The sequence below is a fragment of the Ornithorhynchus anatinus genome, chromosome 3, assembly GCF_004115215.2.
Source record: "Ornithorhynchus anatinus isolate Pmale09 chromosome 3, mOrnAna1.pri.v4, whole genome shotgun sequence".
In the NCBI taxonomy this organism is placed as follows: Eukaryota; Metazoa; Chordata; class Mammalia; order Monotremata; family Ornithorhynchidae; genus Ornithorhynchus; species Ornithorhynchus anatinus.
Genome location: NC_041730.1, coordinates 116,092,131 through 116,214,026, shown reverse-complemented (window position 1 = coordinate 116,214,026; position 121,896 = coordinate 116,092,131). Strand labels below are relative to the sequence as shown.

General features: G+C 46.6%; 2 protein-coding genes across 4 annotated transcripts; one reads left to right on the top strand and one right to left on the bottom strand.

Moving 5' to 3' along the window:
- Window positions 1-5,862: 5,862 nt before the first annotated feature.
- On the bottom strand, window positions 5,863-58,204 carry POLR3A (RNA polymerase III subunit A). Its single transcript, XM_029060182.2, has 31 exons — window positions 58,041-58,204; window positions 53,778-53,913; window positions 52,898-53,035; window positions 52,414-52,585; window positions 50,731-50,885; window positions 48,575-48,814; window positions 48,277-48,439; window positions 47,850-47,986; window positions 45,733-45,836; window positions 44,187-44,328; window positions 41,319-41,459; window positions 39,683-39,752; window positions 38,570-38,697; window positions 38,223-38,361; window positions 36,618-36,782; window positions 34,757-34,929; window positions 32,122-32,233; window positions 31,120-31,238; window positions 30,722-30,859; window positions 28,482-28,652; window positions 26,528-26,641; window positions 20,700-20,786; window positions 20,529-20,611; window positions 18,207-18,377; window positions 16,761-16,854; window positions 16,055-16,147; window positions 15,140-15,304; window positions 14,739-14,903; window positions 13,845-13,976; window positions 12,309-12,441; window positions 5,863-8,685 (listed from the first exon to the last, which is right to left on the bottom strand). Exons 1-31 carry the CDS (start codon window positions 58,082-58,084, stop codon window positions 8,537-8,539), a joined length of 4,173 nt encoding a protein of 1,390 aa, XP_028916015.1. The 5' UTR covers window positions 58,085-58,204; the 3' UTR covers window positions 5,863-8,536.
- A 7,252-nt stretch (window positions 58,205-65,456) lies between these two features.
- Window positions 65,457-77,052, top strand: RPS24 (ribosomal protein S24). 3 transcript variants are annotated; one of them, XM_029061367.1, is made up of 8 exons: window positions 65,457-65,541; window positions 71,464-71,529; window positions 71,633-71,842; window positions 72,400-72,510; window positions 72,624-72,626; window positions 73,110-73,127; window positions 76,559-76,588; window positions 76,965-77,052. In XM_029061367.1, the coding sequence occupies exons 1-6, from the start codon at window positions 65,539-65,541 to the stop codon at window positions 73,113-73,115; spliced, it is 399 nt and encodes a 132-aa protein (XP_028917200.1). In that variant the 5' UTR covers window positions 65,457-65,538; the 3' UTR covers window positions 73,116-73,127; window positions 76,559-76,588; window positions 76,965-77,052. The 3 variants fall into 3 exon arrangements, with proteins under 3 accessions (XP_028917200.1, XP_003430055.1, XP_001521665.2); XM_003430007.3 differs by lacking the exon at window positions 72,624-72,626; XM_001521615.4 differs by lacking the exons at window positions 72,624-72,626; window positions 73,110-73,127.
- Window positions 77,053-121,896: the final 44,844 nt, after the last annotated feature.

The window sequence follows — 121,896 nt, the reverse complement described above, 5'->3', positions numbered from 1 at the left end:
TCGGCTTAATACTGACAATTTTTAAATTAGCACAAAGGCCTACCTTTGGCCTTATTAAATTATGTTCCTTCCTTGCCCCGGGATCATTCATAAAATTTCCTGGCAGTTGTTACTCATTACATTTGAGAAATGGGCCTCCGCCGATGAAGGAAAAAATGGAGGTTTGTGGAGTTTTTGCCTGATTACTCAGATAATTTACTTGGCTCATAAAGACTCGCCCAGAGAGAACAGTTGTCTCAGGTTTCTATACTTCTTCAAGTTAGAACTAGCAAGAACTTGCTTCACGTAACAAGCACAGGCAACACCTCAAAGGGAAGAAGCACAAAATGGGTTTAGCCGCCCCATGGTTCCTCTGTGTTCCTTCCAAATGGCAGGACCCTTAATCGTTTGGGGAACCCTTCTCAGTTTGCTCCCTCGCCCCTCCCAAGTTCAATCGCACTGGCTGTGGTACCGTCTCTCTATTTATCCTCCAAGCACCTGGTAATGATTTCCTCGGGATTTCCAAGGGTCTCTATGGTGACTCTTTATGCTTCGGTCACCATAGCAACGGTGCAGGTTTCCATGGTGATTTTACAGGCCCTTAAATAAATCACACCGAGAGAGGCTACACTAAAGAAGACGGACAATCGGGAGTCCGGTTAGACAACTGTTGCGAAGAGCGCGAGACGGGCAGTGGCAGTTTAACCCTCAGTGCGGCCACACGGATGTACGGAAGAGTCTTTTTGAGGAAAAATGAAGACCCAGGAAATTTGGGAAAATGAATTACCTCCAGCCGAAAGAGAAGGGCTCCAACAAGAAAGATATCGCATGACAAGTAATTTCTCTAGCCCATTCTAAGAACAGGGAGGCCCAGTGACCTAGTGGAAAGAACACAGGACCGAGAATCAGGAGACAAGCTTCAATCCTAGCTCTGCCACATTTTTGCTTATAGTATCTGTTAAGCGCTTACTATGTGCCAGGCACTGTACTAAGCACTGGGGTAGACACAAGCTGTTCATGTTGGACACTGTCCATGTCCCACATGGGGCTCGTAGTCTTCCACTTTGCCGGTTAAATGACCTTGGGCAAATCACTTTCCTTCTCTGTGCCTTAGCTTCCTTAAGTATAGAATGGCAATAAAATATCACTTCTCCCTCCCTCTCAGACAGTGTGTCCCAAGTGGGAGTGTGACTCCGCTTGATTTATCTTGTATCTACCCCAGTGCTCTTTAGCTGTTAAGCACCTAATAGATACCATTAATATAAGGATGTGAAGTGCTTTATATATTCAGGCAAGTCCAGGTTGCTGAGAATTGCAAATTGACCTCTCAAGATGACCGACTAGAGATTGCCATGGCAGAGCATTCTCTTCCAGGTGAGTTCTGTATTCCAAAGAAACTGAGTTAAAAAAACAACAAACAAAACATGTTGCATTCTTTAAAAGCCTCATTAAGCAGAAAGAGGACCTTTAAGGAAAACTTGAGTCAAGGAAAGCAGACAAAAAAAAAGTCAGAGATTAAGAGATCAACATATTGCTAAACCCGTGTCTCTACATGAGAGGAAAAGCTCACCGCATTACACCGCAGCTCCGAGTTGACTTAGGGGCTGCAGTGCGTCATACAAGGAAGAAATATGTTTCTGGTTTTAGAAGGTGCAGTATTTGTGTTAACTCACATCTCTCCTTCTCCCTGCACTATAGCTGACTGCAGATTGGCTTGAAACAATCTTTTTGTTTCTATCTTCTTGTCCTATAAGTCCTCCATTTTTCTTCCGAAAGAAAAAAAAAATCCCATAAAGAGAAACTCATAAACGAATATGGCTATTAGAAATTACCACATGCATCACTGTGACGATATGAAAATAAACCAAATATGGAAACAAAACCCCAAGATTACCTCTGATACTGAATCACAAGGAAAACATTTACACTGCCTCCTAAAAAGCTTTATAAAGCAATGGGCTGCAATCAAAACCAAATAAACTTTAAATCTCCTGGCACAGCGAGATAGTAAAAGAGTAAAGCCCTAATAAAGGATAATATTCAGGAAGACTATAAATCCCCTAATGGGTGAGATGAAATTGGACTGCAATAACTCAATTTCACCAAGGAGTCCCCAAGCTGTACAAAACAGTCTTTGATTTGCAACCTTTAAATGGCTCTTACATTTCTCAATTTAAACCCCAATTCAGTTTTACAACAGAGTGGGTTTGGACTTTATGACACTAGCTTCCTTGATGGCAGTATCGTCATATATTGGGTAGGGTGGTATACTTCACTGGTGAAAAGGTAAACCCATCCATTCCCACTCCCCAGTCGGTCAATGGTATTTCCCGAGTGTTTACTGGGTGTGAAGTGCTGTTCTAAATGCTTGGGAGAGTACCACAGAAGCAAGTTTTCCTGACCTCAGAGAGATTACAATTACAATCGAAACCCAGCCTTGCCCGATCCTAGTGGTTAGAGCACGGGCCTGGGAGTCAGAAGGACCTGGATTCTAGTCCTGACTCCGCCACTTGTCTGCTGTGTGACCTTGGACAAGTCACTTCACTTCTCTCTGCCTCGGTTACCTCATCTGTAGAATGGGGATTATTAATAATAATAATAATGTTGGTATTTAAGCGCTTACTATGTGCAGAGCACTGTTCTAAGTGCTAGGGTAGATACAGGGGAATCAGGTTGTCCCACATGATGCTCACAGTCTTAATCCCCACTTTACAGATGAGGTCACTGAGGCACAGAGAAGTGAAGTGAGTTGCCCACAGTCACCCAGCTGACAAGTGGCAGAGCCGGGATTCAAACCCATGACCTCTGACTCCCAAGCCCGGGCTCTTTCCACTGAGCCATGCTGGGATTAATGACTGAGCCCCATGTGGGGCGTGGACTTCATCTGCTCTCAATCACATTTGTTGAGGGTTTACTGTGTGTAAAGCACTGAACTACAGTATGACGACAGACACATTTCTGCCCACAACAAGCTCAGAGTCTAAAGGGGGAGACAGACGTTAATATATTTACATAAAAAATTACAGATACATTCAGATATATACATATGTGCTGTGGGGATAGAAGGGAGGATGAATGAAGGAGCAAGTAAGAGTGGCACAGAAGGGAGTGGGAGAAGAGGAGAGGAGGGCTTATTCAGGGAAGGCTTCTTGGAGGAGTGTGCCTTCAATAAGGTTTTCAAATGGGAGAGAGCAATTATCTGTCTGATATGAGGAGGAAGGGCACTCCAGGCCAGAGGCGGGATGTGGACGAGGGAGGTCGGCGGTGAGATAGAAGGGATGGAGGAACGGAGAGAAGGTTAGGATCAGCGGAGTGAAGTGTGCGGGCTGGGTCGTAGTAGGAGTGTAGCGAGGTGAGGTAGGACGACGCAAGGTGACGGAATGCATTAGAGCCAATGGTGACGAGTTTTCATTTGACACGGAGTTGGATGGGCAACCACTGGAGTTTCTTGAGGAATGGGGAATCATGGTCCGAACGTGTGCCTGGCATAGTAGGTGCTTAACGAATACCATAAAAAAGCCAGAACTCTCCTTAAGTCCTCCATCCTGTTTTCCCCTGGTCCTGTGCGCTGACAAGCTGACAAGCCTGGCTCCCTTAATCCTGGCCCCTGCCTTTCAGGGTCTGTCCTCTCCTCCCTCTCCCACCACTCTCCCCCACGGCTTAGTTCAGCGCTTGGCACCTAGAAAGCACTTAACAAATACCGTAACAATAATAATAATACATTTGTTTAAAGAAAGGAGACATGATTGTGCCTCACCACTATTGTACTCTCCCAAGCACTCAGCAGACACTGCTGCTGCTGCTGCTGCTGCTAATGAATTGCTGATCAACTCAAAAAAGTTTCACAAAGTGATCTAATCCATTACATTCCCTGTTCCAGGAGCTGCTGCCTCTGAGTGAAAATACAGTCTTAATACTCTCAATCTAAATGGCTGAGTAACATCATTTAACTCTTCCACCCCTTTTTCTTGCTCTTAATTCGTTTCAAAGCAAATAAACAAAATAATCTGAAAAATTCAAAGGTTCACCATTATATTACAGACTAGACTTTTCACTGGGCACTTGTAGGACACATACACTACTTCAAAGCCCCATTAGCAGAAATATCCAGCTTGCCCACCCTGGGTTCTCTTTTTGGCTCCGCCCTTGTCTATTGTTTGACCTTGGGCCAATCACTTAACTTCTCTGTGCCTCAGTTTCCTCATGTGGAAGATGGGGATCATTCATTCAATCGTACTTGTCAGCTGTGTGACCGTGGGCAAGTTGCTTCACTTCTCTGTGCCTCAGTTACCTCATCTGTAAAATGGGGATTAACTGTGAGCCTCATGTGGGACAACCTGATTACCCTGTATCTCCCCCAGCGCTTAGAACAGTGCTCTGCACTTAGTAAGCGCTTAACAAATACCAACGTTATTATTACTATTTATTGAGCACCGTGCAAAGAGCACAGGTCAGTTCTGGGCCCCTTTCTAGTCTCCATCTATACTCACTCCCTCAGAGAACTCATTCGCTCCCGTGGCTTCAACTATCAACTCGATGCAGATGACACCCGAATCTATATCTCCTCCCTCGTTCTCTCACTCCCTCCAGGTTAGCATTTCCTCTTGCCTTCAGGACGTCTCCACTTGGATGTCCTCCCGCCACCTCAAACTCAACATGTCCAAGGGAGAGCTCATCTTCCCTCCCAAACCCTGTCCTCTCCCTGACTTTCCCGTCACTGTGGACGGCACATCCACCCTTCCCATCTCACAAGTCCCTAACCTTGGTGTCATCCTTGCCTCCGCTCTCACCCCACACACGTCACCAAATCCTGTCGGCCTCACCTTCGCAACATTGTCAAGATCCGCCCTTTCCTCTCCATCCAAACTGCTACCCTGCTGGTACAAGCTCTCTCCTTATCCTGACTGGATTTCTGCATCAGTCTCCTTTCTGACCTCCCAACCTCCTGCCTCTCCCCACTTCAGTCCATACTTCACTCCGCTGCTTGGGTTATTTTCCTAAAGAAAAGTTCAGGGCACGTCACCCCGCATCCTCAATAATCTCATGGTTGCCTATCTACCTCCGTATCAAACAAAAACTCCTCACTACTGGCTTCAAAGCTCTCCATCCCCTTGCCCCCTCCTACCTCACCTCCCTTCTCTCCTACAACCCAGCCCACACACTCCACTCCTCTGCCGCTAACCTCCTCACGGTGCCTCGTTCTCGCCTGTCCCGCCCTCGACCTCGGCCCACGTCCTACCTCTGGCCTGGAATGCCCCCCCCCAACACAAATCCGCCATCACTCTTCTCCCCGTCGGCCCTACTTAAGGTGCACCTCCTCCAAGAGGCCTTCCCAGACTAAGCCCCCCTTTTCCTCAGCTCCCCCTCCCTTCTGCCTCACCTTGACTCGCTCTCTTAGCTCTTCGCCCCCTCTCCTCGCCCCACAGCACTTGTGTATAATTCTACTGATTTCTCTATTGAAGACTGTTTGATGCGTCTCTCCCCAAACCACCCCCAAGACTGTAAGCCCGTTGTGGGCAGGGATTCTCTCTCTTTATTGCTTTACTGTACAAGTGCTTAATACAGTGCTCCGCACACCGTAAGGGCTCAACAAATAAGATTGAATGAATGTACTAAGTGCTTGGGAGAGTACAATATAACAGTAAACAGACACATTCCCTGCCCACAATGAACTTACAGTCTGGAAGAGTCATCAATACCAGTTCTCTCTCCTGCTTAAACTGTGAGCTCCATGCGGGACAGGGACGGTCTCTCACTTAAACTTGTATCTACCCCAGAGCCTGGTACGCTGCCTGCCACAGAGTAAGCACTCAACAGATACTATTTGTATTACAATCTCTCTCTAGAGATCAGCTGAATACAGACTCAAACATGGCTGCTTCATTTATGGTGGAAAGTCTTTTTATTTACGTAATTAATGCAAGAATGTTGCACGCAATGATCCAGGTATTTACCAAACACTGAAAAATACGGTTGATTTTTGATCCCTCCGTTCGCCGTCTGTACGACTGCCCACCAGCTCTGCCTGGAGACATGGAGGCTTCCGCTGTAACTTATCAGGAGGCAGCAGTAACTTTGGAAGATCACACAGATGTGTCGTATTTTTAACGTAAACTTGAATCCGACCTTTATAAACAAAATTTCAACTCATGTGAGGAATCCCTATTCACCTCCGGGTCCACAGGTCTTGGGAAGAGTTTCAAGTTCCAAATCAGCTCTACTAGAAGCGGTTTGTGCAAAACTGATTTTTAAAGAAAATAACTTGTTGTAGTCACCTATTCTACTGCTGTGTGCAAAAGGCACAATCCATCTCTCCCAAGACTGCGACCGGCTATATCCAAACAGGTCTGTGTTGTCAGATACTCTCCTCAATTCTCAAACATTCTAGTCAAATGCTGAGTGAAAACATGTGTTATGGCAGGATTGGGCCTATCACAGATCAAAGACTCTGTACTATATGGTACCCCTCCCTCCCAGTTAAGACTACTCCAAGTTTAGAATTTCAACCTTGCCCTGAAGCCCCAATAAATATAAGCGTCTACAATTCTTTGCGCATTTTTCTGTGTTTTTCGCATTTTCTTATCCATACATAGGATCACACTTCTTGGCTTCAGTTGTCCCTTCATTCTGGCATTCAGTCGGATCGATCTGATTTATTCATCCCGGAAGACCACCCTGGGAAAGAAGAGGTGAGGGTGGTGGGAGGAGAGGAGGAAGGGGAAGAAATTACTATTGTTTAAGGTTTATTTCCTCTCATCCCTAAACCTTTATTCTAAAAAGGGATGCACTTTCCTTGCCCCTGGTTTTCAGTCTCCCATCTCAGGACCACAGTCCTTGATGAGTTCTGGGAAACGGAACTTTATTCTTTCCTGAAGTTCTGCATCCATTTCCCAGAACCCGACCTTCGGGAAAGCACAAAGGATGGGCTGCATTGAAGGTTCTCAGGGGGTGGTGGTGGTGAGGGGGGTTAGCGACTCCACGGCCATCACCATTTTCATTTCTTCCTCTGGCACTCTGCCAGTCTTAATGAGCAGTTCGGCACAAAGAGCACATTGTCTCCTGGAGCAAAATCCAGTCTTTTTTTTCTTGAAGACAAGCTACTTGGACTTTTTTTTTTCAAATTTTGCACAAAACCTCCTCCAAAGCCTCGGAAAACCCAAGAGCAATTACAGAGCTACTGTGAAGAAATCCTTGCAGATGATTAATAAGGTCTTCCTCTGCTGCTTAATCTTTACAGAGATCTGACACACACGCTTCCTGCTCCAGCTGTAGATTTTACACCCTCCTACTGTATGAGCTCTCCAGGTTCAGCCCTTCTCTGTGATTCTCCCGAGATTCATTCATTTCTCTCTTTCCCGTCCCCTCTCCTTCTGCAGGGCCTCCGCCGCCCAGCCAGTTGCCAGTGGTTGAGGTGAAGACTGAGTTGCGGTCACTCCGAGGACAGTGAGCGGGCCCCGTCTAGTTCTGCCACTTCCACGGCCGGTCTGGGTTTCTTCCAACTCCTGAAGCTAAAACCTACCGTGGCCACTGCCCCAACAGCTGCCGGACGGGTCGCCCGCCTATTTTCGGCCAGAGTTGGGGGGACCCGAAGACCCACAATTAAAAGTCAACATTCAACTCCCCCGCCTACTTAGACTGCGAGCTCCATGTGGGACACGGACTGCATCTCCACCGACCCCAGCGCTTAGAACAGTGCTTGACGCACAGTAAGCGCTTAATGAAAAAAGAAAAAAAGAAAGAAAAAAACCCCCTTGAATCGTAGAAGTTAAGTGGAGGTGGAGACTGAGTGCAATGAAGTTGGACACTCTCAGGAGCTGGGCAGAGCGAATCTCAGCAAGTTCTTGGGCTTCACCCCAGTTCTAGGTTTGAATTCGAATCCTAGGCGGCGATTTTGCTTGACCAGTTTTTTCAGAGTAATTTCAATATTGGTTTTTACAGAGTTCTTGCTGCTTAAAAAGAAGAGTAAATAATTTTTTTTTTCTTTAACATGAGAACATCACACTGGGAAATTTCAACAAAGGGTGAAACAAAAAACTTGAACTTCTTCCTTGTTTGTATTATATTTGGTACACAGCTAGGCGCTATCTGGAGACAAAAAATAGAAGTCTAATTCCCACTTGCCATAGTGCTAAGGCGTCAAGATGAAATTATAATAGTGGGCTTGATGCAACTGGAAAATGGCAAAAAAAAAGATGTCAAATATAGACCAGTGAACTAACAAGGATGAATAAATCAGAACCAGCCAGAGATAGGTTGGGAAATAGTTATTAACTTATTCACACAGAAATGGTCTCCAACAGGAAACTATGCACTTTCAGGCAGTACCACAGTCTGCTGTGACAACATGGATAATGAGAGAAAGTCTTCCATCTTTCCCAACTGAAAAGCTTCGAGCTGAATTCAATTCTTGAACAGGTGCTCCTCTCCACCGCCCACATTTGAATCCGCTTTATTTTCCAAAGTCAGTGGCAACAAACTATGGATGGCTAATTTGGGTTTGGCCCCGGGGCCGGGACGTCGGATTAAGTCCGCGGTCTATCCGGTCCTCTGGTGGATGCTACGTGACAATGGGGATGTGGAACTCGCTTGTATCGAAGACCAAGGGCCTCTCGGGAGGGTTGGGATCCCGGTCAGCTTTGTGGAGCAGCTTGAAGAGTCCGGTCCCAATGTTCATCGGGATACCCATGATTATGCACTCAGACACACCTGAAACACAACCGAAACGCTATTAGAATCTTGCACCTTGGCCCAGGTCGGAGAAAATCCCAACTAGGCTTGCCCGATGATGGACTTGACCCTCCGTTTTACACTCAACTCAAAGTGAAAACTTGATAAAGCAGCCAAGGAAAAAGAAAAAAAAGCCAGACATGGTGAACATTTCTTTCAATATTAGTCCTGTTGTTTCTTGAGGACTTACTATTCGTCAAAGTGCCGTGGGGGGGCTGAGGGAAAAAAAATAAAATAATCAGATCTGAGTTAGTCCTTGTCCCTGCTGGGGCTCACAGACAACCAATGATATTGATTGAGCACGTACTGTGTGCAAAACACTGTTCTGAGCACTTGGGAGGGTACACCATAACACAGTTGGTAGAGCTGTTCCCTTCCCCCAAAGAGAGAGACATTAAAATGGATTTTGGACATGTACTTGAGTACTGAGAATTTTGAGAAATAGATACTGTTGTCTCGGTAATCTCTTTGGTCTGTTACATAACTGTTTTCTAGTCACTCATAACTATGGTGCCTTCTGCCCTTTCTGACCCTGCCATCAGATTGTAAACTTGAAGGCAGGGATCATGTCTTTTCCTTCTTTTTTTTGTGCCCCACATATCTCTAGTATGTGAGCCACTCTGGAGTCAGTAAGCGCTCAGTAACTACCACTAATTCTACTGAAAGACGGCATGGCTCGCGGAAGGGGCACGGACCCGGGAGTCCGACGACCCAGTTCCTAATCCCAACTCTGCCACTAGCTTACTGTGTGACTTCGGGTAAAGTCAAACTCTCCCCGGGCCTCAATTTCATCATCCATAGACTGGGGCTAATACCTGCCCTCTCTAACTCTTGGATTATAAACCCTGAGAAGGACATAGTCCGTGTCTCATCTGAGTCGGTCGATCAAATGGTATTTGAGTGTCAGTGCCTGGCGCGGCACTCGGCGTACAGTCAGCATTTAATAAACACCACTGCGGTTAATCTGGCAGTGCTGTTTGCTTTACCAGGCTGGTACCATCACCTTCCGGATGGGGGGAAAAATAAAAAGGGACGATTTAACAGACGTATCTTCAGCTCTTTCACTTCAAAAAGTTCTTGCTACCAATCTGTGGGCCGCTGAAAGCCCTGTTCTTAGTCCGGCTGCAGAGTATATGCCAAAGAGGATTCTCTTTCTAGATCTGGGAACCCTGAGAACTGGCCCCAGGTCTTGGGTGGCTGATTTAGGAGAAGTGCCACCTAGTTGCAGCCAAATCACCCGCCTGCCGGAGACTGAATCCGTTTTGCTCTCGCATCTGTGCTAAGTCAAACGGCAGCAACGGGGACTGCCAGAGGGAGGGAAAAAAAGAAAAAAGAAATCCGTATGGGTCCCTCTTCTGAGATCATTAAACTTAGTCAGCAAGAACATTGAGCAAACACTTTCAAAAGGGATTGAGTTTGCCACAGAATGTTTTCTTTGACTGAAACCACAGAATAAAGTAAACATCCAGAGGTCAGCTCATGGACTTTGGACCAATTGGTGCCCAGGTCTTACCTACTGAAGAAAAAGGCAATAAAAACTCGGGACGTGCCCCAGTGGTAGTTTTGTCTCTGCCGGGATTACTAGAACACGCCTGCCCCTGGGGCAGTTCAGAAATGCAACTGAAATTAGAAACTCAGGTATTTGGGAGAAGGGAGAGGGGAGGAGAAAAGGGAAGGAGGGAATCAACTCTGGAACAACTCAATGTGGCCAGGGAATGTGTCTACCAAGCACTTAGTACAGGGCTCTGCACACAGTAAGTGTTCGATAAACATGACCGACTGATTGAAATAGCTGGGCATTGCACTTAGCATAGGCTTCCCCTCGGGTGGCTTTAGGTAGGGCCTGAAAGACTCGGGACCTGAAAGTGGGAATCAAGAAGTACAGGAATTCAAAAACGGGGACATAAATTCGCCTAACGGAGCAGAAGCCTGTGGAGAGAAAAGCCGGTGGTGCTCTAGGAAAAAAAAGGAATAGGAGAGACAGTTTTCTGCCTTTGCCCACTTTTCTCCCCCTTCTAATTTCATCACCAACGGCATTTACTGATCGCTTCCTATGAGCAGAGCACTATGCTAAATGCTCAATACCACAGAGTTGATTCCCTGACCACAAGTCTAGAGGGGGAGACAGACATTAAGATAAATTTATACTGCGCAATTTATCATTCCAGTGGACCAAAACTGCGGCACCAATAATATGCTCTGTGTTTGAAGGAGTGAGGTCCGGACAAATGAAACGCAGAGAAGCGACTTCTCCGGTAGCTTTTCCATCCTTCCTTCCCTGGCTACGGTTTCTTTAAGAGTGGTGCTGACATCTGCTGCTTCCTTGTGGTCACTGTTTCTCCCGGGTCACAAGCAGAAGTGATGTGGTCCAGGAGTCAGTCAATCCATCGATCAACCAATGGTACTTTGTGCAGAATACCGTCCTAAGTGACAGGGAGCTCCTGATGGGTAGGGGATGTGCCTGCTAATTCCGCTGTACTGTACTTTCCCAAGTGCTTAGTGCTCTGCACATTGTAAGCGCTCAATCGATACCATTGACTGATTGGGAGAATAGAATACAGTTGGTAGACACGACCATCCCTGTCCTCAAGGAGTTAATTGTGGTACTTGTTAAGTTTTTACTATGTGTCAAGCACTCTACTACACACTGGCGATGGAACAACTACTTTTAAGGAAACTCACATTTGAAACATAAAAAGAAAATGTATTTGAAAGGCTAGGATCAGGGTGGGGCATTTATAGATTCTTAGGTTTCTGGCTCTGCCCTATCGGACTATGAGACAGAGCAAAATCTTAAATCACTCTGCCTCAGTTGTATCATCTGCAGAGTGCAAGGGGGGTGGGATTGTTTCGTTATTTTAGGGAACAGCAATTTAAAAAAGGGATAAATAATGGTAACGGTGGTATTTGTTAAGCATGTACAATGTGCCAAGCAAGCATTGTTCTAAGTGTTAGGATAGATAGGAGATAATCAGGTCAGACATAGTCTCTGTCCCACACGGAGCTTACTGTTTAACTAGGAGGGAGAACAGGTATTGAATCCCCATTTTACAGGTGAGGAAACTGAAGCCCAGAGAAGTTAAGTGATTTACCCAAGATCACACAGCGGGCAAGTGGCAGAGCTGGGATTAGAACCCATATCCTCCGATACCCCGGCTCCTGTACTTTCCACTGGGCCACACTGCTTCTCGGTGGTGTCATGTGAAAGAGAATGGCTTTTACTAAAGTTAAGCCAGTGCTGGGGACTAGTTCAAACAGCCTTATGAAAATAGAGCCATTACCACAGGTCAGTGTTTCATTAAAATTCCTATTTGTCCTCGTGCATCAAATTCCTTGATTGCTGTTAAGTGACGGCAGGCCCATCTATGCTGTTTTCTACAGCTCAACACCCCTACAAGGGCAGAGGAAGAAGACATATCCCGTCGTGCTTTCTGGAACTAAGAGTTCCAATTTTAAGAATTGCAGTTGCAACTTCAAAAAAAAAAAATCTCCTTTTTAAGTTTTGCGAAGCACCTGAAAAATTGGCTACTCCTTTCCTAAGTGACTTACCTGCTGCGTAACTGCTACGGGTGCATTGCTACAACCTGTCCATGGATACTTACCACACACTGAATCCTTCTGCCCAAAGTAGGCAGCATCAAAGAGATGGTCCGCAGTCTTTTCAAAGGATGCCAGCATCAATACACTTTCCTTCATTTTGGCCAGGCCAAACCTAGTAATGCCCAGCACTTCACCCTGAGTCAAAGGTCAAAAAGATACAAATTCAATCAGAGCTCCAGAGCTATGACTCTGCTTCCAAAACAAACAAAAACAACAACAACAGCAAAAAAAACCCCAACACAACCATTGCCCCACTCACACAAAAGAGCAATTTGAATACATTTAAGCACCAGCAAAGAGCAACACGGAACTAAATCCATCATCTGATTGAGAAAATGATGCCTGTTTCCTAAAATAATTTCTTTGAGCAGTTAAAACCTGGAAGTGCACACCTTCTATCTTAATAGGTAATAAGCCATTCCATGCAGACGTGGTTATTTTCTAGACTTGGCTGTGATACATTATCCATAATGAAGAAGCAGCGTGCCTCAGTGGAAAGAGCACGGGCTTGGGAGACAGAGGTGGTGGGTTCTAATCCCAGCTCTGCCACTTGCCAGCTGTGTGACTGGACAAGACACTTAGCTTCTCTGTGCCTCAGTTACCTCATCAGTAAAATGGGGATGAAGACTGTGAGCCCCACGTGGGACAACCTGATCACTTTGTATCCCCCAGTGCTTAGAACAGTGCTTTGCACATAGTAAGCGCTTAACAAATGCCATTATTATTATTATTATAATGACTGTAGTTACCCAGGTTTTGGAAGGCTACAAGATTTGGAAAAGCCACTTTAGGAAAGCTTTGTCAAGAGAAGCAACAAGGCCTAGTGGACAGAGCATGAGCCGGGAGTCAAAAAACCTGGGTTCTAATCCCGGTTCCAACACTTGTCTGCTGCGTGACGCTGGTCAAGTCACTTCACTTTTCCTTGCCTCAGTTTTCTCAACTGCAAAATGGAGATTAAGACTGTGAGCCCCACGTGGGACATGGACAGTGTCCAATCCCATTATTTTATACCAACCGCAGTGATTATGTGCCTGGCACATAATAAGAACTTAACAAATGCCATAAAAACAACAACACACACACACACACACACAAAAGAAACACCCCACATCACACTATGGTTTTAATAATATTTGTTAAGCACTTATTATGTGCCAACCACTGTACTTAAGCACTGGGGTAGATACAAGATAATCATGTTGGATACAGTCCCTAGTTCCTCACTGGACTCACAGTCTAAGGAGGGAGAACAGGTATTTTACCCCCCCTTTTAAAGATGAAGTAACAGAAGCACTGAGAAGTTAAATGATTTGCCTAAGGACACACAACAGGCAGATGGCAAAGCCGGGATTAAAATTAAGTCCTATGACTCGAGGCCTGTGCTCTTTCTACTAAGCCACACCGCTTCTCAGTTTCCCAGCCCCAGTTTGGCTGCTGCCATATCACAAACAAAGCCAAAGACAATTCCAACTGCTGAAACCCCCAAATTTAATCAAGTCTTCCATGTAAGCAATGGGAAGGAATTCCTACATACACACCTTATAGGTCATCAGATCGGAGAGCAGCATAACGTGCCTTCTGTCGATGCTCATGCCATGATTGACCATTGTGTACTGGATTTCATTGATGATAGTTGTGCGGGCAGCTTCAATGCCCAGCGTTTTCTCCACCTGAGAAAACATCAAGGATGAACCTCCTCACTGTGCCTGTCTCGCCGTCGACCCCTGGCCCACGTCCTATCTCTGGTCTGGAATGCCCTCCCTCCTCACAACCAGCAAACAATCACACCTGGAATGCCCTCCCTCCTCATATCTGCCAAACTATCACATTTTCCCCCTTCAAAGCTCTACTGAAGGCTCGCCTCTTCCGGGAGGCCTTCCCAGCTTAAGCCCCCCTTTCCCTCTGCTTCCCCTCCCCATGGCCCCGAGTCCCTCCCTGCCCCACAGCATTTGTGTGCATATGTACATATTTCTAATTCTATTTATTTATAATAATGTGTATATACCTGTAATTCTATTTTTTTATATTGATGCTACTGATGCCTGTTTACTTGTTTTGATGGTTGTCTCCCCACTTCTAGACTGTGAGCCCGTCGTGGGCAAGGATTGTCTCTATTTGTTGCTGAATTGTACTTTCCAAGCGCTTAGTACAGTGCTCTGCACATATTAAGCACTCCATAAATACGACTGAATGAATGAACGAACACTGGCACTTTCCCCTTTCCCTTCATTTGAATATCCAGCCTCTCTCACGGGTTTCAGGCTACAATAGGCTGGTTTTCCTTGGTAAAGAAACGGCTAGTGACGAGCAATTCCCGGACCGTGGGTTCTTCTGCTTTTGCAAGTGAGCAAGAAACCGCAGAAGGATCGAGATGGGAAGAAGGGAAAATCCTCCCTAACTGACAATAAGTTTCACTGGTAGGACGGCTATACCTCATAAGTGTTATTGGAAGTGGTTTTAGTGCCCTTGACTCCGTGAGTGGCCATGACGGCCCGTAGATTGTCCCCTTCCACCAGAAGCTTGTATTTCTCCTTTCCGCTCTGCTCGTCGATGTGAATGACTGCTCTCGACACCTCAGGGATACCTTGCACCACCACCTGAGTTCCAAAAAGAAAATGCTTTGAGATCTGGTGGGTAGGGATCGGTGTCTGCTCTCCCAAGCGCTTAGGAAAGTGCTCTGCATACAGTAAGCGCTCAATAAATCTGACGGATGGACCTTTTCAGGCCCGTTCACGCCCCGCTTATGATCCGAGCCCTCCCTAAGGTGACGTACCAGGCCCCACCCTTGGGCTGGACATAGGGGACCAAGGCAGGAAGCAGGCAGCGGTCTTACCTTTGGCAGGTCCTCTTTGAGAAACTGCAAGACGTAGTACATGGAGCTCTTGCTGTTCTCTCGTGGGGTGACGCAGAGCACGGCCTCCCCGTGAACGGCGACATCCCCGGGCTTCACCCGCAGCTTGGACATGCAGATGGAGTATCGGACCGTCTCGGCATTCACCTGCAGCGTCGGGCACAAGCATTTCTGAGTCTCAGCACGTGATCCGTTTGTTTCACCCGTGGCAAGAGAAGTGGCTTCAGGCTGGGAAACCCTAGTTATAAGCACTGGGCTAGTTTAACTACCTCAAATTATCCATATTGTAATGGGAGAAAAAAGAGAGTCCAGATAAATGAAATCTAAGAACTATTTTTAGAAGGTCATCAGAGAAGGTCACACGTGACCTAGTGGACAGAGAAAAGGCCTGGGAGTCATAAGAACCTGGGTTTAGTCCTGGCTCTGCCAACTGTCTGACAGTGACCTTGGGCAAGTCACTTCACTTCTCTGTGCCTCAGTTACTTCATCTCTAAAATGGGGATTAACATTGTGAGCCCCATGTGGGACACGGAGTGTGTCCAAACTGATTACCTTGTATCTACCCCAGTGCTTAGAACAGTACGTGGCACCTAGTAAGAGCTTAAAAAATATTTTTTAAAAAAACAAGCAAAAAACCAAAGCCTACCTTTAGCTAACATTTTCTACTTTCCCCGTCCAGTTTTTTTAACCTCTCATATTTTACTTCCAGTAATAATAATTGAATTTTCTAGATGCTTAATATCTGTTAAACTTTGAACTAAGCGCTGCGATAGATACAGGATAATTACGCCGGACAAGGTCCCTGTTTCACATGGGGCTCATTATCCAGTCCTAAGTATCATCACGCTGAAGCCGTTTCTCAGTTATGCAGTCTAAGTTTTATAATGAATAACTTACTTCTAGCCTCAGAAGCCTAATCCGCTCCAGGGACAGCTTGACGAGAATAAAACAATCGTCGGGAAGAAATACTTCTTCAATGTATTCGGAAATCTACAAATCCAAAAAATCCAAAAAGTGAATCGATCAGTCTTTTCAATCAGTGGAATATGTTGAGTACTTCTTGTGAACGAGGGAGAGTATAACAGAGTACGTGGACACGATCCCTCCGCTCAAGAATCTTAAAATCTTGAAGAGGAGGCAGACGTTAAAATAAGTTACAGGTAGGGAATGGGAATGAGAATAAGGAGATGTACGTTAGTGTTAGAAGGGAAAATGAGGGAGGTGCTAAGGGCTTAGGGGATGTAGATTCAAGTGCGTAAGGGATACAGTGGGATGAAAGAATACGGCGGGGAGATGAGCGATTAGTCAGAGAAGGCTTCCTGAAGGAGATGTGATTTTAGTAAGGCTTTGAAGATGGGGAGACTGGTGATCTATCATATGAAAAGGAGGGAATTCCAGTAGCCTTTTTTGCTCTGACAGATAAAGATATCTGTAAGATACCCTGCCCGAATTTCACACTTTATATTTAGGCTACATATTAAAGGGAAAGTTACAGAGCAGCATTCGTAACCTGGCTTTCAAAATCCCACTGTCACTCGTTCTGCTAATCCAGAATTCAGTTCTGGACTTAATTTTATTAACTACCAACAAGAAGTTTTCTTACCTCTCCTAAGAGGGTTTTCTCAATGCGACCTTTCACAAGACGGGCAAAATCGGAATCGTCGTCTGAGTCCAATTGTGCTGTGATAATAGGAGTGCTATGTGGAAGAAAGGAGATAGAATACATCGGAACGAAGAACTGTCTATTGCTTAGTAACAACAGCTTTGTTCCACACCTCCTATATTTTGCGGAGGGTTGCTAGTGTGATGCAGTTTATTCGAGGACAAGATGTTCCTGACTAACTTTTGCACCCATCTTCAGAGTCCAAGATTCATCGCCCATATTCTTCACTGTCGGGTGTTAATCAGAGGAAGTTAGGAGTAACGTGAGGCGGGTTTCATTTACATTGGCCTAACTCCAAGGCTTTCAGAGCGAGTCCTTTCATCCTGTGATCCTTTTCTTATTTGCATTTTTTCGGGACCGCCAGGTCGACCTGGACCCCGACATTCATTCACTCAATCATTCAACCTTAGCCCCACAGAACCAACCTCCGGCCCAGTTAAAGGAGGCAGCAGAGCCTAGAGGTAAGAGTCTGGACTGGAAATCAGGGGACCTGGGTTTGAGGGCAAAGCGTGGCTCTGCTCTGCCACTTGTCTGGCGTGTGATCTTGGGCAAGTCGCTCAAGCTTTCTGTGCTTTAGTTTCCTCATTCCTCATCAGCGCACCCACTCCTCCTTTGGAGATAACTCAGTCACTCTCACAGCTTCAACTACCATCTCTAGGTGGTGATTCCCAAATCTATACTTCCAGTCCTGACCTCTCTCCTTTCCTGGAGCCTCACATTTTCCCCTACCTTGATGACATCTCTGCCTGGATGGCCTGACACCTCAAACAGTTCAAAACAGAACACCTCACCTTCCCACTCAAACCCTGTTCCCTGGAATCCCCATCACCGTAGACGATACCACTACGTGGCTCAGTGGAAAGAGCCCGGGCGTGGGAGTCAGAGGTCGTGGGTTCGAATCCCGGCTCTGCCGCTTGTCAGCTGTGTGAATGTGGGCAAGTCACTTAGCTTCTCTGTGCCTCAGTTACCTCATCTGTAAAATGGGGTTTAACTGTGAGCCTCATGTGGGACAACCTGATTACCCTGTATCTACCCCAGCGCTTAGAACAGTGCTCTGCACATAGTAAGCGCTTAACAAATACCAACAAATACCAACACTATCCTCCCTATCTCACAAGCCCATAACCTTAGTGTTGTCCTCGACTCATCTCTCGTTCACCTCACACATTCAACCTGCCACCAAATCCTGTCAGTTCCACCTTTGCAACGTGGCTACAATCCTCCCTTTCCTCTCCATCCTAACTGCTACTTTGCTGATCCAAGAATTTATCCTTTCCCAACCTGACTACTGCATCTGCCTGTCTTTCTCACTTAACTCTTCTGATTCTTTTTCTACAAAAAGGGGGAAGGAAAAAAAAAAACCATCAAAACCTCAAGATACAATACCTGATGGCTTTGGACGCGTTAATGATTTCTTTGATCCTGGGCACGCCGAGAGTGATGTTCATGGAGGCCACGCCTGCAAAATGGAATGTCTTGAGGGTCATCTGTGTGCCCGGCTCTCCAATGCTCTGAGCACAGAGAGCACCCACCGCAGACCCTGGTTCCATCTGGGCCCTAGGGCGGGGAAAACAAAAAAAAGAAAACGTGGACAAAAATGCATTAAAGTTGAAGGTGCATTTCACACAGAATAATGGGGAATTTGGGGCATTGGCACAGATTACCAATAGGTAGCTCCTTCCTAAAAGAGCCTTAAGAATAGGATATACACCCAATTGGGATACATTAGGTGTGCTCCAATCTGGAAGGGCTCTACGGCCCCTGGAGTTCAATTCCAGGCATGAGATTTTATGAAGTTTCACTCAGGAAATAAACTTGTCTAGTGTAGCTCATCAAATCAGACTTGACACGTTTAATTCACAGCCTATAGATAAAAAAAAGTGTTAGTCGCACACGAGATCAGCCTTAGAGTACTATGTATTATGAAACGTGTGAATTTAAATAATCTCAGCAGAGAAGGGCCATCCAATTATTTAGATATGATTTTTTCAACTCCTGTGAGCGCCAGTGATTAAACCTAATCCTATCAAAAGACCAAAATCATCTATGTAGAAAATAAGTGAAGGAAAATACGGGGGAAGATGCCAATATTGGAATTCAGGTATGAGCCAATTCCAGTAGATCTGTAGACCAGTAGCAAACGCAGCAATGTAACCAAAGCAGGAGCGTGACCTAGTGGAAACAGCACAGGTCTGGGAGTCAGAGGACCTGGAGTCTCATTCTGGCTCTACCACTTGTCTGCTGTGTGACCTTGGGCAAGCCACTTCACTTCTCTGTGCCTCAGTTACCTCATCGGTAAAATGGGGATTAAAACTGTAGCCATATGTGGGACGTGGACTATGTCCAACCTGGTTATCTTGTATCTACTCCAGCGCCTGGCACATAGTTAGTGCTTAGCAACTACAATTAAAAAAAACAACAAGAGAAGCAGCGTAGCTCAGTGGAAAGAGCCCAGGCTTGGGAGTCAGAGGCTGTGGGTTCTAATCCCTGTTCTGCCGCTTGTCAACTGTGTCACCTTGGGCAAGTCACTTCACTTCTCTGGGCCTCCGTTACCTCAACTGTACAATGGACATTAAGACTGTGAGCCCCACGTGAGACAACCTGATCATCTTGTATCCTCCCCAGGGCTTAGAATAGTGCTTTGCACATAGTAAGCGCTTAACAAATGCCATCATCATCATCATTAAACCAAAAAACTAAAAAGAGACCCAGGCTATCACTGTGTGTAAAGTGTGTGTAGTGTATAAAGTCTTACAAATGAGGAAGAATTACTAAAGACCTTTATTGAACTCAATGCAATGTCAAATTCAACAGATACTAGACCATCCTAATTCTCCTAGACTTCTCAGCTGTGATTGATGCTGTGGACACCCCCTTTTCCTGGAAATATCTAACCTTGGCTCAGTGGAAAGAGCCCAGGTTTGGGAGTCAGAGGTCATGGGTTCTAATCCCGACTCCGCCACTTGTCAGCTGTGTAACTTTGGGCAAGTCACTTAACTTCTCTGGGCCTCAGTGACCTCATCGGTAAAATGGGGACGAAGACTGTGAGCCCCACATGGGACAACCTGATCACCTTGTATCCCCCCAAGCACTTTGCAAAGTACTGTTCTCATAGTAAGCGTTTAACAAATCCTATCATCCTCATCCTTCACTGATGCTGTCCTCTCCTGGTTCTCCTATCCCTTTAGCCGCTCCTCCTCAGTGTCTTCTGTCAGCTACTCCTCTGCCTCCCACCCTTTAAGTGTGAGGATTCCTCAAGGTTTGGACCTGGATCTCCTTCAATTCTCCATTTATACCAACTCTCTTAAAGATCACATTAGTTCCCCCAGCTTCGTCTTATTAAAAGCACATCTCTTCTCAGAGATTATTCCCCAAATAAGCCCTCACTTCTTCTTCTCCCATTCCCTTCTGTGTTGCCCTTGGACTAGGATTTGCACTCTTTACTCACCCCAAGCCCCACAGCTTAGTACACTGCTTAACAGATGCCACAATTATTCATTCTTATTATTACCGCTTTGTTGTATTGCATTCTCCCAAGCAACTAGTACAGTGCTCTGCACACGGTAAACTTTCATCAATAAATACCGTACACTGATATAAACTGTTTTGAGAGGTTCTCAATGTATTTCTCGCCCACGGCAAGATTTGCAAACGGCACCACACAAAAAAATGATTTCTGATTTATTCAGGAGATATACTTTCACCTACCTCATGTACTTATCCCTACAAGTCTCCAGAAATTTCTCTAGCTGAGTTGGGGTAATCCGGTCCAACTGGTACAAAACTCGTGGCTGAAAAAGGAAAAAGTTAGGGATGTCATGAGGCTGCAGGCTTTGATCCAGACTGTTGCCACTATACGTTCTTTTCAAAGGATGTTACCTCTGTTGTGCCGTTGTCATTGATGCCGTACTTATCTCTGGTTTTTTTGATTTTTTCAGAAACAACTTTGATAAATTTTTTAATTTCCTGAAATGGATGAAAAAACATTAAAAACCCATTTTAAATGTATAACTGCGGATATGTCAGGATCAAATTTCCCACCTAAATTAGGAGATGACTGATTCCTGGAATGCATTTTAATTCATCTACACCATATGCCATTTCATTACATGTCTAAGGAGGGACCTAATATAAAAAGCAGCGTCGCTCAGTGGAAAGAGCCCGCGCTTGGGAGTCAGAGGTCATGGGTTCGTATCCCGGCTCTGCCACTCGTCAGCTGTGTTACTGTGGGCAAATGTCCCCGATTAGACTGTAAGCCTGTCAAAGGGCAGGGACTGTCTCTATCTGTTACCGATTTGTACATTCCAAGCGCTTTGTACAGTGCTCTGCACATAGTAAGCGCTCAATAAATATTACTGAATGAATGAATGAATAAAATGGGATGAAGACTGTGAGCCCCACGTGGGACAACCTGATTACTCTGTATCTCCCCCTGCGCTTAGAACAGTGCTCTGCACATAGTAAGCGCTTAACAGATACCAACATTATTATTATTATTACTATTAAAAACACAACCCCATTACAAAGTGTCACATTCTGGAAGAACAGTGTTATGCAAGCACTCGACGACTATCACGTGCCAACCCATCTTTTCGGTAACAATTACGTCCTGCACGGTACTGTTTGTGAGATGAGGGATCTGGTACTCGTTCAAGGATTTTGAATGTCAATTTACCATCTTATTACAACTTTCATAATTGCCATTAATGCATGACAGCATAAGCTGCTCATACTTCTCATCCAAATACTATTTTCTGAACAGGTTGGGGAGACACACCAGGGTAAAACACATCTGCCTCCTTCCACCCTGTTCCCTCAGCAGACAGGGATGCTGGCAGGGTTCATTAATCAGTCAAATCATTCAGTGGGATTTAATCGAGCTCTTACGGTGTGCAGAGCACTGTACTAAGAGCTTGGGAAAGTATAATACAACAGAGTCGGGAGATGCGATCCCTGCCCACAGGAGCTTACAGTCTATAGGAGGAGGCGGATATTAAAGTTGATTAGAAAAGGGAAATAGAATATTAAAATTCAAAAATTCACAGATAGAGCAGACATCTAGCCAGAATCTTTACTGCATAGATACAACTGCCCCATCTGTTCATCTTATTCTAATTTTAAGAACATTTTGAAAGAGCTTCTGTAAGAATCAGTGCACTATATGGACCCATTCTATTAGTTATAGAATGGATTATCTGGATTAGTTATCAGGGGCAGGCTGTATTGCAGCATTACAGGATAAAAGAAGGCTTCCTATCACTTCATCTTCTATTTTCAACACACAAAATGCATCAGCCTATTTCAAAGAAATATAGTATTCTTTATTTCCAGTGGGGAGGAAGGGATTTCTCTATTCCTCCATCCCCTTCCCCTACTAAACAAAACACTAAAACAACCCAACAGCCATGAAGGAGAGCGTAAAGGCTCTTGCCAAGTTAGCATAAAAAGCCAGCCACCAAACATTAGCACACTTAACATCTAATGGTAACATGATTTATTTTTTTAAAAGTTAAACCTGCTAAAGTCAGAAGCACCAAATGGATCGATTTTTCTAGATGGAGGGAAATAAATGGGAGGACTTTCTGATAAATTAAAACTAAATACTTTCCTTTGATAAATGTCTGAATTTCAGACAGTGCCCGTGATAGCAAAGGCCATTTTAAGACAGTGCCAGTAAAGTTGGTCAGGGTGGCCCAGTATTCAAACCAAGTTTCCAAAACAATGGCCTGCAAATTCCAAACTCTCAACCAGGACAATTCATGGAGTAAACAGAGCACATCTGCTGCAGCACTGATCACGTGCCTGGCCCACGAGGCTACCCTTTCAAATTGATCCGTCAATCATATTTACTGAGCACTTACTCTGAGAGGAGCACTGCACTAAGTCCTTGGGAGAGTACAATGCAACAAAAATGGTAGACATGATCCCTACACCCTCAAGGCCCCTACTGTCTAGTTGGGGGAGACAGACGTGAAGATAAATTACACATCGGGGAAGCAGCAGAGTATAAGGAGATGTACGAGATTAAGAAAGCACGGTCTAGTGGATAGAGCTCGGCCTGGGAGTCAGAAGGTCATGGGTTCTATTCCGGGCTCTGCCACATGTCTGCGGTGAGACCTTGGGCAAGTCACTTTACTTCCCTGTGCCACAGCAACCTCATCTGGAAAGTGGGTTTTGAGATGATGAGCCCCTCGAGGGACAGGGACCGTGTCCAACCCGATTTACTTGTATCCACCTAGAGCTTAATAAAGTGCCTGGCACATAGTAAACACTTAACCAATACCACAGTTATTATCATTATGATTGTTACTATTACATAAGTGCTGAGGTGCTGGGGACGTGCTTCCATTTATGTTCCCGTCTTCTTTTGCCTCCTGGAGAATTTAATGTGTCACATATGAATTTCACGTGAGCAGAAAACTGGCCACAAAGACTGACCTGGCTTGGGTAAGGCACTGGGATGGTCCAATACCAATTCAAACATCTTTTCGCTTAAACCAGTGAAGCTGCATTGCCTCAAAATTACTTTACTGAGGGGCTATGCCTTTCAGGGTACTGAAGAGAAGAACCTGATCTACCCATCAGGAGGGAACTATCCTCTAGGTATGTATCATGAGGTACCATCACAACAGTGTTGCTTTTATCGACAGACCCAACATTTTAAAATTAGGAGTTTGCTTCCCTAAACCAGAATTAAGGGATAATAAAGCCAGAAGACAACCACAACGAGTTTGCCATGCCAACAGATACCCTGCCCTTATTTTGAAGTTCAAATGCACGAACCCACCCGTGGCTACCCGTTCCACTGGCCCCCACAGCTAAGAGAGGGAGGAGGGAGCCAGGAGAGTCACTCCTTGGTGCCTCTCCCTCAAGTGTAAGCCCAATCAATCAATCGGAGACGACTGGGGACGAAAGAGGGGAACGGGGTGGGGAGAAGGAGAACCTCGGCCATCTTGGAGGTGAGGGATAGACAGTGAGTGGTGTTCCTGGGAAAATAGGACACGGGGAAACCCGAGACAGACACAGGACACAGGAAGGGATTAGTGATACTCCCTGGAGGTTTGGAGGCCAGCAGCCAGGACTCCAGAGGAGCGAGCCTCCTGCCCCCGAGAGGGAGAAGACCGGAGCCCCAGGATGCCTACAGGGGAGTACAGTGGGTCCTGGTCGGTGGGGGAGGGAAGGAGAAACATTACTAGATCCAAGGAAAGGTGGTTTACTCTGAATTTGTTTGGGCTGCTAACTTAATAAAAATACATTAAATATTCGAGAGATCTCAGCTCTTGGTGCCCGCCTGCAGTAAGAGCTGGAGGAGAAGCTCCGGGTGCCGGGGAGACCCGTGACCTGGGGAGCTGTGGGTGGAAGAGTTTTGCCTGTGAGCTTCGTGCTGCCAGCTCCAGGAAGGGGGTGGTGGGCTGGACCCCAGTGATCTCTGTGCCTTCAGTCGTAGAGCGGTGGAAGCAAGAAGGGTCAAGGGATTTGGGGAATCCGGAGAGATTTAGAACCCAGTGGAGGCAGACAGGGGTCCAGGTGCTTCTATAGTGACTCCAGGGGCTCTGTAGCTGGGATTTAGGGTTGAAAACCCCTTGTAAAGTCAAATCATTAACTGACTGCTCTCTCTCTCTCTCTCTGAATTCACTTTTTTTTTGTGACGATATTAATTATTGGTGGTCTTTCCACTCATCCCACTTTTCTCCGATTCTGCACATTTTTAATAGCAATTTCCTGGAAGGTATTCTCTGCTCTATAAAAGCAATGAAAATCTTTTTATAGGTTAGCACAAGGAATCAGAGGTACACGGGTAAGGGCCAACCTTTTCCCACAGGAGAAGGGGAACAAGAAAACCCACTCTGCTTTCCAAATTTGAGGGTGCTGACAAGGAAAACTGAAAGTCTTCCAGTGACCCCTTGAATGAACCAATTTCAGCACTGGCGAAAGAAGGGGTAGGGTTATTTTGTAACGTATAGTGGAAAATTACTTTGTAGGAATGGACTCTAGAAAAAGCTTGTTAGAATTTAGCTAAATAAATTATGCTAAGGAGAAGGACAAGAAAGGAATCATCAAGGGCAGAAAAGAGGTAAGAGGGGAAAAAAATCAATGTTTTTTAAAAGTCATATGCTTGCAATCTGGAAAAAAACTTGTTAGAATTTAGCTATATAAACTATGAAAAAGAGAAGGATGTGAAAGGAATCATCAAGGGCAGGAGAGAGGTAAAAGGGAAAAAGAATTGATAATTTTAAAAAGTCACAGTTGGAATCTAAAAAAAGCTTGTGAGAATTTAGCTAAACAGTGAAAAAGAGAAAGACATGAAAGGAGTCATCAAGGGTAGGAAAGAAGAGGGAAAAATCAAAAATTTTTTTAAAAGTCACACTCTCTCTGAGCCTACTAGATCACAGCACTGTCCTTTTTCACACCATCAGTGCTCACTACCATAAAATGCAGACTCTCTTGATGCTGAGTGGGTAGGGCAGGTGGAAATGTTAAAACCTGATGAAAATCTGCTATAGGGTGGATTTTTTTTTTTTAACCGGCTGGGCTCAAAACTATTTTTCAAACCATCATCCTTTAGGCACTCAATCAAAAAGCCACAGGGGACCCAAATAAAAGTGAGGGAAAGGTAAGTAAATCAAACACACCAAGCATAGTTGCTGAAGCAAGACAGATGCCAGTTGGTGCTTGTAGCTGGAGCACAGGAATTAACGCATTTTATGCTCACAATCCACGAGCATGCTACGATTACCTCATTATATTTTGCATAACCTGTCTCAGTGAAAGTCTTCAAGAATGACAGAAAGAAAATAGAAAAATAAGAAGCTCAACGCAAGATCTGAAACGTTAGGGAGAAATCCACCAGAAAACGTAATGGCTTTGGAGTGGCTGCAGTGAGAACAACTGAACATGCTCTACTTAATACAAAGTTTCAAATTTCAGTCTTGACTCCCACACCGCCCTACAATCCAGCAAAGTAGTAAAGTGCCAGATGTCTTAAGCAAAACACTACCCACTGAATCTTAATACTATTCACTTTGAATGTGAATTGCAAGGGGGTGTGAAAAATTCCTAAATCTGTCAGTTATGCATTTCTACACAGGGCACCCCAATTTGCCTGCTGGTCTTTTGTCAGCATTTGGATTACAAGTTGGCTTCCACAAAAAAGATGTTTACAGATTCATGTCCCTTTCTGCTCCGGGGTGCACCAATCTGTGACAAATAATAAAGGAGCTGCTAGGGCGGATCAATGAAATTCAGTTTCATCACGGGGCCAAAATCAGAGGCCATTTCGAAGAAACATCCCTCCTACATGAAACTAGAAAAGTGAGACCTGACACACGATGCGGTGAATCCATAAAAGGATTAAACAGATCTAGCTGCTAAATGAGGAGGAGCAAAGCAATTCCCCAGGATGGACAGTTACAGAAATGAGAATGTGGAGATTCAATAAAAAAAGCATTTAAAAAGTCATTTTCTAATGGAAGCGACTTCACCTATATACTAAATAAAACACAACTCCAATTACAGCTCAGGTGAAGGCTAAGCACACAAAGAAGTAAAATATATCTATTGCTTGTAACAAACTTTGGCAATCATGAATTAAGCCCAACACACCGACCCTATAATTCTTGAAAAGATTTCTGAATGCCATCCATGATGGGCAAAGGCTCAGTCATCTGATTCAGGCTGAAAAAAGGTATGTATTAATTCAGTCGTACCTGAAGGAAGCTATCCTGGCAGCAGAGGAACTCATTCTTCTTCATGATCGATTCAGTAGTCAGGACCAATTCATTTTTACTGAGCGCTGGTTCACTCTGGCATGGGAAGACTGCCTCAAATTTTTTTAAAAAAACGGAGAGGGAAGCATTAAATTAAGGAATAAATCACCTTGCAGATAAGAACCAAAAGTCTAACCTACATTTTTTCTTTTAACCAAACTATCCTCCACTAAAACCTGTAGTCAAGAGAAAAAAACAGAAACATAATCAACAATATTTACTGCATAGCTTTCTGGCAAAACTGAGTTGAACTCTATATCCCAACCGGAAAAATGATTCTCTTTCGACCCTTCTCGGATACGTGCTCGGGAGAGCCGAGGCAGGAAAAATATTCACGCAAGACTCATGGTTGATGATGCTGTTGAAACCCCTGCCATTTACTGTGAAATAGCTCTTTGATTAGAGAATCGTTATCAAGCAACGGAATTTGAGCACTGTGTGCAGAGCACCACACCGAGCACTTGAAAGAGCACAACCAAGTTGGTAGACCCATTCTTGCCCGCAAGGAGTTTACAGTTTAGAGGGTCAGGCATTAAAATAAATTACAGGTACACAAATATCTAAGTGCTGTGGGGCTGAGGGTGGGATAGATTATCACTCGTTATATCCCGGCTAGACTACTGTGTCAGCCTTCTCTCTGACCTCCCTTCCTCCTCTCTCGCCCCGCTCCAGTCTATTCTTCACTCCGCTGCCTGGCTCATCTTCCCGCAGAAACGATCTGGGCATGTCACTCCCCTTCTTAAACAACTCCAGTGGTTGCCTATCGACCTCCGCTCCAAACAAAAACTCCTCACTCTAGGCTTCAAGGCTCTCCATCACCTCGCCCCCTCCTATCTCTCCTCCCTCCTCTCTTTCTACCGCCCACCCCGCCCGCTCCGCTCCTCTGCTGCCCACCTCCTCGCCGTCCCTCGGTCTCGCCTATCCCGCCGTCGACCCCTGGGTCACGTCCTCCCGCGGTCCTGGAACGCCCTCCCTCCTCACCTCCGCCAAACTGATTCTCTTTCCCTCTTCAAAACCTTACTTAAAAATCACCTCCTCCAAGAGGCGTTCCCAGACTGAGCTCCTCTTCCCCCTCTACTCCCTCTGCCATCCCCCCTTTACCTCTCCGCAGCTAAAGCCTCATTTTCCCCTTTTCCCTCTGCTCCTCCACCTCTCCCTTCCCATCCCCACAGCACTGTACTCGTCCGCTCAACTGTATATATTTTCGTTACCCTATTTATTTTGTTAATGAATTGTACATCGCCTTGATTCTATTTAGTTGCCATCGGTTTTTACGAGATGTTCTTCCCCTTGACGCTGTTTAGTGCCATTGTTCTTGTCTGTCCGTCTCCCCCGATTAGACTGTAAGCCCGTCAAACGGCAGGGACTGTCTCTATCTGTTGCCGACTTGTTCATCCCAAGCGCTTAGTACAGTGCTCTGCACATAGTAAGCGCTCAATAAATACTATTGAATGAATGAACTTGTTTAAGGGTTACAGATCCAAGCGCAGAGGTGACAGAGAAGGGAGAAGGAATAGGGGAAGTGAGGGTTTAGTTGGGAAAGACTTCTTGGAGGAGACGTGACGTCAAAGATGAGGAGAACTGTAGTCTGTTGGGAGTGCCGCACTAGGGGAGGACGTGGGCCAGAGGTCGGTGGCAAGATAGATGAGACTGAGGCACAAGGACTAGGTTGGCGTTAGAGGAGCAAAAGGATCGGGTAGAAAGACAAACAGGTAAGGCAGGAGGGGGTGAACCGACAGTGCTTTAAAACCGATGGTAGGGAGTTTCTGTTTGATGTGGGGGTGGTTGGGAAACCCCAGGAAGTTTCGGAGGAATGCGGAGATGGGGACGGATCTTTTTTTTTAGAAAAATGATTCCGGCAGCGGTAGAAACCTGAGAACAATTTAATTCTTACTTTGATGTTGTCAAGCACCCTCTTGAATTCCAGGGGTTCGTCCTTCCCCTCCATGGCGGCGGGATCTAAACCATCTCCTCCATAAATAAACTGGATGATATCTCCAGTAGAACTTCGCACAGTCAAATCGTATTGTGAGCAGAGATCTTCAAGAGATTTTACAAGCCTTCGCTAAGGAAAGGTGGGAAGAAAACAGTTATAGTTGCTTTAAGAGGAGATCGATGACTCCACAGGCTAGTTGATAACGACTTAGACGCTATAAGCTTATGTAACAGACATCCCAGTCACACACCAGCTCACATCTGACACACATCCAATCCGTCACCAAGACCTGCCGCTCTCACCTTTATAATATTGCCAAGATCCGCCCTCTCCTCTCCACCCAAATGGTATCTTACTGTTACAGGCTCTCATAATATCCCGACTGGATTACTGTATCGGCCTTCTCTCTGATCTCCCTTCCTCCCGTCTCTCCCCGCTCTAGTCTATGCTTCATTCCGCTGCCGGCTCATCTTCCTGCAGAAACGCTCTGGGCAAGTCATGCCCCTCCTTAAAAACCTCCAGAGGGTGCCTATCAACCTCCGCACGAAACAAAAACTTGTCACTCTAGGCTTCAAGGCTCTCCATCACCTTGCCCCCTCCTACCTCTCCTCCCTTCTCTCTTTCTACTGCCCACCTCCTCACCGTCCCCCGTTCTCGCCTATCCCGCCGTCAAACCCTGGCCCACGCTCTCCCGCGGTCCTGGAACGCCCTCCCTCCTCACCTCTGCCAAACTCTCTTCCCCTCTTCAAAGCCCTACTGAGAAATCACCTCCTCCAAGAGGCCTTTCCAGACTGAGCTTCCCCTTTTCCCTCTGCTCCCTCTCTGCCCCCCTCTTCACCTCCCCTCAGCTAAGGCCCCTTTCCCCTCCTTTCCTTCTGCTCCTCCCCCTCTCCCTTCCTCTCAGCACTGTCCTCGTCCGTTCATTTGTATATATTTTTATTACCCTATTTATTTTGTTAATGAGATGTACATCCCCTTGATTCTATTTATTGCTATTGCTTTTGTCTGTCTCCCCCGATTAGACTGTAAGCCCGTCAATGGGCAGGGATTGACTCTATCTGTTGCCGAACTGTCCATTCCAAGTGCTTAGTCCAGTGCTCTGCACATAGTAAGTGCTCAATAAATACTATTGAACCAATGAATGAATGAATCTGACCCCATGACAGCACAACCCTTCCATGTACAGAAGCAGCGTGGCTCAGTGGAAAGAGCACGGGCTTTGGAGTCAGAGGTCATGGGTTCGAATCCCGGCTCGGCCACTTGTCAGCTGTGTGACTTCGGGCAAGTCACTTAACTTCTCGGTGCCTCAGTTACCTCATCTGTAAAATGGGGATTATAAGACTGTGAGCCCCACGTGGGACAACCTGATTCCTTTGTGTCTACCCCAGCGCTTAGAACAGTGCTTGGCACATAGTAAGCGCTTAACAAATACCAACATTATTATGTGGGGAACTAAATTGAACTTTCACTCCCACTTTTGCTGCTCTTTCAAATATGCTATGGCCCATCAAAAATGGGTTTAAATTGCACATTATGTACAATACGATGCCTTACAGAAGATCTGCTTTTGTATGTCACTTTGACTTTAATGTTTCTTTAGGTTTAAAAGATTTTCTTACACATCAAAAACAGACCCAGTCAATTAAGCCAAACTCTTTTAGATACCAATATCTCTAATAGATGACCAGGCCTGAACTCACTCCTGGGAGAGAGAACAAGAATGAGAAGGGGGGGCAAAAGGCCAGGAGCGTCATCAGTTTGGTCCACATTAGTGATTATTTCCACCCATATCATTAGTGGGGTGGTCCAGAGAAGCCGCATGGCCTAGTGGAAAGAGAGGTCTGGGAGTCAGAGGACCTGGGTTCTAAACCGGGTTCTGCCATACGCTTGCTGTGCAACCTTGGGCAAGTCATTTAACTTCTCTGTGCCTCCGTTCTTTTGTTCTCCCTCCTACTTAGACCGTCAGCCCCATATGGGACAGGGACTGTGTCCAACCTACTTAACTTGCACCAATCCCAGCGCTCAGACCCGCGTTTGGCATGTGGTAAGCGCTTAAATACTATAAAAAAAAGCATAAAGTATTTACCCATTCACTTAACTCCTCATCAGGATGGCACAAAACACAACGTGTGAACAGAACTCTTCAAACATCACTGTGATATAACTGAGTTACTGATTTGGTGTGGCTGTCAAATTACCTGCATATATCCAGTTTCAGCTGTTTTTACAGCAGTGTCTACCAGACCTTCCCGTCCAGCCATTGTGTGGAAAAAAAACTCTGTTGGAGTCAAACCAGAATAAAAGCTATTTGCAACAAAGCCTTTGGCAGCTGGAAGCTAGAGGAAATAAGAAAAAAAAAAATTAATATAAGACCCACATTTCTAAGCTGCATTTTGAATCCACTATATACCTAAGACATCTAAGGGTCAGTTATTATTCCCCTAGAACTGCCCGTGTGTTGGGAAAAAGAGCATCCACGCTCCCATAGTAATTCGAAAGCGGCTCGAAGCCTCTTGGAAGGGAAATTAAAGACCTTAATTCTGGATCATACAAAACCCTCGAATATCTTGACACCAGTTGCCTCCGTACTACTCACCTTTGAGTGCTTCTCAAAATGAGGCAAAGACCGATTTTCAAAACCATCTGGCACTCGTGACCCACTGATAGCCTGTTGCCCAACACAGGCAATCATCTGGGATATATTGATGAAGGAACCTGGAAACACAGATCCACCATGAAAGCTGCACGCACTCTCCTAACTCAAATGAAAATTTACTCTCATCTCAAAATACTTTTTCTAAGGATAATGATGCTAACTACGGGTGCTGGTTTGTGCGAATGACTGTGTTCAACAAATTCAGTTTTCGGGGGACTGTAAGTATCTGAATGGGCTTAGAACACACTAAACAAGGACCCCAATCAGTTACCGCAAAATATTTAATCTGACAACTGTAATGCCCTTTGCTTTACGTTGGCCCGACAACCTTTTCCCTCTGCTCCCACTACCCCCCTTCACCTCTCCGCAGCTAAAGCCTCTTCTCCCCCCTTTCCCTCTGCTCCTCCCCCTCTCCCGTCCCATCCCCTCAGCACTGTACTCGTCCGCTCAACTGTATATATCTTCATTACCCTATTTATTTTGTTAATGAGATGTACATTACCTTGATTCTATTTATTTGCTATTGTCTTAATGAGATGTTCTTCCCCTCGATTCTATTTATTGCCATTGCTCGTCTGCCTGTCTCCCCCATTTAGACTGTAAGCCCGTCAAAGGGCAGGGACTGCCTCTATCTGTTACCGATTTGTACATTCCAAGCGCTCAGTACAGTGCTCTGCACATAGTAAGTGCTCAATAAATACTACTGAATGAATGAATGAACCAGCACAACGGACTGAAGTGGCAGGTATAAGCTATTGCAGGTATAAAGCGCAGCAACCGACGAATATGTAGACCGAAAAACTCATCTTTCTCCTTTTCGACAAAATCGGTTGCCCATCGTTAGCTGCGTGTAAAAAGCCACAAAAAATCCCTTCCTACACACGGACCAGGAACGGGCTGAAGATCAGCAGCAAGGCAGCAGGTAAATGTCAACGGGTTTACCTTTGGAGCCACAAACAGCCATGACAAGGGGACTGTTACTCTTATCCAATTCTCGGAGACAAGCACTGCCAGCGTGGTCCCTGATCACAGACAGCTCCTTCAGGATTAAAGCCTAGAAGCATCCCAGATTGAGAAATACACGCATGAGATATTTGAGCTAGTAAAGACACACCAATTAAGCTCTTCGTAACTTTTACAGTACGCTCTATACACCATCTAGGTTTTTGATTTATCAAGATCTTTTCAGTGAGTCCCAAACGCATATAGTGTTTGCATACACTAAATGCTCACCACCATTATTTACTTATACCTCAAGCGGGGCTCGATGTTCGATTTTATTACTAGAGGAGCAGAGAGACTCGTTCTCCCACACTAGACTCTAAGTCTCTTGAGGGCAGGAATTGTGTCTCCCAACTCCATCGTGTTGTACTCTCCCAAGCACTCACAACAGTGCTCTGCCCCCAATTAGTATTAATAAACGTCACCGACCGGAACGTTGGATGGATGCGGAAGAAGTCAAGAGGATTGCATCTACCCTCAATCGGGGACACAGACATAGCGGCTGAAATACTTACACCGAAAGTCCTCAGAGAGGAGCAGCGGGGAAACAGACAAGTGACACAGCGGGTGTAACCATAAAGCGCTCCACGCACAGTAAGCACTCAATAAATATGATTGAATGAAGACTAGCGATCGGCTGGCTGGAGTCCCAGGAGCCGGCAAAAGCAGGAAATCGGGCAAACGGCATAGGCAGGAACACTGGGAGATGCACCGGCCGTTTAAACCGACAGGCGCTGTAGCTGCACGGGGACGGTTCCACAGGGCTGAGGGTCCCGTTGGTTTTGCCTGTTTCCCTACCATGAATTCTGGCCAGCCCTGGCAGTGGTTGCACGCTTTCTTTCACTAATGAATTATCCTGTTGGTATTACTCCCTCTTGCTAAGGACCAGGCATTTCAGTCTCTGTGAACTTGTACGGGCGTCTGAAGCGGTGCTCGTGGTGGTTCCTTAGTGAGCAGGTAGAAAAGGGAAAGCCTGCTGCCTTTTCCCCTCACTAGTAATGGCATTTAGTAAGTGCTTCCTGTGTGTAGGGCACTGGGAAAGAATACACAGGTGGGAATTACACATGGTTTCAGGGGGGAAACAGCATGGTCTAGTGGAAAGAGGATGGGCCTGGGAGTCGGAGGACCTGGGCTCTAATCCCAGCTCCACTGCTTACCCGTTGTAAAACCTTGGGCAAGTCACTCAGCTTCTCTGTGCCTCAGTTCCCTCATCGGCACAATGGGGATTCGATACCCATTTTCCCTTCCACTTAGACTGTGAGCCCCATTGTAATATGGGGATTAAGACTGTGAGCCTCACGTGGGACAACCTGATTACCCTGTATCTACCCCCAGCACTTAGAACGGTGCTCTGCACATAGTAAGCGCTTAACAAACACCAACATTATTATTACTCTTATTATGGTAGGACCTGATTCTCATATCTACCCCAGTGCCTGGTACAGTGCTCGGCACATAGTAAGTGCTTAACAAATACCACAATTATCACTATTTTTGTTATATCTGCCTCTAGGAGGGGTGCTATTTCTAATTCAATTTGACTTGTCCAAGAAGCAGTTCTGTGCCACAAGGGAGGAGGTTTTGCTGGAGCATAAGTCAATTGCTACCAGGGGCTGTCAATTTACTTTCCTCAGAAAAAAATGAGTCACAGAACGAATCGAGTAATGACTTATGGGTCCTGAATTAGGAGACTGTCATCACAGGTCTATCAATCTTTCTGATAAGAACTAAGCCCCCTCTATGATTAGGATTGTGCTACAATTATAATAATTTTATTCCATTCTACGTTGTCACCTATCACAAAGTGAACACTGAAAAACAAGCTAGTCTCTCTCCTCGCCTTTGTGGAGTCAAAGTAGTTTGTGTGGGAATATGAGAACGTACTTTCTAATTCTAGGGGACAAAATGGAAGAAGGGGCCTGGATAGATACTAAATTTGATTATTTATGGAATATCCTATCTACCTTTAATAAACTAATGATTATTCTGTCTTTAGGCACTGATTTTGCCAACGTTGATTTTGACCAGAGGATAGTATTATATTGCTAATCAAAGATGTACTGCATCATTCAGTTTTGAAATTGCAAGGGTGTTAAAGTATCAACTGCAGATGAGGTCAAGAAAACTAAGATGACTCAAGGGCATACTCATGTTACATTAGAGTAAATATCCAAGCCCTTTCGCTGAAAAGAGCTTGAGAAGCAGCATGGCCTAGTGGAAAGAGCAGGAAGGAGCTGGGTTCTAATCTCTGCTCCACCACTTGTCTTCTGTGTGACCCTGAATAAGTCACTTCACTTCTCTGTGCCTCAGTTTACATCTGTAAAATTGGGATTCAGTCTGTGAACTCCATGTAGGACGTGGACTGTGTCCAACTGATTAGCTTATATCTACCCTACCGCTTAATACAGTGCCTGGCACATAGTAAGCTCTTAAATACCATAAAAAAAACCCCAGTCCACCAATACCTAGCCCACTGGACTTCTTTGCCAATTAACCAACTAAGTAGATGTATGAACTACACATGCCTAAAATAGTAAACAGAGAAAAAAAAAATCCCAAAGAACAAGCAACTCACCTCTAACGTTTCCTCGGCAGTACAGCCGGGTTGCTGCTGCAGCTTTCCAGTGTTCAAGGCTTCGATATATTCGTCACATTTTTTATAGCCAGCATTTAGCAGCTCATACTTGGCTTTTAGCAATCCCTGACCTGGTGTGACATCACCAATCCCAATTGAGAATCCTCGGTTAGCTGCAGGACAAGATGGAGCACGGAGAAGAAAAAGAAAAAAAGTACAGTTTAGGATTTGGCTTGGTGAATTCTAGGTAAAGGTAAATTTAAAGCTTCACAGAATTTTTTTTTATCACTGTAAAACAACTGAGAGATTTGCGGTCAAGTGAGTAATCAGCTCATTTCAGTGACAGAAATTTTGCCAAAAGTAAAATTTACTTTTGAAGAGAATCATATTGCTATAACAGATTAAATTAGTGATGCCAAGCATAGAAATGAATCTGGTTTATATAAGGTTCCCAACTGGTCTCAGCTCTGCCTAGGGGAGAGTTAGTTTTTTTGTTTGTTTTTGTTTCTTCTAAAAAACAGAACAATAAAAATCAAATCCCACCTCAGCATGTGAGGGGCACTGCCTAGGTCAAGGACCTGAGCAGATGGGGTCAGGTCCGGTCATCACCAAGCTGAACCCAAAGCGGGTCCCCTAAATCTGCTTACTGTTGTATTATTCTCTCCCAAATGCTTAGTACAGTGCTCTGCACATAGTATGCACTCAATAAATACCCCTGACTGACTGAATCAGCTTCCATCTCCTACTGCCTACTTTGGAGTTAAACTGTCAAGGAAACAGTGTTCCCTTCGGTTCCAGCTTTATCTTTCTACCTGGAGACAGTCAAATGAAAGGAAATATGTACACGTGTATTTACCTTAGAAGACAGCAAGTAACCCTGAGGCAGAATCCCCCCGAACTTGGACACAAAGGCAGAGCCTGGTTATTTAAAGGAGATGAAGGGATTGGCACTGCTATGCCGATCCATCTCAACAACGAATCTTGGAATCCAAATGGATTGGACCCCAAATTCCGCTCAACTTGTTGGACTTGGACACGGCTTGAGCTGTGAAAGGCCCAGGCCAGAGGGGTTTGGGCCTGAACAACCCAGCACAAGCAAGTATCTATGTGGAAGTCAGTAGTTGAAAGCAGAAACTAGCAGGCTGGTAAGAAAAGGATGGGGGAGGGAGAGCATCTGATTGCCTGAGAACTGAGTTCTCAAATGATGGTCTCTGAAAGGGGACCAGCAATCTTTAAAATGGGGTAGGGGAGGTTTGGTGGCTCTCTGACGCAGCCCTGAGCTCGGGAAGGAGTAAGCTGGGAGCTGGATAGGCACCTCCCTCGGCCACCCACCCAGGGAACTGGCTTTGACCCGCGGAGTCAATCAAGTATCCTTATTTGTCAATATATTATTTTCAACCATGCCCTTCAAATGAACAGATTCATTACTTCTCATCTTTATAAACTTGATCGATTAGACTGTAAGCCCGTCAAAGGGCAGGGACTGTTTCTATCTGTTACCGATTTGTACATTCCAAGCGCTCTGCACATAGTAAGCGCTCAATCAATACTATTGAATGAATAAAAATATTATTGAATAAATAAACCAAATTAGCTGAAATAGCTCAACTGTCCCAGATTCTAATGTACTCCTTTCCCTCATTCCCCCACCCCCAACCTCTAACACAAACACACTTTCATTTAAAAAGATTTTTTCCTTTCCTTTTAGGGATGCCCCTACAAAGTAAGCATAGGCACCCAGAGGCATCAGAAACAGACAAGCCATCACCACAAGGAACTGGATGCCACAGTGCTTGGAGTGGCTACATTTAGGATTTTTTTTTTTATAAATAGAGGAGAATCTTACAGAGGAGATACTTACAGAGATAGACAGGAGCTAGTCTGGCAAGTCGGGACATTGCATCAGCAGCTTCAAGCTGTCCCCAATCTCGCAGTAAAATGTAGAAGATGTTATTCTTGGATCCTGATCCTAAAGTTCCTTTGTCCATACTGCCACTCATCAACTCACTATTCTGGATGGTAACATCTGGAAACACAAAAAGGTCAATCCTGAAGGTTTCTTTCTCTGGGCCCTAGCTTTTTTAAAAAACAGCCATTCGATTGTAAACGCCACAAAGGCAGAGCTTCCGTTATATGTTCGCAAGTTCATTCAGTCAATACAATTTATGCTATTGAAATATTTGAAACATTGAAATAAGTATTTACGCTTAAGCTCGTAAGTGCTGTGGACTCAGTACGCAAACAACAAATACAATGAATTGGCTTAAGTCATGGTAAGCTAATTAGGCTAAAAAAGGGTATGATGATGGTGTAAGGAAGTTTACTGTCCTTCTGTCAAGGCAGCAATACCCATAGATAGATCCATGGACAATGTCCCTCATCAATGTCCATAATAAATAGAGTGAAATGTTAGTTTTCCTAAACAATGAAAAGTCACTAACAGTTTAAGAACTATAAGCATTCCTAGAAGTAGGGCAATAAATTCTTAAATTGATTTTTTTTGAAAGCCACCTATGCATCAAAAATCAAAGAATGTAATTCCTAAGGAATAGTTACCCAAGAATAAAAAAGCCAAGACTCTTTCGTGACAAAGGCCAAGGGATGTGGGGATGTTCTATCGTTACGTGCAGGGAACACGCCCACTAATTTGGTTGTACTGTACTCTCGGAAGCACTTCAGTGTTCTGCACAAAGTAAGTGCTCATCAAATACTACTGATGGATTAGGGAGCTAGAAGCATTTTCTTGGAACACTGACATTGGACACACAGAGGCACAGCTCTAATTTAAAGAGCTAACTGAATAAAGTACTCCATTATGAGATATATTTCTTTAAGATGAAATCTTCTAGGCCCGTGAGCTCACTGTGGGCAGGGAATGTGTCTGTTATATCGCTATCTCCCAAATGCCTAGTAGAGTGCTCTGCACCCAGTAAGCACTCAATAAACACAACTGAAAGATGCCTTTAAGTCAGATTCCCCTACCTATGCAGCTTTTTTTCCCTCCATTTTAACTACAGTCCGTAATGGAGGCAGGATTTTGAAATATACTTTTGTGGAATAAAAGACCAAACTTTTCAAATGGGCATCGCAGATTATACGATTAGTTTCCCACCAAGAATTCAGTTGGAGTTCGATAGCATTAATATGTTAACGAAGACAATGGCAATATTGCTTTTTAAATTTTTTAAAGGCGGTTTACCTGAGTGACCACCACACTCTTGTACATCCACCCAACTTCTTCTATCTTTCAGAAGAAGTCCCAACTGTGTAAAATGGGATAAATGCAAGCTACAATCCTCCACCAAGACCCACACCTATCCAGAACCGCTCTGAAAGACAATCATTTTTTCTCCACTTGGATTTTGCTTTGTCCAAGAGCCACCGAGTTTAATATCATCGGTCTTTGCCAGTGTTCCTCTTCAGTCTTTAAGGAGGCCCTACAGAGGGATGAGTCTGCCCAACTCACAAGAATCGTTGACACAGAGATCTTCCCCTCGGCCACAGTACTGCTTGCCCTTAGTGCGGAGGTTGGCCCTCACGGGACTGGCATCGCTTGGTCTGAGGATGAGGCTGAAAACCTGCTTTCCGGTCCACAGGGTGACAGGCTGAAAGAGCACAAGAAAGGGACAGAAATACCAGTCAGGTCTTGGATAAGCAAAACTCATTATACAACTGGGATTAGCCTACCCTAACTGATTTACATACTAGGAAGTTCTAGTGCATTCAGACAGGACGACGAAGGATTTATCTAAGACATGAAAGAATTAAACACAGAAATAAACGCAAGTCAAAATCCATGTACCCTAAACAGACCTTTAGGATTGTTGGGGGAGGAAGGCGAACTTTAATCTTCTCATCTTTCCCAACCAAGATGGAAGCAATGATTTGACAGGTTTTAGCTCGGTCAAAGAAAGTATCTTTTAAGGTCAGAAGATAGGCACCTGAGAAGAGTCACACAATAGCAATTAAAAAAAGGCATTAGAAAAGCAACAGACAAAACCATGCTGATCACTTACTAAGAGATACTCTGACAATCACTTAAGGATAGGGGATACGTATAGACAGTGCCTCTTTCCCAACTATGGCAATGTCGATTTTCAGAGAAAAAGTGGTTTGGGAACCAGTTAGATTAAGATTCCTCGAAAATGTCGGTCTCAGAGACTGGAGTTGGAGTTCTGAACGGCAGTTTGATGATGACAGATGTAGGACCACAAGGAAAACACTTCTTCCACTTATCTTTGTCTGTGACATGCATGTGACATGCATGTGACATGCACTAATTATTAAGAGAATGGTCTTCTGTATTCAAAGGCACCACTGATGAAATTCAACTTTAAGTGCATGTGTGGCCGACATGGCCAGTGGGGATCTACTGTCCCGGCCACGCAGTGCACACACAAAGATTGTCCCCTTGTTGCATCCTCATGCTGTCGTGCCTTTCTGGTGGGTGTCCTCAGCAACTGAATCCCTGTTTTTCAGGTGGGGCGTGGTGGCGTCTGAGACTGTTTTCACCTCAGCTCACCAGTCACTGGATTTCTGATTAGCTGGGTCTGGGTAAGGCAGGCAATTTTTAGGGACTCCTTTTCTGTTCTCCATTAGGGGCAAACAGTGCACTTCTAAAACAAGGCTCATCACCTTCTTCAACCTACTTCCCCTTTGTTCCTACCATGAGACTTTCCTACTTTTGGACACGTTAGACTGCCGCCCGCTAACAAAATTAAACATTTCTAAACATTACACAAATTAAACCTTCAAGATTATTCACAGGCCTCTCATTTAACTAGTTCACCTCAAACCACACCAAGGCACTGCCTAACGGATGGGATTACTAATTTTTTAAATCTTAAAATTAGTATGTTTAGGCTACATTGCCTTCACAGCGTAATTATAAATGTTTTCTTTGAAAATAAACATCACATCACACACCTGTCAGAAAGTCTTGAATAGCAGCAATCAGTGGCTCCCCGTTTCTTGGTGTTACGAGGTTCGCTTTGGTCTAAAGAATACAAAAGGTTAAGTAAATCTTACAAATTAGAATTTCTATAACCAGGGAAACACTGGCAACACCTTGCAGCAAACATTTCTCTTGAATGCAACCCAAATGTTTTTCTTGTTCTTCCCAAAGGGAAGTGTTCACTCTAGGAAATGTTGAAATAAAATATTAATATTACTAATATTAATAAGTATTTGCTAGGCACTTATAGCATGCCAAGCACTGTTCTAAATGCCGGGGTGGATACAAGATAATCTTGTCTGATGCAATCCTTGACTCACATGAAGCTCACAGTCTGAGAGGGAGGGAGAACGGATATTTAATCCCCAGTTTATAGATGAGCAAACTGCGGCACCAAGAAGCTAAATAACTTGCCCAAGGTCACACAGCAGACAAGTCCTGACTCTCAGCCCCTTCTCTTTCCACTAGGCCATGCTGCTTCATTTTCTCCCCCAAACGAAAATTAGGCTTCATTTTTCTTGATTCCCCTTTTTTACTGATGAATTGTCTAGTTGCTTACGAAGATTTTAAATTACTTGTGGAAGCACTCTCTGTACTACTACTAATAATAATAATAATAATGCTGGTATTTGTTAAGCGCTTACTATGTGCCGAGCACTGTTCTAAGCGCTGGGGTAGACACAGGGGAATCAGGTTGTCCCACGTGGGGCTCACAGTCTTAATCCCCATTTTACAGATGAGGTAACTGAGGCACAGAGAAGTTAAGTGACTCGCCCAAAGTCACACAGCTGACAAGCGGCAGAGCCGGGAGTCGAACCCACGACCTCTGGCTCCCAAGCCCAGGCTCTTTCCACTCAGCCACGCTGCTTCAACCCAGCAATACCCTAGGTTACTTGAACATATTCAGTTGCTTCTCCCAGTAGCAACATATCATAAGAGGTCGCTTTCTCAACACATATGCTATTTTATTATTACAGTTACTACTACTACTAATAAAATAATAATAGTATTTGTTAAGTGCTTACTATGTGACAGGCACTGTACTACACATTGGGGAGGATACAAGCAAATCGGGTTGGACATAGTCCCTGTCCCATGTGGGGCTCACAGTCTCAATCCCCAGTTTACTGATGAGGTAACTGAGGCACAGAGAAGTGAACTGACTTGCCCAAGGTCACACAGCAGATAAACAACGAAGCCGGAATTAGAACCCATGACCTTCCGACTTCCTGGCTCGTTCTCCTTCCACTGGGCCATGCTGCTTCTCGCATTCATGCTGTTTCAATCCTGTGCTGCTTGAAGGTGTGCTTTAAAACAAGCATACTCTTTGGCCTGGATTTATATAATGTTCACCTGGTCTAAAATACAATAACTTTTGGACAATGGGGAAGTAAAAAAATAAATAAATCAAGGGTTCTGGCCAATAGAGTGGCTAAGCTGGGGAACATGCTTGGCTGCCCAGGTCACGTCAGATCCGAGGTCCTCCTCACAGACCTCACCCCTTCTATCACGACGCTTTTGAGCCAAAAAATAAAATAAGTAATAATAGTTTTAATGTAGCAGAGAGATAAACTACGAGGGAAAGCCCGCCACTGATCTCTCGCGTACCCCCATCAGGACGAGTGCTTCAGCCTTCGCCTCTTCCGTCTGAGGTAAGTGAAGGTTCATTTCGTCACCATCAAAATCTGCGTTGTACGGTGTGCAGACACATTCATTAAATCTAAAGGTCCGGTGGGGCTTTACTCTCGCCTAGGGAGAGAGAAAAACAAACAAGTACGACCAACCGAAAAAGGAATACATCATTTAGCCAAACTGCCCAAATTGTGCAACTTATAAAAAAAAAATACTATCTGGAAAACTGGGCACTTTTGCTTTTGGAAAGAGACTGTCCACGTGTTCTATTCAGGCACAAGTGCTATTTATCCACTACTTCCTAGCGTAGTGGCATTTTAAGTAGTCTTAATAGATCAGACTGTAGTGATATGAATTTACTATATAACTATTTGGCTCCCGGAGTCTAGGATTTCATAGAACGTTAATTGGAAAATGCCAAACTGCCAACCATAAACATCCTTCGTGTGAGGGTTTGTGCCAACCTTGTAAAAATAACAATTATACATGTAGAGTTTAAGACTGATGTAGCGTGCTCAACTTTGCCATACCTGACTCCGGCAAATATTTCCTTATCAGCCTGCCGAACTAAACTGCCAGCAAGCCATATTCAGCCTTGGTAATGAGTTCCTGGATTGAACGGTTTTATTAGTTTATGAATATTTGATGAACTAGAGTTGCCATTCTCTTCTGCTTAAAGTTGTATGACCAGGCAACCAAGGTCTTATTTTGGAAGAAAATCAAGCCGAAAGACAACAGAGCTAAGATGAAATTTTTAGCTACTTTGAATCATCTATCTCTCTGTCTTGCTGTCTGGCAACCACTCGCTGATGAAAGGCTCAATCCATCAATGGTATTTGAGCTCTTGAGCACATAGTAAGCGCTCAATAAATACTATTGAATGAATGAAGCTCTTACTGTATGCAGAACATTGAACTAAGTGTTTGGGAGAGTATGATACAAGAGAGTTGGTAGACACATTCGCTGCCTACAGTGAGCTTCCCGTCTAGAGGGGCATAGCATCAGTGCTATGCTGGGATCACTTGGGTTATAAATAATAATAATAATAATAATGATGGCATTTGTTAAGTGCTTACTATGTGCAAAGCACTGTTCTAAGCGCTGGGGGGGATACAAGGTGATCAGGTTGTCCCACGTGGGGCTCACAGACTTAATTCTCATTTTACAGATGAGGTAACTGAGGCACGGCGAAGTTAAGTGACTTGCCCAAAGTCACACAGCTGACAAGCGGCGGAGTCGGGATTAGAACCCATGACCTCTGACTCCCAGGCCTGGGCTCTTTCCACTGAACCACGCTGCTTCTCAAACCAGTCCTGCCCATAATAAACTTCTGTGTTTACTTCACAAAGTGTTAATGATAATAGTGTTGGTATTTGTTAAGCGCTTACTATGTGCCGAGCACTGTTCTAAGCGCTGGGGTAGACACAGGGGAATCAGGTTGTCCCAGGTGGGACTCACAGTCTTAATCCCCATTTTACAGAGGAGGTAACTGAGGCACCGAGAAGTGAAGTGACTTGTCCAAAGTCACACAGCTGACAAGTGGCTGACCCGGGATTCGAACCCATGACCTCTGACTCCAAAGCCCGTGCTCTTTCCACTGAGCCACGCTGCTTCTCGCCTGCCTACTCTCTTGTGACACTCTGTCACAACCCATAAGATGCAGTGCAGCCTAGTGGATAGAGCACGGGCCTGGGAATCCGAAGGATCTGGGTTGGAATCCGATGGATCTGGGTTCTAATGCGGGCCCTGCCACTTGTCTGCTGTGTGACCTTAGGTTAGTCATTGAACTTCTGAGTTACCTCATCTGGAACCTGGGGATTAAGACTGTGAGCCCCAAGTGGGGAGCAGACTGTGTCCAACCTGAATAGCTTGGATTCACCCTAGCACTTAGTACAGTGCCCGGCACACAGTAAGCATTTAACGAGTACCAGAAAAATAAAAGCCAAACCACCGCCCCCCCCCCCAAACCAAAATAAACAAACAAAAACGGTCAGGGAAGGCAGAGTGCAAGGGGAGCTGTGCAAATTACTAATACAAAAATCTATCCCTTGGATTGACGCCTATCTTGATGGGAAACTCCATCATCCATTTCCTCTCATTTCATTTCTTTTTGAGAGGGATGGAAAAAGAAAGCCATTTTTTATCAATTTCTGTTTATCGTTTGACAACTCTGGGCAAGCATTTTTTTAACGGTATTTGCTAAGCACATATAATAATGATAATGTTGCTATTTGTTACTATGTGCAGAGCACTGTTCTAAGCGCTGGAATAGATACAGGGTCATCAGGTTGTCCCACATGAGGCTCATAGTCTTAATCCCCATTTTACAGATGAGGTAACTGAGGCATACTTGCCCACAACTGCACAGCTGACAAGTGGCAGATGGCAGAGCTGGGGTTCGAACCCATGACCTCTGACTCCCAAGCCCGGGCTCTTTCCACTGAGCCACGATGCACATATACGTCAGGCACTGTACTAAGCACTGAGGTAGATACAAGGTGATCACGTTAGACAAACAGGGCTCACAGTTCAAGGGAACACAGCAGACGAATGGTGAAGTCAGAATTAGAACCCAGGTCCTCTGACTCGCAGGCCATTCTCTTACCCCTAGGCCACACTCACTAGCATTGTATTGATTAAATTAAGTAATAACTTCTAAAAAATTTGGTGAAAAATTAAAGAGGGATGAGGAAGTCAGGAAAACTTAATGACAGCACTGGCAATTTCCCCCTAACATAAGAAGAAAAAAAAACTACGCGCCTGTTGAATATGTATGCTAAACTCATTAAATGACCAACACACAAAGACATATACACACACACGCGCGGAGAATCCTATACTCACTAGATGAGCCATTATGCTCAATTTGTGTAGCGACGGCTGTCGGTTGAATAACACAACATCACCATCTATGAGGTGTCTTTCTACAATGTCACCGTACTTGAGTTCTTGGGCCATCTTCTCCCGGTTTCCATATTTCAAAAACCTTGAGGTAGGACAAAAAAAAAAAAGCGAAGAGCTCAGGGAAAAGAAAATTCAGCAACTCCTCTCCTTCTATATTAAGAGTTTTAAGAGACTCTGCTAAGGAATGTGTCTAATGTGACTAAGCCTATTCTCAAGAGAATTCCATCTCCAAATGAACCATCTGAAGCAACCCCACAATGGAGAAAGACCAAATTAGACTTGAATCCATCCACCCTGGCAAAAAACATGGTGTGCGGAGCTACATGGAGAATGAGGCCAACACACCAAGTTTACTTCCCTTTACCCTTAGGTCTGCCAGAAATTAGATATGTTCCCACAGCGAGATTGGGGAATATTCATCCAACAATGTGAATCCATCTGGATATAGCACACCACAATTAGTGAATCAACCGTACTTACTGAGTGCTTAATGTTTACAGAACACTGTACTAAGTGCTTGGGAAAATACAATACCAGAGCTAGTAGATACATTCCCTGCCCATAACTAGCTTCCAGTTTAGAAACATTAAAATAAACATGTATATATACTGAGATATATATGGAGTGCTGTGGGGCTGAGAATGGGGTGAGTAAAAGGTACAAATCCAAGTGCAAAGGTAACACAGAAGGGAGAGGAAGCGTAGGGGAAATGAGGGCTTAGTTGGGAAAGGCCTCTTGGAGGAAATGTGATTTTAATAAGGCCTTGAAGTTGGAGAGAGTAAGAATCTCGTATTCATTCAATAGTATTTATTGAGCGCTATGTGCAGAGCACTGTACTGAGCGCTTGGAACGTACAAATTGGCAACAGATAGAGACAGTCCCTGCCCACTGACGGGTTTACAGTCTAATCAGGGGAGACAGACAGACAAAAACAATAGCAATAAATAGAATCAAGGGGATGTACTTCTCATTAAAACAACAGCAATAAATAGAAAAATATGGAACGCTTCACGAATTTGCGTGTCATGAAGGAGGACATGGTTCTTCCAAGCCAGAGGCAGCACACGGGTGAGGGATCCGTGGAGGGACTAATGAGAGCAAAGTACAGAGTCCACAGAGTCTGAAGAAAGAGTTGGCGAGCACTCACATGGCATCTGGCCCCAGATAAATTCTACACTGTTAACTTTTCCTCAACCCGGGGCCATGCAAGAACGTACACCCCCTCTTAGAGTAAAAAAAAAAACAAAAACCCCTTGAATATTTTAAAATTTACTTCAGAGCAACTGATCTACGAATACACAGTTGCAGGTTTGTCGAGGGCAACATTGGGAACAGATGCAGAATGCGTTTTCCAAAAGCCAAGTTAAGGGATCGAAAACCGTACGTTCTACGACAGACGGCCAGTAAGACCAGGTCTGGGATAAGCTGAAACATCGTTTCAGCACCGGGGAAGGAAACGAAGATAACAGCAAAGGGAAGGTGGTACCTTTTCATTTGCATATGTCTTTGCTGGATGAAATTTGCTCCTGGATGAACTTCAGGACCGTTCCGTACAAGTTTCCTCATAAAACTGATATTAGCTTTGTTCACCTGCAGAATCAATCGACCAATCATATTTGAGGGCTTACCGTGTGTTCTAAGCACAACACTATAACAGACACATTCCCTGCTCACATGAACCTACAGTTTAGAGGGGGAGAAAAACATTAATATAAATAAATTACAGATATGTACATAAGCATTATGGGGCTGGGGGCAGGGGAGGTGAATAAAGGGAGTAAGTCAGGGTTCGGAAGAAGGGAGTCGGAAGTGAGGACTTAGTCAGAGAAGGCTTCTTGGAGGAGGTGTGCCTCCAATAAGGCTTTGAAGGTGGGGAGATCGATTGTCTGTTGGATATGAAAAGAAGGGCGCTCCAGACCAGATGCAGGACGTGGGCAAAAGGTCGGCGATTAGATAGACGAGACTGAGGTACAGTGAGAAGGTTGGCATCGGAGGAGAAAATGGGTGGACTGGGTTGTAGTAGGAGTGTAGCGAGGTAAGGTCGGAGGGGGCAAGGAGATTGAATGCTTTAGAGTCGATAGGAGTTTGTGTTTGATGCGGTGGTAGATGATGATAATACTACTAATAATGATGATGATGCTGGTATTTGTTAATGGAGGTTCTCGGGGAGTGGGGAAATATGGACTAAATTTTTTTTGTAGAAAAATGATACAGGCAACACAGTAAAGTGCGGACTGGAAAGGAGAGAGACAGGAGTCAGGGAGGTCAGCAAGGTGGCTGATGCAGTAATCAATCACTCAATAAAATAATGTTGGTATTTGTTAAGCGCTTACTATGTGCAGAGCACTGTTCTTAGCGCTGGGGTAGATACAGGGTAGTCCCACATGAGGCTCACAGTCTTAATCCCCTTTTTACAGATGAGGGAACTGAGGCCCAGAGAAGTGAAGTGACTTGCCCACAGTCACACAGCTGACAAGTGGCGGAGCTGGGATTCAAACCCATGACCTCTGACTCCCAAGCCCGGGCTCTTTCCACTGAGCCACGCTGCTTCAGGATAAGTGTTTGGATTAAAATGGTAGCAGTTTGGATGGAGAGGGAAGGAAACATTCTAGCGACGTTGTGAAGGTCAAACCGATAGGAGTCTGGTGATAGATTAAGTGGGTTGAATGAGAGAGAGGAGTTAAGGATAAAGCCAAGGTTACAGGCTTGTGAGACAGGAAGGATGGTGGTGCTGCTCTGGCACTTGTCAGCTGTGTGACTGTGGGCAAGTCACTTTACTTCTCTGTGCCTCAGTTCCCTCATCTGTAAAATGGGGATTAACTGTGAGCCTCAAGTGGGACAACCCGATTACCCTGTATCTCCCCCAGCGCTTAGAACAGTGCTCTGCACATAGTAAGCGCTTAACAAATACCAACATTATTACAGTGCGGGGAAAGCTGCGGGGAGGACAGAGTTTGGGTGGGAACAGAAGGAGTCCTATTCTGGACATGTTAAATTTGAGGTGACGGCAGGACAGGCAGGACGGCAGTAGAGATGTCTCGCAGGCAGGAGGAAATGTAAGACTGCAGAGGGGGAGAGAGATCGGGGCTGGAGATGGAGATTTGGAAATCGTTCCCCTTGCCTTCCTCGGGCTCGGGCCCCGGATCAGGGAGCTGAGCCCTGCACAGTGTTTAACAGGAAGCCCCTTGCTTGCCAGGAGTCTTTGCTACCTCGGGGCATCCCTCCTCAGGCTGCTCTTGAAACGGAGCCCCTCACCCTGCCCTGTAAAGAGCCTCTGCCGCTGCCCGAGGCAGTTTTTCCCCCACTGTTCTTCCCCTCCCTGGCTCCAAACTACAGCACAGCCACGGTATGGAGAGATTGACGCTGCGTTGTTGCCCCTGCGGGCCAAGGTGACCCCACAGCACGGAGGCTCTGACCTGCTGATGCTCTCAACCCATCTCAGAGTTAAGTCCCTGTAGATTAGGACAATTGAAGGAATCTAAATCATCCCTGGTTTTCCATTAGTAAGCCAGTGGAGTTGGCAGCACACACATTTTTCCTCAAAAAACAGCCCCCCCCCCAATTAAAAAATAAAAAAAGGGGAAACGATTTGATAGCACTTACTTTTTCTGGAAAGGTTAGTATTTTAGCCACGTGCACTGGAACAGCTACTTCATCTATGCGGAGATTGGGATCGGGTGAGATTACCGTTCTACCAGAAAAATCTACTCTCTTTCCTGAGAGGTTCCCCCTAAACCGACCTGAAGTGAGAACAAATAAAATTCAGAAGTTGGAGACAGTGGGTTCCCCCACCTCATGCCACTCTGTCGATTACACATACAGCTGGCCTTCATTTTCATAGGGACACTACAGACGGTGAGATACTTCCTAAGCACCCTGGGATTACTACAAGCTAGAAGAAGTTTACATGTCCCTTCCTTTTGTGTGAAGAAACAGCAAATATTAAAAACCAATCCAACAGCTCATGAATACGATACTGAGAAAGAAGATGGAGAAAGAAGATGATAGAAGAAAAAAGCCTTAGATATACCTTGTTTTCCCTTCAGTCTTTGAACAAAACCTCTGGTCCATTTCTTGGGCGCCATGTTGAGAGGAATCCCAGAGAGCTCGCTGTTGATGTATAGGGCGCACTGAAGCTGCAGGAAGTCCCAATCCTCCATGATCATTTGGGTTTTGGCACCCGATATCCGATGCTAAAAAAATCCAACAGAAATATGAACAAAAATCCACTGGCTCCTAAATCAGGTCTGCAACCGCTCGTCGGCCTTGAGTTGCAAATAAAACACACAGACCCTGACTCAGACGCAATACTCATCCCGAAGGCTCACCTTTTTGATCACATCATTGAGGAAGATGATCTCCGTCAGTTTCATCGTCAAGTCGTCTTCATTAGTGCCAGACTTCAAATCACTCACCACAGAGGGTCGGATGCACAAAGGAGGGACCAGGAGTCGTGTCAGGATCAAGTCGGAGGGTTTCCCGGCTTCTGGGTTCATTAGAAGAAGCGGAATATCCTCCGCGGGGATGCGTTTGAATAAGTTTAGCACTACCAAGGGGTTCAAATTTTCCTAGGAAATTCAAGGAACAAGGGTGACGTTAAAAAAAAACAAAACTATCAATCCGCTCAATGATATTTTCGCACGATTCCTCCACTTTATTCCAGCCTCGTTGTAGGAAGAGCACTTATTTATTGAGCATCCATTGGGAGCGATGATTTGTATTCAACGGTACAGGAAGTGCAAAACAGAAGTGACATATTCCCGGCCCGCAATGATCTTAGAATCTAATGAAGGACCCTGATATAAAAATATTTACAAGAAAAATAAGTTGAAGGTTCACTTGAATAATATCCACACAAAAAAGGGCTCAGAATGGGTATAAAGAAGGATATACGTGCTGGCGACCGGTGGCGGTAACAATTTGGGATGCTGGGGACTAACTGGGGAAGGCTGTTGAAGGTAGGGAGATTATAGGAGGGCACTGAATGTGGGGAGATCTGTGGCCTGACACATTTGGGGACGAGGGAATTCCACGCTGGGGGGAACAGGGTGGGTGAGGGAGAGGTGAGAGAGGATAGTTAGAAGGTCGGCTTGAGAGGTGTGAAGGGAATGGGAAGACGCCACATAGACAAAATGGGCAAATTGGATGGGGGCCCTGAAACTGAATGTAAAGAGCTTCTTTAATAATAATAATGTTGGTATTTGTTAAGCGCTTACTAAGTGCAGAGCACTGTTCTAAGCGCAGGGGGAGATACAGGGTCATCAGGCTGTCCCACGTGGGGTTTGACATGGAAAGATCTGCGCAGCAGCACACAGTAAACTGGGAAGGGAGAGAGGCTGAAGGCAAGGGGGCCAGTGAGGGGGCTGAGGCAGTTTTCTAGCTGAGCCACAACTACAGCTTGGACCGGTCTCTATTTGCGGTGACTGTCAATCAATGGTATTCACTGAGCACTTACCACGTGCCGAGCACTGTACTAAGCACTTGGGAGGGTACAAAACAGAGCTAGCAGACACGCTCCCCGCCCACAAGCTTAGAGTCGATAGGTAGAGTGACATTACATCACACTATTATCTCAAATGCTTTATGGCTCACAGTGATTTACCAGATTTAATGCTGTCAACGCTGTCTGGAGTATGGTCCTTTGAAAACTTGGCTATGTTAGACATTCTTAGACTTATCTGTCTGTCACTAATCCTTTCCCCAATTTATTCTTAGCCCGTGAGTTCCTTGGAGACCGGGGACCATGATCAGTTCCTTTCTGGGCACAAGTAACTAACATTTACTGAGCAGCTGCTGGGCAGAGCACATATGAAACTACCCTCAAAGAGCTTCCAATCTAGCCAGGGAAACATACAATGAAATCATTCACAGGGAGGAGAAAGCAGTGAATTTGTAAATAGATGACTTCAGTGTTTACAGCAAGATAAGGCGATGGGTCCAGGAGTGTGGTGGATGGCTTTGAGTACAAAAGTTCACAGTTGGGTGCATAAGTGCTCAAGTGGTGGGCAGGGATCGTGTTTATCTCCTCCCTTGTACCATAATCGTTTAGATTGTGAGCCCGTCACTGCCCAGTGACGGTCTCTATCTGTTGCCTAATTGTACATTCCAAGCGCTTAGTATAGTGCTCTGCACATAGTAAGCACTCAATAAATACTATCGAATGAATGAATGCTCTCTCAAGTGCTTACTTAGCACGTACCAAGAGCTCATTAAACACCACTGATTAATTGACTGAGTTGTGGGGGAGGGAAAATAAATGAATTACAGAAGGCCTCCCGGAGGAGATGTTATTTCAGATGGGATTTGAAGATACGGACAGTGTTGAAAATTTGACAGGCCAGTATTTCTTCCTAGTATATAATTCTGTGCTTGGCACACAATAAATAAGTGCTTAACAAATCATTTTACTACTTTTTTTTTTTTCCACGAAATCAGCAACACTTTCCAACCACAGGCAACAGTATGCATGTCCATACAGGCTTACCTGTGCTCTCCCTAAGAGTGGCTCCACCTCTTTGTTATATTCTATGGCTGTTTCAAACGACTGAAGGAAATTGGATACAACTGGATCCACCACTTTCTTGTTGGTTTTGTACTTCTCATGAATTATCTTCAAAAGCCCACATTTCTTTACCGTTCCTAAAAGATACTACTTCGCTTAAAAACGAAACAAAAAACCCACGGGTAAACCCCTCAAAACCTACCTATTCACTTGTCGTTCCCTCTCCCCCCGGTTCCCACCCTCCCTACATCTTTACTTTATAGAACACCACGTTTGGGGTGGTGAGAGAGAGAAGGGGGTTAAGAGGACGGAAAGCTTATAAACAAATACCAGATACTTTATATTCTTTGAGGGGTAAAAGTTTGGAAAGGGAAAAGGAAATGAAGAGTGTAGGAATGTGCCACCTAAAGCTACTCCTTCAGAATGGCTCTCATGTGAATGGAGCGGGGGTTTCTGTGCACGTTCTTAAACCTAAAACAGACCGCACTGTATCTTTTCCAAAGAAAGCAAATCCCCTTAGATGAAATACGAGCTGACCAAAAAATTCAGTAGGCTAAACACGTATTCTGACCGTGACTGCAAACCTGCTTTCTTGTTAAGTGTGCCCCATCTAAAACTGGTGAGAAGCAAACACCAGGCTACAATAAAGATGCTTGGCTATTTCCTAAACGCGAAAGACTACCTTCCTCAAAGAAAGAAAGGGTACTAAATTTGGAGAACAAATACTTCTAAGACTTCAGAAGACCTGCCTGTCGGCAGGGATTGCTCCTACCAACTCTACTGCATTGTACTTTCTTCAAGTGCTTAGAACAGTGTTCTGCACACAATAAGTGCTCGATAAATCCCACTTATGTAATTTCTAGAGATTACAGAGATCGATACTCTGGGCGACCCATTACCAGCCACCCACTAATCTTGGATTTAGAGTGACTGCCCCCATTTCTGTGTAGGGTATAATTGGACAGCTGGTTTGAGAGCTCATGCAAAGTTTGATTTCTTTGGAGGAAAGCTGGGCAATAGGCATCTCTTTTTTAAAAAAGGAAGCCACACGACCCAGTGGAAGAGCTGGCACCTGGGAGTCAGAGGGCCTGGGTTCTAATTCCGACTCTGCCACTTGTCTGCTGTGTGACCTTGGGCAAGTCACTTCACTTCTCTAGGCCTCAGTTTCCTCAACTGTAAAATGGGGATTAAATACCTGTTATCCCTCCTATTTAGACTGTGAGCCCCATGAAGGAGGGGGACCTCATCTGTAAAATGGGGATGGAGACTGTGAGCTCCACATGGGATAGGGACTGTGTCCAACCCAATTAGCTTGTCTCCACCCCAGCGCTTAGTGCAGTGCCCGATACACAGTAAGCACTTAATACCATAATTATTATCATTAATTAACTTGTATCTTTCCCAGTGCGAAGAAAAGTGTTTTTGACACATACTAAGTATTTCACAAATACCATTAAAAAAAGAAAAGAAAGGAGTTCCATCCATCCTGGATGGTTCCAAACGTTCCCCTGGCTGGAAGGAGGGGGTTGGATGAAAGGTCTCTAGGGTAACCTTTTGGTTCTAAAAAGCTAAGGTTTCCGGAACCACTAGATACGGCCTAAGGGTATGACTTAGATTTGGACTTATTCCAGGAAGCTTCCTACAGTTTAAGAGCCCGGTACTCACCATTGAAAGCTCCGCAGTGATGACAAGTATTTTTCTTTTTGCACTTATCAGAGACCTTCTTTTTCAAGCCCCGTTTCTGTAGGTAGGTTAGGCCGGGCCTTTTCAGGTAATCCAAAAACTGTTTCCTCTCTTCTGATGAGAGCATAATGTGACAACAGGTTTTACAGATCATCTTAAAGGATCAAACAAAGCAAGTAAATGAAAGCAAGGAAATGGAAAAAAAAAAAAAAACCCCACCAAGCAGTCTAGTGTGTGCACCTTGTTCTTTCTTAACAAAGCAAGCTTCCAAATGGAAGTAACAACCCCTCGTGGGTTCGCCACAGAGAACGTAGTTCAGTCTGTTTAGTACGCAATCTTTCCGCTACGTTGGTTCCTTGAAAGTGCACTCCTTTCCATTCAGAGATCTTCCTCCTCCCTCCCCGGTGAGTGCCCTAACCACCGCTCAGAATCCACGTCCTGGGGCTGAAGATATATATCTTTTCACCTGTAAAACACCTATGACAGCTTTGAAGTATCCCACGTGAAAACACGGCAACTCCAGGTCAATGTATCCGTAGTGGCCCAAACAGTCGGCCAGATTCTTCCCGCAGGTCTCACAGGGACGATCCTTTTCACTGGTACCCTTGGGATCAAACGCACACGGACACAAAGCAAGGTCGATGACTGAAGTAAGCGGTGCGTTTCCCTCCCTTGCTCTTCAGGCGACACCGACTGGGATTCTTCCAGGGCTCAAATTCACTCCCGACTCTAAAGTGTTGAGATGTATTTAAGGCTACTCGCCGTACGGGGCTGACGGCACAGTCTGACCCCTGGAAGTGTCTGGAAGGGAGAACTTTTAAGTCATGTGGAGACACTGGTTTCCTGAATGGAGAAACTCTTCTCGCTTGGCCTGGCAGAGCATAAAGACAAGCTCATAATGGAAAGGGGAAACTGGTCTTTCCATGGATATTTGCAGCAGGAAGACTATAATAATAACGTTGGTATTTGTTAAGCGCTTACTACGTGCACGGCACTGTTCTAAGCGCTGGGGTAGATACAGGGTAATCGGGTTGTCCCACGTGAGGCTCACGGTCTTTATCCCCATTTTACAGAGGAGGTCACTGAGGCCCAGAGAAGTGAAGTGACCTGCCCACGGTCACACAGCTGACAAGGGGCAGAGTGGGGATCCGCACCCATGACCTCTGACTCCCAAGCCGGGGCTCTTGCCACTGAGCCGCGCTGCTTCTCTATAACTGCTGGGACGGGACTGAGGAGTTCTCATTTACTGAGAGGTCCTTGGGGCCAAGGAGGAAAACTATTCTCCTTTCACCACGCATATCCCGTGGATGTCGACTATGAAAGAATGGAGGAAAAACGTGTCTTACCATTCGATGGTCAAGAACTCCATGCAGCAAGGGGGAATGGTGGTTGTCCTGACTATACAAGTTCTTACTCACTACCTGGATGTGTGCTTGTTGTCGCATTTCTTCTGGTGACTTCATCCCAAAACAGATGTGGCTTCTAGAATGGGAATGTGGGAGAAAGATGTACCGGTATTAGAAACAGGCGAACAAATTATTCTTGGAGTGTACTGGGGTGGGGAGGAGGGGAAGAGAGAGGAAGGGGTTGTACTCTCCCAAGCGCTCAGTACAATGCTCCGCCCACGGTAAGCACTCAATAAATGCCATCAATTGATTCGCTTTTCTTTGGAATCCATTCTTTTTAAACGACAAACGGTAAATTTCCTCTCCCCGAGGCTCGCCGCCTTGGTGCCTTTGACTTCTTATAACACTCGCATTCAGTCTGTTACTAAACTCTACCAGTTCTTCCTTCCCACTATTGCCTAGATTCGCCCTTTCTTCACCGCCCAGATTATCGCTACGCTAAAGTGTGGCTTTTTGTTATTATACGGTACCCTCCCAAGTGCTCAGTACAGTGCTCTGCAGACAGTAAGCGCTCAATAACTACGACTGGATGAATGAATGAATTTAAACTCTGGCCATCTATTTTATTTTTTTTTAACGGTATCTGTTACACACTTACTAAGCCCCTCTTCCAAAGAGACTAACGACCTCCTCGCTTGTCTCCCTGCCTCCAGTCTACCCTGCCCGCCGCAGCCTGGATCACCATTCTAAAACATCATTCGGCGCAAGCCACTCCGCTCATCAGTACACCGCCAGGCCCTGCACCGAGCACTGGGGTAGACACACGGGGCTCGCGGTCTCAATCTCCACTTCACAGTTGAGGTAACCGAGGCGCAGAGACGTGAAATGACTTGCCCGAGGTCACAGAGCAGACGAGCCGGGATCAGAACTCAGGTCCTTTGGACTCCCAGGCCCGTGCTCTAGCCACTAGGCCATGCTGCTCCTTATCCATTTCCCTCCGTACCCAGCAGAAACTCTTGACTTCCAAGTTGGTATTTGTTAAGCGCTTACTATGTGCCGAGCACTGTTCTGAGCGCTGGGGTAGACATAGGGGAATCAGGTGGTCCCAGGTGGGGCTCCCGGTCTCCATCCCCATTTTACAGATGAGGGAACTGAGGCCCAGAGAAGTGAAGTGACTTGCCCACAGTCACACAGCCGACAAGTGGCAGGGCTGGGATTCGAACTCATGAGCCCGGACTCCAAAGCCCGTGCTCTTTCCACTGAGCCACACTGCTTCTCCAACAGCTCTCTTCTTCCATTCACCCCTACTTCTCTCGCCTTTTTCCTGCCCCTCGGTCTTGACTTTCCAGCCCCTGCCCCCTGGGGAATGCCCTTCCCCAGCCAGGACCCCCCCACTCCAGCAACATCCCTTCTCATCTCTGCCTCTCATCCTCTATGCGTGTGCCCTGGGACTCGGTTCTTGGTTCCCAGCTCGTCTCCCTTTCATCATCATAATAATGTTGGTATTCGGTAAGCGCTCACTATGTGCCGAGCACCGTTCTAAGCGCTGGGATAGATGCAGGGTGATCAGGATGTCCCACGTGGGGCTCACAGTTTTAATCCCCGTTTACAGATGAGGCAACTGAGGCCCAGAGAGGTTAAGTGATTTGCCCACAGTCACACAGCTGACAAGTGTGGCTCAGTGGAAAGAGCCTGGGCTTTGGAGTCAGAGGTCATGGGTTCGAATCCCCGCTCAGCCACTCGTCAGCTGTGTGACTTTGGGCAAGTCACTTAACTTCTCAGGGCCTCAGTGACCTCATCTGTAAAATGGGGATTGAGACGGTGAGCCCCACGTGGGACAACCATTCCCCCTGTATCTACCCCAGCGCTCAGAACAGTGCTCAGCACATAGTAAGCGCTTAACAAATACCAACATTATTATTATTATTATTATTAAGTGGCGGAGCCAGAATTCGAACCCATGACCTCGGACTCCCAAGCCCGGGCTCTTTCCACTGAGCCACGCCGCTTCTCTACACTACTTTCAAGTCCTCTACACTATAAACACGTTGTGGGCAGGGAACGCGCCCACCAACTCTGTTATATGACATTCTCCCAAGAGCTGAGTCCGGCGCTCCGCACACCGTTAAGCACTTAATAAATACGATTAACCGATCGATCGATTGAAACGTATTCCCCTGGGGCGCGCAACCACCCTCCCAGCTTCGACTATCATTTCTACGGCACGATTCCCCAACCTTCCCCGCCCCGACCTCTCGCCCTTCCCTCTCGCCTCCGTGACCCCTAGAGATGGACGGGTTGCCGGCACCTGACGCTTCCAATCTCTAGAACGGAATTTATCTTCCCTCTACGTCACTTTCCCAGAGACGCAGCGTGGCCCGGGCTTGGGAGTCAGAGATCACGGGTTCGAATCCCGGCTCTGCCACTTGTCAGCTGGGTGACCGTGAGCAAGTCACTTCATTTCTCGGTGCCTCGGTTCCCTCGTCTGGAAAATGGGGATGAAGACTGCGAGCCTCACGTGGGACAACCCGATGACCCCCGCATCCACCCCAGAGCTTAGAACGGCGCTCTGCACATAGTAAGCGCTTAACAAATTCCAACGTTATTATTATTGTTATCCCAGTTGCCGTCACCCCCTCCGTCCTCCCCACCCGCAAAGACAGCGATCTCAGCTTTATCCTCAACTCCGTCTGTCCCCACCCGAAATCGTGGGTTTTTCCTTCCCAGCATTTCCAGGATCCACTTCTTCCTCCCCAAAACCCTGTCGCGTCCCAACTGGATTACTGCATCGGCCGCCTCACAGACCTTTCATTCAATAGTATTTATTGAGCGCTTACTATGTGCAGAGCACTGTACTAAGCGCTTGGGATGAACAAGTCGGCAACAGATAGAGACAGTCCCTGCCGTTTGACGGGCTTACAGTCTAATCGGGGGAGACGGACAGACAAGAACAATGGCACTAGACCTCCATGCCTCCGGTCCCTGCATGACTCTGCCGCCCAAATCGCTCAGTGGAAAGAGCACGGGCTTTGGAGTCGGAGGTCATGAGTTCGAATCCCGGCTCTGCCACTTGTCAGCTGTGTGACTGTGGGCAAGTCACTTCACTTCTCTGGGCCTCAGTTCCCTCATCTGTAAAACGGGGATGAAGACCGGGAGCCCCACGTGGGACAACCTGATTCCCCTATGTCTACCCCAGCGCTTAGAACAGCGCTCGGCACGTAGTAAGCGCTTAACAAATACCAACATTATTATTAAAACAATCCGTCATCCCTGTGGCCAAAAACCTCAAAATGGTTCGCATTCCTCCTTATTTCACGGATAAACTCCTGATTTGGGGAGGGAAGACACTCCTCAGCCTTTCCCTCTCCAACTTCTCCACTCTTCTCCCACTACACCCCACCTTGTTCCCTTCATCCCTCTCGAGTCGCTCAATCACCGGGGTCCGCTCTCACCTCTCCCCCGCGAGCGACATCTTGCTCTTGCTTTCCCTGCAACCCGCAGTTCCTCCCCCCGCAGACCCAACAGACCACAGTTCTCCCCATCTTCGTGACCCTTCTGAAATAACATCTTATCTAGGAAACCTTCTTTGATTCCTTTCTCTTTCTCCCCCGTTATCGCCTCGCCACTTTTTTTTTTTTTTTTACGGCAACTGTCAAATGCTTACTATGTGTCCAGCACCGCTCTGAGCACTGGGGTGGATACGAGTTAAGCGGGTCGGCCTCACCGTCTACGTAGGTGGGCGAACAGCTAGTAAATCTCCACTTGAGGAAACGGAAGCACGGAGAGCAGCGTGGCCTAGTAATAATAATAAGTACTATTGAATGAATGAATGAATGAATACAGTGCTTGGCACTTAGTAAGCGCTTAACAGGATTGAATGAATGAATGAATGAATGACCCATTTGGACCTTGAGCCCAACGTTGGGCAGGGCTGGTCTCTCTCTGTGGCCCAACTGTCCCTTCCAAGCGCTTAGCACAGCCCTCTGCACATAGCAAGCGCTCAATAAGTACTATTGCATGAATGAATGAATACAGTGCTTGGCACCTAGTAAGCGCTTAGCACGATTGAATGTCTGAATGACCCGTTTGGACCGTGAGCCCCACGTTGGGCAGGGACGGTCTCTCTCTCTCTCTCTCTCTGGGGTCGAACGGTCCCTTCCAAGCGCTCAGCACAGTGCCGTGCGGCCGATAAGCGCTCAGTAAGTAGCCTCCCCCGGCCGAATGCAGCGCAACGCGCGGCCCGAGGTGCGGCAGCGTTCTTACATTTTCTTGGCCACGTCCGACTCGCGGAACTGCTCCTTCACCATGGTGGCGGGAGGCGTCCAGCACAGCCGGCGGGAGGCGTCCAGCGCAGCCCGGGGAAGCCCAGGCCGGTCCGGCCCGACCCGCCGCGCGCCGCAGAGACGCCGCGCCCTGACCCGATGCGGCCTCCGTAGGCCCCGCTCTCCTTCGACCTCCGCACTGGCCCAATTCGGCCTCCGTAGGCCCCGCCCCTTCCACTTCGCATTGACCTAATTCGGCTTCCGTAGGCTCTGGTTTTTCTCCCCCCTCCCCCCTTCAACTTCTGCGTTGACCCAATTCGGCTTCCGTAGCCGCCCCCGCACCTCTCGCCTTCAACCTCTGCGTTGACCCAATTCGTCTTCCGTAGCCGCCCCCCCCCCCGCCTTCAACTTCCGCGTTGACTCAATTCGGCTTCCGTAGCCCCCTTCCCTCCCTTCAACTTCTGCGTTGACGCAATTCGGCTTCCGTAGCCCCCTTCCCCCCCTTCAACTTCTGCGTTGACTCAATTCGGCTTCCGTAGCCCCCTTTCCCCCCTTCAACTTCCGCGTTGACCCAATTCGGCTTCCGTAGCCCCCTCCCCTCCCCCGCCTTCAACTTCCGCGTTGACCCAATTCGGCTTCCGTAGCCCCCGCCCCCCCCCGACTACTCGCCTTCAATTTCTGCGTTCATTCATTCGATAGTATTTATTGAGCTCTCACTATGTGCAGAGCACTGTATTAAGCGCTTGGAATGGACAGATCGGTAACAGATAGAGACGGTCCCTGCCCTCTGAACGGGCTTACAGTCTAAGCGGGGGAGACGGACAGACAAGGACAATGGCGAGAAATAGAATCCATTCGGCCTCCGTAGGTCCCGCCCCTTCCACTTCCGCATTGACCCAATTCGGCTTCCGTAGAGTCTGGTCTTCCTCCCCGTCCCTCGCCTTCCACTTCCGCGTTGACCCTCTTCGGCCTCCATAGGCCCCGCCCCGCCCCGCCCTTCCCTTCCCCATTGACCCCTTTCGGCTCCCGTAGGCTCCGCTCCCCTCCGCCCCTTCGGCTCCCCGCCCGGCCCGCGCCCCCACAGCGCCCCCTCCCGCCCCACGGCCCGCACTGCAGCAGGCGGGCTTCAGCCCCACGGCCGCGTCTCTGCCTCGGCCCCATTTCATTCGTGATGATAATCATGATAATGATAATCAGGGTGGTATTGGTTAAGCTCCTTACTACGTGCAAAGCGCTGTTCGAAGCGCTGCGGGGAGACAAGGTCATCAGCTGGTCCCACCTGGGGCTCACAGTCTTAATTCCCACTTTATTATTATTATTAATAATAATAATGGTGGTATTCGTTAAGCTCTTTACTATGTGCAAAGCACTGTTCGAAGCGCTGGGGAGAGACAAGGTCATCAGCTGGTCCCACCTGGGGCTCACAGTCTTAATCCCCATTTTATTATCATTATTATTATTAATAATAATGATAATGGTGGTATTGGTTAAGCTCTTTACTATGTGCAAAGCACTGTTCGAAGCGCTGGGGAGAGACAAGGTCATCAGCTGGTCCCACCTGGGGCTCACAGTCTTAATTCCCACTTTATTATTATTATTAATAATAATGGTGGTATTCGTTAAGCTCTTTACTATGTGCAAAGCACTGTTCGAAGCGCTGGGGAGAGACAAAGTCATCTGCTGGTCCCACCTGGGGCTCACAGTCTTAATTCCCATTTTATTATCATTATTATTATTGATAATAAGAATCATGGTGGTATTGGTTAAGCTCCTTACTATGTACAAAGCGCTGTTCGAAGCACTGGGGAGAGACAAGGTCATCAGCTGGTCCCACCTGGGGCTCACAGTCTTAATCCCCATTTTATTATCATTATTATTATTGATAATAATGATCATGGTGGTATTGGTTAAGCTCTTTACTATGTGCAAAGCGCTGTTCGAAGCACTGGGGAGAGACAAGGTCATCAGCTGGTCCCACCTGGGGCTCACGGTCTTAATTCCCACTTTATTATTATTATTAATAATAATAATGGTGGTATTCGTTAAGCTCTTTACTATGTGCAAAGCACTGTTCGAAGCGCTGGGGAGAGACAAAGTCATCTGCTGGTCCCACGTGGGGCTCACAGTCTTAATCCCCATTTTATTAATAATAATATTAATAATCGTGTTGGTATTTGTTAAGCTCTTTACTACGTGCAGAGCACCGTTCTAAGCGCTGGGGGAGATCCAGGGTGATCAGGTTGTCCCACCTGAGGCTCACAGTCTTCATCCCCATTTTACCGATGAGGTCACTGAGGCCCAGAGAATAATATTGGCATTTGTTAAGCACTTACTAATAATGTTGTTATTGGTTAAGCGCTTCCTATGTGCAGAGCACTGTTCGAAGCGCCGGGGTAGACGCAGGGTCATCAGGTTGTCCCACGTGAGGCTCCCAGTCTTCATCCCCATTTGACAGATGAGGGAACTGAGGCCCAGAGAAGGGAAGTGACCTGCCCACAGTCACCCAGCTGACAAGGGGCAGAGGTGGGATTCGAACCCCTGACCTCTGACTCCCAAGCCCGGACTCTTTCCACTGAGCCCCGCTGCTTCCCCACTCTGCATATTATAGCTCCATTCAGTCAACAGTATTTATTGAGCGCTTACTACGTGCAGAGCACCGTTGCAAGCGCTGGGGAGAGACAAGGTCATCAGCTGGTCCCGCGTGGGGCTCACAGTCTTAATCCCCATTTTATTAATACTAATAACGTTGGTATCTGTTAAGCGCTTACTAGGTGCCGAGCGCTGTTCTAAGCGCCGGGGGAGATAATGTTGGTATCTGTTAAGCGTTTACTATGTGCCGAGCACAGAGAACAGTGCTCGGCACATAGTAAGCGCTTAACAAATACCAACATTGTTATTATTATTATTACTGTTCTAAGCGCTGGGGTAAACACGGGAATCAGGTTGTCCCACGTGGGGCTCCCAGTCTTCATCCCCATTTTACAGATGAGGGAACTGAGGCCCAGAGAAGTGAAGTGACTCGCCCCCGGTCACACAGCTGACAAGTGGCAGAGCGGGGATTCGAACTCATGAGCCCTGACTCCAAAGCCCGGCCTCTTTCCACTGCGCCACGCTGCTGCTCATGATACAGGGTCATCAGGTGGGTCCCACGTGAGGCTCACAATGAATCCCCACTTTACAGATGAGGAAACCGAGGCCCAGAGAAGGGAAGCGACTTGCCCACAGTCACACAGCCGACGAGGGGCCGAGGTGGGATTCGAACCCACGACCTCTGAGCTCTTTCCACTGAGCCACGCTGCTTCGCTAATATCCGCCAGTTTCCCTCCCCTCTTTCGAAGCTTTATGGAAGACACATTTCCAAGAGGCCTCTAGACTGTGAGCTTGGTTGTGGGCAGGAACGCGTCTGCTTGTTGCGAGAGGGTACCCTCCCAAGCGTCTAGCACAGTGCTCTGCCCGCTGTAAGCGTTCAGTAAATACGATTGAATGAGCAGACCGTGAGCCCGTCAATGGGCGGGGATTGCCCCCGTCTGCTGCCGAACTGGCCATTCCAAGCGCTTAGGACGGTGCTCTGCCCACAGTAAGCGCTCAATAAATACGATTGAACGAATGGATATTAATCCCTGTTGACTTGTTTTGATTAAGGGGAAGCAGCGTGGCTCAGGGGAAAGGGCCCGGGCTTGGGAGTCAGAGGTCACGGGTTCGAATCCCGCCTCGGCCGCTTGTCGCCTGTGTGACCTTGAGCAAGTCACTTCACTTCTCTGGGCCTCAGTGACCTCATCTGTAAAATGGGGATGAAGACGGTGAGCCCCACGTGGGACAACCTGATCAAAGGGCGGGGACCGTCTCTATCTGTTGCCCATTTTTTTCATTCCAAGCGCTTAGTACAGTGCTCTGCACCTGGTAAGCGCTCAGTAAATACTATTGAATGAACGAATACTCTGTATCTACCCCAGCGCTTAGAACATAGTAAGCGCTTAACAAATACCACCATTATCAGCATTTAGAACAGTGCTTCGCACATAGTACATACTACGTAGTACAAAATGTACATAGGATATAGTACAATTTGTACATTCCTAATAATAATGGTGGTATTTGTTAAGCGCTTACTATGTGCAGAGCGCTGTTCAAAGCGCTGGGGTGGATACAGGGTCATCAGGTTGTCCCACGTGAGGCTCCCAGTCTTCATCCCCATTTTACAGACCAGGTAACTGAGGCCCAGAGAAGTGAAGTGACTTGCCCACAAGTCCCACAGCTGACAAGCGGCAGAGCCGGGATTCGAACCCACGACCTCTGACTTCCAAGCCCGAGCTATTGCCATTGAGCCACGCAGAGCTTAGTACAGTGCTCTGCACCTAGTAAGCGCTCAATAAATACTATTGAACGAAAGAACCTAGTAAGTGCTTAACAAATTCCATTATTATTATTATTATTATGTCTGCCTCCCCCCTTCTAATAATAATAATCATGATGTTGGTATTTGTTAAGCGCTTACTATGTGCAGAGCACTGTTCTAAGCGCTGGGGGAGAACCAGGGTCATCAGGTTGTCCCACATAGACGGTGAGCCAGTTGAGGGCAGGGATTGTCTCTCTTTGTTGCCGAATTGGACTTTCCAAGCGCTTAGTATAGTGCTCCACACACCGTTAAGCGCTCAATAAATACGATCGATCGAAAGAATGAATGAATTATTATGACCAAATGGATGAACACGCCCCCCCCCCCGCCCACAGTGGGTTTACAATCTAGAAGGATCTTACAACCCTCCAATTATCTCTTTCCGCGGCCCTTTCTTTTAGTCCTGCTCTTCTTCGCTCCTCCTGGCCGAGCAGAGGGCTTGGCACATAGTGAGTGTTTAAGAAATGACAATATGATGATGATGATGATGATGATGATCATTTTAGTCCTGCTTTTCTTTGCTCCTCCTGGACTGAGGGGCCTTGTATCTCCCCCAGCGCTGAGCAGAGGGCCTGGCACATAGTGAGTGCTTAACAAATGCCAACATCATCATCATCATCATTATTATTATGATGATGATGAGGAGGATGATGATTTTAATCTTGCTCTTCTTTGCTCCTCCTGGCCTGAGAAGAGGGCTTGGCACATAGTGAGCACTTAAATGCCCAAATCATCATTATTATTATTATGAGGATTTTAGTCCTACTCTTCTTTGCTCCTGAGGGAGCTTGTATCCCCCCAACGCCGAGAAGAGGCCTTGGCACATAGTGAGCGCTTAAGAAACGCCAACATTATCATTATTATGATGATGATTTTAGTCCTGCTCTTCTTCACTCCTCCTGGGCTGAGCAGAGCGCTTGGCACATAGTAAGTGCTTAACAAATGCCAACATCATCATTGTTATGATGATGATTATTATGAGGATGATGATTTTAGTCCTGCTCTTCTTTGCTCCTCCTGGACTGAGGGACCTTGTATCCCCCAGCGCTGAGCAGAGGGCTTGGCACCTAGTGAGCGCTTAACAAATGCCAACATCATCATTATGATGATGATGATTTTAGTCCTGCTCTTCTTCGCTCCTCCTGGGCTGAGAAGAGGGCTTGGCACATAGTGAGGGCCTAAGAAATGCCAACATCAGCATCATTATCGTTATGATTATCATGAGGATGATGATTTTAGTCCTACTCTTCTTCACTCCTGGGCTGAGAGACCTTGTATCTCCCCCAGCGCTGAGAAGAGGGCTTGGCACATAGTGAGTGCTTAAGAAATGTCAACATCATCATCATTATTATTATGATGATGATGAGGATGATGATTTTAATCTTGCTCTTCTTTGCTCCTCCTGGCCTAAGAAGAGGGCTTGGCACATAGTGAGCACTTAAATGCCGACATCATTATTATTATTATTATTATGAGGATTTTAGTCCTGCTCTTCTTTGCTCCTGAGGGAGCTTGTATCCCCCCAGCACTGAGAAGAGGGCTTGGCACATAGTGAGTGCTTAAGAAATGCCAACATCATCATTATGATTATGATGATGATGAGCATGATGATTTTAGTCCTGCTCTTCTTCGCTCCTCCCGGGCTGAGGGACCTTGTATCTCCCCCAGCGCTGAGAAGAGGGCTTGGCACATAGTGAGCACTTAACAAATGCCAACATCATCATCATTATTATTATGATTATGATGAGGATGATGATTTTAGTCCTGCTCTTCTTCGCTCCTCCTGGCTGAGCAGAGTGCTTGGCACATAGTGAGCGTTTAAGAAATGCCAACATCATCATCATTATGAAGCTGATGAAGATTATAATGATGATCATTTTAGTCCTGCTCTTCTTTGCTCCTCCTGGGCTGGGGGGCCTTGTATCTCCCCCAGCGCTGAGCAGAGTGCTTGGCACATAGTGAGCACTTAACAAATGCCAACATCATCATCATTATTATGATGATGATGATGATGATGATGATGATTTTAATCCTGCTCTTCTTTGCTCCTCCAGGGCTGAGGGACCTTGTATTCCCCAGTGCTGAGAAGAGGGCTTGGCTCATAGTGAGTGCTTAAGAAATGCCATCTTCATCATCATTATTATTATGATTATGATGATGACTTTAGTCCTGCTCTTCTTCGCTCTTCCTGGCTGAGCAGAGTGCTTGGCACATAGTGAGCGCTTAGGAAATGCCATCATTATCATGGTCGTCATGGGAGGGCTGTGAAATGTGTCATTTGGGGGGCTGGGGGAGGAAAAGCAGTGTGGCTCAGTGGAAAGAGCCCGGGCTTGGGAGTCAGAGGTCATGGGTTCGACTCCCGGCTCTGCCACTTGTCAGCTGGGTGACTGTGGGCAAGTCACTTCACTGCTCTGGGCCTCAGTTCCCTCATCTGGAAAAAGGGGATGAAGACTGTGAGCCTCACATGGGACAACCTGATGACCCTGTATCTCCCCCAGCGCTTAGAACAGTGCTCTGCACGTAGTAAGCGCTTAACAAATACCAACATTATTATTATTATTATTCTCTGGGCCTCAGTTCCCTCATCCGTCAAATGGGGATGAAGACTGTGAGCCTCAGGTAGGACAACCTGATGACCCTGTATCTCCCCCAGCGCTTAGAACAGTGCTCTGCACCTAGTAAGCGCTTAACAAATACCAACATCATTATTAGTATTATTTGGTATCTGCATTTTCCAACGCGAAATGTGGAAAACAAATACGACACCAGCTTCTCTTCCAAAGGGCCACTAGGCCTCATGACAGTGCTAACCACTTGTCAACATTCGCTCACTCCCCCTGGGGATAATAATAACAATAAATAACAATAAATAACAATTATAATAATTATTGGGTGATTATCAATTATCCCATTGATAATGGGAGGAAATTTCGATTTGTGTCAGGCAGATGTGGGGGCAGCCCCGGCGGGAGGGGGCGGCGCCTTGTGCGCCTGCGCGTGGGGTCCTCGGGCGGGGGCGGTGCCATATGATTGGCGGGCGCGGCGCGCGCTCCCCCTTTTCCGCCCGACGCCGCCGCGCGAGGAGACGAGGTCCGCCGCCATCATGGTGAGCCCCCCGCCGCCATCCGCCGCCATCCGCCCCCATCCCGCCCCCGGCCCGCCCGCCGCCCCCCACCGCGGACCCTCCGCGCCCTCCCGCGCCCCACGGGCCCTGGATGGGGAGCGGGGGCGGCCCGGGCGCCACGCACCAGGCGCCTCTTCCCCTCCCCCGGGGGCGGGCTGAGCGCCGACTCTCCGCACGGCGCTCGGCTCCGCGCCCGTCCTCGTCATCATATCATTATCAAAATGCAATCACGCACGAGATGAGTGTCGCATTATCATGATAGCAATAATAACCGCTTACCCTGCGCTCAGTGCACATGGGGGGGGGGGGATGATACAAGGTGATCGAGTAATAATAATAATAGTGGCCTTGGTTGAGCCCTCACTCTGTGCCAAGCACGACTCTAAGCGTTGGGGGGGGGAGAGAGATAATAATGATGTTGGTATTTGTTAAGCGCTTACTACGTGCCGAGCACTGTTCTAAGCGCTGGGGGAGAACCAGGGTCATCAGGTTGTCCCACGTGGGGCTCCCAGTCTTCATCCCCATTTGACGGATGAGGGAACTGAGGCCCAGAGAATAATAATAATAATGTTGGTATTTGTTAAGCGCTTACTACGTGCCGAGCACTGTTCTGAGCGCTGGGGGAGAACCAGGGTCATCAGGTTGTCCCACGTGGGGCTCCCAGTCTTCATCCCCATTTGACGGATGAGGTCACTGAGGCCCAGAGAAGTGAAGGGTCTTGCCCACAGTCCCCCAGCTGACAAGAAGCAGCGTGGCTCAGTGGAAAGAGCCCGGGCTTTGGAGTCAGAGGTCATGAGTTCGAATCCCAGCTCTGCCACTTGTCAGCTGTGTGACTGTGGGCAAGTCACTTCACTTCTCTGGGCCTCAGTTAACCTCATCTGTAAAATGGGGATTAAGACTGTGAGCCCCACGTGGGACAACCTGATGCCCCACAGTGCTCTGCACATAGTAAGCGCTTAACAAATACCAACATTATTATTATTATTATTATTAAAGTGGTAGAGGCGGGATTCGAACCCATGACCTCGGACTCCCAAGCCCGGGCTCTTGCCACTGTGAGCAAGTAGTAGTAATAGTAGTGGCATTTGCTGAGCGCTTACCATGTGCTAAGCGCTGTTCTAAGCGCTGGGGAGGGGCAGATACAAGGTGATCAAGTAATAATAATTTTGGTATTTGCTAAGCGCTTACTCTGTGCCCAGCACTGTTCTAAGCGCTGGGTGGGGGGGCAGATCCAAGGTGATCAAGTAATAATTTTGGTATTTGCTAAGCGCTTACTCTGTGCCAAGCTCTGTTCTAAGCGCTGGGGGGGGGAAGATACAAGGTGATCAAGTAATAATGATAATTTTGGTATTTGCTAAGTGCTTACTATGTGCCAAGCACTGTTCTAAGCGCTGGGGGCAGGGGAGAGATACAAGGTGATCAAGTAGTAATAATAGTGGCATTTGTTGAGCGCTTACCATGTGCCAAGTGCTGTTCTAAGCGCGGGGCGGGCAGATACAAGGTGATCAAGTAATAATAATAATTTTGGTATTTGCTACGCGCTTACTCTGTGCCCAGCACTGTTCTAAGCGCTGGGGGCTGGGGGGAGATATAAGGTGAGCAAGTAATAGTAGTGGCATTTGTTGAGCGCTTACTCTGTGCCAGGCACTGTGCTCAGCGCGGGGGGCAGGAGACGCACGCCGACCGGGCAATAATGATAATAATAATGACGATATTAAGCGCTTACTCTGTGCCCAGCACTGTTCTAAGCGCTGGCGGAGGGAGATTCAAGGTCATCGGGTAATAATAGTGACATTTGTTGAGCGCTCACTATGTGCCAAGCACTGTTCTCGGGGGGGAGGGGGCGTGGGGGAGACGCATGCTGAGCAGGCGATAATCATAATAACGAAGACGGCATTTGTTGAGTGCTTAGTCGGTGCCCAGCACTGTTCTAAGCGCTGGGGGGTGGGGGAAATACAAGGTTGATCAGGTAACGATAATAATCGTAGTGGCCTTTGTTGAACGCTTACTCTGTGCGCAGCACTGTTCTGAGCACTGGGGTGGGGCGGGAGATACAAGGTGATCAGGTAATAATAATAGTAGTGGCATTTATTGAGCACTTATTATGTGCCAAGCACTGTACTAAGCGCGGGGGTGGGGAGACGCATGCTGATCAGGCCGTAATGATAACAGTAATGATGACGGCAGTTGGTTCTAGGCCAGGCAATAATAATAATAATGATATTTGTTAAGCACTTTGTGCCCAACACTGTTCTGAGCACGGGGGCGGGGAGGAGATACAAAGTAATCAGGTAATAATAGTAACGATGGCATTTGTTGAGCACTTACTATGTCCCCAGTACTGTTCTAAGCGTGCAGGGAGACACAAGGTTATCGGGTAATAGTAATAGTAGCATGCGTTAAGCGCTTACTATATGTCAAGCACTGTTCTGATCGCGGGGGGCGATACACGGTTATCGGGTAATAATAATAATGGCATTTGTTAAGCGCTTACTCTGTGTCGAGCACTGTTCTAAGCGCCGGGGTAGATACAGGGTCATCAGGGTGTCCCACGTGGGGCTCCCAGTCTTCATCCCCATTTTCCAGATGAGGTCACTGAGGCACAGAGAAGTGAAGTGACTTGCCCACAGTCACGCAGCTGACAAGCGGCAGGGGTGGGATTAGCACCCACGACCTCTGACTCCTAAGCCCGGGCTCTTTCCGCTGAGCCGCGCTGCTTCCAGAATGTCCCCCCGGCCGGCCACACCGAACGCCACGGCCCCGGTGAAGTTTTTGTGGCGGGGGGTGTTGGGGATCCCACGGGGCTCGGGAAGTCCTCCTCTACACCTCCATGAAAAAGCTATTTTGGAATTCACTCGGTCGCTTTTTTTGAGCGCTTCCTGCGTGCGGAGCACTGTACTGAGCGCTTGGAAAGTAATGTTGGTATTTGTTAAGCGCTTACTATGTGCCGAGCACTGTTCTAAGCGCTGGGGTAGACACCGGGGAATCAGGTTGTCCCACGTGGGGCTCACACTCTTAATCCCCGTTTTACAGATGAGGTCACTGAGGCACAGTGAAGTGACTTGCCCAGAGTCACACGGTACAATTCAGCAGGAAAGAGACAATCCCTGCCCACAGTCTAGAAGGTGGGGGAGGAGACAGACATAAAAACAAGTAAATAGGCATCACCGTTAAGAGAAGCAGTGTGGCTCAGTGGAAAGAGCCCGGGCTTGGGAGTCAGAAGTCATGGGTTCGAATGCCGGCTCTGCCGCCTGTCAACTGTTTGACTTTGGGCAAGTGACTTCACTTCTCTGGGCCTCAGTTGCCTCATCTGTAAAATGGGGATTAAGACCGTGAGCCTCACATGGGACAACCTGATGACCCTGCATCTCCCCCAGCGCTTAGAACAGTGCTCGGCACATAGTGAGCGCTTAACAAATACCAACATGGATATTATTAAATAGAATTATAGATGTGGGCACATCAAAACAAGGAAACAGGCAGTAGAATAAATACGTAGAATTAAAGGTATGTACATATACGCAGGTGCTGTGGGGGGGGGGGGGGTGGGAGAGGAAAGGGAGGAGCGAGTCACGGAGATGGGGAGGGAAGGGGGAGTTGAGGAAAAGGGGGGCTTAGGGCTGGGACCGATGAGCCTGTTCCCTCATCTGTAAAATGGGGAGGAACTGTGAGCCTCACGTGGGACAAGCTGATGACCCTGTATCTACCTCAGCGCTTAGAACAGTGCTCTGCACAGAGTAAATGCCAACATTATTATTGTTCTTATTACGTTTACCTGGATGTGCCCCCTTAACATCTACCAAGCAACCCGGTTTCGAAGCAGTGCGGCCTAGTGGATGGAGCACGGGCCTAAGAGTTAGAAAGTAAAGGATTAATAATAATAATGGTACTTGTCAAGTGCTTACTATGGACCAAGCGCTGCTCTAAGCACTGGGAGAAGCAGCGTGGCTCAGTGGAAAGACAGACATAAAAACAAGCCTTCACCGGGGCCGTGGCGTTGGGTGTGGCCGGCCGGGGGGACATTCTGGAAGCAGCGCGGCTCAGCGGAAAGAGCCCGGGTTAGGAGTCAGAGGTCGTGGGTGCTAATCCCACCCCTGCCGCTTGTCAGCTGTGTGACTTTGGGCAAGCACTTCCCTTCTCTGGGCCTCAGTTACCTCATCTGGAAAATTGGGATTAAAACTATGAGCCCCACGTGGGACAACCTGATCACCTTGTATCCCCCAGCGCTTAGAACAGTGCTTTGCACATAGTCAGCGCTTAACAAATACCACCATTATTATTATTATACAAGGTAATCCGGGTTGTCCCCTAGTGGGGCTCGCGGTCGTAATTCCCGTTTTACAGATGAGGTAACTGAGGCACCGTGAAGCGGCTTGCCCAAGGTCACACAGACAGGTGGTAGAGCCAATAATAGAACCCACGTCCTCTGACTCCCAAGCCCATGCTCTTTCCACTAAACTGCGCCGCTTCTCTGGGTTCTAATCCCGGCTCTGTCACTTGCCTGCTGTGTGTCCTTGGGCAAGTCACTTCACTCCTCTGAGCTGCAGTTATCTCATATGTAAAATGGGGATCAAGCCTGAGCCCACAGGGACTGTGTCCAATCCAATTTGCTTGTATCCACCCCAGCGCTCAGTGCGGTGCCTGGCACATAGTAAGCACTAAACAAATATCATAATTATTATTATTTTGAAATTCCCGAACTCCCATGTGAGTTACTCTCGTTTAGGGGTGACGGCGTGCGTCAAGCCCCAAAATACGCCTTTGCGGTGTGGGTAGATATCGTTGAGCTGTGCCAGGAGAAGTGTGGCGTGTTTGTTCTACCCGTGCAGTTGAGAATTGGGTCCAGTTTGGGTCACCACGCAATTCTAGAGTTTGATGCAAATCTCTTAAGTGTTTAGAGGTAGGATTTGAAGCCAGGTTGATTGAAATTGATTGGAGCAAGGTGAACCATGCCACGCGTGTGTTCTTGTAACAGATTTCATTTGGGAAGAACATAGGAACTTGGGGGTAAAGGGAAAAGTGGCTTGATGGAGGGGATAAAAAACAGTTGTTTCTATGTGCTTTAATATAATGTTGGTATTTAAGAGCTTACTATGCGCAGAGCACAGTTCTAAGCGCTGGGGTAGATACAGGGTAATCAGGTTGTCCCTCGTGAGACTCACCGTCTTCATCCCCATTTTACAGATCAATATACCTGTCCTGAAGTGGGGAGTTGAACCAGATGATCGCCTGGCTCCTTTTAGTACTCAGCGTGGGCCCTATAATGAAGCCAGTTCCCAGAGGAGTTTAAATTTGCTTCTTAATCAGGAGGGAGGACCCTTAAGGCAGTAGTTTGTTTCATTTTTGTCGTGGAGTACCCCAGAGGTAGGGAAGCCCTATTTTTCGAAGGCCCAGCTTTTTATACAAAGTGGGAGCACTCCCCACCTTACCTGAAACTGAGCTCTGTTGCCTAGCATAGAGCATGCCTTCGTGGCATAGCTTGTCGTTGTAACTTTATCCAAAATCCTATAGGAAGTTGTGATAATGATTAATTGTGATGTTAAGGTTCTTACTATGGCAGGCACTATACTGAGCGCTGGAGAAGAAATAGGACCCTGGCCCACGTGGAACTCACAGTCTGCCCAAGGTCACAGCAGACAAGTGGCAGAGTTGGGATTTAGAACCGTGACCTTCTGATGCCCAGGCTCTAACTAAGTAGGACAGACTAGGATTTAGTCCCCATCACAGAAGAGGAAACTGAGGTTTAGAGAAGTTTATGATGGCATTAATTAATGGTTATACAGCACATAACAGGCAGAGCAGGGATTAGATCCGTGGTCTTTTTCTACTAGGGCACTCTGCTTCTCAGGAAAAAACCGGTCCCCAAAACGGTTCATTCTTACGTTATCTGAATTGTACTTGCAGAACGACACCGTCACCATCAGGACCAGGAAATTCATGACAAACAGACTTCTTCAGCGTAAACAGATGGTAAGTTGGGAATTATCTGACTGGGATTTTATTCACTAATGTGGAATTCTAACATTCTGGCTATGGTGTAAACACAGACTCGATGGTAAAAACTTGTTTTTAGGTTATTGATGTCCTTCACCCTGGGAAGGCCACAGTTCCCAAGACCGAAATTCGAGAAAAGCTGGCCAAAATGTACAAGACCACACCGGATGTGATTTTCGTTTTTGGATTCAGAACTCATTTTGGAGGTGGCAAGACAACGGGCTTTGGCATGATTTATGATTCTCTGGACTATGCAAAGAAAAATGAACCAAAACACAGACTTGCAAGGGTAGGTGTCTTACATTTGTCACATAATGTTAAATGGAGTGCAGAGGGATTGAAACCTGCTGCCTCTGTAGCACCCTTAGCTAGGAAGAGGAACAGGTCCAGGGATCTGAGCACAACTAGCAAATGCCAATCTGCGATGCCCATTCGTCATTTGGGAATCACTGGCTTTTATCAAGATTCACTTGGGTGATCTGGTTTTGTTGTTTGGGTCTAGGGGTGTGCCATAACTTTTCTTTGGTCCATTTTCCTATTTTATGTATGACTAGTCAGTGATAACCTACAAGTGAACTGTTCAGTCGGTGGATCGTATGTCGATTTTCTTTTAAGCTCTTACTAGTGGCAAACCTGTCTTGCCTTCCACCAGTGCTCTCATCTTGGGTCTCTCCAGGTCCCGCCCAGGGTGGGAGGGTTTTGCCACCCGTTTTGTGCGCTCACCGATGTTCCCCACTAACGTGAACAATCCACAGACTCTAGTTTTTCGTTTTCACTCGGGGTTACTACGAGCAGTTGAGTTACTAGACGTGTTAACATGTGAGCGAACACATTCTTTGCATTTAGCACGGCTTGTATGAGAAGAAGAAGACATCAAGGAAACAGCGAAAGGAACGCAAGAACAGAATGAAGAAAGTGAGGGGTACGGCAAAGGCAAATGTCGGAGCTGGCAAAAAGGTATGATTTGTTGGGGGGACCGGGGCGTGAATGCAGGTCTTCATTTGAGGTTTAGCTCCGAATAACGTTTCTTATTGTTCTGTTCTCTTGCCGTATTTTCTTCTGGACTACAGAAGGTAACGTAAGACGCCGAGTAGGCCTTTAGCCGCTTCAGTAGCTAGCTCTTCCCCTTGTTCGCCTGCTTCTAAATCATGGCTAGTGGATTCCAGATTGTTCCCGTGATACCAAGGGGGACCGATCCTTACGGTCTCCGTTACTGTAATCTGGGACGCTTTATTAAAGTACGACTTGGTATCAGGTAATTTAAGTGAAATACGTACAATATCCCACTTTAAGAACTACGGGATGCCGAAGTGTGGTTGAATCCCCGAAGTGTGCTTTTTGGTGTGGTTTGAGACCCTGTCGATTCTACCCTCGGCAGTTCCCTGGGATTCAGATACCTCCCGTTGGTAGGGACGCTTTAGCAGTTTGGAATGACTTCTCCTTATCAATGTAGTTTAGTCATTTGGCGATAGGTTTTGATTGAATAACGAAGTGCTTCTTATTATAATGTTTTCTCTTTCTTTCTCTCCTACATTCTTGGATTTTTTGTTCATCAGAAATGAAGTGTCTAGCAGGTACAGAGACTGAGCACGGTGTGGTGATTGTTTAGATAAATGCATCACTTTCACACTCTAATGCATTTTACTTATATCATGCATGTCTGCTCTTGGCTTTCCCAATTGAACAGTATGAGGCTTGCAGAACAAAATATCTTCTGCGGAGGGAAATGAAGGGAAATTGGAGAAGCTAAATGCTCTTTTTTTTTCCATAAAGCTGGAAGCGCATCTAGTGAAATGAAGCAGTGGGGGATATTATTGGGCTTGAGTTGGGGCCATTTTGAGGCACTCTCACCTTCACGTGGCAGGCCGGCTGTGTCGGATAACAGTCTACCTCCTAGAACGCATTAAATCACTCCCCTTCGTTTTGATGATTCTCCCTCCTTTAGGATGCTTTTCTCCCTAGGGACATGCTGCAGATCCTCTGGACTATTACCAGTAATCAAATCAATAGACTTGAATCCTCGAGATAATTTAAAGTTGGATCATTAGCCCTCGACTCCGCTCCCTTCCAGCATGGTGGATTGGGCCACCGAGCCCGGGGGCATTTCTGCTCGGCAGCCGTCACCCGGCATAAATTTCCGGGGAGGGAGAGAGTTTGGCAGCTCCGCCGGCGCTGACAGAACTGCAGCCTTGGCACTAACAGCTCCTCCCCTGGAGCGTCACGGCGATTTGGGTTGTCCCAAGGTGACCCTGAGAGTCCACCGGGCCCTGAGGGGAGCCTCTGGCCAAAGGGAACACCTAAAATGCAGGGTGGCTTTCCCGAAATTTGATCCGAACCCCCAAGCTCCCCACGACTGCCACAGCAAGAGGACTGTGTCTCGCTTAACCGCCTCCCCTTGGCCCCCGAGCTGCGCGCTCCACCTGGTCCGGTGGGGCGAGACCGTCGGTTCCAGCCGTGGTGGGTCCCAAGTGATCGTCGCAAGCCCCATTTGATTCTCTCATTCGGAGCCAAGCCAGCTTGGCGGAGGGAACCGGTTCCCCGAAGAGCCGGTTCGGCCGGGCTAGTCCGTTGGAGACCTTTCGGTAAACGTCAGCGATCGAACGAGGATCTCACGGTGTAGAGAGCCCGCTGGAATGGAAATCTGGGGCTTGGCCCAAGATGAGTTTGCGGGTTGTGGGTGAGAAGCAGCGTGCCTCGGTGGCAAGAGCCCGGGCTTGGGAGTCAGAGGTCATGGGTTCTAATTCCGGCTCCGCCACGTATCAGCCACGTGTCTTTGGGCAAGTCACTTCACTTCTCTGTGCCTCGGTTACCTCATCTGGAAAATGGGGATGAAGACTGGGAGCCCCACGAGGGACAACCTGATTACCCTGTATCAATCCCAGCGCTTAGAACAGCGCTCTGCACATAGTAAGCGCTTAACAAATACCATAATTAGTATTAGTATTACCTGGTCCGGCTAGACCCAGCTTCATTTTGGAAACTGGAGGCTCAGAGGCCTTAGCTGATTAATCTCCCCCACGGTGTAATAATAATGATAGCCGTGTTTAAGTGCTTATTGTTGGGAAGAGCGCAGGCCTTGGGAGTCGGAGAAACTAGGTTCTAATCCCAGCTCTGCCACCGGTCTCTACGACCCCGGGCAGGTCACTTAACTTCTGTGCCTCAGTTTCCTCATCTGTAAAATGGGGATTAAATTCTGCTTCTTTGGCTGTGAGCCTCATGTGGGACAGGGACTGTGTTCCACTCGGTCATCTCGTATAAATGAATAACTCGTCAGCGCTTCGAACAGTGCTTGACACATAGTAAGCATTTAACAAGTAGAAGCAGTGTGGTCTAGTGGAAAGGGTGCGGGCCCGGGAGCCGGAAAGCACCTGGGTTTGAGATCCCAGCTCAGCCAGTTGCTTGCTGGGTGACCACGGACAAGTCATTTCTCTCTGCCTCAGTTGCCTCGGTTAACTTGTACTACCTACCCCAATGCTTAGAACAGTGTTTTACACATAGAAAGCGCTTAACGAATGCCATAGAATAGTATCAGAGTAATCAGGGGCCAAGCACCAGGCTAGTTACAAGATAAGATCATCAAATTGAATTAAATTACATATTACAAATTAAATTATAAACTATATTAATGTCTGTCTTTTTCCCCCCGCACCCCACCCAGATTAAACTGATGGACAGGGAAAGTGTCTGGCAATCCTGTCCTCCGTTCAATCAAGCGCTTAGTCTAGTGCTGTGTGCATGGTGAGCACTCAATAAAGACCCCCAAAAGTCAGGTTACAATCCCTCTGCCACGCGGGGCTCACAGCAGAAGAGGTAAATAAAATCCCCATTTTACAGGTGAGGTAATGAAGGCGGAGAGAAGTTCAATGATTTGCCCAAAGTCACACAACAGGCCGTGCTGCTTCTCTATAAACACAAACCCCCATAGCCCTTAGGCACATGTCTTTAGAGCTTCGCTTCCTCCAAGTTGTAAATTCTTTTAGTGTCTTGTCTCCCCTGCCCGATTGTAGCCTTGAGGATGGACATCATGTCTACTAACTCTTGTACTCACTCAATTCTTGGCCCCGAGGAATCCCTCAATAGTTGCTGTAGAGTGCCCAGAGATACCCCTTAGACCAGGGCCCACATGACCAAGGCCCCTATGGCGTCGAAATGCAGAGTGGTTTGATCAGTGTAAGGGTTTGCTCAAGATCTGTTCCTGAGAATGCGCGGGGGGGCATGCCCTTTGACCCCCATCGATCAATAGTATGGTTTGGAACATAAAACGGATCTGCACTGTTTGGGTTTTAGCAGCCACTCGTGAAAAGTTAGGTGTAAAAGTGGGTTTGTTTGAAATGTGTCATTCAGCTGCCGACCCAGTATGGATGGGAGTGGATGTTTCGACCTTTTCCAAGTAGCTTTTACCTTATTGATTGCGGACTTACCAGCGTGCTTTATTTTACGTTGCAGAAGTAGCCCTGCACTCGGAGAATTGCTTTTACTTACATTAACTAAGAACTAAAAAGTAATTTTCTAATCTCGAAAGAAGCGGTAGATATAGCAGTTGGGACGGGCAAAACCTTTAAGCAGAGCAAGCTCTTTGCATTGTCGTTTTAAGGCCGTTATCGACAACGCTACTGTTTTCGTCGGAACCGTAGTAATTAGGGAACGCCATCCCGGAATGTACGTGAATGAAATTTGGGTCAATCCAGGGGATAAGAGCGGAGTGTTTAAAAAAAAAAAAAATGCCCACTCGCTTTTGAGCCGGTTATGTCAAATGATCAGGTGGTTGGCATTACAATAATGCTTTTGATTTCTGTCATCTTAATGAGAGAGATCCTCTCATTGGCTCGGCTGTTATTTTCCCGGGCTGTTCTACAACGCTAGCATGCTTAAAATATGCAGCTTGAAAACAGGTGGTCATTACAATTTTAAAGTAAACTGATTGCTTGCACTGAAATGCAGATTGTTTTCCCGTTGGGCTTTGTAAGCGACTTAACATTTTTTCTTCTCCTTTCTCCCCTGCCAGTGATTTGGTGAGCCGGAGATTGAATAACAGGTATAATTCAAGCTCTTTATCTGCATTCAATTTTTGAGATCGAGCGTGTGGAATACAGAATAGAAGTTTGTTCTTTGAAATGACCCATAACGCGGTACTAATCGTTTAGCTGGTCCTGGATGTTGGAACTGATAGACTTATTCTGCCTCACGTCAGTTCTTAACATGTTGAATGTTACTGTCCCCATCTGCTTTCTTGTCCTTTGTTTAGTTGTATGAATCGTGCGATAATTCAAGAAGATAATCCATTTTAAGATTTCTTGCGAGTCGCATGGGCACTTGTCACTGTTTCTTCAGAATTTTGAATTTTAATACGTTTTAACACGGGGCTTGATAAATTAACTTGATTCCCTAATCTGTTTTTCTTTTATTTGCAGAGGGATTAAATTGTTCCTGTAACGATTTCATCTGTGAAGAGGGGACGGTTTTTTCCACTAAGAATGAATAAATTCATATAAAAGCCGGGAAGCGTTCCTTGGTTATTTGCGAGGCATCTCTTGGCCAGACTGCAAGGTATAGATCGCAGGTAGGGTTAAAAACTACGTGTCAGGTTCAGGCTTCAGTTCTCACTGGTCAGATTTAAAGATTCAATTCAATTGATGACATCTCCCTCTTCAATCCGGGAGAGAGGGCGGTAACAGGCAAACGTATTTTTGTGTACAGCTCTCACTAGGGGGTAGTGTGAGCCCAGGAATAGGAATTCATGTTAACATCTTTCGTTCTTGGAGATGGAAAAGGCTTCTGGATTAGCTGAAGAGGTCATCTTCCCCTCCTGAGAGGACTCTAAGAAAAATCTGGCTCTTAAAATGTAGGGGCTTCTCTATGAAACAGCATCAATATACCAGAACTAAGGGGCTAATTAGCAACAGTGGCCATCACGTTAGGTTGGGGACAGCACATTTAGTTCCCCCGCCTGCCGCTTCCTGGGGTTCTGTTTACTACCTTATCCGTCTCCCGGTGGCCCAGCCTTGTCACGTCCACCCCAAAAGACTCGACTTCAGGAAGCAGAAGACGGGGCAGGAAGAAGAAAGCGGTCAGTCACTGGGTGATGTGAATTTCTGTTGTACTTTCCAAGCGCTGAGGACGGTGCTCTGGACACAGTAAGCGCTCAAAGAATAGGATTGAATGAAGGTGGCGCGTGCTATACAATGCGCCGAGTCTAGCTGGCGCATCTGGCTCCAGATCTACAGCCCCACACCTGGGTCTGAAATGGGAGAGACTGCCGGTGTCCTAGTCTTCAAAGGTTGGGACCTGCCAGGTCCACGGGCTGGGTTCAGGCGACGCGGAATGCCAAGCGGTGGGCCTCTGCTTCGGGAAAAACAACTGGATATTTATTATAGCAGGTTGACTTAAGGTACCCATGAATCAAGGTCGTTATTCTGAAGCCTTAGTGTTTTTACCAGAATTTAGGAGCCTTCTTGGAACCGTCAGTTGAAAACATCTGGTCTCTTTCTCCTCCCTTACACATTGTTTAGCTCTTACGCACTCATTTTTCAAAGTCTTGTTGCCCCCTAAAAAGGGAGAATGTCACCGTGAGGTCCAGAAAGCTAATCATCTGCTCCCGTTGAATTTGCTTGTGCAGTGAATTGTTAGGGAATTTGACCAGTCACACCCTGAGTTACAAGAAGAAAAGTAGGAGCTAAAGACTGGTTTTCAGGGTATTTTTTAAAGCACTCTGAATTAGGCCAAGTGAGGACCAGATTTTGTCAGGTAATAGAGACTTTGGAATGAAAATGCCCACATCTTCCCAAAGTCATGAGGTTGAATTGACGAGAGGAGGGAGTGAGGGAAGGAGAAAGATCTGGTGAGGGTTGGTCCAAAGTTTCCCCTCCTGTACCACCACCGCAGTTCCTCCCATTCAACTGCTACAAAGATCTGACTTGCCAGTTGTGGGTTTTTTTTGTAATGGTACCAAGTGCTTACTATGTCAACACTTTTAAGCACAGGGGTAGATAGAAGAAGAGGAGTGGAGAAGCAGCGTGGCTCAGTGGAAAGAGCCCGGGCTTGGGAGTCAGAGGTCATGGGTTCGAATCCTGGCTCTGCCACGTGTCAGCTGTGTGACCGTGGGCAAGTCACTTCACTTCTCTGGGCCTCAGTTCCCTCATCTGTAAAATGGAGACTAAGATTGTGAGCCCCACGTGGGACAACCTGATTGCCCTGTGTCTACCCCAGCGCCTAGAACAGTGCTCTGCACATAGTAAGCACTTAAATACCAACATTATTATTGTTATAGAAATGAATGGGATTGGATGCAGTTCCTACCCACGTGGGGCTCTGTTTACTGGGTGAGGAGGTATTTAATCCTCATTTACAGTTGAGGGAACAGACACAGAGAAGTGACTTGCCCAGAATGAGCTGCGATTAGAATACAGGTCCTCTGACTCTCAGGCCTGGGCTCTTTCCATTAAGCCAAGCTGCTCTGAAGCAGTTAGGTGTCTCCCTAGTAAAGTGAGGGAGCCAACCGGAGGCTTCTCAATTGCGGCACTTGTTAAACGCCCACTGTGCCAGAAACAGCTTAGCCTAGTGGATAGACCACAGGCCTGGGAGTCAGAAAGTCATGAGTTCTAATTCTGACTCTGCTACTTGTCTGCTGCGTCATCTTGGGCAAATGACTAAACTTCTCTGGGCCTCAGTTCCCTCATCTGGAAAATGGGGATCAAGACTAAGCTCTCTATGGGACAGGGATGGTGTCTACCCCGACTATCTTGTATTTACTCCAGTGCTTAGAACGGTGTCTGGCACATAGCAAGTGCTGAAATACCATTAAGATTATAGATCTCTAGACTTGAGTTCACTGTGGGCAGGAATGTGTCAATAAGCACTCAGTAAATACGATTGAATGCATGAATGAACAAACAAATCAGGTTGGACGCAGTTCCCGTTACGAATGGGGCTCACAGTCTTAATTCCCATTTTACGGATGAGATAATTTATCCATTCAGTCGCATTTATTGAGTGCTTACTGTGCAGAGCACTGTTCTAAGAACTTGGGAAAGTACAGTACAGCAATAGAGACGATCTCTGCCCATAAGGAGTTCGCAGGCTAGAGCTCAAAGTAATTGAGGCATAGAGAAGTGGCTTGCCCAAGGTGACACAGCAGACGTGGTGGAACAGGGATTTGAACCCAGGTCCTTCTGGCTTCCAGGTCTGTGCTCTATCCACCGGAGCTGAGACGGGAGAGGTCGAGCTCTATCGATCAAATAGTAGCTAGTGCTTACTATGTGTAGGTCACTATTAAATGCCTGGGACAGTATGATGAAACAGAGTTGGTAACCACATTCCCTTCCCGCAGCGAGTTTACATTCTAGAGGGAGACAGATGTTGATAGACATAAATTATGGACAATATATGTGCTGTGGAACTCAGGGAGAGGTGTCTAACGGGGGCAAATCAAATGCAAGGGTGATGCAGAAGGGAACGGGAGAAGAGGAAATGAGGGCTTAGTCGGGAAAGGCCTCTTGGAGGAGAAATGTGTTTTTAATAAGGCTTTGAAGATGGGGAGAGTGATCGTCTGCCGGTTATGAAGAGAGGGCAGGTCAGAGGGTGGGTGTCGATGAGAGGTTGGTGGTGACAGACGCGATCAAGGTAGAGTAGGTTGGCATTTAGAAGAGGGAAGCGTGTGGGCTGGGTCGTAGTAGAAAATCCGGGAGGTTATAGGCCGGGGCAAGGTGACTGAGAGCTTAAAGCCTTCGATAAGGGCTTTCTGTTTGATATGGAGGTGGGTGGGCAAGGACTGGTGGTTCTTAAAGAGGGAGGAAACCCGGACTGAACGTTTTTATAGAAAAAACGATCCGGGCAGCAGAGTGAAGTATGGACTGGAGCGGGGAGACACAGGAGGCGGGGACGTCGGCAAGGAGACGAGGGGAGAGGAAGGATCGGAGTTTTTGATGAGTGTGATGGCAATTTGCATGGAGAGGAAAAGCCATATTCTAGTGACGTCGTAAAGGTTGAACCGACAGGATTTGGTAACATTGAATATGTAGGTTTAAGGAGAGAGATGAGTACGGGATAATGCCAAATTTATAGGCTTATGAGACTGGAAGGATTGGTGGTGCTTTCTACATTCATTCATTCATTCATTCAATCAATCATATTTATTGAGTGCATATCGTGTCCCGGCTCCACCACTTGTCTGCTGTGTGACCTTGGGCAAGTGACTTCACTTCTCTGGGCCTCAGTTCCCTCGTCGGTAAAATGAGGATCGAGACCATAAGCCCCACTTGGGACAGGAACTGTGTCCAACCGGATTTGCTTATATCTCCACCGGCGCTTAATTCAGTGCCTGGCACATAGTAAGGCTTAACAAATGCCATTATTACTAAATGCTTGAGAGAGTACAACACAACAATAAACGAACACATTCCCTGCTTATAATGAGCTTACAGTCTAGAGGGAGGGAGGGAGACATGAATATAAATCAATAAATTACAGATAGGTGTATAAATGTGTGGAGCTGGAAGCGGGGGAAGGACAAAGGGAGCAAGTCAGAGTGATGCAGAAGAGAGTGGGAGAGGAGGAAAAGGGTTTAGGGAAGGCCTCTTGGAGGAGGTGTGCCTTCGATAAGGCTTTGAAGGTAGGTGACGGTAATCGTCGACAATTCTACGGTAATGAGAAGGTCACGGGGAGGGAAGGGTTTGGGTGGGAATGTGAGGAGTTCTGTTTTGGACACGTTAAGTTCGAGGTGTCAGAGGGACATCCGAATAGGGACGTCCCGAAAGCAGGAGGAGATGCAAAACCGCAGAGGAGAGAGATCAGGGCTGGAGATGTAGATTTGGAAACCACCCCCACAGAGATGGTAGTTGAAGCAATGAGAGGGAATCGGTTCTCCAGGGCAGTGGGTGCAGATGAAGAATAGAAGGGGACCCAGAACTGAGAGGCCTGAGGGACTCCCACCGTTAGCGGGGAGGAGACAGAGGAGGAGCCCGCTGAAGAGACTGAGGAGGAGAGACCAGAGAGATAGAAAATGGTGGTATTTGTTAAGCGCTTACTATGTGCAGAGCACTGTTCTAAGCGCTGGGGGATGCAAGGTGACTCATTCATTCATTCCATAGTATTTATTGAGTGCTTAGTATGTGCAGAGCACTGTACTGAGCGCTTGGAACGTACAATTCGGCAACAGATAGAGACAATCCCTGCCCATTGACAGGCTCGAAGTCTAATCGGGGGAGACAGACAAAAACGATAGCAATAAATAGAATCAAGGGGCCGTACATCTCATTAACAAAATTAATAGAGTAACAAAAATCTATATACAGATGAGCGGACGAGCACGGTGCTGAGGCGAGGGGAAGGGAGAGGAGCAGAGGGAAAGCGGGGGTAGGAGGAAAGGGGGTTTAGCTGAGGGGAGGTGAAGGGGGGGCAGAGAGGCAGCAGAGGGAGCAGAGGGAAAAGGGGAAGCTCAATCTGGGAAGGCCTCTTGGAGGAGGTGATCGGGTCGTCCCACGGGGGGCTCACAGTTTTCATCCCCGTTTTACAGGCGAGGTAACCGAGGCCCAGAGAAGGTAAGTGACTTACCCGAAGTCACATGGCTGGCAAGCGGCGGAGCCGGGATTAGAACCCACAACCTCTGACTCCCAAGCCCGGACTCTTTCCGCTGAGTCACGCTGCTTCTCTGTGCCAGGATTGAGACCCGGGCAGACAGGAACGTGGGCAGGGAGATATGATATGCTCATTTATGATCCGCTGGAACAGATCACGGTCTTCAATTGTAGAGAAGCAGCGTGGCTCAGTGGAAGGAGGCCGGGCTTGGGAGTCAGAGGACGCGGCCTCTACTCCCACCTCCGCCGCTTGTCTGCTGTGTGACCTTGGGCAAGTCGCTTAACTTTTCTGAGCCTCAGTTCTCTCATCTGGAAAATGGGGAATGAAATCGTGAGCCCCCTGTGGGACAACCTGCTCGCCTTGTATCTACTCCAGCGCTTAGAAACAGTGCTTGGCAAATACTAAGCGCTGAAATACTATTATTATCATTTATTGAGGGCTTGCTGTGCTCAGAGCACTGCTCTAAGTGCTTGGAAGAGTACGATGTAACAGACACATTCCCTGCCCACGATGCACTTACAGTCTAGAAGGGGAGACAGATATTAATATCGATCAATCAATAAACGACAGATCTGTACCCAAGTGCTGTGGGGCTGGGAGGGGACCGAATAAAGGGAGCAATTCGGGGCGACGCAGAAGGGAGTGGGGGAAGAGGAAAGGAGGGCCAGTGCGAAGCGGCGTGGCTCAGCGGGAAGAGCCCGGGCTTGGGAATCCGAGGTCGTGGGTTCGGATCCCGGCTCCGCCACTTGTCAGCTGTGTGACTTCGGGCAAGTCACTTCACTTCTCTGGGCCTCAGTTCCCTCATCTGGAAAATGAGGATTAAGACTGTGAGCCCCATGTGGGACAGGGACTGTGCCCAACCCGATTTGCTTGTATCCACTCCGGCGCTTAGTACAGTGCCCGGCACCTAGTAAGAGCAGCGTGGCTCAGTGGAAAGAGTTCGGGCTTCGGAGTCAGAGGTCATGGGTTCGACTCCCGGCTCTGCCCCTTGTCAGCTGTGCGACTGTGGGCAAGTCACTTCACTTCTCTGGGCCTCAGTTACCTCATCTGCAAAATGGGGATTAACTGTGAGCCTCACGTGGGACAACCTGATGATCCTGCGTCTCCTCCAGCGCTTAGAACAGTGCTCTGCACATAGTAAGCGCTTAACAAATACCAACATTATTATTAACAAATACCATCATTATTATTAGAGAAGCAGCGTGGCTTAGGGGAAAGATCCCGGGCTCGGGAGTCAGAGGCCATGGGTTCTAATCCCGGCTCCGCCACTTGTCTGCTGTGTGACCTTGGGCAAGTCACTTCACTTCTCTGTGCCTCACTTCCCTCTTCTGTAAAACTGGGGATTAAAAATGTGAGCCTCACGTGGGACGAGCTGATGACCCTGTATCTCCCCCAGCGCTTAGAACAGTGCTCTGCACATAGTAGGCGCTTAACCAATACCAACGTTATTATTATTGTTATCATCCCTATACTCCCTTATTCCCTCATCAGAAATTTATTATTCATTCATTCATTCAATCGTATTTATTGAGCGCTTACTGTGCGCAGAGCGCTCAGTAAAGGCTTGGAAAGTACAATTCGGCAACAGAGACAATCGCTGCCCAACGACGGGCTCACGGTCTAGAAGGAGGGGAGACAGACATCAAAACAAGTTAGGCATCAGTAGCGTTATTATAAATGAAAAAGAATTATAGATATGTACATATTTATAAAAATACATAGAATTATAATTATAAATACGTACATATATACACAGGTGCCGTGGGGAGAGGAGGGGGGTCGGGCAGAGGGAGCGAGTCGGGGCGATGGGGAGGGGCCTGTCAGCTGTGTGACTGTGGGCAAGTCACTTCACTTCTCTGGGCCTCAGTTCCCTCATCTGTAAAATGGGGATGAAGACTGTGAGCCCCATGTGGGACAACCTGATTCCCCTACGTCTACCCCAGCGCTTTAGAACAGTGCCCTGCACATAGTAAGCGCTTAACAAATACCAACATTATTAGACCGTCAGCTCCTTGTGGGCAGGCAATGGGCCTGTTTATTGTTATACTGTACTCTCCCAAGCGCTCAGTACGTGCGACTGACTAAATGAATGAAAAGAGATGCCGATTCAAGGCAGAGGTTTAGCCAGCAGAGGACTGTATAAGCACATGGCATCTGTCTCACCGATGCGAAATGCCCAGTCACAAAGGAAAACCATCTAGGGAAGAGGCTGAGATGGACTAAACTACTCGGATAAAACACAAACAGAAGGGGTGCCAATTTCTCGTTTATTCCTTAATAAAGATTTAATTTCCCTTCCCCCCCCTCCCAAAAAGAGATTTATGGGAATTCAGTTTCCATGTCCAAGACCGTCGTCAAGAGTGCCTCGGCCGGGACGTCTACCGAGGCCGTGGGGACGGCGGCGGGGCGGGACTCGAACGGGGGCCGAGGGGTCCCCAAAGCAAAGCATACTTCATTTGTAACGAACGTTATGTCTGCAGAAACTAATGGCCCAACCTCCTATTCAGTTTATGTAAAATAAAACGTGCCATATGTTGCTGCTTTCGGAGTTTTGGTGTTTAAATTAAATGTTGTTTAATGAATATTCAAGCCCATTTGCTCAGAAGTTGTGTTCGACGCCGTTCCTTCTCCTCCTCCCCCCTCCTTGCAGCACCTAGGGTATTAAGCCATTAAAACGGGGTGTTAAAAACCGGGCATCTGTCTTCCAACCGAAAGTCGGATATTAAAACGCTGGAGCAGATGACAGTATAAATAAAGACATACAGTGAGAGGATCATCTGATTATTTTTTGTTTGGTAATTAACACCGAGGAGGTTCCGACTTCCCTCCCACCTTGTTGAAATGCAGGGAGGAAAGCGGTGGTGACTCCAGAACCCGCGGCGGACCCTTTGATGGATCGATCGATCGATCGATCGATCGGCCAGTCGGTGGTATTTATTGAGTGCTTACTGTGGGCAGAACGTGGTACCGAGCGTTGGGGAGAGGAGGACAGAGTCCCTGCCGTGAGGTTACAGTTTTTGTCGGTCCGTCTCCCCCAGTTAGACTGCGAGCCCGTCAGTGGGCAGGGATTGTCTCTATCTGTGGCCTAATTGTCCATTCCAAGCGCTCAATACAGTGATCTGCACATAGTAAGCGCTCAATAAATACTATTGAATGAATAGAGGGGGAAACCGACGTTCATATACTTGAATAAATCACAGATATGTACTGAGGTGACGAGGGGCTGAGGGTGGGGTGCATATCGGGAAGCAGCGTTGCTCAAGGGAAAGAGCCCGGGTTTGGGAGTCAGAAGTCATGGGTTCGAATCCCGGCTCCGCCATCGGTCAGCTGGGTGACCGTGGGCAAGTCACTTCACTTCTCTGTGCCCCAGGGACCTCATCTGGAAAATGGGGATATATATGATATATATATATGCGCATCATTCATATGAATAGAATTATAAACATGTGCAAATATACACAAGTGCTTTTGCGGGGGTGGGTGGTCGAGCGGAGGGAGGGAGTCGGGGCGATGGGGAGGGGGAGCAGAGGAAATGGGGGGGGCTCAGTCTGGGAAGGCCTCCTGGAGGAGGTGAGCCTTCACTAGGGCTTTGCAAGGGGGGAAGTCTCTGTCCCTGAGTGACCCCCATCTGTAAAACGAGGACTAGCTCTACGAGCCCCAAGTGGGACAGGGACGGTGTCCAAACTGTTTATGTTGTATTTTCCCTAGCGCTTAGCCCAGTGTGTGACACATCAACCCATCGTATTTATTGAGAACGTACCGTGTGCGGAGCACTGTACGAAGAACTTGGAGGAGGACAGGGCAACAGAGTTGGTAGGCGTATTCATTCAGTGGTATTTATTGAGTGCTTACTGTGTGCAAAGTACTGTAATAATAATAATGTTGGTATTTGTTAAGCGCTTACTATGTGCAGAGCACTGTTCTAAGCGCTGGGGTAGACACAGGGGAATCAGGTTGTCCCACGTGGGGCTCACAGTCTTCATCCCCATTTTACAGATGAGGGAACTGAGGCACAGAGAAGTTAAGTGACTTGCCCACAGTCACACAGCTGACAAGCGGCAGAGCTGGGATTCGAACTCACGAGCCCTGACTCCAAAGCCCGTGCTCTTTCCACTGCGCCACGCTGCTTCTCTGTACTAAGCGCTTGGGAGAGGACAATACAATAACAGACACATTCCCCTCCCACAGCGAGCTCACTGTCTAGAGGACATCGTAGCTATCCCGCCGTCGACCCCCGGGCCACGTCCTCCCACGGTCCCGGAACGCCCTCCCTCCTCCCCTCCGTCGATCTGATTCTCTTCCCCTCTTCAAATCCCTACTTAAAGCTCACCTCCTCCGAGAGGCCTTCCCAGACTGAGCTCCCCTTCTCCCTCTGCTCCCTCTACCCACCCCCCCTTCACCTCTCCGCAGCTAAACCCTCTTCTCCCCCCCTTTCCCTCTCCTCCTCCCCCTCTCCCGTCCCACCCCCTCAGCACCGTGCTCGTCCACTCGACTGTATGTATCTTCATCACCCTATTTATTTTGTTTAATGAGATGTACATCACCCTGATCTATTTAGTTGCCACTGTTTTTACCAGATGTTCTTCCCCTCGACTCTATTTATCGCCATCGTTCTCGTCTGTCCGTCTCCCCCGATTAGACTTTAAGCCCGTCAAAGGGCAGGGACCGTCTCTATCTGTTGCCGATTTGTCCATTCCAAGCGCTTAGTACAGTGCTCTGCACATAGTAAGCGCTCCATAAATACTATTGAATGAATGAATAAGTGCTTAACAAATTGCTAACAAAGTGCTAACTCTCTTCCCCTCTTCAAAGCCCTGCTGAGAGCTCACCTCCTCCAGGAGGCCTTCCCACACTGAGCCCTCCCTTTCCCTCTGCCCACCGTCCCCTCCCCATTCCCCCTTGTCCCTCCCACAGCACTTGTGTATATTTATTACTCTATTTTATTAATGATGTGTACATATCTATGATTCTATTTATCTTGATGGCTTTGATGCCTGACTCCCTGTTCAGGTTTGTGGTCTGTCTCCTCTCTTCTAGCCTGAAAGTTGGTATCTGTTAAGCGCTTACTATGTGCCGAGCACTGTTCTAAGCGCTGGGGTAGTTACAAGGTGATTCGGTTGTCCCACATGAGGCTCACAGTCTGCATCCCCATTTGACAGATGAGGGAACGGAGGCACCGAGAAGTGAAGTGACTTGCCCACGGTCACCCAGCCGACGAGAGGCGGAGGCGGGATTCAAACCCATGACCTCCGACTCCTAAGCCCGGGCTCTTTCCACTGAGCCACGCTGCTTCTCGCTGTGAGCCCCTCGTTGGGTAGGAATCGTCTCTATCTGTTGCCAAATTGTACCCTCCGAGCGCTTAGCACACAGTAAGCGCTCGATAAATACGATTGAATGAGTGAATGAACAAAGACCATAAAAAAAGACTAGGAGGTGTGACGGCTGCCAGAAATATCAGAGTTGCATCTGTGTTCCTGTAGGGCGGTTTCCGGGGAAGCAGCGTGGCTCACTGGAAAAGAGCCTGGGCTTCGGAGTCAGAGGTCATGAGTTCGATTCCCGACTCCGCCACTTGTCAGCTGTGTGACTGTGGGCAAGTCACTTAACTTCTCTGTGCCTCACTTCCCTCATCTGTAAAATGGGGATTAACAGTGAGCCTCATGTGGGACAAGCTGATGACCCTGTATCTCCCCCAGCGCTTAGAACAGTGCTCTGCACATAGTAAGCGCTTAACAAATACCAACATTATTATTATTATTATTATAAGTTACTTTAGAATCTGGAGGAACCCTGTGACGGGGGAACGTCACTGAAATCCAAATGGACGGAAACCGTCTTTGACCACAGAGCTCAACAAATGGAATAAAAAACAACAGAAACGACCACAATACTCCCGTTACTATTAATGATAAAACAAAGGGGCCTCCTGGAATTTCCACATCGATAACTTTCCTGCGAAATCTTGTACAAACATCTGGGGCCCAGTTTGATATTCTGAACCCATCAGTATTCTTAACTTCTCTGTGCCTCACTTCACTTCTCTGTGCCTCAGTTCCCTCATCTGTCAAATGGGGATGAAGACTGTGAGCCTCACGTGGGACAACCTGATTACCTTGTATTTACCCCAGCGCTTCGAACAGTGCTCGGCGCATAGTAAGCGCTTAACAAAAAACGAATACCAACATTATTATTCTTGCGATCGATTAAGCCATCCATCAGTGGAATTGACTGATTCCACGGGCTTGGGCTTGGTTCTAATTCCGGCTCCGCCACTTGCCTGCTGTGTGATCTCGGGCAAGTCGCTTCTTGCCTCAGTTACCCCATCTGTAAAGGAGGGATTGAGGCAGTGAGCCCCACTTGGGACAGGGACCGCGTCCAACCTGATTACCCTGTATGTAACTCAGCTCTTAGAACAGTGCTCGGTACATAGTGAGCACTTAAATCCCACGGTGATATTCCTGCCCGGATACTCTCGTTCCGAGGGGACCGGCAGGAGGGCAGAGAGGAGGGGGTGACATGTTGGATGGCTCCGCTGTCCGTCTTGGTAGCATCTGGGGCTCCCTTGGGCTAGGCAGTGGTCTAAATTAGACTGTGAGCCCGTCTTTGGAGAGGGATGGTCTCTATCCGTTGCCGAATTGGACATTCCAAGCGCTTAGTACAGTGCTCTGCACATAGTAAGAGCTCAATAAATACGATTGAATGAATATAGCCCCTGGGGAGAGTAGATGGATATATATATTACCTGCATGTCTTAGTGGACAGAGCACCAGCTTGGGAGTCAGCAGGACCTGGGTTCTAACCCTGGCTCTGACGCTTGTCTGCTGCGTGACCTTGGGCTGCGTGACCTTGGGCAAGTCACTTCGCTTTTCTATGCCTCAGTTAACTCCTCTGTGAAAGACTGTGAGCCCCATGTGAGACAGCCGCTTTGTGCAACCTGATTGCTTTGCATCTACCCCAGCGCTTAGAACAGTGCCTGGCACATAGTAAGTGGTTAACGAATACCATAAGAAAGATGAATCGGTCGACAACTAAATTGATTCAAAGCAGTGTTGATTTTGAGCAACTGGGCAGACCAGTGCTTGGATCTGTACCCTTTGGGCACTTGGAATTCACCCCCTTTTCCCTCTGCTCCTCCCCCTGCCTTCCCTTCCCCTCAGCACTGTGCTCGTCTGCTCATTTGTATATATTTTTATTACCCTATTTATTTTGTTAATAAGATGTTCCTCCCCTTGATTCTATTTATTGCTATTGTTTTAGTCCGTCCGTCTCCCCCGATTAGACTGTAAGCACATCAGTAGGCAGGGATTGTCTCTATCTGTTGCCGAATTGTCCATTCCAAGCGCTTGGTACAGTGCTCTGCACATAGTAAGTGCTCCATAAATACTATTGAATGAATGAATGAATGAACCCCACCCTCAGCTCCACAGCACTTACATACATACCTGTAATTTCTTAATTTATATGAACGTCTGTCTCCCCTATAGACTGTAAGCTTGTTGTGGGCAGGGAACGTGTCTACCAACTTCGTTGTATTGTACTCTCCCAAGCACTTAATGAAACAAGGTGGCATAATAATAATAATAATGGTGGTATTTGTTAAGCGCTTACTATGTGCAAAGCACCGTACTAAGCGCTGGGGGATACAAGGTGATCAGGTTGTCCCACGTGGGGCTCACAGTTTGAATCCCCATTTTCCAGATGAGGTAACTGAGGCCCAGAGAAGTTAAGTGACTTGCCCAAAGTCACGCAGCCGGCAAGCGGCGGAGCAAGATTAGAACCCGTGACCTCTGACCCCCAAGCCCGGGCTCTTTGTTGATTGTCCATCTGTCTGTCTAGTCACACCCAGGGTTAGGATTTCACCCTAGGCATCATCTTTGAATATTAAAAATGGCAATAAAAGACAGAAGATTTCATCACCTGTGACGAACACAGAGAGGAAGATAGAAAAATGTAGAGAAAGATAGATAGATCCGTAGATAGCTAGTTAGTAAAGAGAACTGAAGAGCAAAACGAGAGAGAGGAAAGCTCATGAAAAAATAAATACATGATATATTTAAATATTTATCCTAAAAGCATAAAAGCTCTCGATATCATCCGTCGGATCCTCTCCCCGTGCCTAGCTGTTCATCTGAAGTTTTCTTGAAATTTCACACGAACGAGTGAGAGGGTGACCCTTCCCGGAGGTGGAATGGGTAATCTTCCTTGTTTATCATCCAAGCGATTATTGTCCTAATCATCTCCATTCAAAGCATTGATTAGGTATTTGGTATCGTCTAGGGGCCGGGCGGTGAAAGCTAGACATGAAAGCTAGACATAATTCTTTCGGTGAGCTGCCAGTCTAAGGCAGACAACACTGTCTCAGACAGAAATGTTCAGAACTTTGATGGGAGTGAACAGAAAATGAACATGTGCATTTACGTCCTCAAGTAGAGACGCCGAGTACCTCTGGGGGTGCGGAATGAAGAGAGATTGACAGGGGTTGTGTGACCATTCATTCATTCATTCATTCATTCATTCATTCGTTCAATAGTATTTCTTGAGCACTTACTACGTGCAGAGCACTGTACTAAGCACTTGGAATGTGCAAATCGGTAACAGATAGAGACAGTCTCTGCCCTTTGACGGGCTTTCAATCTGATCGGGGGAGGCGAACAGACAAGAACAATTGCAATAAATAGGATCAAGGGGATGAACATCTCATTAAAACAATAGCAAATAAATAGAATCAAGGTGATGTACATCTCATTAACAAAATAAATAGGGTAATAAAAATATATACAGTTGAGCGGACGAGTACAGTGCTGAGGGGATGGGAAAGGAGAGGGAGAGGAGCAGAGGGAAGCCAAGCAGAGCTTCACACATGTAATAATTAGATTACAGCTAGCGTATTAAAGAGGTTCAGTTGCATCTTTCCGTGCTCCCAAGGTAGGTGAATCGATTTAGAAAACGGGAGTGTCAGATCACCTGCCTGCGGGAGAAAAGGTCAGCGTGGCCTAGTGGAGAGCGCGTGGGGCTGGGAGACAGAAGGACCTGGGTTCTAATCCCGGCTCCACCGCTTTTTGCTGTGCAGGAGAGGAAAAGAGGGGCTTAGTCTGGGAAGGCCTCATGGAGGAGATGGACCTTCAGTGAGGTTTGGAAGTGGGGTAGAGTAATTGCCTGGTGAGGAGGGAGAAGGATGGCGTAATGGATAGAGCAGAGGGAGAAGCACGGTTTAGTGGATAGAGCATGGGGCTGGGAGTCAGAAGGTCATGGGTTCCAATCCTGGCTCCGCCACTTGTCTGCTGTGTGACCTTGGGCAAGCCACTTCACTTCTCTGTGCTTCAGTTCCCTCATCCGTAAAATGGGGATCGAGGTTGCGAACCCCACGCGGGACAAGGACGGTGTCCAACCCGATTTCCTTGTATCCACCCCAGTATTTAGTACAGTGTCTGGCACGGAGTTAGGGCATAACAGATACCATAATTATTATAATTATGCTCCAGGCCAGAGGCAGGATGTGGGCTAGAGGCCGGCAGCGAGATAGAGGTACAGTGAGAAGGTTAGCATTAGAGGAGCGAAGTGTGAGGGTTGGGTTGTAGAAGGAGAGAAGCGAGGTGAGGTAGGAGGGGGCAAGGTGGTGGACTGCTTTAAAGCCAATGGTGAGGGGTTTTTGTCTGATGCAGTGGTGGATGGGCAACCACTAGAGTTTTCTGAGGAGGGAGGTGACATGTCCTGAACATTTATTGTAGAAAAATGATCAGGGCTGCAGAGCGAAGTATGGAGTGGAGTGGGGAGAAGCAGGAGGCTGGGAGGTCCAGTAATCCAGGTGGGATAGGATGAGTGACTGTATTAACGTGGTCGCAATTTGGATGAAGAGGAAAGGGCAGATTTTAGCGATGTTTTGAAAGTGGGGCGGACAGGATTGGATTGAATATGTCGGTTGAATGAGGGAGAGGAGTCAAGGATAACACCAACATTACGATCTCGTGAGATAGAAAAGATGGCTGTGCCTTCTACAGTGATGGGAAAGTCAGGGGGAGGACAGAATTTGGGTGGGAAGAGAAGGAGTTCTGTTTGTATCTACTCCACTGCTTATTACAGTGCCTGCACATGGTCAACACTTAACAAATATCACTGGGGGAAAAAAAAGTGGAGGAGGGTTTGGCAATTGCTATAAATAATATAAATTTCAAAGCCAATAATAATAATAGTAATTTTGGTATTTCTTAAACACTTACTACGTGCCAAGCACTGTTCTAAGCGCTGGTAATCAGGTTGTCCCACATGGGGCTCACAGTCTTAATCCCCGTTTTACAGATGAGGTCACTGAGGCACAGTGGGGTGAAGTGGCTTGCCTAAAGTCACACGGCAGACAAGCGGCGGAGCCGGGATTAGAACCCACCTCCTCTGACTCCCGAGCCCGTGCTCTTGTGGCTAGGCCGTGCTGCTTCTCTAACATAAAGGACAAAGTTGAGAGTTCAACCCTTTGGAGGTAAAAGGGACCAGTAGAGTCCTCAGGGCGCAACTTCCCAGGTCAGCCACAGTCCAGGAACAACTGAAGCCTTCCGGACGCTCCAAAATTTGTGGAGGCCGCACGGCCCTGTGGGCTCAGGGCACGGCAGGGGCAGGAGATCCTAGTGCTTTTGAACAAAGCACCACCTGTCGCCCTCCCAAGTCCCCCTCGCTCCTGAGAGAGGATCGGGAACGAAATCCTGCCTGGCATGAGCCAAAAGCAATCAGAGTAGAGCCGTCTTTTCTTGATTTATTACTCCGTTCATTAATCCATATATAAAATACAATTTAGGGCCAGGCTCAGGAACCCTACCTCCCTGACACGTTTTCACATGTTTGATAAATGATTCCTCGGTAAGAGGCTTGAAGGGCATCTGCAGTAAATTGTGCTGAGATCTATTTTTCCAAACATTTTTACACTTTCATATCAAAATGGAAGCTCTTCCTTAGATAAGAGTAAGTGATGAGGTTTGCGTGACTCACACTGCCGTCTCTGCATTCACCAGAGGGAAAAACGAGGGACTAATCATTGCAATAGAAAACTTTCAAATTTCCTCACGAACCTCTCTCAGCACCATAAACTGTATCTTTTTATGTCTGCGTACATTTACATTTATGAGCAAAAAAAAAATTCTGTACGCGCGAGGCAGGCGGGGCCTCAGGGGCACAGGTGGGCATAGATGGGCACAGTCAGATGCAGATACTAGGCACCGAGAGATGGGGAAAGAGGGATGAATAGTAGAAAGTTAGAGAACAGAGAGAGGAGGAGAGCACCAAGAGGGGGAAGGAGCGTGGAGAGAGAGAGGAGAAAGAGAGGGGAGGGAGAGAGACTGATTTTAATACTCACTGCAGCCCCACAGCACTTATGGACATTTCCTTATACTCTACTATTTCCTTTATCTGTGTGTATTTTAATCTCCGTCTCCCCACTGTAGATTTTAAACTCTGTGGGCACGGATCATTTCTACCAACTCTATCGTACTGTCGTCTCCCAAGCACTTAGTACAGTTCTCTTCCCAGGTAGGTGCTCAACAAATACCATCGATTTATAGAGGGATGGGGGAGAGGGAAGTATTGAAGGGAGCAGAAAGGGAAGAATGGAGATTCCTCAACTTCCCATCCACACCCTGTCCTCCTCTGACTTTCTCATTACGGTAGACAGCAGAAGGCTGAGATTGTGTCTACCATTTTCTTTTTTTGCATTGTTTTCTCCTAAGCATTTAGTACAGCGCTCTGCACACAGTGATTTCTCAGTAGTGCTCAGTACCACTGATTGATTCTCAAGGCAAGGTGAACTAGGACGGACCATCCTGCAGCAAATCTGGATAATGCAACCAATCGACCAATCATTAGAATTTACTGAACACCTTCAGCGCGCAGAGCACTCTACCGAGATCCCGGGAGAGGGTCATAGAGATAGTAGACGTGATCCCCGTCCTGGAGGAGCCGCTAATTTAGTGGGGGAGGCAGACCCTAGGATAAATTACAGATAGGAGAAAGCAGCAGAGTACAAAGATATGCTCATAATTGCAACTGGGGTGTGTGAATACCCAAATGCTTAGATGACTGGGAAGTGCTGAAGTGCCAGTGGTGGAAGGAATAAGGTGGGAAGATGAGAGATTAATCCGGGAAGGCCTCTCGGAGGAGATGTGATTTCAGAAAGGCCTCGGAGATGGGGAGAGCAGTGCTCTGCCGGATGTGAAGAGGGAGGGGGTACCAGGCAGAAGGGAGGATGTGAGCAAGAGGTTGGTGGTGAGAGGGATGAGAATGAGGCCCAGGGAGTGGATCGGGTAGAGGGAAGCAAAGTGTGTGAGCTGGCGTGTAGTAGGAGAGGAGTGAGGATAAATAGGCTGTGGGGAGAGTTGATTGAGGGCCTTGAATCGAAGATCAGGACTTTCAGCTCGATGAGGAGAGGAATAGGAAGCCACAAGAGATTTTTAAGGAGTGGGGAGACCCTCCCCACTGGATACTTTAGTAAAATAATCCAAATAGCAGAGCAAAGAATGGATTGGGGAGGGGAGAGACTGGAAGCAAGGAGGTCCGCAAAGAGGCTGATGCAGTAGTCAAGATGGGTTATGTCCAGGGTTCGGATCACTGTAGTGTCAATTTGGTTGGTGAATTTCCTCAGTTATCTGGAATGTCAGGCCACAGTAGGGAGGGCTTTCCTGACTAAGCCCTCATTTCTTCTTTTCCCGCTCCCTTCGGCATCAGCCCGACTTGCTCCCTTTATTCACCCCTCTACTCGTAGCCCCGCAGCACTTATGCACAGATCCATAATTTATTTATTTATATTAATGTCTGCCTCCCCCTCTAGATTGTAAACTCACTGTGGGTGGGGAATGTGGCAGTTATATCATTCCCAACGTTGTACTCCCCAGTGCTTAGTACAGTATCCTGCACACAGTAAGCGCTCAATAATTACGATCGATCGATTGATCCAGGTCATTGGCCTTTAGCCGCACAGTATTGGTTTATGAAATTGTTAGCAAATCCCTTCAGGGACTGTCTCTATCTGTTGCCGATTTGTACATTCCAAGCGCTTAGTACGGTGCTGTGCACATAGTAAGCCCTCAGTAAATACTATTGAATGAATGAATGAATGAGAGAAAAATGGTGCTAAAAAGTTATATCAGGAATAATAACAGTGGTATTTGTTAAACACTTACCCTGGTCAAGCACTGTACTAAGCGCTGGGGTAGCTACCGGGTTATCAGGCTGTTGGACACCATTCTTGACCCCTATGGAGAGGGAGAACACGTATTTAATTCCAATTTTAAAGAGGAGAAAACTGAGGCACAAAGTAGCTAGGAGACTCATTCCAGGTCAGACAGCAGGCAAGTGGTAGAATCTGGATTTGAACCCAGACCTCCAGACTTCCAGGCCCAAGCTTTTTCCAACAACTGACTTGACCAATGGATCTTTGTCATAGCTTAATGGAAAGAGCACGGATTTGGGAGTCAGAGGTGGTGGGTTCTAATCCCGACCCCGCCACTTGTCAGCTGTGTGACTTTGGGCAAGTCACTTAACTTCTCGGTGCCTCAGTTACCGCCTCTGGAAAATGGAGATTAAGAGTGTGAGCTGCACGTGGGACAACCGGATAACCTTGTATCTACTCTAGTGCTTAGAACAGTGCTTGGCACATGGTAAGCGCTTAACAAATACCATCATTATTATTATTATCCAGCACCAGGTGGTGGTTAACTCTACTGAAATGCCTCTGCGGTACGGTGTGGAATGGCAAACAGTAACAGCGGAATATTAAATCATGCCAAATTTTTGACACCGCTGGATAATAAACAGATCTTTCTCAGCCACCATGGAGGCTACTATAAAAATATTAAAACCAATTGCCATTTTCTTTCAGAGGACCGTGGGTGTGTGATATGCGGCTTTCAGATGAATTAAAACAAGCGGCAGCTCCCTCCTAGTTCCATTCTATGGGGTATTTCGGATTTACACAATATTTCTGAAAGCTCTTTTCATAAAGCATATGCACTTAGAGCCCTTAATGAAGTCAGTTCAGCGCTTGCTGGTCTCATTTCATGGAGTTAATTGTTAAGTGTTTTGCATACTTACAATTGAACTAAATTATTCCGAGCCTAGCTGGTTTCAGGAAGTGTTAATTATATTTCAGTAAAGGAAAATCAAGGCTGAAAAATCATCCACTTAGAGCTTATCTATTTATGAACATCGGCGTCTGAAGATCTCAAAAATATATTTTTGCACCTTGTGAACGTTTAGATCATCGTTAGATTTTAAGCTCGTTATGGGCAGGGAATGTGTGTGCTAATAATTCTCTTGGATTGTACTCTCCCAAGTGCTTAGAACAGTGCTCTGCCTATAGTGAGGGCTCAATTAATACCACTGGTTGATCGATCTATATTTCGATGCAAAAGACATCTTTATTCCTTTCTTCTACGGGGCTGAATCCCATTCCTGCAGCTTCATGCGGCCTCTCGCAATTGAACTCGACGGAGGGATTGCTTTGTTTGAACGGCTCCTTAGATCGTCTTACCCAGTGCTAGAAGCAGCATTAGATCAATGCATCTGCCTGCCAGGCTTTCATTAAAATAAGTCATTAATGCTTGGGTCCAGGGCATAATAATAATTGTGCCATAAATTATCTATTACATTAATGTCTGCCTCTCCGCTAGACTGTAAGCTCGATGTGGAAAAGGAGCGTGTCCACCAACTCCGAGGCCTTATATGCTTCCAAGATCTTAGTAACTAGAGAAGCGGCGTGACTTAGTGGAAAGAGCCCGGGCTTGGGAGTCAGAGGACATGGGTTCTAATCCCGGCTCCGCCACTTGTCTGCTGTGTGACCTTGGGCAAGTCGCTTCACTTCTCTGTGCCTCAGTTACCTCATCTGTAAAATGGGGATTAACACTGTGAGCTCCATGTGGGACAACCTGATAACCTTGGATCTACCCCAGCACTTAGAACAGTACTTGGCACATAGTAAGTGCTTAATAAATACCATGATTATTATTATTAACATTGATGATGATGATGTGGCATTTTTTAAGCACTTACTACGTGTCAAGCACTGTTCTAAGTGCTTGGGAAGATACAAGATAATCAGGTCAGACATAATCCCTGTCCTACCCAGGGCTCATTTTACAGATGAGGTAACTGAGGCACAGAGAAGTTAACTGATTTTCCCAAAGGTCACATAATAGGCACGTGGCGGAGCCTGGATTAGAACCCAGGTTCCCTAATTACCAAGCCTGAGAAGCAACATGGCTTAGTGGAAAGAACCCGGGCTTGGGAGTCAGAGGTCCTGGGTTCTAATCCCGGCTCCGCCATTTGCCAGCTCTGTGACTTTAGGCAAGTCATATAACTTCTCTGTGCCTCAGTTACCTCATCTGTAAAATAGGGATTAAGATTGTGAGTACCAAGTAGGACAACCTCATTACCTTGTATCTACCCCAGTGCTTGGCACATAGTAAGCACTTAACAAATACCATTTTTATTATTATTATTCTCCACTAGCCCACGCCGCTCCTCATAATGTGACACTGGTCAGTCCTGCTCATTTGATGGCACCAGCTAAAACTGTTGCAAATGGGAGGATTTTAAACTTGCCTCTGATGCCTCTGAGAGAGAAAGCCAATTAAATTACTTGCCCAAAATTAAATTACTTGCCCAAGGTCACACGGCAGGTAAGTGGCAGAGCCGAGATTAGAACCCAGGTCCTTCTGACTTCCAGGTCTGTGCTCTATCCACTAGGACATGCTACTCTCTATATTTGTATATATTATTTATGACTCTATTTTATTAATGATGTGTGTATATCTATGATTCCATTTATCTATTTTGATGGTAATGATGCCTGACTTCTTGTTTTGTTTTGCTGTCTGTCTCCCCCTTTTAGACTGTGAGCTCGTTGTTGGGCAGGGATGGTCTCTATCTGTTGCCGAATTGTACAGTCCAAGTGCTTAGTACAGTGCTCTGCACACAGTAAGCGCTCAATAAATACGATTGAATGAATGAATAATACTGACAGTATACGCTGACGCTCCCCCCCTTCCCAGCACCACAGCAGTTATATACATATACTCTGCTGCTTCCCCTATCTGTTATTTATTTTAATATCTGTCTCCCTCATTAGATTGCAAACTCAGAGGCAGGGATCATGTCTACCAAAGGTTTTTTCTTGTACTCTCCCAAGTGCTTAGGGCAAAGTAAGGGCTCAAAAATACCACTGATTGATTGATGGATTGACCGAGGACCTACTGTGTGTGGGACCCTGCAATAAATAAGCACTTGGAAGAATATAATAGAAGAAGCGGGCCCAGTGCCCGCTCGCAAGGAATAGTGGTAGAAATAGTATTGATTTAGTTTTCACTGTGTGCTGTGCTAAGTGCTGGGAGAGAATATACAGATGGGAATTAGACATAATCGCTGTGTGGGCTCCTAACCTGACAAGTGAACATTTTTTTCCTTGTTGGGCTCTTTAGCTAGGAGCTCTTAATGGTACCTGAGAGGGAGAAACAAGCCATTCGCGAAAGACCATAAGCTCCTTGTGGGGAGGGAACACGTCTAACAAACCTGGTGTATTGAACTCTCCCAGTGCTCTGTACCTAGTAAGCACTCCATTGATTGGAAGTCTCTCTCGGTATCAGGGCCTCCATCCTGTCCCCTCAGAAGGCTCCACTGTGCAGCTAGGAAAAAGGCCTCTCTAAAAAATTGCTGGGTTTCAGGAGAAGTAGGAGCGTGAAGCTGTATCATTAATATTATAAAGTCAGCATTCTGAGGCTGCTAACATTCAACCCCAAATCAATCAATCAATCATATTTATTGAGCGCTTATTGTATGCAGAGAACTGTTCTAAGCACTTGGGAGAGTGTAATAAAAAAGAGTTGGTAGACGTTCCCTGATCACAGGGAGCTTACAGTCGAGAGGATAAAAATGCTTTTGTGGGCAGCAAAGCAGATGATACAACATTCTGGAAAATCATTAGGATTCAAAATCTCCATTGGACAGGCAAAATTTGCCGTGGTCATTCTTAAGCTGATCTCTCCCTATTTTTTTGTGGCTCTCCTACTGCTCCCCAGCTCCCAAGGCTGACACAGAAGTATTCCCAGCACCCTCCTAAACACGGAATCACGAATACCAGATAAAAAGGGAAGCAATCTTCCCAAATTCTTTTTAAGTTTGGTTCTGACTTCCATGTGGGTCTGCTACATGCTTTAGATCCAAGTGTAGTCAGCCAGGACTTAATTTCATGATGGAAGTGAGTGGTCGGGAGGCATCTTGGAGATAGACAGGGAAGAAGAAACAGGAAAGGGAAAAAGAAGAGAGGAAGAGGAGATGTACGAAGGAGAAGAGAGGAAGAGGTGAAAGGGAAGAGAGAGGAAGAGGAGGGAGGGGGAGAGTAGTGGACAGCATGAGGAGGCTAAACAGCAGGGGCGTGCTTTTTGCTTCTCCCAATCTTCAATTCAATTATTCAAGTTTGTAGATATTGCCATTGTTCTTGTCTGTCCATCTCCCCCGATTAGACCGTAAGCCCGTCAAACGGCAGGGACTGTCTCTATCTGTTGCCGACTTGTTCATCCCAAGCGCTTAGTACAGTGCTTTGCACATAGTAAGCGCTCAATAAATACTATTGAATGAATGAATGGATACGATCCCTGCCCTCATAGAGCTTACTGTCTAGCTGGAGAGTTGGACACTAAAACAAATTGCAGACGGGTTTAAGGAATAGAGTTTAAACATATATACAAAAATGCTACTGGGCCAGGGAGTGCAGTGTCTTCAGGTGACTCAGAAGTGCTGAAGTGGCAGTTTGAGGAGAAATGGAGTGTGAAGATGAGAGATTAATCAGGGATGGGCTCTTAGAGGAGGTGTGATTTCAGAAGGGACTTGAAGACGGCGAGAGCATCAGTCTGCTGGATGGGAAAGGAGAGAATTCCAAGCAGAAGGGAGGGTGTGAGCATGAGAGATGAGAACAGTGTTCTGAGTACAGTGTTCTGAACACAGTAAGTGCTCAATAAATACAATCGAATGAATGAATGATTGAGAGCCTTAAGGCCAATGGTCAGGAATTTCGGTTTGATGTGCAGAATAACGGGAAACTATTGCAGGTATTTGATGAGTAGGGAGACATGTGCGGTGGTATATTTAAGGAAAATGATCTGGGCAGTGAATGAAGTATGGACTGGGGAGGAGGGAAATTGGAGGCAGGCAATCTACGAAGAGGCTGATGCGGTAGAATGTAAGAGCCTGGAAGACAGGGATTGTGCCTACCAATTCAATTTAATTCATCTGCACTATACTCTCCCAAGTGCTTCATACAGTACTCTGCACACAGTAAACACTCAATAAATAGTACTGATTGATTGAGTTGGAATATGATAAGTGCCTGGGCCAGGGTGGGGAAGTTTGGACTTGGAAAAGAAAGGGTGGATTCTGAAGATCTTGTGGGGGTTGAAAGAGAGACAGGAATCAAGCACAATGCCAGAGACGGGGAGGATGTGATTGGAAAGTCAGGGGGAAGAGAGGATTTGGGAAGATATGCCTGGTGCCAGGGTGGAAATATCTAGGTTGTAATGTACTTTTCTTCTACATCCATCCTCCCTCCCGCCCCCGCAGCCCCCAGTATGTTTGGGGTACCAAAAGGGAGAAGAACCCTCCCTGCATTTTCACCGATTGTGGGTTCTTAAATCAGTTCCAACCTAATCACCCCCTTTCCTGAAGCTATGAATGTTGATAGAGTTATCTCTGATCTCTTCCACTGCATCAATATACACTCACATCACTTCATATGCCAGTTTAGAGCCAATTAAAATTCATAAGCCACAGGTAGTGAATGAAATTCCGAGGATTAATTTGCTCGCTAGAGTATTAATCTGTGTAATGTAGTAGGGTTATCCTTCAGTAAACCTGGCTAGGTGGAGATGGGGAGATATATTTTCTTGCATGGTTTACTGTAAATGCAGTAATTAGTCCCACTGGGTTAGCGGGCTGAGTGGCTGCAGCCAGACATCAGGTAACTTTCCTCTGAACTCCAGGAGGGGAAAAAAAACTAACAAAAACAATCAGCAACTTGGAAATACGGTAGGGATCATTTTGCAGTAACAGCTCACCTTTCAATCCTGCTGAGAGTCAGAGTCCTGGGTAGAGAAGTGTGTGCTTGAAACGGCCCATCTTGCCAGAAAAATTGCCACATCCCTTCTTCCATCACTACACTGTACTCTCCCAAGCGTTTAGAACAGAGCTTTGCTACTAATGAAAGAATAAATGAATTAATTTCTTCTTTCTTGCCTCCTCCCCCTTTCCCTGCATTTTTTTATGGTATTTGTTAAACGCTTACCATGTTCCAGGCACGGTACTAAGCGCTGGGGTAGAAACAAGATAATCAAGTTGGACACCGTCCATGTCCCACATGGGGCTCACGGTCTTAACCTCCATTTTACGAATGAGATAACTGAGGCATAGAGAAGTGAAGTGACTTGCTTCAAGTCACACAGCAGACAAGTGTGAGAAGCAGGATTAGAACCCAGGTCCTTCTGATGGCCCGGCCCACGCTCTAGCCAGTAGACACTCTTGCTCTCCTTTCTCCCAATTCCCTCTCTTCATTGTCCTGAGGGACGGGAAGGATGGAAATGGCAACACCTCAGTTATATTCAGCTCCAACAACTTGCTGTTTCCTAGTATTTCTTAATTAGATCATCAATCAATCATATTTATTGAGCGAATACTGTGTGCAAAGTACTCTACTAAGCTTTTGGGAGAGTAAAACGTCAGGTAAAAGGATATCTTCTTAGGAGATTAAAAGCAAACAAAAAAACTAAATAAGGTCATGGCTTTTTAACTAGGACACTGCAAACAGTAGTGTTTGCTATTCACCCCACCCTCAGCCACACAGAACTTTTACTTCCTTGACCCCCAAGCCCCTTCTCTGCAGTCTCGCATTTCCTCCTGCCTTCAGGACATCTCTACTTAGATGTCCTCAAATTTAACATGTCCAAAGTGGAACTCCTCACCTTCCCACCCCAACCCTGTCCCCTCCATGACTTTCTCATCACTGTAGACACTCTACCACCATTCCCCCCGTCTCACAGACCCATAACCTTGTCATTATCCTCAAATCGACTTTTTTTATTCAACCCACACATTCAAACTGCCACCAAATCCTGTTGGTTCTACCTTCACAACATCGCTAAAATCCACCTTTTCCTCACCATCCAAACTGCTTCTATGCTGATCCAAGCACTTCTCATATCCCACCTTCAGTTTCCTTGTTGACCACTCTGCCTCCTGTCTTTTCCCACTCTGGTGCGTACTTTTCCCGCTCTGCCGCTCAGATCATTCTTCTAAAAAACACCTTCGGTCCATGTTTCCCCACTCCTCAAGATTCTCCACTGGTTGCCCATCTACTTTTGCCTCCAACAAAAACTCCTTATCGCGGCTTTTAAAGCACTCAATTACCTTGTCACCCCCATCTTACCTTCCTCGTTTCCTATTATAACCCACCACACTCACTTCACTACTCTAATGCCAACCTGCTCACTGTACCTCGATATTTCTATCTCACTATCTCTCACCCATGTCCTCCCCCTGGACTGGAGTCCCTTATAATAATAATGATGGCATTTGTTAATTACTTGTACAATAGACCACCACTTTCCCTGTCTTCAAAACCTTAGGAGGAACCTTCTCTTACTAAGTCCTCATTTCCCCTACTCCCTCTCCCTATTTGCATCACCTTGGCGCTTGGATTTGTATCCTAGAAGCGTCCGATATTCAACCCAACCTCTCCCCACCAGCACTTCTGTACGTATCCATAATTTATTTTAATGTCAGTCTCCCCATCTAATCTTTAAGCACCTTGTGGGCAGGGAACATGTCTACCAACTCTGTTGCACTGTACTCTCCCAAGTGCTTAGTATAGTGCTCTGCACATAACAGGTGCTTAACAAATACCATCGAATCACTGACTGATTGAATATCTATAATTTATTTTAATGTCTGTCTAGATCGCTCTCTCTAGACTGTAATCTGTTTGTGGACAGAGGACATGTCTACCATTCCTTGTGTATTGTACTCTCCCAAGCACTTAATAGAGTGCTCTGCACAGAATAAGCACTCAGTAAGTGCCCCTGATGGATTAATCAGCAGAAAGAGTGTGAGTTGAACCTTGAACACCATTCGTGGCTTTTGGAAACATTCTCAATAGCCTCCCCTGTCCTAAATCAGTCTTCTAACAGTTCTTGGACTGGAAATGTGACGTTGCAACACACACACACGCACACCAACATTCACCTATAGAATTTAAGTGACTGATTGATGAATCTGCCACAGCCAAATAATAATAATAATGATAGTATTTGTTAAGTGCTTACTATGTGCCAAGCACTGTTCTAAGCCTTGGGGGAGAAACAAGGTTATCAGGTTGTTCCAAATGGGTCTTAATCCCCATTTTACAGGTGAGGGAACTGAGGCACAGAGATGTTAAGTGACTTGCCCAAAGTCACACAGCTGAGAAGTGGTGGAGCCGGGATTAGAACCCACGACCTCTGACTCCCAAATGCGCGCTCTATCCACTAAGCGACACTGCTTCTCTGTTTTCTCGTTCACTCTGAGTGACAGGAAGATCTGTCCAAGCTAAAGAGGGGAATGATTTGGTTTGTTCTAAGAATCTTTGGTCTCTACTGTAAGACTCTAGACCGTAAACCTCTTGTCAGCAGAGATTGTATCTACCAACTCTATCTTATTATGCTCTCCTAATAGCTGAGCATAGTGCTCTGCACAGAGTAATCACTCATTAAACACCACTGATTGATTGGACTGATTGGGGAGACAGTTCTTTTCACCCATCTGGAAACCAGACTCTGGATAGGACAGGTTGTAAACTCCTTGTGGGCAGGGAACCTACCGACAAAATCTATTTTGTAATTTAGTGCTTAGTGCTTAATTTAATGCTCTGCACAAAGTGAATGCTCAATAAATGCCACTGATAGATAACAGATGATCTCCAGTATCAGTGGAGAGAAGGCACCATTTGACAGACAATTACTCTCCCCACCTTCAAGGCCTTACTGAAGGTACAGTTACTCCAAGAAGCCTTTCCTGACTAAGCCCTCCTTTCCTCTTCTCCCACTCCCCTCTGCGTCACCCTGACTTGCTCCCTGATTCATCTCCGCTTCCAGCCCCACAGCACTCATCTACATATCTTTTATTTCTTTATATTAATGTCTGCCTCCCCCTCTTGACTATAAGATCTTTGTGTACAGGGAATGTGGCTGTTTATTGCTAAACTGTACTCTCCTAAATGTTTAATACAGTGCTCTGCACACATTAAGTGCTCAATAAATGCATTTGAATGAATGAATGGATATCCATCTCCATCCTTTTTCGCCACCAATTTAACTGGAGCCAGGTTGCCTGAGCCTCTCAGACCCCCCCTGAAGATTGGGGCTGGTCAGTTCTTGCTTCGTGGCTGCTTAGCCACGAGAGATTAAAGCTCATTATTCCAAAAATAATTACATTTTTCTTCCTAGGCAACTAGTTCCTGGTGGCGAGGGTGCTATTCTCTCACAGCAACGTCAACTCACTCTTCGGATCAGTACAGAATCAATTTACAGTGATAATTTATAGTGGAAGAGAGAGGATTGTGAGTGAGTCACAAAGCTGCAACTTATGGGAATTCTAAATTGGTTGAAAGGGGTAGCTTTAGATGGGAAAAGGAGAGCGATTGGGGTAGCTACAGGACAGGAAGCAGAGAGACAAAGGGGTAGCTACAGGACAGGAAATGGAGAGACAAAGGGGTAGCTACCAGATGGAAAATGGAGAGACAAAGGGATGGATGGCTGCGGGACAGGAAATAGAGAAACAAACGGGTAGCTACAGGACAGGAAACGGAGAGACTGAGTTGATTCTGTAATCAGAGTTCTTGATGCTGTGGGGGTTCCTGGATGGAACATGAGAGGAAACCCTAGGGGCTGTAAATTCACTTGAGACTCTGAGGCTAACTTTGGGGGCACCCTCAAAGAGGGTAGAGTGGTCCCATAACTGGCACTGTGCTATCCAATAGGCTATTCCAGCAATTCTAATTTATGGAGGGGACAAAGGGTAGCATTGCAGTAGACTGTAACTGCTTAGACGAACGTGTATATTCTCCAAGCAAAACTGTGGTGGTGATCCAGCTCGGTCGGATTCGGTGGTTTGTGTGGGCATGGGGATTGGAAGCTCGGCCTACAATCGATGGTATTTATTGAGTACTCAGTATGTGCAGCGTACTTACTAAGCACTTGGAAGAGTATAGTACAATAGATTTAGTAGACATGATCCCTACCCTTGGGGAGCTTACAATCGAGTGGGTGGCTTCCTCTAGCCAACTGTTGCAACAGAGACCTTGATATTTTACGGCATGATCTGAATGCTCTTTGGTTACTCAACTCATCTCTCTCATTCAACTCTCATAGTTTGCCTGTCACCAATCTGTCAGTTCAACCTTCACAACATTGCTAAAATCAGTCCTTTCCTCTCCATCCAAAATGTTACCAAGTTAATCCAAGAATTTATCCTATCACACCTTGATTATTGCAGCAGCCTCCTTTTGACCTCCCTGCCTCTTGCCTCTCTCCTCTCCCGTCCATACTTCACTCTGCTGTCTGGATCATTTTTCTTCAAAAACATTCAGTCCATGTTTTCCCCAGTCCTCAAGAACATCCAGTGGTCGCTTACCTGCCTCCACATCAAACAAAAACTCCATAGGCTTCGAAGCATGCAACCGCCTTGCCCCCTCCTACCTTACCTCCCTAATTTCCTACTACAACCCAGCGCACACTTTTCACTCCTCTAATGCCAACTTACTCACTGTCTCTTACTGACCTCTCTCCCATGTCTTGTCTCTGGCTTGGAATGCCCTCCTTCTTCATCTCTGAAAGACACTCTGCTCACCTTCAAAGCCTTATTAAAAACACATCTCTTCCAAGAGGCCTTCATCGACTAATTCCTCATTTCCTCTTCTCCCACTTCCTTCTGTGTCACTATTTTACTCGTATTTGCACACTGTATTCACCCGTTTCAGCCCCACAGCACCGTCTTCTGCTTGAGACTGTAAGCTCGTTTTGGATTCACAATACATCTGTCAACTCTGTTATACTCTTCCAAGCACTTAGTACAGTGCCCTGCATACAATAAGCGCTCAATAAATATGATTGATCGATTGATTTGGGAGGAGGAAGGAGGGCCAGGTAGAGAGACCCTTGGCCATCTTGGTGGTGAACTGTATGTCTGGGAAAGCATGACCCAGGGACCCTCATGCTGTGACCCTGGATGGACCCAGACCCGGGGAGTTAGAGGAGAGGATTCTGGATTAGGGTTAGGTTCAGAGTTAGGATTCTGGAGGAGCGAAGTTCCTGGCCCTGAGAGGAGAAAGAACCCTGCGAGACCTGCTTCCAGACAACTTTGACAGGGTGAGACTGGGATCTGGAATGCCTCAAGAGAAGAGGGGAGAGGTCCAGGGAAATGGGAGCCCTGGGACACCTGCAGGAAAGTACAGAGGGTCTTTCTTCATTCATTCAGTTATATCTACTGAGTGCTTACAGGGTGCAAAGCGCTGTACTAAGCACTTGGGTGAGTACAGTATAACAATAAACAGATAACAAGGAGTTTACAGCCTTGAGGGAAAAGTATTAGATCTCTGGAAAGGTAATAATAATAATAATGTTGGTATTTGTTAAGCGCTTACTATGTGCCGAGCACTGTTCTAAGCGCTGGGGTAGACATAGGGGAATCAGGTTGTCCCACGTGGGGCTCACAGTCTTAATCCCCATTTTACAGATGAGGGAACTGAGGCACAGAGAAGTTAAGTGACTTGCCCACAGTCACACAGCTGACAAGTGGCAGAGCCAGGAATCGAACTCATGACCTCTGACTCCCAAGCCCAGGCTCTTTTCCACTGAGCCACGCTGCTTTTGAAAGGTGGTTTGAACCAGAATTCTTTTCCTAGTTACCAGATTAAGAAATGATTAAACAGTATTGAAATGTCAGTTCTTGGTGTCTGCCCGCGTTAGGGACTAGAGGAGAAGTTCTGGGGAGCCTTTGGAGTGGGGTGGGGGTGGGGGACGCTCTCTCCGTGAGCTTCTTGTAGCCATCCCGAGATGGGGGTGGAAGGCCAGTCTCTGATCACCTCTTTGCCTTCAGTGACATACCCCGTCTCTCTTTTTTCTTTCTCTCTATCTCTCTAGCTCTCTTTCACCCTCTCCCCCTTTGCTCGCTTTTTCTTCATTTATTTCTCACACCCTTAAAATTTCTCTCTCTTTCTCTGTGTTTCTGTCTTTCTCTCTCTGGTCGTATCTTTAGGTCATGGCCTCCCTTCTTCAGAATCTTCGAGCTTCAGAATAGTGGTGGCAGCAATAGGGGTGCAGAGACTTGGGGTACGCTGCGCAGAACATCCTCAAAACTGGGTTTTATTGTTGTGTTGTACTCGCCCAAGTGCTTAGTAGAGTGCTGGGCACACAGTGAGCGCTCAATAAATACGATCTCATGCATGAATGAATGGGTGCCAGAAACGGAAGCCTGGAAGGCTTTAGGACGCAGGTGGGGGCTAGCCAAGTTCTGGGCACTCTTAAAGTGACTCTGGGGGCTCTTTCAAATGAGATTTAGGGCAGAGGACCCTTGAAACTGTCACACAGACCGAACAAATAGGATCTATGAAAACTCAGCACCCAGTCAACGTTGGGAGGGTCTTTTTCAGGGTTGTAATAATAATAATAATAATGTTGGTATTTGTTAAGCGCTTACTATGTGCCGAGCACTGTTCTAAGCGCTGGGGTAGACGCAGGGGAATCAGGATGTCCCACGTGGGGCTCACAGTCTTAATCCCCATTTTCCAGATGAGGGAACTGAGGCACAGAGAAGTTAAGTGACTTGCCCACGGTCACACAGCTGACAAGTGGCAGAGCTGGGATTTGAACTCATGACCTCTGACTCCAAAGCCCGTGCTCTTTTCACTGAGCCACGCTGCTTGTAGTGACCAAACGCTTAGGACAATGCTCTGAACACCAAAAGCGTTCAATACATACCACTGTTTGGTTGATTAATTGATTTAGAGCTATGGGCATTAGACTAGCGCAGGTGATCTTTAAAACTATTGTGGAGAAGGAGGCCCATGACTGAAAGATATGACCAGAGAGAGAAAGACAGAAGCACAGAGAAAGAGAAATTTTAAGGATGTGAGAAAGGAACAGAGAAAAAGGGAGCGAAGGAGGAGAGGGTGAAAGAGAAGTCGGGGGAGGGGGGCGGGGAGAAAGAGAGAAAGGGAAAGAGAGACTGAGATCCCAAGCATTCTGAAGGAGCTTTATTTTGGGGCTTGTATTCATTCAATCGTATTTATTAAGCGCTTACCGTGTGCAGAGCACTTTACTAAACTCTTGGGAAAGTACAATAGAACAATAAAGAGTTACAATCCCTGCCCACAGTGTTATATGTTCTATTGCTCTATGATGAGTGCCATGTCTACTTCGGTGTTTGTGTAATGTGTTTGTCAGGTCTCCCCTCACAACTCAATCAGTCACTCACTAGGTCCAAAGTTCATAATGGTCAGGGAGTGCGTCTTGCTTTTCTTTTCATCCCACACAGTAGAGCGCTCTCTTAACTGTAGCTGTCCAAGAGAAGCAGCATGGCCTAGTGGAAAGAGCATGGGCCTGGGAGTCAGAGGACTAGAGTTCTAATTCTGCTGCTCCACTTATCTGTTGTGTGACCTTGGGCAAGTCACTTCACTTCACAGAGAAGCAGCATGGCATAGTGGATAGAGCTCGGGCCTGGGAGTCGGAAGGTCACGGGTTCTAATCCCCGTGCCGCCGCTTGTCTGCTGTGTGACCTTGGGCAAGTCACTTCACTTCTCTGGGTCTCAGTTGACTCATCTGTAAAATGGGGATTAATAATAATAATGTTGGTATTTGGTAAGCGCTTACTATGTGCACAGCACTGTTCTAAGCACTGGGAGAGATACAGGGTAATCAGGTTGTCCCATGTGACGCTCACAGTTAATCCCCATTTTAAGATTAAGTCATAGATTAAGACTATGAGCCCCATGTGGGAAAGGGATTGTGTCCAACCTGATTACCTTGTATCTACCCCAACGCTTAGAACAGTGCCTGGTAAATAGTAAGTGCTTAACAGATACCATCATTTTTTTTTCCCTGTGCCTCCTCTGTAAAATGGGAATTAAATCCTTCTCCTTCTGATCTTGCCTGAGACCCCTTTGTGGGACAGGGACTGTGTCCAACCTGATTGTCTTGAGTCTACCCCAGGGCTTAGAAAAGTTCTTGACACTTAGTAAGCACTTAACAAATATCATTAAAAAAATCCTTCTGACAATTCAGTGAAGCACCAGAGATTTAGTCAGGAAACCCCAGCAAACATGCCAGAGCGTGGCAAGCCAAGATATTCAGCCTGCTACGTCGGTCTCCGGCAGAGTGCCAGGGACTAGGGCTTTTCTCGGGCTCTGGGATCTTCACCTGACATTTAGTACCATTCCTCATTTCTGGATCCCTGCCTCTGCTGGCTCCTTTTTTTTTTTTAATCAGTATTTGTTAACTGCTCACTCTGTGCAAGCTACGTACTAAGTGCTGGGGCAGATATAAGCTAATCAGATTGGACACAGTCCACATCCCAGATGGGGCTACGGTCTTAATCCCCCTTTTACAGATGATCTAACTAAAGCACAGAGAGGTTAAATGACTTGCTCAAGGTCACAGAGCAGACGAGCGGTGGAGCCGGGATTAGAACCCGGGTCCTTCTGACTCCCAGGCCTGGGATCTGTCTACTAGGTCATGCTTCTCCTACCTCTGGGAGGAACATGAGAACTGGAGGCAGAAACCCAGGAAGCAAGAGAGCGGCCCAGACTACAGCCCCAATGCCACAGAGCCCGGATTCATGGGAGGAGCAGCATCTTTTTCAAGCTGTAATCAGAAGCTGCCTCTGCAGCAAGGCAGATGCCAAGCTTGGCTGTCTCTGGAACTGGGAATTCTCCCAGTTGCCTAGATTGAGGCTTGAGAGGGGCAGGAGCCGAGGTGGGGAGTGGGAAAGGGGATAATTTGAGGAACAGAAATTCCTCTTCTTTAATCCGTTCACATGTAGTTTTTTATGGGCTCCAGGCAGCTCCCCTGAGACTTAATAACAGTCACGTCCTCCCGCCTCTTCATCCACCCTGACTCCTCTCCTGGGCTGTGGATGATGCCCAGATTATTATTAATATTATTCATTCATTCAATAGTATCTATTGAGCCCTTACTATGTGCAGATCACTGTACTAAGCGCTTGGAATGGACAAATCGGCAACAGATTGAGACGGTCCCTGCCCACTGACGGGCTTACACTTTAATTGGGGGAGACAGACAGACAAAAACAATAGCAATAAATAGAATAAGGGGATGTACATCTCTTTAAAAGAATAGCAATAAATAGAATCGAGGTGATGTACATCTCATTAACAAAATAAATAGGGTAATAAAAATATATACAAATGAGTGGACGAGCACAGTGCTGAGGGGAGGGGAAGGGAGAAGGGGAGGAGCAGAGGGAAAGGGGGAGAAAAGAGGGCTTAGCTGAGGGGAGGTGAAGGGGGGGCAGAGGGAGAGCAGAGGGAAAAGGGGAAGCTCAGTCTGGGAAGGCCTCCTGGAGGAGGTGCGCTCTAAGTAGGGCTCTAGGTAGCTCTAAGTACTATATTATCATATAGTAATCACAATAGTAATACAATAATAACAATGATAGTATGTTTGTAAAGTGTTTACTATGTGCAAAGCCTAGAATAGATCCAGGATACCAGGTGAGACGCAGTCTCTGTCCCATGGAGTTCACAGTCTGAGAAGCAGCATGGCTCAGTGGAAAGAGCCCGGGCTTGGGAGTCAGAGGTCATGGGTTCTAATCCCGGCTCCGCCGCTTGTCAGCTGTGTGACTTTGGGCAAGTCACTCAACTTCTCTGGGCCTCAGTTCCCTCATCTGTAAAATGAGAATGAAGACTGTGAGCCCCACGTGGGACAACCTACTCACCTCGTATTCCCCCCTCAACACTTAGAACAGTGCTTTGCACATAGTAAGTGCTTAACAAATGCCATCGTTATTATTATTATTACTATTAAGTAGGAGATTTGTGAATCCCTAAATTATAGATGAAGAAACTGAGGCACAGAGAAATTAAGTGACTTACCCAAGTTCACACAGTGGGCACGTGGTGGAGCCGGGATTAGAATCCAGGGCCTCTGTCTCCCAGATCTTTGTTCTTTCAGCTAGGCCACGTCGTTTCATATTAGTTCCATGCTACTTCTTTGCCCACGTGGACACCATCCAGTGGGATTTTCTCAGTATGCGGTGGGTGACTCTAGCCTGGAGGATGAGCCTTGCTTCCTTCCTCGGAGCCTTGCATCCTTATCTGTGGACAGGTAAGGCCCGAAATAGGCAAGGCGGCGGATAAAGTCTTTTCGCTCTGCTCCAGGTTCACTGGAAATTTCACTGGCCCAGGCAGGTCGACACATAGAACACTGCAAGTTTCAGCTAAGCGTTGTCAACATAACGGCAAGGAGGAACTGCATCGTCTTATCGCATCCCTACCTTCCATTTCCTAACTAAAATTAAGCATTTGACTTGGGCTTGTGCGTCCCAGGGGAGTCTGGATAATACGCCATAGTCGCGCACGATTGTATCCTGGAAACGAAGCAGCATGGCCTACTGGCTAGAGCCCGGGCCTGGGTTCTAATCCTGGCTCCGCCACCTGTCTGCTGTGTAAACTTGGGCAAGCCACTTCATTTCTCTGTGCCTCAGTTACCTCATCTGTAAAATGGAGATTAAGGGCGTGAGCCCCATGTGGGGCAGGGACTGTGTCCAACCTGATTAACTTGTATCTATCCCACGCTTAGAGCTGTGCTTAGCACAAGGTAAGCGCTTAACAAGTGCCATCATCATCATTATTAGTATTAAATCCACGGCACCAGTGTGGGATCATATTGAGAATGTAATCTCATCCTCTAGACTGTAAGCTCGCTGTAGGTAGGGAATGTTTATTGTTGTACTGTATTCTCCCAAGCACTAGTATAGTGCTCAGCACACAGTAAGCACTCAATAAATACGGTTGAATGAATGAATGAATTTCTAATGATCGCACGGATGATTTTGGCAACAAAATGTCTTCTTCAGTTGCCCAAATGTCCTATGAAAGACCACGTTCCAAGGGACACAAAAGGTGAACCGTACACAAGCATACGGTTGCTCTGGCTGGTCCCCTCCATTTGCTTTTCACACAAAGGTCGATCAGACTTGGTAAGAAGAAAACCGTTCACGCTTATAAAGGTGACACTTCCCGCCTCGTAGTCACAATCTTCCGATTTACTCTCGTTCGGGCATTATTAGTTAAAAGAGGGACTAATTTGTTTAATGGAACAATCATGGAGGGAATGCAGTTTAAATGTTAATCGCTTTTTTAACTTCACATTATGTGATCCGTTAACATTAATATTTAATTTAATGCAGTCAAAAGATTAATGCCTGTGTTTATTTCTAAAAAAGGCAAAGATGCTTCGGGGTGGCATTCGGCTTGGCTGCGCTTTAGAAAACGGAACAGAAGAAATTTATTCATGCCGTAATAATACAAATGCTCTCTTCCCCATCTTTCCCACATCCTCTCCCCTTCTTTATTCCTAAAAATAAGGCAAGGGGGTCCTGACGGGGACCCCGGTTAGATATCCTGTGCCGTAATTTATGCGAAAGCGAGTCCCAACAGGAATCAGGCGATCGGGAAATCTGTTGTGAAATAATTATCCTGAATGACATTGTAGAAATGGTCTGTGAGGATGTTGTCAATAATACATTACACGAAATCTGTTCGAAATAAACCTCGGAAATTACACGATATTCATGGGAACCTGAAAGAATTATCAGTAAACAAATTTAATCAACTCGATGTTATGCATACCACTCAACCTCTTATTATCCGATCATCTAGGTTTAAGGGATCGTCTAGGGAATAGAACGACAATGGAGACCGAGCTGTAGCTGCAGGAGCTTGCTGGAAGAGACCGGGCTACCTGATGTCCTTTAATTTTCCCTCATCTCCTTTCATTTGCATTCTTTCTTTGTGTCTCACTGTTGTCACGGAGTCCGCTCCCAGAGGCCTGGCCAGCATTTCGGGGAGCATTTCTTTCTGTTAACAAGAGCCGGGCTTTACCGGCCACAGCAACCGCCTCCGGCCCGTCCGCCTGCCTCCTTCCCTCCCCGAAGGTGACGGGCCCTTCGACCCACTCCGAAACCCGGGGTGGCGGAGAGGCAACCGGGTCGCATCAAGGAAGTGGAAAAATCAAGGAGAGCAAACAGCTTGGCTGGGTGTTGTTGCTCTGCTCGGCGTAAGCTCCCTCCAGAGCGTGTCTGATTTGGGCAGGGAACACGTCTACCCGCTCGTTTGGATCGTACCCTCCCAATCAGTCAGTCGGTCCGTCGTATTTGTTCGGCCACTCATTCAGTCGCATTTATTGAGCGCTTACTGTGTGCAAAGCACCGTACTGATTGCTTGGGAGGGTACAATATAACAATAAACGGACACATCCCCTGCCCACTCAGAGCTTCGCTTCTCTGGGCCTCAGTTTCCTCATCTATAAAACGGGGATTGAGAGCGTGAGCCCCACGTGGGACAGGGACTGTGTCCAAGCTGATTGGCTTGTATCCACTCGGTACGGTGCCTGGAACATAGTAAGTGCTTAACAAATACCACAACTATTATTATTTGAGTGCTTGCCGTGGGCAGGGGACTGTACTTAATTCTTGGAGAGTACAACGTCAGGGGTTAGACATGTTTCCTGACCAAATGAACACCTAGTGAAGTGCTCTACATGTAGTAAATGCTCAATAAAAGCCAATGATTGATGGGAAAGTAGAAGCCAAAGGACAAATGCTTCATCCAACGTTTTCCCGCATGTCAGTATTATTGTTATTATTACTGTGGTATCTGTTTAGTGCTTACTACGTGTCAAGCTCCATTCTAAGCTCTAGGGTAAATACAAGTTAATCATGTTGGAGACAATATCTGTCCCACATGGGATTTGCAGTATCAAAGACGGACCTAGAATGGAGGGCTGCTAGCCTTAGGTGAGTAGAAATTGTTTGGTTTTTCTTACGGTATTTGTTAAGCGCTTTCTCTGTGCCAGGCATTGTTCTAAGTGTTGGGGTATTCATGCATTCATTCAATCTTATTTTTTGAGCGCTTACTGTGTTCAGAGCTCTGTACTAAGCCCTTGGGAAGTACAATTCAGCCACAGATAGAGACAATCCCTACCCAACAACGGGCTCACAGTCTAGAAGGGGGAGACAGACAACAAAAGAAAACAAGTAGACAGGTACCAGTAGCATTAAAATATATAGAATTATAGATATAGTACATCATTAATAAAATAGAACAATAAATATGTACAAATATATACAAGTGCCGTGGGGAGGGGAAGGGGGTAGAGCAGAGAGAGGGAGTAGGGGCGATTGGGAGGGAAGGAGGAGCAGAGGGAAAGGGAGGGTTCAGTCTGGGAAGGCCTCTCGGAGGAGGTGAGCTCTCAGTAGGGCTTTGAAGAGGAGAAGAGAGTTAGTTTGGCGGACGTGAGGAGGGAGGGCATTCCAGGCCAGAGGTAGGATGTGGGCCAGGGGTCGATGGCGGGACAGGCGGGAACGAGGCCCAGTGAGGAGGTTAGCGGCGGTGGAGGAGCAGAGTGTGTGGGCTGGGCTGTAGAAGGCCAGAAGGGAGGTGAGGTAGGAGGGGGCAAGATATTCATTCGTTCGTTCGTCTAATTGTATTTATCGAGTACTTACTGTGTGAAAAGAACTGTACTAAGCACTTGGGAGAATACACTATAAGAACAAACAGACACAATCCTGCTCACAGAGAGCTCCCGGTCTAGAGGGAGAGATGGATATGAATATAAATAAATAAACCCAAACAAATCAGGCCGGTCACAGTCCGCCACCCGCCTGGGGCTTACAGTATTAATCTCCATTTTACAGATGAGGTAACTGAAACACAAAGAAGTTAAGTGACTTGCCCAAGGTCACACAGCAGACAATTGAACTCCCAGCCCCAGGCTCTTTCCACTATACTAGGCTGCTTCCCTATTTCCCTGGTTTCGATACACCGGGCAGCCTAAGGCCAACCCTGCAGGTCCCGCCTCCCTTTTATCAAATTTGCATATCAGGAGCCTGACGAAGACCAGTGAAAAATGGGAAGAGTCTCTGCCTTATTATTTATTTAGATTCAGTGGCAGAATTGCTGCCTGAAGTAGAATCTGTACTTTTAAGGAGGTTTACTTGAGGACCTCAGGAAAAAAATGCTTTGCTTTCCAGAATCACCAAAATATGTGTCTGGAGAGGAAGAGGAGGTGGAGAGAAAGAGGGCACGTATTTCGAGAGAGATTAAGATATCCCGGGGAGTCTTACGGACCCACTTTCCTAAAATCGGTTCTGGCTTTTAAAATGGATGTTTTCAGGGATTTGATTTCTCTGGACTATGAACTCATTGTAATCAGAGAACAGGTCTACAACCGTTGCATTGTGTTCTCCTAAGCGCTTAGTACAGTGCTCTGCATTCAGTCAGCGCTCAGTAGATCACTGATCGATTGATGATTTGAGGCTAAATACCGAGAACTGAATGCCAAGGGTCCCGCTTATCCCTCTATCCTCTTGCCCTTGTTTGCCCTTGAATGGATTGATCTGGAGAAGCTTGTTGGTGGGTTGCAGCTGGGTGGAACACTTCAGGCTCTGCTGCTGTAGGTCCATTTAATCAAGGCACAGACCCGGATGTCTGTCTGTCTGTCTGCTGGGGGGCCCAAGCTGGGAGAAAGGCCCCGGAAAGTCTACTTGACAGCAAATGGGGTCCATGACAGCCCTGGCTTCAAATTTTCTTCCCCAAGTTATGGTGAACACCAGAAGGATAATAATAATAATTTATTCAATTGTATTCATCGAGTGCTTACTGTGTAATAATAATAATAATGATGGTATTTGTTAAGCGCTTATTATGTGCAAAGCACTGTTCTAAGTGCTGGGGGCAGCGGGTAACTAGGTGATCACAGTTTTTAATCCCCATTTTGGTAACTGAGGCACAGAGAAGTTAAGCGACTTGCCCAAAGTCACACAGCTGGCAAGCGGCAGAGCCGGGATTAGAAGCCATGTTCTCTGACGCCCAAGCCCGGGCTCTTTCCACTGAGCCACGCTGTTTCTAAGCATCTAGGAGAGTACAGTATAACAATAAATAGACACATTCCCTGCCCACAGCAGGCTTACCATCTAGATGATGATGGTATTTGTTAAGTGCTTACTATGTGCCAAGCACCGTTCTAAGCGTTGGGGTAGATATAAGTTATCAAATGGGGTTCACAGTCTAAGCGGGAGGAAGAATAGGTATTTAATCCCTATTTTACAGATGAGGTAACTGAAGTCCAGGGAAGTGACTAGACTTGCCCAAGGTCACCCAGCAGACAAGTGGCGGAGCAGGGATTAGAACTCAGGTCCTCTGACTCCCAGGCCCGTGCTCTGTCCACGCTCCTTCCTGTCCTGGTCCCACTGTTGGATCTTGGAGTGATGGGGCAGTCTCAGTCCCCCGGGATATCAGCCCAGACCTAGGTAGCGTCTTCTGGCAGGCTTTCCACTTGGCTGCTGCATTGCTGGCTCCTTGGAATTTGGGTGGAGGAATAGCAAAACTTCGGATAATGATTTCCTGGCTTGATTGGATTATGAGAATCCTTTGGCCTGTTGTTTTTGCCTGATGCTGACGAGTCGCGTCCGACCCATAGTGAGGCCAGGGACGCATCTCTCCGGAAGGCCCCGCCTCCATCTGATAGTAGATCCATGAAGGTTTTTAGAGAACCAGTATGATAAAATAATGACCGAGGAAGGAAACACCACCAAGTACAAATGAACACAACTGAGAAGCAGCGTCTAGTGGACGGAGCATGGGCCTGGGAGTCAGAAGGACTTGCACTCTAATCCCGGCTCTGCCACTTGTTTGCTGTGTGACCTTGGGCAAGTCACTTTACTCTGTGCCTCAGTTACCTCATCTGTAAAATGGGGATTAAGACTGTGAGTCCCATGAGGGACAGGGACTGTGTCCAACCTGATTAACATATCTATTCCAACGCTTAGTACTGTGCCTGGTACATAGTAAGCACTTAACAAGTACCGCAATTATTATTATTAACACTAATCTCATCCCAGAATCCTGGGGAAGGATTTTTATTTTTGCTTGGAAACCTTGTCCCTCAAACCAAAGCTAGTAGCTTTGCCTGTCCAGCCTCTCCAATGATAATCCAGCAGTTGGAAACCCTTTCTCCTTCTCAGAGCAGACTCTTCCCACCCAGAAGCTGAGACCACTGGAAAAGATAATTAGAAGGCTTCGGGGTATTGTTCCTGCTGGAAGAATTTATGCTATTCAGGTCCTAGGCCATACTCACACAAAGTCATCAAAAACTAACTTATTCAACTAATGCACAATGCAAGCTCCTGTGCAATTCCATCAGGAATTTACAAACTCAGTTTAGGAATTCAGACCTGGAAAACTAATTAGGCTACGGGGAACGACCTATATTTAAAGGGGAGGAAGACATCCCTGGAATCCAAACTTAGGAAAACAATGCAGACAACATTAATAGCATGTGACTGGCATTGAATTGATTGAATAAGCAGATGTTAAGGTTTTTGCTGATAATGATTCATTACTATTCAGGAAAAACCTGATAGGGTTATACTTACTCCAAGAATTAATTAGTTTAAGGTTCATCAGTCACACTGAGCGGAGTGTAAATGATGCTAGTAACTACAGAGCTCTTCTTTTATAAAAATTAGCATCCATTCCACTAAGTAAAACACACAAGTCTGTATGATCGAAGAAAATAATACTATTTATCCACACACAGACAGAGAGATGGAGCAAGCGAGCAAGAAAGAATGGGAAAGAGAGTAGGAAAGAAAGATTGAAAGTGACTACTTTTTAAAAATGGTATTTGTTTAGTGCTTACTATGTGACAGGCACTATATTAAGCCCTGGGAGAGATACAAGATAATCGGGTTGGACACAGTCCCTGTCCCACATAGGGCTCGCAGTCTTAATTTCTATTTTACGGATGAGGTAACTGAGGCACAGAGAAGTGAAGTGACTTGCCCAACGTCACGAAGCAGAGAAGTGAGGAGGCCGGGTCCATCCCCGTTCCACTAGGCCTTGCTGCTTCTTGATCTGTTGTGAGTTCTTACTACACAGATGAAGAACAGGCGGTATGTGTTCCGTTTCAGAGCTAGTAACCTGGGGAGCTCAATAAATATTAAATAAATGTAACCTATGTGTTTTGACTAAATCTTTAAGCACACTGACCAAGGAGCCTGAATTTTTCTCTAATTTTCTGATGAATGTTGATCTCAGAGTGACAAAGCTACAGGCAGGCCAAGATGGTGTTCCTGTAGACCCAACCAGTGGTTGGGATCTAGGGTTCTAGTGCTGGCTCACTGACACTGCGTCTGGCATCCTGAGCCAGAATCTCTCTTCCCTTTACACCTCAATTCTTCCCCTCTGGCGCGGGGCGACTGCCGAGATAGTTTCTTGACTGAGCCCTTGGGGATCTTAAGAGCCAAGGAAATAGGAGCTGAGATTGTGAGTGAGTAGCTGAGAGCAAAAATTGTATCTATCATCACTGAGGGGGAAAAGCAGGCAGAGGCGACCCCAGGATTCTAGCTCTCTCCAGCTCTGGCCTTGTAAAACCCTATTTTGCCTCCAATTCTTGCGATTCCCAGTAATACGGAAGCCAAGTTCTGATACGGCCTAACTCATTCATCTCATTTTGGAGGAGCTTCCCCCATGGGGTTGAGAGAGACTGTTTTGCTTGGGCCCCAGAGCCGTTGGAGGGCAGCTGCTACTCTCAGTGATCTCAGTGATACATCCCTCAGAGAGAAAGCTTTCTGTAGGAATAGTAATAATAATAATTATGGTATTTGTTAAGCGCTTACTATGTGCCAAGCACTGCTGGATATAATAATAATAATAATGTTGGTATCTGTGAAGCGCTTACTATGTGCTGAGAACTGTTCTAAGCGCTAGGGTCGATACAGGGTAATCAGGTTGTCCCACGTGAGGCTCACAGTCTTCATCCCCATTTTACAGATGAGGGAACTGAGGCACCGAGAAGTGAAGTGACTTGCCCAAAGTCACACAGCTGACAGGTGGCAGAGCCAGGATTCGAACCCATGACCTCTGACTCCTAAACCCGTGCTCTTTCCACTGAGCCATGCTGCTTCTCTGATAGAAGTGAAGAAGCCACAACCTTTCTGACCTCTAACTTTTGGGTGGCTGACTGGAGAAGAGAATAAAATTGACCAGGCTGAGGAGAATTTTCAGGCTCCTCAGGGAATTGAGACAGAAAAAAAAACCTACTTAAAAAGAGAGTCAAGACATCATGGTCACCTTAGTCTGCCAACAGGGATCTAACTCCTAGCCTTTAGAAGATCTTAGGAGGGCACTTGTCATAACTGTGAGCCTCACGTGGGACAACCTGATGACCCTGGATCTCCCCCAGCGCTTAGGACAGTGCTCTGCACATAGTAAGCGCTTAACAAATACCAATATTATTATTATTTTCTCTTCTAGGCTCCAAGGATCATTTTAAAACTCCTGGTCACTTCCTGAAAAGGATCATTTTAAAACTCCTGGTCATTTCATTTCTCCCCCATCTAGACTATAAACTCACTGTGCGCAGGAAATGTGTCTGTAATACTGTGTGTCAAACCCTCCCAAGAGCTCAGTACAGTGCTTACTGTACACAGGAAGCGCTCAGTAAATGCGATTGATTGCTCCTCTGCCTGCCCGTGCCTCTTCTCCTCTATGGATGTGGAGATGGAACTTGTAAAATTTAAACAAGGAGCCTGTTGTTAACATGCGCCTGAGACATACTTGATTGATGTGGTCTTGAGGGATGTCTGCGATGGGCAGCTAGCTGGGTATTGCTGGCAGTAGAGATGCTAGATTAATTCATTCGATCGTATTTAGAATAATAACAGTAATAATGTTGGTATTTGTTACGCGCTTACTATGTGCAGAGCACTGTTCTAAGCGCTGGGGTAGACACCGGGTAATCAGGTTGTACCACGCGAGGCTCACAGTCTTAATCCCCATTTTACAGATAACTGAGGCACAGAGGAGTTGTGACTTGCCCACAGTCACACAGCTGACAAGTGACAGAGCCGGAATTCGAACCCATGACCTTTGACTCCCAATTTTTAGTATTTAGGAATATAGTATAATATTTTAGTATAGTACTATAGTATAGTATACTAAATTTATAGTCTCTACTCTGTGTAAAGCACTGTACTATGTGCTTGGCAGAATCCAACAACAGACAGACACATACCCTGTCCACGACGGGCTCAGGGTCTAGAGCGGGAGACAGACATTAATATACACAGATGAATGAGTGAATGAATAAGTAAATAAATAAACCACAGATAGATACGTATGTGCTGTGGGGCCGGGAGGGAGGATGAATGAAGGGAGCAAATCAGGGTGATGTCGAAGGGAGCGGGAGAAGAGGAGAGGAGGGCTTAGGAAGGGAAGGCTTCTTGGAGGAGGTGTGCCTTCAATAATACTTTGAAGATGGGGAGAGAGGAATATGCTCTCTACATAACTGGATGTACACCTTGGCCTGGGAGGGGACAGGATAAAATCCCATGGAACTCTGCAGGTGAGGGGTTTAGAGGGCAGGGGAGTGATTTACCCATCGTATGTCTTTGGGATCTGTCTGCTAGAGCGTAAAGCTGAGCTCCTCGTATTAATGTGATGATGATTTATTCGATCAGTCGTATCTATTGCACGCTTACTGTGTGATTATCAACAATGCCTTGTATTATGTAGCCCTCTGACGTCATTTTATCCTCCAACGCCCCTCTAGACTGTAAGCTCATCGCGGGCAGGGAAACGTGTCTACCGTCTCTGTTGGATTATACTCTCCCAGGTAGTTAGTACAGTGGTCTGCCCACAGTCAATGCTCAATAAACACTATTGAGAAGCAGCGTGGCTCAGTAGAAAGAGCACGGGCTTTGGAGTCAGAGGTCATGAGTTCGAATCCCGGCTCTGCCACTTGTCAGCTGCCTGACTGTGGGCGAGTCACTTCACTTCTCTGTGCCTCAGTGACCTCATCTGTAAAATGGGGATGAAGACTGTGAGCCCCACGTGGGACAACCCGATTCCCCTGTGTCTACCCCAGCGCTTAGAACAGTGCTCGGCACATAGGAAGCGCTTAACAAATACCAACACTATTATTATTATTATTATTGATTGGTAGGAGTTAAGGAGGGTAGGTTTCATTCACCCCAGTTTAGAGGTAAACTGAATTCCATAGAAGCTAAATGATTTATGCCAGCGTGTCAGTGAGGAATAGCAGTAATGCAGTAATGTGAGTCCCATGTGAGGCAGAGACTGTGTCTGACCCGATGTTTATCTCGTATCTACCCCACTGCTTAGTGCAGTGTTCGGCACACGGCTAGAGAGGCGGCATAGTGTAGGGGATAGAGCATCGGCTTGGGAATCAGAAGGTCGTGGGTTCTGATCCTGGCTCCACCACTCGTCTGCTGGGTGACTTTGGGCAAGTCACTTCACTTATCTGTGCCTCGGTTACCTCATCTGTAAAAATTGGGGATTAAGAGTATGAGCCCAATGAGGGACAGGGACTGGCTGGCACATAGTGCTTGGCACATAGTAAGCACTTAACAAATACCATAATTATTACTTAACAAATGCCACAATTATTATGATCATCATCACCATTC

Coding starts and splice junctions, on each gene's coding strand:
- POLR3A (XM_029060182.2), bottom strand. CDS start 58,084: ATGGTGAAGGAGCAGTTCCGCGAGTCGGACGTGGCCAAGAAAAT. Junction 28,653..30,721: donor CTGAAACTGGATATATGCAG/GTAATTTGACAG, acceptor ACCTTTCCTTAG/CGAAGGCTTGTAAAATCTCT. Junction 20,787..26,527: donor GCCAGGATAGCTTCCTTCAG/GTACGACTGAAT, acceptor CATCCATTTCAG/GAAATTAAAAAATTTATCAA.
- RPS24 (XM_029061367.1), top strand. Junction 71,530..71,632: donor TTCTTCAGCGTAAACAGATG/GTAAGTTGGGAA, acceptor ACTTGTTTTTAG/GTTATTGATGTCCTTCACCC. Junction 71,843..72,399: donor CAAAACACAGACTTGCAAGG/GTAGGTGTCTTA, acceptor CTTTGCATTTAG/CACGGCTTGTATGAGAAGAA.